This window comes from Ixodes scapularis, unplaced genomic scaffold (genome assembly GCF_016920785.2).
Source record: "Ixodes scapularis isolate PalLabHiFi unplaced genomic scaffold, ASM1692078v2 PGA_scaffold3__209_contigs__length_174095766, whole genome shotgun sequence".
NCBI lineage: Eukaryota > Metazoa > Arthropoda > Arachnida > Ixodida > Ixodidae > Ixodes > Ixodes scapularis.
The window spans coordinates 144,468,497-144,588,646 of record NW_024609868.1 but is presented as its reverse complement, the minus strand read 5'-3'; the positions used below and the strand labels follow the sequence as shown (position 1 = coordinate 144,588,646).

General features: G+C 44.7%; 2 protein-coding genes across 2 annotated transcripts; both read left to right on the top strand.

Annotated features, from left to right (window-relative positions):
* Positions 1–16,296: 16,296 nt before the first annotated feature.
* Positions 16,297–111,270, top strand: LOC8026703 (nose resistant to fluoxetine protein 6). The gene is made up of 15 exons (XM_029985489.3): positions 16,297–16,423; positions 31,820–32,031; positions 35,696–35,807; positions 90,781–90,865; positions 91,611–91,699; positions 92,250–92,429; positions 93,529–93,622; positions 95,002–95,088; positions 102,054–102,219; positions 103,782–103,864; positions 105,404–105,526; positions 106,755–106,875; positions 107,774–107,963; positions 109,803–109,945; positions 111,001–111,270. Exons 1-15 carry the CDS (start codon positions 16,297–16,299, stop codon positions 111,268–111,270), a joined length of 2,082 nt encoding a protein of 693 aa, XP_029841349.3.
* Positions 87,784–88,584, top strand: LOC115326938 (zinc finger BED domain-containing protein 4-like). Its single transcript, XM_029987858.2, has one exon. The coding sequence runs from the start codon at positions 87,784–87,786 to the stop codon at positions 88,513–88,515; it is 732 nt and encodes a 243-aa protein (XP_029843718.2). The 3' UTR covers positions 88,516–88,584.
* Positions 111,271–120,150: the final 8,880 nt, after the last annotated feature.

The following is a 120,150-nucleotide window of genomic DNA, read 5'->3' as shown; positions in this document are numbered from 1 at the left end:
AACATGCATACAATTTTTACGCTGTTCGACGCAATTTAGGTGGAGGTCATGGCCCGCTCTAAGCCCGTCCACCAAACAGTGACCCCGCCCATTACCACCGGATTGTCTTGGCAGCTCAACCGAACACGCTAACAAGCCTCGCGTATCACTTCCGCGAAATCCGGTTGCCTCTGCTCTGGCGTCTGATACAGACTGCTAGTTGTGCGAGAAGAGGCGAGGCAGCGTCCGGCATTGTCTGCTATTTCATTACCGTCTATCGTCGTCTGCAATTCCCGCGAGTCGCAGACACGAAAGCTGCGCGTCGGCGTCCGTTTTGCCTTCATCTGTCTGCTATTTCGCCTCCATCTAAAAACTTTTGCAACGCTCAAAAAACGCGACCACGAAAACGACGTTCTAGAGTTTCGTTACGCACAAGCCACGGTCTAGTACACGCGTCTGTCAGCGTCTCTTGATGTTCGGTCATATGCCACAGAGGGCTAAAAAAATAAACAAAGTGAATTTGCAATCCTTCCAGCTTTACTATCGTTCTTTTTTGTCTACATGATACCTGCGAGCCAGGCTGGTCAGTGTCAGAACGCAAAACTAAAACGCGACGTAAACTTATTCGCGTCGGTAGGCCAGATGCAATGCAAAACTTGGGAGCTACTTGCCTTCCGAAGCGAAATGACGGGAACAAAGACAAACTTGATTCGAGCCGAACGACACATTGCCTCCAGCCAAATGGCTCGCAAATTCTTACCTCTGTACGCATCATCTCGATATTAATCTATTGTTGCATTCACAACAGTAGCAATATTCACAGAAAAAAGGGGCGATTTTTCGGGAACAAACATTTTTATTCACCAGCACGCGCAAATGAACAAATAAAGCTATATTAAGCATTTTCGTTGACGTGGGACGCTAGGTTTAGCCAGTCCCACTACAAACCCAAGCATACGCACAGTGCTTCTTAAGGCGCGTACTTGCGACGGTCGTTTGCTGCAAACTAGGTCGGTTGACGAAATTTTTCTATACACACCTGGGGGAACGCACAACGGTTCGAACTCGTAAAAAACAACGAGGTCAACTAGTTATGCTTGTTGAATACTCGGCAAATGCCGGCAGCCAAGCATGTAGGTCATCGTTTAAAACAGGAGCGGAAAGGCAATCTCGAGATATTTCTGAAAACGAGAATGACTCTACCTAAGTTATTTATTTCTAAAATATAAAATTATGGTCGATATCAATAATATTACGGCACGGAGAAGCAATTTAAGCCGCATACCAGACCCGATCTTGCTTTTTTCGCTGCACTAAAAGAGGCCCGACGGAAGACGAAACGAGCCCCCCGGTTACGACAAAAAGGTACATTTTAAACAGTACCCCAGATCAAACAACCTACGTGAAATACATACAAAGACGGCTACTTGCGGAAGTTGTTCTTGCGCATTTCGGTGAGGCGTCGGTGGTTCTACACGTGCGGGTATGCTTTATAGTTTTTTTTTTAATAATTTGATAAAGATGCAAAGCAGAGACTATATTTGTAAAACCTCTTGCAACCGCACTACTACTACCATATGGGATGGAGATGCATATTAAAAAAACGAAGACACACAACAACAAGACGCGAGCAATGCAGATTTTAAAGCGTGTGGAAGCTCCGCATGATGTAGTTGTCCGATGCAAAATAAGCTAGTGATCCTCTTGTTTACCTCTCATTCTTTTCAAATTGTAGAGTTTGATTTTATTGGGGAGACATAATTACCATAATTGTTTGGCGTGTGTGATCAAAATATTCTAGACTGTCGCTTAACCTCCAAGTTGCAGATGAAGCGATTCTTCACGTCCATCGGATCGTTACGTTCTATAAGAGCAAGTGCTGCTGAGTAATCGTGATATTTGAATGATTCACAACAAAATATTAACGTCTAAACTCTATGTCATCATTAAAAGCAGATTTTTCCCCGTGAGAAAAGATTACTTAGCGAAAATATCAAACACTAAAAGGCTATTTTCTCTTTGGAAGGAAGGAGTGATTTAATATATGACGGAATATAATATAGATTACCAGCAAATCCATGCTTTAAAGAGGGTGAGAAATAATATTAATGAAACTGCAGGTTCCTCCCCATCGATACTAGTCAATGCATAGATTTAGATTTTGTGCGGCAATTAGCCCTCTGCCGCGATATCGAGATAACAGGCAACGTGGAGTAGGGCGTCTGCTTAGCCGCTCATAAATTTACCAGTCTTATTCACAAATAAGAAATTTTTTTTAAGAAACCTATACAGCTTCTGTTTAATTTTTCATTCTGGAAGTATTCCTTTCAATGTTTTAAGAAAAATCTGACCTTTCTTTTTTAAAGAAGCACCGCGTGAGCATTTTGACGGGCGTAAAAAATGTATTCATATAAGCGACAAACTGTTAAATGCAGTGAGGTGATTATTCATTTATAATTATTTCGAATATCCATCGCTGCTAGGCAGCAAACGTTTATCATGGGGTCTGCTATACAGAACCCTCATGGTTGTCATATTTTGTAAAGCTCTGCACGATTCCTTAAATATTGTCATGATCCGCTTCCTCTTGTCGACAATTTTTATTTTGAGAGGCTTTAAATGTGAATATGTTACATAATTATAAATTACGTTTTTTTTTTATTTCGAGCATAAAACCTTAGGAGCCTTCTGATTTGATGTTAGTCTGACTCAGTTGCGAAAAATTTCCGTACTGTGAGGAAATGTGTCAACCATAATTTTTACAAGCAAATTAAAACTTGTGTCATTTATATAGCATATTCTGTAATTTATTAATAAATCTATATTACACTTTAATGTAAAACTGCAACGCCAAGCCATCAATTTAAAAAGGCAGATTTCTCAAAACGTTTAAACTCACTTCGAGGAAACTAACCAGAACCTGGCAACCTTTCTTCTGTAATTTCGGAAGGCTTTTTGAGCAGTTCAGTAGAAGACTACTGTTATTAAATAAAAAGTAAACTTTTCCACAAAGATAGTGCTCAAAATTTCCTCTCGTCCTGATACATTAGGACTCTCAATATCAGGTAACTAAAACAAAGTTTTTATATGGTGCCGAGATGTTTATCAGATGTGAGCGTAGTTGGTGAACTTATCGCACTTTGGTTGCAGCTTACAAAAAAAAAATTAGAAAAGTGTGATAATCCACACATATTTTACCAGCAATGCTAAAAACAACCCACAATATTATTTCAAGAAAGAAGAATATAATCTTTTGCGACACAAAAACTTCAAGTAACGAGAGTATCCCAACTAAAATTCATTCAATGTCACTTAGTAGTGTAGGTGATAAAGCGTGTTGGTTTCTAATTTACGATAACGAAACTTGAACTTGAAAAAGGAAACTTCATAAAGAACACAAAGTTTATTCTCAATTAAGCCTAAATTAATACCGAAAGATCATTTCGGTTGTTAAACCCTTCCTCTTCCCAACCACGCCCCTCTTTCGTTGTCGTAAACATTTGGTCGTTTTTGCCCGTCTTTCCAGTAATGTCAACAAGCATGACCAATCCCTAAATATTGCAGATTATTCATCAATGTACCCCAATTTTATTATTTAGTTGGAGTGATTTGGATAGCATCAAATATCAAAAAATCTCTGACTGGAATTAATCGTAATTTTTCTAACTTTAAAACAATGGTTCTTTTCATCATTGTGCTAAGTAGTTAGAACAGTCAAGTATATGTGCTGTTCTCTCTTCAGACTGGAAGATAAAAAACCTGGTGCCCGTATTCAATGCTTCTAAAAACACATATTTCGCCCGAACTTAATAACCAGCGTTCCCAGTAAACAACTCCATACGCAATCATCTTCAACGATTTACATTTCTCAGAATTAGACATTTTTTATATGCCTTCTTAACAAGGCTCTGGAGTCAATATTTTCTTGTCAGACACGCCTCCATCATTCGCCGACATTCCCTAATGCACCTTACACCTAACATCTTACTGGATTTTTATCACTAAATTGGAAGCAATTAAAACAGTATAACTCCTCTTATTGTAACCAACTTAAGCTGCGCTGGTAGTTCATGTTTATTGAATATTTTTATCGATTGTCACACTAATGCCTCAGCGAAAATTTTTTCTTATATTTATATTATTGAATTGATTTATGCCATTTTATTCTGTGCGACCAGTACGCCCCTAGTTTAATTTCCTCTCGTCTTCATTACCAGTACCTTTCTTATATCTCAAGTCCTACCACAGCAACAGTTCAGCCATCCTTTGTTTCATTCATGGTAACCCTAAGACGTCAAAACAATAAAGGAACAGTCCACATAACGACGTCTCTAACACAGCTTCATGTCATTCACAAGCTGGCCTGCGTTTTTTACCTTTCATCTTTTGTTTCCCGTATATCCACGACTCAAACAACCTTTTTCGGTCTGCTGCTTTCAAGGTTCGAATATTTTAACCAAAACAGGTCGGCACTACAAAACTCTGTGGCACCGTTCATCGGTGTTTGGAGGAAGTGGGTTGGTGTTTGTCCGACCTTGTGGTGGGCAGAGTATTCTGGGGGAGGATTTGATAACTGACAAGGTCTTTTGAGATTCACTTGGACTGAATTGAGAGTACAATTTGTGTTCTTTTTGAAGTTTTATTTTTCAAGTTCCTTGGGCTTTAAAGATGACCTTTCAACAATGTTCAATGCCCGAAGGTTTATACAACTTATTAATATAGAAGGACTTTTAAATGCTATTGACAATGCGAATGACAACATTCAAGCTTTGCATTTTGAGTTTTGTTAGTTTATAAAGGATGCTGCACCACGACGTGATACCGATTTCTTTTAGAATCGAATTTGATGAGTCAACACAAATGACTGGAGCCGTTCACCTTGTCAGCTCGCGAATTTTTATTGTAAACGTTGATATGGAGGCAATCTTTCAAACTGATTATTCTAAAACATGGACCAATTATTAAATAAAACCCGCGGAAATACATTTTTTTTTAAAGTTCTAGCAAAGTCAGTAATATCGAGGTTATTTGTAAAATTAAAAGTTTGAGGTTGGCGAGCCTTTTCTGATCTGCCTCGTGTGTATCATGATCGTTAATTTTTTTTTCGAAATTTTAATGTACATTTTACATGTCACCATGAACAGAATCACGTTATTTCAGGTATATATTTAGACGTTACAAATTAGGCCCCCTCATTTATCTACCAAGTACAATTTGTTTTGCTATGTTAGGTTGGTTTATGATAGGTGATATCAACACGTTATCTATAATAGCGTGATATCAGCAGTTTAACTATCCAAATATCCAGTGATTTCAGAGGTGTATCTGTAATAACAAGTTTAAAGGTTTCACAATACACGATACACCAGGACAAGGGCATCAAAACAAAGGTGCTTAAGGACCACAAAATGAAGATGTGTTGAAATTCTATGGCTATTTAAAAGATACAAAAACTTAAATCACCCTAGCGGAAGAAAAGGTCACACGTTCCTTCACCTGCGTCTAATTCCCGATTTAAAAATATATTAGTAAACATTGAACCAACTAGACCAAACCAAAATTATAAATAGGATTCCCAGTGTTCGGAGTTTATTTTTTTGTCAAATTTGTAGGGTGTTTTATGGAGCTTCGATTTTGACGAAAATTCCGACTTCATCGGAGTTTATTTTTGCTTCATTCCTAATTCCCAGAAATTTTGAGTTTAATTTTAGAGTGTTTACTAATAAAATAAATAAATATATAAATATTATCCGGGTGTAAACGCATTTCATAGCAAAAATAAAACGCGCGTGTATTAATTAATATTTATTCAGCTGGATTTGGCATTGTAGTCATTGCCATTGGCAATACTTATTTGCCTCAAGGCGAATATTTAACAAAATCGTTGTTGCGATAAACATAGATACTTTAAAAATAAACGGCTGGAGGCAATTGCTGGGAACCTCGTATTCATGCCACTCTATTCCGCCAACCTACCTTGCGGGAGCGCGAGGTGGAGTTGTAAAGGATGGTATACAGAAGTTTCAACTGCCCCTCTTCTCCGTTTTATGCAATCTCTAAGGTCGGTCGCTTTCACTGATACAAAAACACAACCTCTCCTTCCTCTTAAGCACAGATAGTATAGCCCAAACTGGAAGCCAAAACAGTGGTTTTTGTCGTGATCGTAAGCACAATGACCTGGTGTCCTGAATGTTCCTGGACGATATAAGCGGCAGCACTCCTTTCTAAAGTAGTCCGAGATTTGAAAAATAACCGTGTTGGCATTTCTCCAGGAACAATGGCCCTGTATGCTGGTAAACCTTAATTTTAAAATGCGTTTTTTTTTTTGTTTGGGAGGGGTGGGGGGGGGGGGAAGGGTGTAGGCACATCAAAATTTGGAGGTTGCCGGATAAATTCAAACTGACTGAAATGTTACAGATGGGTGTTTATCGGAGTTTTTTTCGGATTTATTCGAAAACACAGAACCCTATTCACAATTGATGATTGTCACACTGTAAAACAGGAACTGCATGCCCCAATTCTTATAACTCTCTGGAAATTTCCAAACGTTACACGTAGATGACTCGAGTCTGAAAAACGAGACAAATAAAATCACAAACCAAATCCTACAACGGGGTCCCGACGCTTCAAAACCGGCTCGGCTTTATCTTCAGTCGCGACTATCTCCAGACAGGAAACAACAGCATCGTTTTTTTTTTCTTTTTAACACTGTGAGGGCCTTTTTTTTACTTCTTTGCCTGATGACTTAGTTCGTTCACGTAGGAAGATGGTAATCTGCCCCTATACCTATGGACGTTTCCTGGTGTTGTTTTTATATCCCATGACTCTGTGAAAAGTCGCTGGAAGTTTTTAGTCTCAACAAGAAATATTTTAAGTTCTTCCAAAAACAGGCAGACCCCGGCCGATATATCTACGGTCAAATAAAACAGTACACGTGGGTTCCCATAGCCGAAATGTAAAATATCTTGTATTGAAACTTGTCTCTGGGCTAGTTCGGTAATACTAACCAAAATGTTTAAAGGGCGCGAACATTGCGATGACACAGAAGAAGCAAAGACGGCAGGACAGCCGCTAACTCTCAACTGAATTTTATTCGAAGTCATCATCTCATATATAGAATCCTCTGGCCGATGCACGTCAACAACCAATCATAACTTCTACAAACAGCCGTCCAGTATCGTCACTTATTTTTGAAGTAAATAAATTAATGGTGCGCTAACGCAATTGGCATCCCTCTTTTACAGCAAGATTACAGCGACAGCTGTTAGGGGGCATTTCGCGGTTTCGCGCTACTCTCCGCATTTCATATCGACGCCAGCCATTTTCGGCATCCCGGCAAAACATTCCACGGGCCGCTGATAACAAACTAACAAGCAAGCAAGGTCACATAAATGGCCAATAAAACAGTTTCTGCCGGGCAATCAGGCAGTGCAGAGGGAAAGGTGTCCATGTGATCCAGAATAAGCGAAAAAATATTACTCATAAGAGCCTCAGATAAATTTGCCCTAAGAAATTCACGACGCACACTGTATCAGAAAGCAAGAGGAAAACAAGTGCATTCGTGGCGCGTCTATACAGTTGTCAGATAGTTTTGTTTTCTAAACCTATAGCCTGAAATATGGTAATAACGCTATGTGCTTGTTTCAATAAACATTCATTTGAGGGTGCACTTTGTCTTGTCTACTTCTGTTTCTCTGTTGATCTGGCGTTCTTTGTTTAGCACGTGTGACTATTTGTACCAAAGTGACGTAGGGAAACACGCTCCATTCTTAGTCAGGCAGCTGAAATGCTCTCTACTCAATACACCATCCCCGGTTCTGAAACACTATGGAATAATCGTCTGGTCTGCTACTCGGTTTAGTACGAAATGGCCTTTACGGATGTTATGGTTCGCCCTCCCACCTTAATCTTTCATTCAGTACACCTGCACACAATGACACATTACAGGCTCCGAAGTTTCACCTCAGCTATTGCTGCGTTTCAACTTACTGGTTGCGTAAATGTTTGCAATTATTTGGGCGAAGTATGCCTAAATGATCTTTCTCTCGGTGTTATATTTTGCTTTTTTTTTATTAAACTGCCGATTCCAAGCTAGCTTTGCAGCCACATCGCCTACAGAGGTTAGCGAAATGCCTCCGCAGTGTTGTTCACGCACAAAAAAAGCACCTTCTCGTTCTCTATCATTAAAGCAGCACCATGTTTGCCCTTTGTAAACATTCTCACAGTTAACAGATTCAACATTCGTGCCAGATTTAGTATACTGCACTGCGTGTTGCTTAAAACAAAGTGTATGTTTTTTTTTTTTGCATTATCCGCATCAGATAGATTTGGGACACTATACAAGGTACTCAGAAAAAAAAACGTTAAAAAGATATGTACCGACTATCGTTTGCTAATGTGCGAAACTTTGTGCCAGTACCGAGCTGCGTGTACTCGTCTTTTATTTGTGTTTTTGTTGTTCAGATTTGTTGGTTAGTTACTTTAATTTTTTAAAGAATGCTTTCAAGTAAGTGGTTGCAAAACGTAGGGTACCCGGAAGTTCCCGTTCCAAATTGACGAGGATAGGGAAAGACATAACGTGTCTCCTGGCTGCTCTTCAAAAATGTTGCTAACACCAGATGACAACCAGTGTTCCACAGCAAGTAACAATGTTGGAAAACGAGGCTACCCTCCATAACTTATTTGTAGCTGCTGTGAGAGCAATATGCAAAAACAGATAAAAAGAACTAGCCCACGACTCGCACTCCGCCTACGTGATTTGCGGTGCTTCCCAAGCTTTAGTCCTATGTCCCCGTTTGTTCCTAATCTTTACTAATAACCTTCCAGCCCACGTCTTATCCTCGGTTAGTCTGTTCGCTGACGACTGTGTAATATACTTTGAAATAGCTCATGATTCTGATGTTCAGTCACTACAGACTTACCTGAGCAAGTTCCTTACTGGTGTACTATGCGCCAAGTTAAATTTAACATTAACAAGTGTAAATCCATGAGAGCATCACGTCAAAAACGCAAATGTGCTTCCTACCACATCGAAAGTGTTGTGTTAAATCATGTATCTTCATATAAAACTATTGGCGTACACCGTACACATAGCTAATAACATAGAGCGGAATGCTCATAGTCAATATGTAAATAATATTGCTATAGCATGCTCAGCTTCCTTCCACAAAAGACAATTCTCTCTTGCACCGTAGTAAGCTAGAATACGCAGCAACCATCTGGAATCCGGCTAGAATTCTTGCATTAATACTAGAAGCCGTTCAAAGCCGTTCTGTTCGTTTCATACAATTTAACTTTCGTCGCACATCAAGCGTGACAACAATTCAAAATTCTCCTCCGCAGAAAAGAATCGCTATTTTGCTTATTTCATAAAAATTTCCAACATGTTGCCGCGCGCGCAGCTGGCCAAGTATGCGGCGCGCGCGTGGCCTAACGGTCATCGCGCCTGCCTTCCACGTGAAAATCCAGGGTTCGATTTCTGGGGCCGACGTGCATTTTGTTTATCCCTGCAATTTAGTGTTCTAGAAAATTCGCGAATCCTGTTGCTTGTTCGAGGTCCGAATGTTCTATGCGTCGAACATTCTACGCGAACTATTCCAGAAGCTCACGCGTGTACATAAGGGGCCTAGAGTAATCTACACAAGGTAAAGAGCGGACACTTCCATAGGCCCCAGCGGCCCATTTAGCTGGAAGGGAGCGCACCCAGCGGCCGTCGTAGTCCCCAACTAAATGAATCGAGTCGCAATAAAAACAAATTCCCGGATGGATAGACATCTAGTTTGGCGTAGTGTGTTGGGCACACTACGCCAAGCTAGCGCGACAAACCAGATTCCTGCGCCATCTGGTTTGTCGCGAGCTATGTTTTTCCTGCTATTCTCGCATGCCAAATTTCAGCTATAATTACTTCACACGTATGTGTGAATTCTAATGCGGACAACTAATGGACAATACCATATACAGTTAAAACTGACTTTACAAGCCAGAAAATTCAAGTACGTTAGTGCTGCCTAGGAGAACACCACCAGGAAGAAATCAACGAAGTTTATTTTCGCAACAAACAATATGTTGGACAGTTTGTGCCACGTATATATTTACAAAAACTGCAAAACACAAGCACCTTGTATCAAGGATTCACAAACAGGACAACCTACAAAAATATGACAAGCATATTGTGGCATGCATGAAAATCTTATCAAACGACTGGAATTACAACTGCGATTGGATTGAAAGCCTATTTTGTATTGCCAAGCAAGCTCCATGCAAGGCGCACACACACATGTAACATATGCAGCATCAGCAACAAATACTAAAAAAAAACTGGCGATGGAGTATCAAAGCTCCTTGATCCAATGCAATTTGTATGCAAATAAAAAGTTCAGCAGAACAATTCTGAGATGCACGATGACCACAATGAGAAAAAACAGACGAGTAAATGCCTAAACGAGATTGTCACTAGTATAGACCTACTTAGTTTGTGACAGTCATAAAATAACCCTAACACAGCCTGCACTGCACAATTAAACATACCTTGCTCCTGCTGATTTAAGTAAAAATAATGACCAAAATAATAAGAACTGAAAGCCAGCCGAGGGACTAATACAAGTTTTACGTTCATGTAACGCTTAACATGTCACATTTAACATGTAAGCTTTAACATAACCACTACCATAAAAAGCACACATGAAATGGCTGTCAAAAGACTGCTACAAGCAGACTGGTGCCCGGTTTACCTGCGACCCACTCATCAGCAATGATTCCACCAAGGCTTGGCATGCAATATGCACTGCCTAATTAAGTACATCTTACAGGGTGTCTACCAAATGACTTCTTTCAAAGTCCAGGATTTTTCCAGGTTTTTCTTGACTATTTCGATAAAGTTCCCTGGTTGTTCCTTCCTTCGAAGGATGACATTTTGGGCAATGCTATTCAGCAGAGCCGTGGCGACACCTGATCGCCGGGCTTCGTTCCGAACCACCGTGCCACTTTGACTGGTCACTTTCCCTGATTTAGCCAATCTTTTGACAGTTTTCCTGATAATTCCCTGACTTCTGCCGATGATCCGAAATTCCCTGAGAATTTCAGGCTTGCCAGTTTGGTAGACACCCTGAACTCAATCTCTTTCAAGCTTCACATATGTGTAAAACACAAACAATGCCCGAAAGAAAAGGAAGTTGCATTCAAGATGAGTTACCTAAGAGAGTTTTAACAAAGATCAAAATGGGAACTTACACATTCCACAAGACCATAATAGGAAAAAAAAACAGACATGACACGCTGAAAAGCAGTCACTACAATAGACCACTAGAGGAGTAGAGTGCAATCTATTTGCTGCAAATAATCTTAACAAACGGCTAGTAGGCAGTCTGCACGACCCAATAAAATCCCAGCTTGGGGGTGCCGGGAACATTTAAACTAACTGCGCGGTTAGCGGCTCAGACCTGCGTTGCCACGTCTACTTTAATTGAAAAAGTAGAAAGCTCCAATTTAAATATGATTCGATATATAAATACCGAGTACAGATAGCAAGTGCGACGGATCCGTTTTTTGTTTTTCTGATTTGGAATCCACTGTTACAATATTGGCACATTGATGTGCCTCTCTGTAATCGCCTCGCGTGAGAATTATTTGTGCGCAAACTGTGTCGCGTCGTGTACTATTAAATCGGTAGACCCGGAGTCACGCAACTGTTTTCTTTTTTCAATGTCTAAGCCGCCCTTCGCTAACCTTTCTGTCGTAGCCCAGGCGAAGGAGCGGCACAGGGTTCTCCGTAGTTCGCCGGCCGTCCAAGAAATGGCCGGAGCACACACGACTGCCCTTCGATGGCAAGAAGTCTTTCCTGTTTAAATTCGCCAGCCACCGGCGTCGTAGGTCCGGAGCAGCGGGGAACCGGTGAAGCACAAACATGCCGCATCCACATTCAACCTGTTTGACAGCGTGGGTCTCGCACACTGAATCGGCGTTTATTTTAAGTTTTATTTTTTTTTGCTTATTTGTGCAACCAATTACATCATAGTGCTGCCCGGTCGATTCTTCTCTTGCATAAGCCATGTTCGAAAACACGCTATGATATCAAAGCGGCGCCCTAACATTGTCGAAACAACTTGCATCCGTACACTGCGCACGTGCTTTCTAACAGTCCACTCCGTGAAGCAGACGAGCTTTCGAGGGAAAGGGTAAGCGGAGCGTTGGCGCAGCGCCCTGGTTCGAGAGTGTTTTTCCCTTTCTGCATCGACCTACTTGGAACGGTGCATGGCTCTATGATTTCTTTGTGACTTTCCGTCAGTCGGTTCATTATTTATGCAAACATTTCTTCGGTCGTAGTGCCGGGATTAGTCTCAACATCACCGCAAACAAGCAATTTGCATACACCAATACAGTTATACATACTGATGATACACGTCTTTGGGAATGGCACAACAATTAGCGTAAAACTATCGCTAGAAAAATGGGAGGTTTTGTCACCGACCTGTATCAGAAAAAAAACGTTGTCCTTGTCGACATCATGCTCTTGTCGCTTTCGCCTAACCCACTGAAGACGAATTCCTCGGTCAGTCCTTTTGTATGTCTTGATGCACTTGACGTCACAAACCCAGAGGGCAGCACTTCCACAACTGGAGGCGGTAAACGACTTGGTCATTCTTGGCTGCTAGCTTGTCGCTGCCATCCGTGCTGAAATCGATGGGCGATCTAAGACAGAACACCGGTAAAATAGCAGGGCCTGTATCAGAAAAAAACGTTGTCTTAGTTGATATCATGCTCTTGTCGCTTTCGCCGAGCCCACTCGCCTAGTTCGTCGGCATGAACCGACCATGGTCTCTGCAATACGGCTTGCCAGTTCGTCTGTTCTTTGCGCGCCTCGTGCCAATGCTTACCCCCCAACGACACCTCGCGCTTTTGTTTAAACCGCGACTTCGACTAATGATGGCGGGTGCTTCTCTGCCTCGTGACCGCGCGTTCCCAACGCGTTCTCTCTATTGCCCTTCGAGAGGCATGCTCCTCCTTGCGTTCCGGTGAGGCAAAGACGCAATTTCGAACACCTGCTCGCCGAATTCGCTGTACGCGCGCAAGCCATTTTATATGCGTGCGTGAGAGGTCAAACATTTGTGATTTTCGCTCGAGCTGCGAAGTACCCGATTCGTTGTCACGTGAAAACTCCGAGCGACGCCAAATCCGCTAGGGAAATTTTGAAATTGTTTTATGTTGTGTTATTTTACTTTTACCGTTCCAGGGTTGGAAAGATCGTCTACGCTTGCACCGCGCTATCTTCTCGCCAGTGCAGATTTGCGGTTCTTCGATCTCACAAAACTAACGAGAAGTAATATTAGACAGTTTTAGTTGGCTGTTCATATATATCAGGTATTGTCATTTCTTTAAAGTTTGGTAATCTAGAAACAAACGAGTCTGTATACGCATCGCGACATAGCCCCCCTTGTGTATTTCCTTTTATATGACAAATTGTGGTCTACAAATACAGGGTATCACAAAAGAAAATTTACACGGTCTTTTTTACCGCAAAAATAAACTAGGCATTGCCGAACGCTCATTCTCTGCCCAAAGGTAGAGCTAGAGGTCACAACCAGATGCCAAAGTTTCAGCCCGATCCGATAACTTAATCAAAAGTTATAAGTGATTTTCTGAAAATTTCAATGGGAAAATGGAGCCCATTTTTGCCCGTTTTCGCTTTCTGGTGCCATAGAGCCCCATGTGTTTGAAAACTCCGTCGGCCGCCAATTTTGCGTTGAAATTTTCAGAAAATCAGTTATAACTTTTGATTAACTTATCGGATAGGGCTGAAACTTTGGCATCTGGTTGTGACCTCTAGCGCTACCTTTGGGCGGAGAATGAGCGTTCGGCGACGCCTAGTTCATTTTTGCGGTAAAAAAGACTGTGTAAATTTTCTTTTGTGACACCCTGTATATCGCCAACAATTACCGGCTTTATTGAACACTCTGCTTTCCTATGATGCTGAAATACATTCTGTTAGTCATCGTTCCATTTAAGAATCCTTTTAATAAGTAACCCCATATTTTTGTATACTGTTCATTGTGAAGTTAAAGTCTTGATATTTATTGTTCATTTTTCCATATAAGTGTATGCTTATGCATGTGTGCGCATATTGGTTCTTTTTTGTTTGTGTGTGTCAGTGCCACTCTTACCTTGTGCTGGGGTGCTGGGACTCGTCAAGCTGCAGACCCGCGACTTTTTTTCAGCGCCCCAGTGGCAAATGTATTGTTTGTGGCAAAATAAGCAAATTAGAATTTAAAAAAAAGAAGAAAACATGATGTATCCGCAAAGGATTCGTCGTAGTATGCGGTACTCTTATTAAAATCATAGAAATAATCTTAAAGCCTCCTAAAAAATATTGCCGCACAAAAAAATAAATATTTATATAAGCTAGCAAACTTTTCTTCATTGGTCAACAGTTTCATGGTTCCACCGACCGTTCTTCGCTAGAAGGCCAAAATCGGTCAGCGGAGCCCCCCCCCCCCCCCCCCCCCCCAAAAAAAAAGCAGGGTTAAGAAGCAGAGGCTTCTGTTCTATTCTCTCCCTTGAAGATACTCAAAAATCCTTCAAAGGGTGCCTTCTCTTTTCATATCGCGCGTGATGTGCGTTTTTCGCTTTCCCTGTCAACCTTTCCGTTTCTGGCGTCCCGTCGCGCTGTCTCTTCAGTTCTCCTCCAAACACTTCCACACGCTTCTGAACTAAAGTCCGAAAACGTAGCTCCAACAGTACTCGAAAGGATATCTGACATTTCGAAACCAAATCGGTTTCTTCTTTAAGGGTGAGTGAAGCACGCGGAACAGCAGCAGCTCCTGACCTTGTTGTCCTAAAAAAAGAAAAGAAAATGAAAAGGTAGAAAATATTAAATTAAAAAATTGTAACATAACTTTTAATTTATGGAGAGGGTCATCTCTTGGACTTTTTCGTCAGGTCATGGAGGCCATGTGCGTACACAGAGGGCAAAGCGCCAAGGGACCTTTTACGGTTTCCTGGCGTACGCTGGTTTTGCCATGATTCCAAGAAAAGTCTTCTTCGGAAATTGGGCTCTCTGTCCACCTCGTGCGCGTTCAAAAAGTTAATGCGATGAGAACCATTGGAAATCCAGCATACGTCAGGAAACCTAAACAGGTCCCTGGAGCCTTGCCCTCTGTGTACGCACAGGGTCTCCGTGACCTGACGAAAGAGCTCAAGTGATGAACGTCTCATTAACTAAAAAGTTATTTTACAATTTTTTCATTTCTTATTTTTTATTTTTTTTTTAAAGATGAAGAGGTTAGGGGCTGCTGCTGTTTCGTGGGCTTTCAGTCAGCCTTGAAGAAGAAACCAAGTTGTGTCGAAACGTCGGGTTTCCTTTCGAGTACTGGTTGGAGCTACATTTTCGGATTTCAACTCTTAACCAGACAGGCAGAGTTCTGCCGAATATGTTTGCTTTCAAGGCTTCTGTGATAAAGCGGCTGGCGGAGGTTATAAAAAGTAACGGGTTCCGCTTTCTCACTCTTGCGGGCCCGTTTGCGGTGCAAAGGCATTGGGAATGCGCGGCTGCGTCGCGCATTCTAAATGTCTTGGCACAGCAATGATTTTGTAGTCCTGCAAAGGAAGGGGGGATCTCATTTGCCTGCTCCCTCACTCGCTCTCTCTTTTTATTTGTTTCTCCTTTTAATCGAAAACGTTACCTTCCCCTCTTTTTAGTTTAAACGTTGGTGTGATCCCAGACGTCATAGACGACAGTCTTCCCATCGGACGTTTAAACCCCCCGTGGAACGATTTAGGAGTTCTGTTTTCTGTGCGCTCAATTCCCTACCCTCCTTTCGCAAGAGTTAACAGAATTACATCATAGCGTCACGCGAATACTTGGCTACGCTACACATCCGTGGATATAACAAAGCCTGGTGACCGGCCTTTTGTTTCATACGCTGCTTCCATCTCATTTCAAGAAACGGAGTAGCATCACATTGAGTGCGCGAATATAGTGAAAATACGACTCCCTGCGTAAAACATTTAGTGGTGTTGATGCTTTTTATGCCCCTAACAAGTAGAGGAGTGTACTTTTAGGACCGAAAGCAGTTCCGGAATATTTAAAAACGAACTTTCAATACTGCAAATATAACTTCTTTAGTACGTGTTTTATGCGGACTCAATATTCCCGTCAACATGAAAGTATCTAGTTTTTGTGTCTGCTTTGTTGTTCAAGTCACTCTAGCAGCGTGGTGCGCGCGAGCGTCCGAGAATGTGACCGATGGTCCGGCCGATCATCCTACAACGGCGCAGGAGGGGCCCAGTGCCGTGGCTGCAGTCCGTAAGCTTCTTAGGACTGTCATGAACAGCGCCTCCGCAAGCAACGCCGTTCGAATGATGCTCCAAGCTGAGGTGTCTGCGGAATGCAGCTTGGGCATTCTGAAGCTGATGCGTGGACTCAGAAACCTTGAGCCTTGGGCTTTGAGACGTAAGTCTTTCATATGTTTGTATGTTAAGCCCAAAATGTGAAGGGAGCTGGTCATACCGATGCATGACATATTGGTTTGATATTCGTGATTTTACAACGTAAAGGCTTGCTGACTTACTTTGTAAAGACTTTACGTACTTTTATTATTTTTTTTTAATAATTTTCGGTAAGAACACTAAACAGAAATATCAATTTTTCCACATTTTCTTGCTTCCTTAGGCGCGATCCTATTGAAAATACTAATTAAACAGCTTCCCACTGGATGTAATACAGGAAAATATGACTTTTTTCATGAGTTATGTTTAGCATGTTTGCACATCAAATAAATGCAATTTACCTGACGGCTCACTTTACAGATTTGGAAAAGCATAATGACTGAAAATGTTAGTATGGTTCATTTCTTTCCGATGGTATCGTTTGAGGTTGATCCTGAAATCGTGCCTCTTGCCAAGGATGTCGAATAACGCATCATGAAAATTGGGCGTTAACAAGAGCAACAAAAACGTTTACCAAACGGGAGTGAATATAACAATAACAATATAAAAATGTATGCTTGGAAAAGAGCGTTTCGTTTGAAGTCATGGATGAAGAAAGAGTAAACCAATTAAAGCAGGGACGACACAACCACATCTTTCAACTAGCAACAGACGAGTAAACTTTCAATGGCGAGCACCCGACTATATCCAGGAAGGAAAGGGGAGATAAAATAACGCGAAGTGCAAATCAGTACGGTGGGTTTATCTCGGATTTTAGAAATTCAACCTCAGTTTTCGTCAGCAGGAGGGAAGGATTTGACACGTTGTTTTTTGCAGTGGTCATGGCGAATGAATCTATGATCTCCTTGCCGAATCTGCTGTCATGCCCCCCCCCCCCCCCAGAATTTTTGTTTCAGCTTAGAGGGTATGACAAAGCAAACACAAACGGGCATGTATGACTATGGCATGATCAGAATCTGAAGAGGCCTTAGAAACGTCGTTGTGATGTTCGCGGAGTCTGTGACTAATGCATCTGCCGGTCTGACCCATGTATTGATGGCCGCAGCTCAAGGGAATGGAGTAAACTTTCTTCTCTTTGCATGGAATGAATTCCTTTTCGTGTTTAACAGTGCAACCAATCGGTATCCGGTTGTTGTTTACTTGTTGACAGAGTTGCTTAAGACGCATGCGGCAGGAGAAGACAACATTCGTGTCGAACTTTGAGGCAATGAACCGGCAGATGCAACAATCACAGACTCCGTGAACATCAAAACGAAGTTTCTAAGGCCTCTCCAGATTCTTACCATGCCATAGCCATACATGTCCGTTCGTGTTTGCTTTTTCATCCCCTCTTTGATGAAACAAAAATTCTGGGGGGGGGGGCACGACATCAGATTCAGCAGGGAGATCATAGAGTCATTCGCCATGACCACTGAAAAAAACAACGTATCAAATCCTTCCCTTCTGCTGACGAAAACTGAGGTTGATTTTCTATAATCCGAGATAAACCCACCACTCTGATTTGTACTTCGCGTTTTTTATCTCGCCTTCTCTCCCCTTTCCTTCCTGAATATAGTCGGCTGCTCGCCGTTGAAAGTTTACTCGTCTGTTGCTAGGTGAAAGATGTGGTTGTGTTGTCCCTGTTTTAATTGTTTTACTCTTTCTTCATCGATGAGAAAAATGTAACAGGACTGTCATGCTTGCCGGACACGGCAGGAGTCTCGCGGCCAAACCCGCTCCGGGAGCACAAAGCAGGGTGTACGGGCTCCTCTAGAGCCCGTACACCCTGCTCCCTTTTCCTAGTCCTCATAGGGTTCAAAAACTCGCGGCCACCACTTGTTTTACCCAGAATCCAAAACCTATCCCATTGGGTGCAGTCAGCGACGACCTCATAGCACACAGGCGAAAGGTCACACTCCCCACTGGGTCTAGAACAAGGACCCCAAGGCGGTCTTAGAATTAAAAATAAAGTTGAAATACCGACGCTTGTCAGGCCAAATGAAGGCAGGGCATGCCAGCTCCGACCAACGGGGAGGGTCGCAAGAAAAGGCCCGAACGAGCACCCTATTCTACGCATAGCTCGGTGTAGTTCGGTCAAAGCCAAAGTGCAGACAGCAGCAAACTGGGCCCAGTCTGTCGGGTAATTGTAGCAGCAAACATCTAGGTTTTGAAACGTAGCCATTATCCCGGGTTATGGCGCAGCCCGAATATGACCGAAGACCGTTCTATAGGTGCCGTCTTCCAACGGCAGATCCCTGCATGAGAAACTGTGACCGCAAGCCGCCTCCACTCGTGGAGACGGGCCACGGCATCCCGAGCTCCGTGTTGGGTTTGTTTGGCTGCGCTGCAGCGGGCGCACAATTATCGGGGCCCGGCACGGTCGAACAAAACCCCCTATCAGTCGCCATTCGAAGTGCATGAAAACAAAAACCCGCCCTAGGGCGGCGGCTTCACGACTCACAAATGGCTCTTCAAAGTGCACCAATTCAACTGCAGCCGCGTATTGCGACAGCCTCACACGTCCGCTCCAAGACTGCGCCACAACTTCTAAAACTAAGTAGCAAAAAAACAAAAAAACAAAACAATACTAGAAGTCGCCTAAAAAGGAAAACAACAACAAAACAACGCACGAACGTACACATAGAGAGACAACGTTAAGGTCTGCCTCCCGAGGGCAACTGCGCCTCTTGAAATCAACCACGTGCCGCCTTCCTCCTATGAGAGAAAATAACGCTCTTCACCTGGGAGAGTAAAATCTGCAAGCACGTCAACCTTGTCAACTTGGTAAAGCCTACAAATTAACCGAGTGAAGCAACATGTACGTATACGCACTAGTCACTAAAATCAGCAAAGCCGATGGACGAATAGAGCAGTTGGATCACTATACACTGGGACAATAATAAACAGAACGCGATCGCGAACCAGTACGACTGCAGACACTCCTGCCTCCGAGGGGCATAACAAATACAGGCCGCAGGAGGATTCTGCCTTGCAGGATTGCCAAAGGGTTCGAACATGCACACAAACACATCACACACCACACACATTAGTAGGGCCTTCCGGCAGCCGCAACCCGCAAGCCCCATGACAGTACGGCCTATTCAGTTGTCCCGCAAGTTGCAGGGTTCGACGTTTTTACCCTCCAGGTGGTCATGCCTCGGCCGTCACCAGTCTGGAGAGCGCGTCCGCATCGGCATTCAGTTTGCATTTCTTATTTCCAACCGTGACATTAGATTTTTGCAGTGCGGGACGGTCGATATAGAAGCTCATTAATTAACCCACTCCATGCGTTCCTTCGCCAGCCTGCTTCCAGGCCTCATTTAGTGTCGTGTCGCTTTCCTGACATCGCCTAAACTCATGCCTGACAATCTGATTCGCCCCATTGCTGGTTTCTCGTTCCTCCATCATTACAGTCAGCACATCTGCTTCTAACGACTGCTCACCGATCTCACCACCCTTCTCAGCTGTTTCACTTGCCATTGGTACAGTGGGCTGAGGCGAGAAGTCAGTGCATATTCGCTCACTCAGCAGCTGCTCGTAACCAAAAGATGAGGCCAGAGCGTAAACCCCTTCCACCAACCTCTCCGTAAGGACGCATAACACTCCCTGACTTCCCGGTTTCAACGAGACATACGGACCACCCGTGACCACACGAAGCGGCCCCTACGCAAGCACCACGGTCACCCGATCGCCAAACGCACTCGCTAGCTCAATTGTGGAGCCTACGGCCTCACAGTCAGGTAGGACAGACTATCGAATGACACTAATGTTGCCCCGAAGTCATCGACTGCAGTATTGTCGACAGCGCAACTTTTAAGCGACACGGTGTGTCCGCCACTGCCCTCCTTTTATGCCGTCGTTCCGGGCTCAACCTCAAATTTTATCACACAAACCCTGGCCACCAACGGGCGATCTTTTTAATCGTTACGTTTTCCCATCCGGTCACCGGATTTGGTGTTGCGAGTAGGGCAATATTTTGCAATGTTTGTTACAGCCAAAACAGCGGCGCCCCGACGGTGCAGCTGACCGTACGTCCTTGCCGCGTGCTTCTAGATTCGGCTTTTCCATTGTACCGCCCTTGTCTTTAACTCAACCCCACTCCAATTTCAGAGTTTCAACAAAGTCTTCTGAGAGCTGAGCTATCGCGCCCGAGGTCAGAAAGCCTCCCTTTGCATTGAGTATGATGTGGGCTCTAGCGTCCGCAAAAAGACACTTCTTCATGCGGCCGCTAACCATTAGCTGTTGCAGCTTCTCTATGATCTGTGCGTTGCAGCTGCTCAGCTAGTATACCAGGTAGTCCTCTAGCCTGACCGAGAACTGCTCTCCCATCTCCTTGCTAGCCATCCTACAGCTTAGGAAGAGACATATGTATTCTGCCGCTGGCAGCCACAGACCCCCCGATTCCTTGGATTTGAGCGTCCGATAGTCCATGCGCTCCCCTGCGAAGAGGTTCGCAAGCAAGCAACGAGCTCTTTTACTCAGCCGCGGTAAGACGACCCCCGCCCATCAGCCATTGGGCACACTATACGAGTCTAGGGCCGCCTTAACACCATCAAACCATCGGGGCACCAGCGGTTCATGAGTAGGCATGGGGGCGAGACGCCCTCCAATACGCTGGCGTATTTCACCCTCCTGTCTTCTTCAGCAACCCCATGTCCACCCCTCCCATCCAACAAGGACTGTGTGCTCAAATTTAGGAGGAGTTGAGTTTCTAACAGAAGCCTTGGCTTCTCCAGTGATGCCTCTGCGATTTGTAATTGCAATTGCATTAGTGACATCTTGTCTGCCACCGACATCTCCGAGCCACTACTGCTACTATCACCCTCAGCGTTGACCACCGACGCACGACCTCCATCCTTCCCGTGCATTCCGCCTGGTTTGCCTTTGTCACTACATTGATTATACCAATCTGACATAGAGCGCGCAAATCCCAGTAAACGAAAGGGCATCTACCAGCGAACGCGATGCCGTTCCAGTGCTCCTCCGCCCAGGTCCGTATGAAGGGACGGCGCTTTTCCGTCGGACGCTGTCCGTGACCTTATAGCGCCCAGTGTTCTGAGATCCCGAGTAAGCTTTCCGAGGGAGGGGAGATGGGGGGCCGGTCAGGATGGTGGCGACTGATGATGATGTTCGCCCAATGCAAGTCTCCCGGAAAGTCGAATAAGAAAAAAAAAAAGTTGTTCGATCCCTCTGGACAGATTACGACGCTGGTTGGTTTACGATGGCCAGTGTGGCCACGTTTATTTCAAAACAAAACCACAACAAGTCAACAGTAATTTCCATGACAAATCTCCCAAAATTAAAACCCATACTTTAGTCCCCCAGTCTCAAGAGCCGAATTCGCCTGATCTCAAAAGCCGAATCTCCTAGAATCCTCTCGGCAGCTCGGCAGCAGACGCCACGACTTCATTGGGTAACTGTACCCCCCCCCCCCCCCCCCCGGGCTTCTCACGTAGATATTGCCACGGTCCGCGCTCCGGCAGGAGAGACCCTTGTCCACAGTCCAGCAGACGGGACCCTCGTTTGCAGTCCAGCAGACGCGACCCTTGTCCGCAATCCAGCAGACGAAACACTTGTCGCATAGAGCCCAGGTACGCCCCGCCTACCTCCGTTGATGCCGTCGTTTTCGTTCACCGCCCGTCGCACGAAGTCAGCAGGATCCTGTCGACTGCGCCAGTCAACTTTCCGAGGAAGGGCAGAGGGAACCGGTCAGGATGGTGACGACCGATGATGATGTTCGCCAAATGGAAGTCCCCCGGGAAGTCGAATAAGAAAAAAAAACAAAAAACTAAAAGTTGTTTGTCGATCCCGCTGTACAGATTACGACGTTGGTTGGTTTACGATGGCCAGTGTGGCCACGTTTATTTCAAAACAAAACCACAAGAAGTCAACAGTATTTACATGACAAAACTCCCAAAATTAAAACCCATACTTTAGTCCCCCAGTCCCAAGAGCCGAATTTGCTTGATCTCAAAAGCCGAATCCCCGAGAATTCTCTCGGCAGCCCTTTTCTAGACTCGTAGGGGCCTCCTTTCCCTCCAGAGACAGACCAATCACTTCAAATTAGCCCATTGTGAGATGGTACACTCTTACCTAATGATCAGCGAGCTGTCAGCGTGGCCCCCCCTCCGACACCTCAACGGTCAAACCCAAATTCTTTGTAGAGTCACTTCATGCTTTCTGCGCCGTTTGACTGCCCTTAGCGAAAAGTCGTTCAAAATCAGTATACTGAAAGTATACTAAAAGTGAACTTGGGGTATGTACTGAAATAGTACTAGTTTCACACTTTTATGAAATAAAACAGTATAGTTTTAGTACACCCCAAGTACATATGTAGTATACCATAAGTGCACCTCGAGTGTACTTTTAGCATACTATAAGTGCACCTTTAGTACACTACATGTGTGATTTACTGTACTAAATGTACACTACCAGTACATGTATGCGGAGTGTCCCAGATAACTTGCACCAAACTTTGAAAAAAAAAAAAACGGAGCGTTCTGCGGGAGTGAAACCAACTGTACGCTGTTAGAAGGCCTCTTGCGAAAGCGCACGAAATTGTTTCAGTGCGCCTATTTATATAATTAAGAATAACAAGCTAACGTTTGAAATCTACGTTTAAAAGCCGAGGTGTGAAATGGAAAGTTGTAGAGCGCATTAAGAAACACCCAAATGAACCATTTTCAACAAGGTGCACTTTGCATGCTGCTTTTTCCTAGCCTTCAAAAATACGCCCGCTAAATACAAAAAAATACCGCGTGACAACTCGCATCCCCAATCACGGCGTGCGAGCGCGCCGCGAATGTGCGCTCTTTGAAGGCCGGAAAAAAGCGCAAAAGCGTATTATGTTCCAAACACTTTAATTGGGTGTTTCTAAATGCGCCCTTCAACTTTACAACTGACATCTTGGCCCTTAAAAGAATATTTGAAAGGTTAGCTCATTAATTTAAGTTATTTACATACCCAGGCGCATTAAAAAAATCTGTGCACTTTTTTAAGACGCTTGCTAACGACAGTTCATTTCACTCCTGCAGAGCCCTCCGGTGTTTTTTTTTTAAAGTATGGTGCAAGTTATCTGGGACGCCGTGTATGTCGGGCGTTCTGAATGGAAAGAACGGTCTAAAATCGGCCAGAAAAGTCGGCGCCTGTATTTAAAAAGCTGACTTTTCAAAGGTGTTTCTTTGAACGGCTGTATACCAACCTGTGAGATTTTATGTCATATAGCTCCGTTCTCGTGAAATGTTAAGAAACGCCGTTGAAAACTGAATTGATGATGATAATGCAGAGGCGTCGCCATACGGAGATGCACTCTTAAAAATGAGTCAGGAAACTAACGAGGAAATTTTTGGCAGCTCTATTTCTCGTGAGAATGACGTACCGGCATCTTCTGAAATTTTGTGAGAAAAGCCATAAAGAAGAGGTGCATTGCAGTTTTCAACTGAAAGTATGTATGTGTAACATACAAGCATTATGATCAGTGTTCCTCGGGTAATTGATAAGACAGATATTGAAATCCTACTTATCACTTTATTCAAGTTTCCGAGCCTGCCTCACTGTACACTCTCCTTTGTGATGATGGTATGCCATTACATCCTGCGTAAAAAGAAAAGAGAAACTTACCCTATGCCACTCTATGATATAACATCACATAATTCGATCAAAGGACCACTATGTGAGGAAGGCAAGATAGTAACAACGTCATCCTAACGAAAGGGTGAGGAAAATCGGACAATATCGTTTCTGAAAGCCTGATATATCAGACATTGGTGGTGTGCCTTCTTTGCATGCCCAGGGCTATGCAACAGGTAATAGTGCTCATTGCAGGGCACAACATTTTATACCTCAAATCTTAGGTACCATAAAGGAAAAAAAAAGAAAAGATTCAAGGTTGCAGCTTCTACATTTTAAGCACATGGATTGATAAAGGTCACAACGAAAACATCTGAGAATGGCCAATTTCAGGGCTGTGTGTTCTAATAAAAAAAATTGTATTTTAGAAGTTTAGTATAATACGGTATTCGATTTTGGTTTCAAGATTAATTGCACTACTGTAAACGACCCAATTTTCGCGAAGGCTTAGTTTTTGCGAGTTTATCGAAATTGCTCAAAATTGGTCATGCAATAAAGTAACCCCATGAATACGAATGCATTGAACATTACTCCTGACTGCAAAATTTTGTACCTGGAAAGTATTCTCAACACTAAAACTTCATAAAATGAATGAAATATTGAGCTCGCGCAAACAAAGTCGTTTATGCCATTCAAACCTTTCAAAGCGCTCGCAGAGTCACCATTGCGATAGACTTGCTTTGTTCAGTGTGCTTCTCCGCATGTGCCAGTGCACTGCAAAAATTAGTTCTGGATGAAATCCCAAGAATAGGGGGACATACACACTTTTCGATAAAATAGAATCTAAAAATGTACAGGCCGAATGGCTTCCCAGGAGACTTCTCGGGTCCGGATGCACTGTTACTCGGCAACAAAGCAGGCTCTCTTGAAATGACAAGAAAAAACCCAGCGCCCTGAAAGCTGTTCGAACCAGCACTCGGGAGAGTTGAAAAGCCTGTCAAACGCTCGCTATCGGGGCAGGCCGCTTACTTACGGTGGCCTCAAACCTGTCTGCTCGATGCATCATCCAGTCACCCATAATAGAGGTCAGTGGGCGGACGTCACTTTTACTCTTGTGATGCAGGTCCCTGCAGGTTCCCAAAGGTTGCAATCTGCTAGCCCAACTGAGTCAGGCCTGCAGCCCTGCGGGGAATGTCAATTACACTTTTTTAGATGTAGACACCCACATTTTGCATGTACCTGAAAGAAGCTCTAACACAGAGCAAACAAAATGATTGGCCTTTTTTTAATGCCACTTTTTCTTTTGCTGAGAACACACATACAAGTCATACGCTATTACACATTCAGTGGTGCGGCTTAATTTATGATAAGCACTTTTTTTATATAACTTCGAGTTTTTAGAGATAAGATTCAATACAATGGCTCGGACATAAATGGTTGCTATCAACTATCCTATGTATTTACACATTATCTGATATAAAAGCACTAGAGCAGGGTAGGGGTGTACTGCATCAATTGTAAATTTCTAACCAATTAAAAGTTGGTATTTATTTAATTTATTAGTATTGGCTATCTTTGACAAAGAATAACTGGGCGAGTTGGTACGTTGGTAGTCTTTCAACTCCATCGAATATTCAGGTCCTTTTAACATTTTTTCATGATTTTGCTTTTTCTAACTGCTCTGCCTTTTGTAGCGGCTTTCGCCGCCACTAAAAAAAGTGACATCCAAACTCACTTTATTCACAACACACAACCACAAACTTGGAAAGCGTGCCGCTTCGGCATACGCAAAGAGATCGTCCGTCTCTACGGCACAGGCATCAGCACGGGCAAGAAATCATACTGCTCGCTCTTGTAACGTTTTTCTCGCTCCCGCTTTATGAAACAAATCGTTGGCGAGAGACTGTTGGGACCACACGTCAGAACTAGCATGACCTGGGATTGCTTGAACTGCCGTTAGACTGTACTTGAACGCTCCGCAAAAACGTCGTTGGGCGACCGTCGTAGGGACGGCGCCCAGGACAGGCCCTCGACTGGCCCTCGGAACCGCCGCACGCGAATCTTTCTCACTCTGCGGAGAGAGCCATAAATTTTGAAAATACGCTCTTCTCAAATAACGAAATAAAACCGGGTAGAGCATAGTGAGAGTCAAGTATAGCTTAGCAAGCACACGGTACAAGACAAAGTTTGAAACAGCGGCGCACTTCGCAGAAACAAAGAAACTTCCTCACGTTCGCTTGCACCAGTCGGCCATGACTGTCCGCCACTTGCGACGCTGCGTCTTACAGCTCTCAGTAATCGCTTGCTATTATTGAACACGGTATTCGTAAGTAAGCTATCTAAAATATCCGCTAAAACGGCTAAAACTTAAAAAGGAAGCGATGCTCGAACCCCCCGGAACTCCAACGGCGGCCGAACGGAAGCTGATTGCAATAGCGATGGTTTTGCGCAGTTTCCAAAACTCTCTTATTTTTGTTCTTTGTTTTTTTTTAAGAGAAAACTAAGCAAATCAGCATATTAATAATAATAATAATGTCACTTTATTATATTCTCAAAAATGTAACAAAACGTTTAGTCTATCTTAGGTTTTATCTAAACTTTTGGTTTTCTTTTTCAGTGTAAAACCGAAACTATTTCAAGCAATTTTTCCCTTGTCACCAAGGCTTTTTTGATTCATCAGCGCATGCTTACACCGCTGGGATTTCGGCTTTTCTGGAAGGATCGGCTCTCGCGGCACATAAATAATGAGGGCAACCTCGTGTTTTGAAACAATGAGTGTGCCCGTCTTTTTTGACGAGGGAAAGAAACGTCAAATTTACGTCGATTTTTACGGTGTGGAACTCTCGATCGACGGTGTTGTTCGTTGTTGCAATTCTCAATCTCTTTTCACGTGAATCGAGATTTCTTAGAGTTTTCAAAGATAAATCTACACCATGAAACACTTTCGGTGAAAGCTTCAGGTTGTTACATGAAGGCGCCGATTGCTCCAGCCAATTTCAGAGCGAGCTTCCATTCATAACACCATTTCGCTTACGAGGTTCAGAAGTTGATTTGCGTTGCATGAGACTATGCAAGGTGGAGCATCTTATGTCCTCATTATTAGCCGTGGTTTCTTTTGCCTCCTGTCCTTTTTATTGCTGTGGATGCAGATATCTGAAACAGCGTATAGTGCGCTGAGACCTGCATTACAAAAACACCGAATTATCCTGCAAACGTAATTTGTTTACTAGCCTATGAGGCAGCACGCAAGTGGCGGTGCACTTTGAAAACAAAGTCATGTGCATGCTTTTTCATCAGCAGCATTAAACACTTGGTGCGATTGCCCTCGATCGCCTAGCTTCCGAATAGTGTTAACAGTATTTTTACAGTAAACTTTTATTCTTCAATATATGTAACAAATACAGCTCAGGGAAAATAAAAGCTATCTTTGCAATAAAAGTAGACTTTTCAATTGCTAAATTTATAGAAATGACTAGCTAAAATAATTATTGACAGGTTAGATAACGCTACTTTCCGTGGCGTACAATGCAGCTAATTTTTCTATTTGTGCTTTTTTTTTAGGCGTAAGTCCATGTTGCATTTGCGACGTAAGTAGGCTATGACAGTGCCGGTCGTTTCCCCGGGGAACTTTTGGACCACGTGGTCTGCAGTGAAATGAAGCATCCCTTTGTCACATTATGTCAGCTATACCCGGTGAAATTTTTAATCAACTGGTTTCAGGAAAATTGGGGGCTCACTGTCATGTTGATGCACTCTTCATGTGTGTCGTGCGACTCGGCTGTCATGTTGATGCACTCTTCATGTGTGTCGTGCGACTCGGCGGACATTACATGGGTGAATAACCGTGGCAACATTTCTTTAAGTAATTAAAATCCGTAAATTTACTTTTTTTATTCTTTCTGTTTTAGAGGCAGTCGTTATTAGAGCCTAACACAATCAAAACTATTCACGAAACAGCAAGGGGCTTTCAGATATTTATTTATCAAGTTTCGCACTTTTTCCCTCGATTCAAGAACCACGCGCGGCAGGGGCGGGCAAAGTGGAGAGTTACTTAGAGGTTTTGACATGGCATATGGGTGGTGGCATGTTTGTTTGTGTTAGCGAGAACTTCTCATACTGGAATTCTATGCATCATTTAATTTTCTAGTGAAGTTACAGCCCTCATAATGTGCTGTCGTATTTAGCATGAACGAAGTTGCACACTTTTGACAGCGTGCCTTTGGTGGATGCTCCAGCATCATACTTCCAACGGTTCGACTGAAGTGAATGCTTAAGAATAGCATCCTGCGCTCTGTCCAGCGCGCTGTTTTTAATCAGGCGACGAAAGGCAGTGTTTTAGCTATGAAGAACCCAAAACTCGTCACCTTTTCGCAAATTGTTTCAGTTGGGCTATAGTTGATTCATAGCCCCTTTAAAATTGAAAATTCAACATGGTCAATTACACTGTCAATTAAAAAAGCTAATTAGACAACGTACTGTGACGTTTATTTACTCATCTAATGTCTGCCGAGCCCCACAAATATTCTGTGAAGACGGCATCGGCCTATCTATCGCGTTTTTAGTGTGTTGATGTTAAAAAACGAACTATATATATATATATATATATATATATATATATATATATATATATATATATATATATATATATATATATATATGCCGGGTGTTCATTTTTAGTTCGAACATATTTATTTAAGAAAAGCCGTGAAAGTTACATTTATGCTGCTTGTGGAGGTGAGTTATACGGCCAGGGGGACATATTATAGGGGGCTAATCGTAACGATCAGTTGGCTAATTAATTAAAATTCGTTAATTAACTTTTTAATTAATAAAAATAGACATATGGTTTCAATTAGAAACTTGCTCAGCGTCATCGAAAACCACTAAATCAGTCATTTTCAGAAAGACTTTGAGCGCGTAAGAAGCGTAGTATTGTACTAAAGTTACGACTCGTGGAGCAGGTACAAGGCTGGGGCTAGATAAGAGACGGAAAAATCGCGCGGGGCGCCTTACCGCAACCGCTAGCTTTGTACCTGCTCCACGAGTGGTAACTTTAGTACACTACTACGTTTGTCATGCGCTCAAAGTCTTTCTGAAAATGACTGATTTAGTGCTTTTTTGACGACGCTGAGCAAGTTTCTAATTGGAACCATATGTCTATTTTCATCATTTAAAAAGTTAATTATCGAATTTTAGTTAATTAGCCAACTGATCGTTACGATTAGCCCCCTATAATATGTCCCTCTGGCCGTATAACTCACCTCCATAAGTAGCATAAATGTAACTTTCACGGCTTTTCTTAAATAAATCTGTTCGAATTAAAAATGAACACCCGCGGTATATGTACCCATTATTATAATTTGAGTACACCCACTACAAGCACTGAAAGTAGACCTTTAGTATAGTTAAGTGCACTTTCTGTATACTGATTTTGAGCTACTTTTTACCGCGGGCACTATGATTCTATTACATGTACTAGTTTTGTACGGACGAGTATACCTTCAGTCCACCGTCATTTTTACTGGAAGTATACTTTAAGTACACTAAAAGTATACAATCAGTACAAACAATGCACCGAAAATATACTTTTAGTATACTTCAGTACACTTCGAGTGTACTGATTTTGAACGACTTTTCGCTAAGGGTGGCGCCAGCAAGTTGAGTTATTGTGGTGATTAAGAGCGAAGTTTCTACACTAAGCGGCGAAATACGCCGGACACAAGCACACTCGCTTAAAAGCCACAAGTGCGGACAGAAGCCGAAGACAGGGGTGTTCCGGAGCCCCAAACTGAAACCCAATCCGTTTGTTAACTACCGGTGTCCTACTCTTTTCCACCGAGCCCCGCGGTTGCTCGAAGCCCCCCGCGCTTGAGAGAACAAGACGACTCCCCGTTCACGCTCTCACCCCCTGCAGCGGGTATGCGAGTAAACGCCCAACAATGTGGACCCAAACAAAGGCAGATAAAAAAACGATGCCGACGCAACTGTAAAAAGATAGGCTTTTCTAAAAGAAATCTTACTTATTTCTAACAAAATCCTTCGTTACTTAACATCCCGGCTTCCGGCAGATGCCTCGATGTCACCAGAACTCCTCAGCAGCCTTTTCATACGGATCAATGTCGGCTGCGCCAGTGGGGTTCTTTTCTTTCCGATTTTATGGTTTGATGGTTTGATAGCCAGGTCCCTGCACCGGAAGCCGTGACCGCAAGCCGCCGCCACGCGGGGAGATGGGCCGCGGCGTCCCGGGGTCTGTGTTGAGCCTGTCCATTTGAGTCCAGACGTTAACTCTGCTTCCTGAGTGAACAGTACTCATAAACTGATAAAAATAATTATCTCGTCGAACTTAGATGTAGCTAAGTGCATGCACAAGTTTTGCGCCTAAAGAAGCCTTATTGTAAAACCACGGAGGGCGTTTGCGCCCATTCGTGTTTGTTGTGTTTCTCCTCATCTCAATGTAAACTCATCCTTTTCCTTTCAATTTTCGGTCACGCGTTTGTTCTGTAGAACTTCGCAGCGCAGCACGTCTATCAATGTTCAACCAACTAGCCCAAACCCAAGTCCAAGCTTTACTAGTATTAATTCTTAGTGGCATTCTCTCCTTCTCACGTTACTTAAAACACGGTGACACTTGCGAGGATACATCAGCAATACAACATCGCATTTCGTGGTAAACAACTTGTTCTATGGTGTTTCTCGGAATAAATTTAGGAACATTCTTCTAGAAATTATCAGTCCTAGCGTGATTCTCTATTTCTTTTTTTTTCTTTTTGCACAACGTCGTTATTTGTGCGTTTGATTGTGAACAAGTTTTGATCTGTCTTAGTAGCCATGTCGCCTCATGCGTTGCTTTGACTCTTTTTTAGGCTCTTCAAACTGTAAGGTTTCTACAATTTCACGCTTTCAGGCTTCATTTTTAGAATGACATCATCCACCTTAGACGTATTCACTGAAAATGCACCTTTCCGTAACAAGGTGCCATGTGTAATAGGAAGTATGCAATGTTTTTTTAACCATTTCAATCCTTCCTTTCTCGTGCTACATTGCACGTTTCTGTAAGCAATGTTTCATTATCAAATTTATTACATTTGTGCCCCACTAGGAAGTCGCATGTGGTTGTCATGGGGCACAGAAAAGAAATATTATTATTTTTATACAATTTTATAGTGCAAGTAACTCGGCGATAAAGTAATTATTTGCACATAATTTAAATCTGTGCCAACTGTAAGTGAGCCAGGAATAACCGATAGATGGCGCAGGTGAAGTTGCTGTAATATAACTGTTTACACTTGAAAAGTTCGCCAATATTCTGAAGATGCCGACAGTGTGGCAGCAAGGAAAATCTACTTCGTCAACCATCTTGTTTTTTTTCTAGGAGCACAAAAACCATTGCAAAAAAGGTGACAAGCTATTTTGTGTTATTGCGAAGTCCAGCTTGCTCTAGCGCATCGCAAGCTCACCTCAATGGGCTAACTCCCTCAGTGAAAACGACCTTTAACTGTCAAACAAAACAGGACAAATAAGTAGTTTAACAGACTGAGTGGATATGGCATCAGCTCCTTTTACTTGCTCTAAAAGTTTAGTGAATAATGACAAGCGACAAACTTAAATTGAGACCTTGGATTCACATACCGCTCATGGACCGTGACAAATGTTAATCGCAAAAGAAGAATGAAACCAAAATACGCAACCACGTAATTCATCCCAACAGCGTCGCCCTTGGTCACAAAATATTTCATGTTTTACTTTGTCCTTCACTGGCTAAGTTCCATTTCTATAAGTGTAATACAAGTATCCAGACTTCAAAGCCCCGCTTTGCAAATATTTCTACAATCAGTATTACTTCTTCCTACAGTGCTTGATGCGTCAGGGATGTACCCGAATGGTCTGTTGCAAGCCACGACGGCCGATCCGGGAGCATTCGACGAGTGCATCGAGACCGTCTTCCGGGACCAGTACGGCATTGAGAAAGTGCGCGGCCAGTACTGCAATTTCCACGTAAGGATGGGGGACGACAGGTCAATCATCGAAGAGATAATGCCCGCCGCTCTGCTTTCCCACTGGAGGGTGAGTTCTCTTCATCAGACGTTGACAGATGATGTCAGTCATGTAGACCAGCCATAACCTATAGACTTTAATGGAGGCATCTTAAACTACAGATAGGTGTGTCCCAAATTGTTTTCCTTGAAACTAGAATTATTACTACTACAAAGAATAATAAAATAATTAATGACACCGAGTGCCAGATTATCTTCCCCTCGTCATTGATAACATCATTGTGTCCCTTCCACGTAGTAAAGATGGGTTTGTTTTCACGCTGTTGTTGTTTGGGCCCCACGCGACTGTTCTTGCGGTGCCGCGATAAGCGGTGAGGTCTTTTTCGGCGATCGCGTTCGGAGAAGTGCGGGCGAGGCTTCGTGAGCCTACTGTGCAAAACTGTTTACTTACACCATATCTACACGAAAACGTAATACACACAATGTACATGACCTTTTAAGGCTCGTTCACATTCTTGGGACTGAGCAAGACCGAGAGAGACCAGACCAATTTTTAAGCCTTTTGCGATACCTTAGGACCAGCTCCGCTCTAGCGCATCCGGTCCTAAGAAGTCTCTCTCGGTCGTACTTGGTTGGAAGAGTCTGAACGGGCCTTAACGTTCAAAAGCAGGGGATTTCTCGTCCGACGCGTTACAAGGTCAAGATCATCGGTCCAAAAATCGCACCCTCTCTCCCGAGCGCGTGCTTTTGAGGACTCCGACCTCCTTACCATCGGACAAGGGTTCAACCAATTGTTTTAAACCTGAACGAAGGCACGTGACGCTCACGGACCAATGGTTGGCACTGCCTTTCGTCACCCTTGCAACGGAACCCGGCTGACAGCACCGACAAGAACCGTAGTGTCCGCTGCACAGTCGGTAGCTGCCACCAAGGTGCCTCGTCCGAAACCTAATCGGCGCCGGAAGGGGCTCAGGACGTACCGACCACCCCAACTAAGAGCAAAACATATATGAAAGATACGCGGCCGGGAGCAGAGTCCTCTGAGGAAGACCCTCTCGTTTGACAAACAAAACAAACGAACGGAAAAGCGTCATGTGCGCGGCTAAACAAGACTACCGTCGCCCTGCGAGAAACCAGCCATCTTTCCCAGAACCCTTACACGCGTATTATCTGTTGTACCAAATGACTATTGTCAGGTGATGGTTTTCTTATCTTCGGTGCCTTCCGTTACTTGCCTACAGCGTAGTGCATATTTTGTTTCGCCAGCCCGACTGAACTCGTTTGTGAATCCAACTACATCGTTACTAATTTATTACATCACTTTGATTCATCGAATCTATGCACGATGACGTCTAGCACAATTTACTTGCCTAGCACCTTATGTGATTAGTAGTCCTTGAACTGGCTCGATAACTCCTCTGCCCCTTGTGCAAGCTCGCGATTTCTACCTCCGGGATCGGCCCACTTCTTAAAGAAAGACGTACGCCCGGACGGGGGTTCGAACTCAGGACCGCTTGCTTACGAGGCAGACGTCTCAATCACTACGCTACACTCCAACGCTGCATGTAGCCGCTCAACATCTATACAGGAGAGCGCGCTGCGGTCAAACGCGTATATAATCGCGTTAAGCTTTGCCTGCATTGGCTCAAAGTTTATTGACGAGAGGGCGCTGCAGTCAAATGCTCAACTGCGTATATAACCACGTTCCATACCACACATTTTCTTTCTGACATGGACCGTGCACTTAAGCGGTGGAGATGCGTTCCCACGGCTTCTAGCGGATCCAAGCTGATCCGCTAGAAGAACCACTGGCTCTGCATTTCCCCGATCATAAAGGAGTAATAATGAAGTCGAAACGGAACCCAGAACTCAGCACTACATATGAGCAATAAAAAAAATCAGCACCATCAGCACTACCTATGAACAATAAAATCAATATCATCAGCACCACCAGAGCTTCGCCCCAATCAACATCATTCACCACGTGGAGATGCGGCCCATTTTTTTTTCTTCGTTAAAGATGCAACTTTACACTTAGAAGAAGAGAACAGTGAAAAGTACAGACTTTAGAGTAAGGTAAAATGTTCTGCCGAGAATGGACGCTTTTTGAGTTAGACACATGCAGCTTGCTTTCGTCATAATTGTTCGAACCGCATATTTTAAGCGCTATTCTAATCGATCATTGCGAAAATGGAATACATGAGTTACGAGTACAAGTTTTAAGTTTAGAAATATATATTTTGGCACTGGAGTAAGCTGACTGTAAAAAAAAAAAAAAAATGAAAGACGTTTGCAACTTCCTGTAATACGGAATTAGAGCGCAGCTCTTGAGGAGGCGGAGGGGAGGGTACGGAGGGGAGGGTATGCCCCTCCTCCTCATCCGAACCCTCCCCTCTTCCTCCTCTCCTTTTCCCGTGCTCGTCCCCTCCTCCCTTGCTCCTTTTCCACCCCTCCTTTCTTGACGACATTATGGGATGTCTCCCTTTATGGAGCGCGCGGCACACCCGTGGAACCACCCGTGACCCTCCTGACGTCACTCATAACGTCACGTGTGACATCATGATGGGAAAAATCCCTTAATGCAATGCGCGGCTCACGATTGAGACCCGCGCGTTGCATTAGGAACGTTTACCAGAATGCAGCGCGCGGGACCCTCGTGACGTCACTCGTGGCCCTCGTGACGTCACGTGTGACGTCAATATGGCAAACGTCCCATAATGCAACGCGCGGGATCCTTTCGACGTCACTCGTGACCAGGGTGTAAGATAGACAGGTGGGGAAACGAGAGCCAAATGAGCGACCGGATTGTGTCCCCCTCGGGTTTCTCTTTTTATGTGGCGCCACCTATGTGGAGCACCGCGAACTCTCACTCCGGGTGGGCGACCGGTGGCGACCGGCTAAACTGACGGAGATGATTTCTCGTGGATTTTCAATGAAGGAATGTCGTGCTCTCGGTTTATTTTGCACACTTTCCCATAAAGTTCCATGCAAATCCGATTCCGATTTTTTTTTCCTCTCGCCGCAGCGCCATCTGTCGCAAATCGGGGGAACCCGCAAGCAGACGAGTACACAATCCGGTCACGGCGCTGCGGTAGGGTTCTATGGGCCGTTTCCCCACCTGTCTATCTTACACCCTGCTCGTGACCCTCGGGACGTCACTCCAAATGTCACGTGTGACGTCATTGTGGGAATCGTCCCACAATGCACCACGCGGTTACGCCGAAACGTCCCATAAAACAACGCGCTGGTCATGAATGGTGCCCGCGCGTTGCATTATCGAACGTTTCGGCCTAACCGCGCGGTGCATTACGGGACGTTTCGGCGTAACCGCGCGGTGCATTATGGGAAACGTCACATTATGCAACACGCGCGTCTCGAGTGAGACCCGCACATTGCATTATGGGACGTTTCCCATAATGCACTTCGTGGTCATGCCACTCAAGCCGTAAACGGGCGCCTAAGAGCTGCGCTCTAAACATATTAGAATATATTAGTTAATATATTGACATATTAAATCTTGAATCTGTAGAAACATATTTAAACCGACCTTATTTAGATTAATCTTGTTTCAAAATCCATGAACATCTGAAAATACGTACCGTTTTCTCCGGAGCGTGAGCCGGCCGTTCTAACCCTCTAGTTGTTGGTTTTCAATGCTGCTCCTATGCACACTCCACTGTTTACTCTAGAGTCTAAACCGCGTTAGTAATGTTTCTGCGTGACCATTTGCGCAGATGCAATACTTCACAAGCTACCTGACGGACCCTCGGCTACCCGGATTACGGCTTGGGATTTGCATGATCAGCGACTGTACCCAAGACGATCTTCAATCCATCGTAGACAGCCGTGAGTATCTTCTGTGGTAGTAGCAATTTAAAACACTCTAAGCAAAATTATGCTTTAAATATTGATATTTAAAGCACATTTTACATAAACTTACACCCAGTTATCTTTGCAACTGGGCTAAAAACAATGTGACCTTGTATAACAATGTGCTAGGAATGTTTATTATATCTTTTATTCACACTTTAATATTAACAGGTGTTTATTGCATTTTGCAAACCTTATATTTCTCAATATATAACATCCTAACCGATCAACCAAACATTCTTTAGAAGTTTAGCCATACCTTTCCAATGCTGGAAGGTATAAATTGCAATCGCAGTTTATATGCCGTCAAAGATAACGAGATTCAGCATATTGGTCCAAATAGCTGTGTCAAAATGCCACAATATTTTGTTTTATTAATGCAACAGCACTTACTATCCCGTGGAGCGGAGCCGGCTGCGTCTGTAACCGACAAAAAAATGCGAAATTCCAATTCTCCCCCTGACTGTACGGAACGGCTCCTAGATGACCATTGGCGGCCGCTTCATGGGAGCGCGGGCTCGGCCGCCGCTCTCGTGTGACGCGTTGCCCTAATGACGCATTCACACTGGAAGCGGATCCGCGTTCGTGAAGCGGTCGCGGATGCGGTTCGCGAGCGACCCCGTTCAGACACATCGGAGGCGGTTGGCGGTTTCTCGGCGATCACGGGGGGTGATCTTTTGAGACTTGCGTATGGCAACCCGGTTTCACAATCCAAAATCCACTTTATTTCAAGATCCAAAGCCAAACTTTTGCTATTTTGGCACTCGGAATAATTTTCTCCGGGATGTTCGCACGCAGCGAAAAAAAGAAGCATGGACCTGCCAAACTCGCCTGTGATTCTCTCGACTTCGGCCACAAGCAAAACCCAGCTAGGCGCGCCTTGCTGACTCAGAACGGGATGCCGCTGACCTTTTCTTCGAAGGGGATTCTTCCCGCATGAATAGCTGACCTTGTTTTCGGGATAGAGGGCCAGTTTTCCCCCCTCGGTGTTGTTCGCTCTTATCATTTTCGAAGTTGTGAGCGGTAGGGTGGACCGTGGTGCGGGGGAATGTGTTCGGTGCTAGCCGGTCATGGCTTCGTTGGTGGCGGACTCTCCCCTCGTCACTCGCTCGTCGATCGAATCTAGTGTTTGTTTGACATTAAGCTCAAATAAACGCCGTATGGATTACCTTTGCATTGTCTGGTACGTACACTTTATTCCTTGAGTAGGTTTCCTTTACTTATTTTATTAGTAGTAAACGTTACAGGTCGAGCTAGCGCAGGTACCCTGCCCCTTCCGCGGTAGTGCGTTGGCTACGCAATCAAGCTCACGACGTCTCTATCGGCCTTTGTGGTGGTCATGCACGGTGTCGAAAGCTTTCAATAGTTCACGCGACTATCTTAGTGAGTAGAAAAGCTGACATTTTGGTCGATCAGGGGCGGGTTCCGACGTTCTACAGGCATAGACTAACAAGGCAGCGAGTTTGGGCTGTGGCACCCAGAGTAATAAACAAACCCTTACCCGAACCAAATCACCGGTGCGAAGCTCGTTGAAATTACGAGTCAATTCTTTTCGCGGCGGATTCAAGTGACGGATGTGAGCATCACGTTTCTCCGTTGATTTGTCGAAAGCTAAGGCTGCAGCACTGGGACTACAGCGTCTTGGACGCCTCACCAGCGACAGGCGCCATCTTGCTTCGAAAGTCACTGACGTCACGTCAGCGTCGCGTTGTGATTGGTTGCCGCTTTGCGGTTCGTGAAAGCGGTTGGGAGAAATCGGTCCCGAAGCGGTTGGCAAAAACGCGCTCCAACCGCTCGATCCTAGCCGCGTTTCGGTAGAGAACGGGCGGATCCGCTTCGCGTTTGCGGATCCGCTTCCAGTGTGAGCGCGCCATAAGTGAGGGGGCGGAGGGGGGAGGGGGGGAGGGGGGGCAGGCGGTCACTTCACGAGAGCGCGCGCCTCCAGGACCCCCTAACTGAAGACAGTGGAATATCTCCAGTTAGGGGGTCCTGAGCAGAGAACAGCATTCAATACGCTTTTAGCGAGTCCCGTGTACTTGGTGAATATTTGGGGTAAAAAACACACTATTTGCACAAATTACCATACATTTACACGTTCAGTAACCGATAATTCGTTCAAAAATCATGCGAGGTTGTAAATAACGTGTTTTGCTTCGCTTATACACGCACAACCGTGTAGCCGACCTCGAAAACACGCATCACCCGGTGACGACCGCAGCATTGCCGGCTACCGAAGCACCGGAATGCTTGGGGACACACCTGAAAAGGACCGTGGAGACAAATTTCGCGGAAAAAAACATGTCACGGAGACAGATATGCAACAAAAACAATTACGCCATGTCGCGGGACGGGTCGAACCCCGTGTTTGCCGTGCTTGCTGCCATTGATTGTGGTCGATGGCAATGTGGCTTCCCTCATGTCGCCCCTGTTTTTATTTATTTTAGGGGTCTTGATAATTGTTTTTTACAGACCACAACGAAAGTTAGGGGTCTAATTATTCTTTCTAAACTGTTACAATGGATATAAAAAGCGTGCCCTCGATCTGAATACGTGACATTGCAGTTGGTTTCGTTTTGGCTTCAACCCTTCAATTGCAAGCGAAGATGCCGCCGCTTCCCATGCACCCTCCTCAGAATTCACGGCGCTCCGTGGTGGCCAGTGTTGCTGCATCTTTAGGTCATCTTTAAGTTAGAGCTGGCAGAAAAAAATTGGCCACGGCGAAACGCCGATGTACGCTGAAAGCTAGAGCCGGTTTGCTTTCGTTGTTTTTTTATTTGGTCGGAGAAAATCTAGCAACAACCCACGTTTAACATGGCGCAGCAGCTGGGGACAGGCGGGACAGGGGAAAATGGGGATTATCTCCCGCGTGGCTTCTGCCCAAAGCCTCAACCCTGTGTCCCAGTGCGTCCGGTGCTAGGGAAACGCCGACAAGGTTTTACCAGAGGACAATTGGCGACTCTTTCGCCGGGGGGAAGAGGTACGGGGGTGATGTTTTTAGTTTTTTTTTTTTTTTTTGCCCGATCCCCCGAAGGTCGTCCTGTTGATATCCCACACTACCTGGTGATAGTTAGGGGTAAAAAATTGGTCTTAAAAATGCGGGAGTAATCACGTTTTTGTCTTTTTAGACTTAGGCTAGGTGGCACAAGCTACCGCCAGTTACGAAGGGTATAGCCATTAACATCCATTCATAAATCCATCCAGCCGGTATTGTTTTGGTTGGACGGGAAGGGCGGAAAATATTTGGGGGTATTACGTGCCCAACCAACGACAGGCATCTGGCACGCCCCAGTGGAGGACTGAGGATTAATTTGTACCACCTAGAGATCTTTTGACGTGCAACCGAAAGCTCGTTTACACGGCGCCTCCTCCACAATAAGCCTCAGTCAGAATGCGGGCACCTCGGCCGGGATTCGAACCCGCCACATGGGGATCCGTAGGCCAGCGCTCTCGCCTCGGAGCAACCGAGACGGCTGGGAAGGGGGGAAGCTGCTCGGTTTGCGAGCACATGTAGCGAAGACGTGACCGGAGAAGTGCCTGTGTGATGTTCCCGGAATAACGGAAAGTATCATTCGTATACGCCGTGTGTGCTTGAAAAGCGAAGGGAGTCACAGGGTCCACGAGTGCGCAACCACAAGCCAAGGTTCACGACAGCCGTGCATTGACTTCGGCGATCTCGTTCTGTTCGGTGCAACGCGGCGATGCGACAAAGAGCTGAAACGTTCGTCGTGTATGGTGCGGTGATTAGAGGTAGAGAGCCTCACTAACACGGAGTGCGAATTGCTTGTTCTGGTGTTGAAGTTCTACGGGTTCAGTCCCGTCGTCGTCAGCTAATCCGGTCCAGCTGCTCCGGGAGGACGCAACGAGCGTCTTTAAAAGTAAATCTTCCTTCGTTTCGTTTCAAAATGTGGAAGCATCCCGACATATACCGCGAGTAAAAAGCTGCGGGCGTTTTCAACAAAAGTACGTCGCTTAAATTGAACAATGAACTCCGGATTGTTGTCCTACAGATTTGCTGTTTTTATGTTTCGTGTTGTTGGACTGCGTTTGCACAGCGACGTGTTTGCACAGCGACGCACACAGCTCGAGTAGGTGATTCAGTCCTGCAAACGACCGGTTAACAGAATTTCGAGGAAACTTAAGTTACCACCGATATTTTCCTTTAAATCTCGTGCGAGTTCGTTGCGCTCATCATGCGGTGTGAATAAATTCGGGCAAGATTTCCTACCTGCCTACAGATGCATGAACTAAGACCATTTTTTTACGTAGGGAACACTGAACTTTTTCTTTATTTTGGAAAGACGCGTTGCTGGATTTATTACTGTACACTTACTTGAGAGTTGAGAAAGTGGGGAGAGCGAGCAAGCTTTCCCAACTTTGTCCCTTTCCTCTTGAGCACTGCCCCTAGTTTCAGCTTCAGAAGTTATTGCTACTAGCAGTTGCAAACTGCTCTAAAGCAGGTAAAAAACATTACGTAATGACGGTGCGGACTCCGTGTTTTGCGTTTTTCGCAAGGTGACTGGGTAAATGATTTTGCGAGGTATGCGGAATATGCAAACGGTTATGTTATGCCCGTCGTTTGCGTCTCTCCAGCAAAACGAATAAGATGACCTACAAAGGCGCAATCACAAGCCAAGATTTACGATAACTGCGTTTGCTTCGGTGGTCCGTGTAATTATATTTTACCCTGCTCTCTGTAACACCGTGTCATGACGAAGAGCTGGAACGGTCACGGTTTGTGATGGCTTACCGGTTGACAGAAACGCGCATTGCCCGCATCGGCACCGAGTGCACTTGGGCTGTTCATGCTCAAGCCTTTCATTCGCGGCTTCTCGTCAGCTGATCCCGCTGGTCAATGATGAGGAAGCGGCGAGAGTGACCTCTGAGGTAAATGTAAATCCTTGTTCATACAGTTATCCATTCTCAAAGTGTGGAAGATGTCAAACGTGTACTGAGGGCGGGAAATACGAGCGTTTTGCCTTGCTTTTATAACCGAAACAAGAGCAGCGAGATAACTGCCTTGCGTAGTCCAGAATTACAAAGCAATAAGTTTCAACAGGTCGAGTACGTCATCGGGGATGCAGACGAGACGGCGCACACCGTTTAAACGCTTGCAGTATTCACGAGCGGCACCAGAAAAACGACGTCACCGGAGAAGGAGTGCGCGATTCACCGTAATGCAGCGCCACGGGCTCGTGAATCTTCGAAATTTGAAGTGATAACAATGTTAAAAAAAAAAAACGCATTAGCGCCACACCAGTGATCAGGAATAACACCGGTCACGAACTCCCTAGCCCCACAGCTCCACTTAACACCGACAGGACATACGACAACAAACTGCATAAAAACGACCCAAAAAATGAAGGCGTCTGCTCCCGTACTGCAACTACACTCTAAGAAAAAGTGAGCACCCCCACTAGTAATCATGCGTTTTGACGGCTGTAACTACCCCACAGGCTTACTTAACTACCCACTGGGCTCGAGCCATTGAGCGTTACCACACTGTTGGCAAGTGACAAGCATGGGGTAGTCACGTCTTATAAACTCTTGAATTGAACATTCAAGTACATGCAGCCGTTCAATAGTAAACGTCACTTCAAAAATCTCATAAAGTACTTGAAACTTGTTTTCTTTGTGCGTTGGTTACCATTTATTCAAATTTGAACAGGTGGAAACAGGCGTGTGGCTCAGTTCGCCTAAACTGGCGGAAAATAAACATGCCAAAGAGTACAGGCAACCTTTGTAGGCACCTACTAAAACCTGAGGCAGATAAAAAGTATCGCGGTTGTCCGTTTTGGTTCCGTCGCGGGTTTTACCATGTACAGCTAGTAAACAGTTGGCAGCTGGCGTCGTGCTCGACGAATTTAACCAAATCTCTAGAAAAGCACAGGAAGCTACGCACAGGCGTGAAATGACTGGAATGTTCGCCGGACCAAATACTCTTGTCATCTTTTATAGTGCGGTTCAGTAAAGAGCGTGATCTCATTAAAGGTGTGATCGGTCAGTTCTGCGTGCAGATCAGTTGCAAATGGCGTCCTCGGTTCCGCCGAACTTGCACGCCTGTCATACCCAATTTTTTTGTTTTCAAGTGCAGTGAAATGTTAAGCATTGAACACCACAACTGAGGCCGGACAGGACGAACGTACACAGATATCTGAGATCATGCCTGTGTATTTGAGTATTTCTCTGTCTTGGGATATATGATTCGCCTTCAATGGCTCATTTGACACATTTCATCGAGCATACTCGATAAAAAATGCTTCAAACAAGTGTGTGTCATCCAAGGTGGAGTACTTTGAAGGGGGCTAGGATTTCAGGCCTTTCGGCACGCGTTCCTTTTACCTATATAAAGGATTCCAAGTAAATCTCCAAAAATAAGGTGTTGGCAAACATACACGTGGTATTCGGTTTAGATTTTTATTTTTTAAAAAAAACTACTGCTGGAGAAGCCAGCAGGTGCAGCGCAGAGAACTATATTCTCGGCGTTCTTTGATGCTTGAGGCCGGTTCAGACACTTGAGTTTGTATGCGTTTGACAGCGTTGCGTCGAGAACCGAAAGCGAGTCACCGGCACATCTGTGCTTCGTGTGAAGCGTGGAATCCAATTCAGGGAATCGTCTTGGCACGCGATATAAGCAGCAGGGATGTCCTGGTTTCTCGCTGCCGCAACGCAGTCAAACGCAACTGTCTGAACCAGGCTTAGATAATTTAGTATACGTATTTCGCGTTCGCTGTAGGTGAAGGCACGGGCCCGAAAACGGCAATTCTGCAATGTCCTCTTGGCGCGAGCGCGAGCGCATAGAACGCATGTTTGAAAGACACGCTCTTGAGCAGAAACAATTGTAGCGAAAAGAAGAAAACTGAAACAACGCTTCGGGGAGGACCGGCGGACGGGCTTCGCTAGAATCACCTGCGCGCTCTCAGTGTACTCAACCTTTACTCAACCGCCGCTGAAGTCATTCGGATATGTAAAAACAGAAAATAAAATGCATCATCGTGTTCAGAAAGTTATGATAGCTGAAATTGGTTTCGATAATTAATACAATTAATTAAACAGGCTTTTGTATACTTGAAGTGTAGGCAAGCGAGAAAACGAAACTGATCAAAACGTGGCGTGTAGTGACTATTCAACTTGATTTATAAGGTGCAGTTCACTTTTGCAATGGATTACATAAGAGATACGAGTGCTTTCCAAAGGGCAGTAGAGGAAAATAATATATACGGATAAATCTTGCACAGTCTTTTCGTTTTTATGCAAAATATGACAGTGGTCACCATCCTAATCGGTCACAGAAAATACAGCAGTATATTGTCACGAATGAACAAAAGAAGAAACAAAGAATAACCGAGGAAACTGAAACGTTTAATGGGGCGAACTTGTGCCCAAGAAATAGAAGGAAACAGAAGATAACAGCAGAGCGTCGCGGGCGTCGATGTCGGCGAAACCGCAGGATCGAGCGCTGGGGAGATACTGACTCGACAAGGTCGCGAGCGGCGTCTTATCTAGAGTTAGTCACTATCTCGAAGATTCGGCGGAGAAGGTTCGAGCGTAGCGCGCTCGGGGCGGGAATGAACACGCACTTTCTAGAACAACATAAGCAGGGATAAACGATAGAAGTTATGTCCGGAGCAAGAATAAACGAGAAAGTTCTAGAAGTCCGTGACCCTGTGCGCGGCATTATCCCCCCCCTTTAAAAGCGCATCGTCCCGATGCAGCCCAAAACGAAAAACAAAAATAAATTCAAAACAAAACGACAGCAGAATCGCGAGCCACAGTTAGTTCACAGTTCACTCGTCGACAAGAGTAGAAAGTTCTATCGTTCGTAATACGGCTTCAGCCGGACGACGTACACCACTTCGGGTCGCGGCTGACGTCTTGCAGATGGGCGCGTTCCGTCGGGAAGGACTTCTTAGTTCAGATCGCCGAGCCGTCGGATGATCTTGTAGGGCCCGAAATAGCGTTTCAGAAGCTTCTCGCTGAGACCGCGGCGCCGTATTGGTGTCCAAACCCACACCCGGTCCCCGGGTTGAAAATGGACGTGCCGGCGACGAAGGTTGTAGCGGCCAGTGTCGACACGTTGCTGGGCTTGAATGCGGTGTCTGGCGAGCTGGCGGACTTCTGCCCGTTGGGCAACCACCTGGGCGTCGTCGCTTGCATCGAGAGCCGGTTCGTGGGGTAACATCGCGTCTAGCATTGTCGTTACTTTGCAGCCATGAACCAGTTGAGAAGGTGTTACCCCGGTGGTCTCTTGCACGGCCGTGTTGTAGGCGAATGTGACGTACAGCAACACCTCGTCCCACGTCTTGTGCTCCACGACGACGTACATGGAAATCGTGTCGGCGATGGTCTTGTTGAGTCTCTCCGTCAGCCCGTTGGTCTACGGGTGGCACGCCGTTGTGCGCCGATGGCTGGTGTGGCTGAGACGAAGGATTTCTTGCGTCAGCTGGGCGATGAACGATGAACCCCGGTCTGAGATCAGAACTTCGGGAGCGCTGTGCCGGAGGACGATGGACTCGATAAAAAACTTCGCGACTTCTACAGCAGTCCCTGCAGGAAGGGCTTTCGTTTCGGCGTACCGTGTGAGATAGTCTGTGGCGACGATAATCCATATGTTTCCTTGCGTCGATGGTGGGAAAGGACCAAGTAGATCCATTCCGATCTGCTGGAACGGTGCGGTCGGGGGAGCAATCGGCTGCAGGAGACCTGCCGGCTTTATCGGCGGTTTCTTGCGTCGCTGGCACTCGTGGCACGACCGTGTGTAGAAGTGAACGGTCTTCGGCAGCTTGGGCCAGTAATACTTTTCACGAATTCGGGCCAGCGCACGGCTGTAACCAAGGTGTCCGGACGTCGGGTCGTCGTGGCAGGCTTGAAAGATCTCCTCTCTGAGGTCGGTAGGGATTACCAGCAGCCATGGTGTGTTGTTGTCTCCGAAGTTCTCCTTGTAAAGTACACCTTGTCGGAGGACGAAAGACGGCAGGGCTCTCGTGAAGACACGGGGGACAGTACCCCCTCGTCCTTCGAGGTGCTCGATTAGCGCGCGCAACTCAGGATCGTCTCTTTGACGTCGTGCCATGTCGTCGGAGTTCACTGCACCTAGGAAGCACTCGTCATCATCGTCATCGCTGCTGCCGGAAGGTGTCTCGACGGGGGCCCTGGACAGGCAGTCGGCGTCGCTATGCTTGCGGCCTGACCTGTAGACCACCGTCATGTTGAACTCCTGCAGTCGGAGACTCCATCGAGCGAGGCGTCCTGACGGGTCCTTGAGGTTTGCAAGCCAGCAGAGCGAGTGGTGGTCCGTGACTACACGGAACGGGCTCCCGTACAAGTACGGACGAAACTTCGTGATTGCCCAGACAACCGCGAGGCATTTTTTCTCAGTCGTGGAGTAATTTTTCTCCGCCTTGGACAGTGTCCGACTTGCGTAGGCGATAACTCGCTCGGTGCCTTCTTGCACTTGAACCAGTATCGCGCCAAGTCCAGTGTTACTTGCGTCTGTGTGAATTTCGGTTTCCGCATCTTGATCGAAATGTCCTAGAACAGAAGGAGTCTGCAGTCGTCGCTTCAGCTCTTCGAATGCCTGCTGCTGCTCCTCGGCCCATTCGAACTTCTCGGCGTCCTTTGTGAGGTTTGTGAGCGGTGCGGAAATCCTTGCGAAATCTCGAACCAAGCGTCGATAGTAGGCACATAATCCGAGAAACCTTCGCACGGCCTTCTTGTCTGCCGGCGCTGGAAATGCTGTGACGGCGCGAGTCTTCTCTGGGTCGGGGCGAACACCTTCGTTACTGACCACGTGACCTAGGAACTTCAGCTCGTCATAGGCGAACCGACACTTTGACGGCTTCAGGGTGAGTCCGGCGGTCCGTATGGCTTGGAGAACAGCTCGTAGTCGTCGCAGGTGCTCGTCGAAGTCGCTGGAAAACACTACGACGTCGTCGAGGTAGACGAGACAGCTCTGCCACTTCAGTCCTGCCAGTACGGTGTCCATGACACGGTGGAAAGTTGCTGGCGCCGTACACAGTCCGAAGGGCATCACCTTGAACTCGTACAGCCCATCCGGCGTGACGAAAGCTGTCTTCTCTCGGTCCCGTTCGTCGACTTCGATCTGCCAGTAGCCGCTCTTCAGGTCCATCGATGAAAAGTATCGGGAGTAGCGCAGCCGGTCTGACGTGTCGTCGATGCGGGGGAGTGAATAGACGTCTTTCTTCGTCACCGCGTTGAGCTGCCGGTAGTCCACGCAGAACCTAAGCGTTCCGTCCTTCTTCTTAACCAGTACGACTGGAGAGGCCCAGGGACTGCTTGAAGGTTGGATTATGTCGTCGTTCAGCATCTCTTGAACTTGCTCCTGGATCACCTCCCTTTCTTTAGCGGAGACTCTGTACGGTGACCGATGCACAGGCCGCGCGTCGTCCTCGGTAACGATGCGGTGCTTCGCAACGGTGGTTTGGCACACCTTTGACGACGTGGCAAAGCAGTCGCGGTATTTGGTGAGGAGGTCACTGAGCTGTTGTCGTTTCGGGCCCAGAAGCTTAGGGTCAATGTCGAGCTGTGCTGGCGACGTACTGTGTTGCTGAGGTGGCGCGGATTCGTCAGTAATGGCGGCGATAGCGGCGGAGTTTCGGAGTTCCTCGACCTGGCTCACGGCTGCACCTTTTGTGAGGTGTTGCGCTTCATTTCGAAGTTCGTCACGAGGACCACAGTGCGGCCATCCTGAAGTTCGGCAACTCCTCTTGCGACGCCTATTCCTCTTCCAAGAAGCAACTGTAGGCTTCCTTCGAACAGAACTTCGCCGCAGAAGGCTTCGGTGATCCCGACGGGTAGGAAAACACTCGACCGCGGTGGTAAGTTCACGTGGCTTGCGAGGACTCGGACCGCAGACGACGTCGCTATGGGTTCCTCCGGTGAAACAGGTTTTCGTAGCGTCAACCGGTTTGCTCCGAGGTCCATGACGGCGCCATACTCGCAGAGGAAGTCCATTCCGAGGATAACGTCGCTAGAACAGTCTTGCAGAACGACGAACTTCACAGGGCACGTCTCACCGTGGATCTCGACGCGAGCAGTGCATCGCCCGACTGGTGTGATGAGGTGCCCACCGGCGGTTCGTATTTGAGGGCCTTCCCACGGCGTTGTCACTTTTCGCAGGCGGCGAGAGAGCCTCCCACTCAAGACTGAATAGTCTGCTCCGGTGTCCACGAGTGCCCATGCGTCGTGGCCGTCGATAATGATGTTTAGGTTGTTGGACACCGATGCAGGGACGTCGTTGTGATGCGTAGCGTCGAGAGAGTGGGAGCGCTCCGGCGTTCTTGGAGGCTCTTTACTTCGGTCGTCTTCGGCAACGCCACCTCCAGGCGCTGCCGCACTTAGTTTTCCCGACGAGATAGGGGGGACAGGCTGTCACGGCGCGACCGACGGAAAGGCGACGCGGAACGTCGGGGGGATGGAGAACGGGAACCTCGTGGTGCTGTGGGCGCTGGTGACGGAGGGCGACGGAGGTATTCCTCGATTTCCCTTGGTCGTTCTCCAAGACAAGTTCGACGGTCGTTTGGAGCGAATCCTCGCAGGCCGAGCTGGCGGTAGGAGCACCTTCGGTAAACGTGGTCAGCCTCCCCGCAGTGGAAGCACACCGGGCGTCCGTCATCCGTGCGCCACACGTCGGTCTTTCGAAGTCCACGCTGCTCTTGGCGCGGCGCGTACTGCGGCGAAAAGACTTCTCGCCGGGGTGCAGCTGGGTACTGCCGAGCAATAGGAGGCTGTGGACGACGGAAAACGGCGGCATAGGTCACAGCTGGTGGCTCCGGTGTGGCGTCGGCGAGAACGTCTGGCTGGAGCGCTTGCTGGACCTCTTCTCGAACAATCTCGGCGATCGAGAGTGAAGCTGGACGTTCGGCGGCAGGTATCAGCTTCTTCAGTTCTTCACGGACGATGTCCCGGACTATTTCTCGGATCCCCGGAATATTGGGGCCGAGGTCGCAGCTTGACGGCTTGGGTGCAACGACGGCAGGAGCTCGATGGAAGTGAGCGGCTCGTGCTTGCAGGGCCCGTTCAATGTTGGTTGCCTCTGTTACAAACGTTTCGACGGTGGTCGGCGGGTTGCGGACGAGGCCTCCGAAGATGTCATCTCGTACGCCTCGCATCAGAATCCGCAACTTCTTTTCGCCGGTGGCTTGAGGGTCGGCGGGAGTGACCAGGCGCAGAACATCCTCGACGAAACTGGTGATGGTCTCGTTTGCGCCCTGGGTACTGATTCGAAGAAGGTCCTCGGCCCTCTCCCGTCGATACTGGTTAGCGAAAGTTCGCCTCAGCTCATTCTTGCAGGCGGTCCACGAGATCAACGAAGTCTCCCGATTCTCGAACCAGTGCCTGGCCGTTCCTTCGAGCGCGAAGTAAAGGTTCTGCAGGCGCTGGTCGTCCGTCCATCGGTTGTGCTGGGCCACCCGCTCGTACTGTTGAAGCCAGTCCTCGACGTCTTCGTGGGCGTCCCCGTGGAATGGCGTCGGAGTCCGGGGTGCGACGGGCATGTAGATGAAGGCAGGGGTGCTATGTTGCGCTTTTTGCACTCCCAGGAGACTTGGAAGAGGGAAGTGACGTCAACGACACAGCAAATGCAGATTGGATGTTGACAGAAGAAAACGAAATCAACACCGAATCTGCGTTTGCTGTATCGTTGACGTCACTTCCCTCTCCCTAGTCTCCTGGGAGTGCAAAAAGCGCAACATAGCCCCCCAGGAGCGGCCGGGGTCTGCGACTGGTCGGCCATCGTCGTCTTCGTCGGCTTGGGCTTGTCCAGTAGCGAACCGTATTCAGGATCCTCTCCCTTGATGCGCCGGCTGGTCCGAGTTTCGGGTTCCGCGGGGAGTGATCTCCTCACTGGGCTTGGAACCGGACTTGCACTGCGGGCTCTTGGAGGGGAACGCTGCACGGGCATGCAGTACCCCGCACCTCCACCAAAATGTCACGAAGGAACAAAAGAGGAAACAAAGAATTACCGAGGAAACTGAAACGTTTAAGGCCACGGTCACACTGAATGTGGCAGTTTAGGTACTTTTTGGCAGGTCATTACTCATCTCCTTATAAATACTGTTTTGTGGGATTGATGTCATTCGAAAGGTAATGCAATCCTCTTTCATTTGATATTATGTATGTGTTGGATTTTACTGTTCATGCGCGTTTGTAGCGTTGGCAATATGATGGCGCGGACCCTCACTTGCTCCGCTAGTTCATGTTTTATGAACGATCCATTAAAAAGAGCACGGTTCCATTATAGCAGTTTTGTTAAGATGATGTCGGAGCAAAATGTAACGATACACTTTTTTGGTATTTGCACTACTTTGTTTTTTTCATCCCTCCAAATATTGCCCTAAAATTGACACATTTCAGCACAAATATGTTTTTATTGACAAGCGCTAGGGCAATGAAATTAGCTACAGATGTAGTGCTTATAATTAGTAATATTCAGAAAAAAATTTAATGTTGTGTAAAAATATTTTGTTTAGATATTTTAAATCAAACATAGCACTTTTTTTGTGCTTGGAGTCATCGTACTTCAAATGCCGCTGAGGAAATATTTAAACTATGATAAAATATTTTATAACATTTAGAGCTACAATGGTTGCCCAAGAGGTGGACGATGGCTTTTTTTCATTTTCAAAGTCATAACGCTCCAGGAGCCCTTCAAACTTACCTGTTTTTGACGCATATCTTTTTGGACATAAAACAGATTTATTGGCATCTAATAACATTTATTGTTTAGAATAAACATACATTACGATGTATTAAATTTTCACAATGATCTTGCTTTGGTTTCATAATAGGTGTAGAGCTTAGCTAATTTTAAAAACAATTAAAAACTGTTTGGGTGTTTTGTTGCGCTACTTGGCGGATGGCAGACAAAGTGCTGATTTCTAGTGTTCGAAAAATTTCCGAGGGCGGCGTTGGCGTCTGTAGCATCATCAATCGCCGTGTCTTTTTACCTTCACATTTAAAAAATATATTGGAAGATTTACTATCGATATATGAATGGTTTAAGTACTGGGTCAGGTTAATAAATCTAAGACAAATAATTACACACGCGTAGCGTGATATAATATGTTAATTATTCGATATGATTGAAATCAATAAACAATAAAGACGAAGAGGAAAATAATACACCCGAGTTCACTTCATGCCTATACTTCGTTTCAGCTTCGGTCCAGACGCAGCCAAAGCTACAAGCGCGAGCTCCGGGCTTTCAGCATCCCTGCCAAGCACGCGCGCTCGTGCAGCGCAAGCACTGTTCTGGGCCACATGCTCGCGCTTGTAGCATCGGCTGCGTCTGGACCGAAGCTGAAACGATGTATAGAGTCACTGAATGAGCTTTAAGGTATCGGCACTCCGTTCCCCAAAATTGTTTTGGGCGCCGCCATTTTGGGTCCTGTTCAGTGCAAACCCAACTGCCGATCGTCATGATCCAAAAGCACGACTTCCTCAGCATTAGATACGGTGCTAGGAAGCTGATGCAATATTGCAATGTTCTGTCGCGGGTAGTTTAAACATTTGTGGGGGACGGAAAAGCGTTTCCTGTGATTTTAAATAAAGCTCCAGGTAACTGGCAACCATGATTTTAAGCCACAATATGGCCAAGTGTCGTTACTCTGAACCGTAGCTAATTTATTGGCACAAGCGGGAACAATGAAGAAGAGGCAGGTGTCAAAAGGTAGTGGCTTGCGGAATCCACGGGGCTTACGCCTTGGCCCCTCCAGGTATTAGAAGCCTCTTGAACAAGAGCATGAATACTGTCATTAAATAAGCTACGCGTCAGAGTAGCGACACTTGGCCATATATTGTGGCTTAAAATCATGGTTGCCAGTTATTTGAAGCTTTATCTGAAATCACAAGAAACGCTTTTCCGTCTTCCACTTTAAACAGTGTGCGACAAAGCGAAGCAACATTACATGAGCTTCCTAACACCGAATCTAATGCTGAGGATGTCGCACTTTTGAATCATGACGATCGGCTGTTGCGCCTGCTGTGCACAAGAGGAGGAAGCGGCCAGGTAGGAGAAACGCGGGTTTTATGTGCGACCGTTCTAACCGTCTCAAAAGAGAGAACGCGCGAGCTTGCGCTGGTTTAAAAAAAAGGCATCCAAAGAAAAGAGGCGGCACGCTGTGCTCTTTGTTATTATGCGTCTAATTGCAAATTGTTGTGTGTATATTTATACAGCCGGAAGTTAGTCCGCCTCAGTGGGCGTCTGACTCTCAGCTGTAGATAAGCAATCTAGCCAGTGCGGTACAACCGCAAACCTGGGGCCGCTTGCTCGAAAGAGTTGAGACACAACTTGAGACAGTCTCAGCCGAGACCGAACGTGAGCCACTTGCTCGAAACGAAACTAAGTCTGGACTTGAGACTGAAACCGAGTCTCTGACTCAAGTTGTGTCTCAAGCCGGGAGACAGCCCCGTAGCAAATTAGCTGGCGGCCGATTTAAGACCCAAACTGAGAGCCAAACGGAGACCCAAACTGAGACAGTCTCAGAGGTTAGCCACTTGCTCGAAACGAAACTTAGTCTGGACTTGAGACCAAAACCGAGTCTCTGACTCAACTCTAGTCTCAGATCTTGAGACAGTAACCGAGGAGGCTCACTGGCGGTCTCAGAGTAAACAAAATGTCGGACGTGGCCACAAGACACCGGCTCCAAACAATCTTCGCCGCATGAATGCACTCCGCGGCACCGTTGGACCGTGTTTTCCAGGACCGATTTCGCCCCCTCGACACCTTCGACGTTTCTGACGAGGTTTCGGTTTCGCCTTCGCCGCGACAGCAACATGCGCATCACCGGAGTCTTGAAGGTGAGAAAACAGTCTTATTTCTAACGTTCCTCTTCGACTATATGTTACATTTATTAAGCGGCCAGCTGCAAAGTAATTTTGGAGCAATCGAGACTTTTGTTTTCGTCAGTTAAAAGCCCCTTCTGGTCAACATGCAGCGCCGTCACTGCGTCCTCAAAACGTTGTGTAGTGGTCCTTCCCCAAGCTCACTCTATTTTTATTGTCTTTGGTGTGGCACGGTCTTTCGTATCACGGTGAGTTCCTCATTACGAAAACAGTTTTGAAATAACGAGTTTCACAACTTGTCAGTGGAAACAGCTGGTGGATACTTGAGTGAGTTTTGAAAAGGAGCAGACTCTTCAAAACGGTAGCGAATGACATGTATTGATCATATCTCGCGGCAAGCTTCGTTCTTTTGAGGACTATGTCGGCAATGAAAACTGCTATAGTATTCAACTGACGGTGTAAACCATGTTTCCTCCTTCGGGTGGTCAACAGCAGCGGAACTCCCCGAACTGCAGCAGAAGTTTTACGTCATGGGCGGCTTTCCGGGCGTCGTGGGAGTCATCGACGTCACCCACGTTCGGATTCAAGGGCCGCCGTGCACGAGGAACTGTTCGTCAACAAGCACTACGGTCACTCTATCAACTTGCAGCTGATTGTGGACGCGCGCTCGAGGATCCTGAATGTGGTGTCATGTGACCCGGAAGCATCCACGATTCCTACGTGCTGTCGCAGAGCAGTGACGGGGAGAACGTCGCGACGGGCGCGTACGGCGGCCTGACCATTGCGGCTACCCGTGCAGGGCGTGGGTGATAGCGCCTTTCCGATCGCCGACTGCGCCAGTGGAGTGTGCGTACAACCAGGCTTACGGAACAACACGGTTTGTAATCGAAAGGTAGGTGTTATGGAGAGCTGCTTTCAGAAAAACTGTGTCTGTGAGATGTCTCAGAGCTACCTTTTTCTAAAGCGCAAAGGGCACACTGCGCATTGAATAGCCAGGCTATGAACAAACCGGTTTATGTGCACAGTGTATCCTAAGATAGCCACCATGCCAGGTTGTAGATAAAATTTGATTGTAGACAGACTGCACCGAATGGCAAACAGCAGCAGTATCATGGGGCCTGGCAAAAGAACTGCTGAGTACAGTTGTATCGAACATCACAATAAGTGGAGTGAAGGGTTCTGTTTGTTGTTGTAACCCCACAGACAATGAGCTGAAACACCCGATCCTGACTTCTCTGTGTCCATGATCTTCACAGGTCCTATTACCTCAGTTAGATTTATAGCTTTTGGGTACATCACGCTGTTTTCTGTTCTAAAGGGTGCGGTACGTTCCGAGTATCTTAATTTTGCGCCTCCGCCAATGAGCTTTCGACTTTTGCTGGTAAGAAATAATTGCAAACCTAGAAGCCTGACCATATTAAGAGACACTCTGCGTTTCTTACGCTGCCGGACACGATAATGACGACGTTAATTTTTCTGATGCCAATGTGGGGTCAACTTTCTGTGGAAATACAGATACAGAGTCAAAGCATGCCATTTCGCTGCATAGCTAAATATAGTTCAACCAAAACAATTTGCTGGGTGTAACTTCAGCACTTTAAAAAAAACTCTTATTGTTCTTTTTAGCCTTGTTTCTGAAACATTGCTATGATATTAGTGTGATTGTGTTAAACATCTTTTTTCTTTTTTAACTCCTTTGGGTTTTCTTTGTTTGTTTGCCGCAGGTTTTCTGTAATCCATTACATCATAACTGGGTTGGGAAAAGGCGAAGACTACGGTCTAAGAAAACCAATCAGCAGGTTGGGAAGAGACACTTGACTCACTAGGTGCGTGCAGTGCTATCAGAGAGATAGACGAAAAAGAGAAGAATGCCGCTTTTGGGACAATTTTGAGTTACAGGTTAAGTTTCAGGGGAGGGAAAGCAACTTCCCAAGTTCCTCCTTCCCCACTTCTTCAACTGCTTGGGTTACGCCTTGCCTTTGTCACCGATTGGCTGGAGGGGACCATATATCACTTGCTTTTTGCCAAGTGACGGTGAGACAGTATAGTTTCCTGTTGAACAAACATGGTGTCTTTCTCTTGTGCAATGGGCAGGGGTGTGGATTGAGCTACGAGCTTTGAACTCAGGGTCCCTGGGTTCTGCATTGCGAGTTTTTGCTATACAATTTCCGAACTGTAATACGCCACTGACCCTCCCTAGAGCCAACAGTAATTGAATGGTATCCAAATATGATTTCGCTTTGTGCCGTAGCTTGTGCGTGTTCCTATTTTGGTGTATTGTGCAGACACTGTGATTTTCCAGCACCAGAAGAGTTAATATATCAATAACCTCAAAACTGCAGTGCCAGTGAACTTCACGGCACGGAACTTCACGGCATTCACGGCACGACACAAATACTAAACGCATTGACGCTGCCTGCATGCCACTCGGCGGTGAAGTCTCAAAAAGCCTGTACAAATGCAATGGTGCGGAAGGCAAACATTTTGCTTGAGGTGTGGCCGTGGCAGGTGTTTTTGTGGTTATGATGTTCGCTTTTAATTGGCCGAGTGTGTAAAAGTTGTTGCAACCTTTCTATGAAGCCATCATTTCTTTAGTCTTGCATGCTGCCAAACGAAATAATGAAGTGGAAGGTTTGTGCATGCTAGAAACTAAAGGTGGGGGCATTGAAGAGGACTAAGAAAAATATTTTAATATATTTACAATCCCCCCCCCTTTTTTTATGGGTTTTCTTGTTGAGCAGCCTGCCCTAGCAGGGCTAAGACTTTTTTTTTTTTTTGCACTGTTCTCCATAAAAAATAGCCGCAATCTGTGTCTCCCTTGTTGCTTTGTGCTCTGCTTGTGCCATTCTGAGCTCCTCGAGGGCTGTATTTAGCCAAGGAAGGACACATTTTCATTTGAGTGGCATGTTTTCCGCTTGTTGCGCAAACAGGTATTTATAATACTGCCTGTCTGCAGCCTGCAGGTGGTATGCTGGGCCTCCAAGCTGGTTCTGGACAACACGGCCCTGGTCAGCGTAGGCCTGATGGTGGTGGTCGCCCTTCCAACGGCAGCAGTGCTGCCTCAGGCTGAAGTGGCGCCTCATCCTCGTCCAATTGCCAGTCCAAAGGCTGGTAATCTTTCGTTCCCCGGACTTCGGCATCTTGAGTAAAATGACCCCGGGGGCCACAAAGACCTTGTGGCCGAAGGCCCAACCTTTCGGGCCAACCACGTTAGTTGCTGGCCGCACATTGACTGGTGCTTTGCTAACCCTGAGTACAATCCACAATAATGTTTTTAGTGTCACCCCTGTACATAGTTCGAGCGCACTCTTATTTGTTTTTCAGGAAATTGTTTTGTGTGCATGTGGATCAAGCTCGATCGCTCAGCTCTCAACCGTTGTGGCTCTTGGTTTTGAAAGTAGCTAGGCTTCAGCGGAACCAGTCTACGGTGTAAAAATCGAACCCGGTCGTAGCTGTTGCGGCTATTATTTCTGAAAGTAGCTGGGTTCGTGTAGAGCCAGTCTGCAGTGTGTTTGTCAAGCCCGATCGTAGCTGTTGTGGCTATTAGTTGTGAAAGTCGCTGGGCTCGAATAGAGCCAGTCTATGGTGTGCAGGTCAAGCGCAATCTTAGCTGTTGCATCTATTTTTTGTGAAAATAGCTTGCTTCAATTTGGGCCAGTGCGCAGTGTTGATGCAGGCCACCCGATTTTCTGGTTGCTTGTCCCTGTGCTTCTTTCCAGTGATAAAAAGAATACCATGCTAAGTAGCAGGTGTGCTCAGGGTGATACCAAGTTTAGTGAGTGTATGCCGGTCGGTGCTTAATAGATGGTACTAGCTTACTGCTCAATATGTGCAAGCAGAGGATGACTTCTTATTAATTGTGTTCCAAAAAAAAATGAGACGTTTACAATTTCCTGTAATGCCGAATAAGAATGCAGCTCTTGAGGAGGGTGCGGAGAGGAGGGTATTGTTCGTTTACCTTAATTGCGCAGAGTGACCACATTTCTGGGACGTGGATCGAGCTGATTTGGGGATGAAGAAACGACATACTGCTGCCGAGCTGCCATCTTGTTTATCAGGCGGGAAGAGAGGGGAAAAATAGAAACAATAGTGGAACGGCTGCACGACCTTAGCGCTGGATTCGTGGTACCATCTGGTAACGGTCCATTACACTACCAACACTCCCCCTTAATGGACTGTCGCCACGTCCACGTTCTTGACACCGAAACGTTCACAATGCTTGACGGTCAGCCTTCCATTCAAGGCCTTGGTGAAGAGGTCTGCAGAGTTACTCGACGATTTGTTGTACTGGAGTTGCAGCTTTCCTTCTTCCACCTTTTCTCTCAGGAAGAAGTGCTTCAGATCAATGTACTTGCTTCTCTCCGACGTGACTTGATTTTTCGCCAGCGCAATTGCACCCTGGTTGTCTACCAACAAGACCTGTGGTTCCTGTAGAAACTCGTGCACACCAAGCTCCTTCATGAAGTTCTCTAGCCACATAACTTCCTTTGTAGCATGACACATGGTCATATACTCTGCTTCGACGGTTGACAGTGCAGTATTTTGTTGTTTCCTGCTGCTCCAGGAAATTGCAGCGCCGGCTAGCGTCAACACATAACCATTGAATGACTTCCTGTCAGCCTTGTCATTAGCCCAGTCTGCATCGCAAAAGACCTGCACACACTTCCCAGTTCTTTGGTAGATTAGTGCAGAATTCTTCGTCTGCTTCACATAGCGAAGGATGTGCTTTATGCCACTCCAGTTCTCTTCTGTGGGATGTTCGTTTAACTGACTCACGTAAGTGGTGGCAAAAGCCATGTCCGGTCTTGTTCCTCCGACGAGGTAAAGCAACGCACCAATTGCTTGTCTGTACTAGCGCGGCAGGTCTTCTCTCATTCGGTCGTTGCTCTCTCCTCTTTGGTACTTGCTTCCAGGATCCAAAAGAGATGATGCTGCCTTAGCATCTGCCTTGCCTTGATCAGACGGCATAGACCGTCTGATCGAGGGTAAGTTTTCCATCCCTTTCTCTTTTCATTCATATGGAAACGATGTGGCTGGCTTCCCCCAGGTCTTTTGCGTCAAACTCGCTTCCTCCTCTTCTGCGATGATCAAGAGGTCATCAACGTAGACTCCTACAATGAGCTTCTTCTCTTTGCTGACATATAAACAGGGGTCTGCTTTCGATCTTGTCATCCCCTGCAACTTCAGCAGTTTGTCCAAGGTGAGATTCTACTCCCTTCCAGACTGTCGCAGTCCATACAAGCTCTTCTTTAGAAGGCAGACTTCATCCTTCTTGCAACGCCGAAAGGCTGCGGTTGTTCCAAGTAGACGGTCTCCTTCAGTGTACCGTTCAAGTATGCTGCCGTGATTTCAACCTGGTGGATCTTCCAATTTCTCTCGACTGCTATGCCTAGCAGCGTCCTGATGGACTTCAGCTTGACAACTGGAGAGAAGCTCTCCTTGTAGTCGGTTCCTTCCACCTGGGAGTATCCGCACGCTACTAACCGTGCCTTGTACCTCTCCAAGTCACCATTCTCGTCGTATTTCTTGCGGATTACCCACTTGCACTTTACGACCTGTCTCTCCTTCGGTCGTGGCACCAGTTCCCATGTTCCTGAAGCTTCAAGGCTGTTCAGTTCACTCTGTATAGCTGCTTTCCATCTCTCTTTGTCTGATGCAGAAAAGGCTTCGTGTAGAGTTTCTGGATCTTCCCGGTTGTTTTGCTTGGCTATGCAGGAGCCGTGACATCCACTTTGACGTGGTCCCTTCTTTGCCAGTCTCGCCAACCTTCTGTATGCTTGCGTACCACAATATGTCACGTTGGATATCTGCTGTGTAGCTCCGTTGTCGTCTTCATCAGCTGATGATCTAACTTCTTCGGCATTGTTGTGGCCAGTATCATTTCGATCTGAACCACCAACCTCACGTGACCCGCTCCAGCTGTCTTCTACTTGAAAAAAGATTGTGCCCTCGGTGTCGTCACATACATCAACGTCAGTGCTTGGAGCCTGGGCAAGCTTGCACGGGAAGGAGTCTCCTTCGAAGGTGACGTCTCGACTCACAAAGAAGCGGTCTTCTTTCTGGTTCCACAGCTTGTACCCCTTCACTCCTTCTGGGTAGCCGACCAGTATGCACTCCTCTGCTTTCGGGTCCAACTTGCTTCCCTTGCATCGTCTGTTTCGCAGACTCCATGTTCTGCATCCGAACACTCTTAGGTGGTCCAGTTTCACTTCTCCTCCTGTCCACAGAGCTTCTGGTGACTCTCCTTCGACTGCTTTCGATGAACACTTGTTCCTGATGATGTGACTTGCAGTGACAACGGCGTCAGCCCAAAGTTCTTTGGGGACGCCTGACTGGATGAGGAGACACCTCGTCATGTCAAGCAGAGTTTGGTTCATTCTCTCGGCAACTCCATTCTGCTCAGGTATGCCAGGAATGGTGAGCCGACGCTTTATGCCATGCTTGGCCAGGTACTCATCAAACTCTTTGCTTGTGTACTCTCCTCCATTGTCACTACGCAAAGTCTTCACCTTCGTGTTGTGGAGAATCTCGACCATTCGTCTGTACTGGTCGAATCTGTCCAGCACTTCATTCTTCGTCTTCATTGGGTACACTACAGTGAATCTGGAGTAGTCATCAATGGATGTGACAAAGTAGTTCGACCCTCCCTTCGAGGCAGGTGTGATCTTTCCAACTACATCCGAGTGAACCAGCTCCAGTGGGGCCTTAGCCTTTGTTCCACCCTTCTTCGGAAGCTGCTTTTCTTCAATTTGCCGAGTGCACATGTCGAGCACTTTGCATCTTGACTGCTTCTACCACTTTGGCAAAGTTTTTCGACAGCTTCATGGTGGAGATGACCGAGTCGTCGATGCCACAGGGCGACGTCTGTCGCCTTTGCTAACTTCAATGTTGCAAGCGACTTACTCTCAGTGTAAAATTTACCATCGCGCTTGGCTACGACAATAAGGTCACCATTTGCTTCAATCACTTTAGCTTTTCCGTTGCTGAAAGTCACGCTCAGTCCACGTTCCTCAATCTTCCCAACTGACAAGAGGTTACCGTCTAAGCTTGGTACGTAGAGGACATCTTGGAGCTCGACGACAGTGCCACCGCAGTCTTTCGAAAGTTCAATCTTTACCTGTCCTCTCCCGACGACTTCCATGACCTCCTTATTTGCTGCCTCAACAGTCGAACAGCAGGGCTTGAAAGTGGTGAATTTGGCTCTGTTTGACGTCATGTGGTCAATTGCTCCACTGCCAAGGTACCAGATGTGTGACCCTGAGGAACTTCCACCCCTGGCACAGAGCGCCTTCTTCGGTTCACTGGAATTTCGTCTTCTCTTTGAGCCGCATCCTTCGTCATCGGGACCCTCCTTGCATTCCCTGGCAATGTGTCCAAATTTTCCGCACCGAACTCATTGTTTCGGTTCAAAGCAGCTTGTACCAGTGCCAGTTGCTGCTTTCCTTGAAAAATGTTCTTGCCCGTTACGTTTGTGGAGCTGACTGCTCCTCATAATGGCTTGTTCTTTGTCATGAGGGCCTTGTTTTCTTCACTCTCATTTAGTTTGTCTTTTTCACGTTTGACTTGGCGCTTTTCTTCTACCAGCAGCCTTGCTTTCACCTTCTTCGTCGTGAGCGTTCCTTCGTCTTGCTCAAGATTTAGGATAAGTGATTCATACGTTTCTGGCAAGCCCATCAGCATCACCAGTGCCACTTCCCCGTCAGTGAAGGCGTATCCTGCCGTTTAAAGCTTCCTCTGTAGGTTCATTATTCAATCCAGGTAATCCTTCATGGCTTCATCTGGCTCCATTCTGGTGCTGGAGAAGTCTCCCATCAACTGAAGAGCATGCAGTAGCCCACACTTTAAATGTATCTCTTCCAATGTATTCCAGGCCTCACGAGCTGTCAAACATTCCCCAATGTCGTCCAGGCAGGTGTCTTCCACTACTAGGAACATGAATGTGAAAGCCTTGGTGTTCTTCCTCTCGTCGTTCATCACTTCTCTCCCACCATAGCCAGGCTCCATGGCTTCCCAACAGCCTTTCTGGACGAATGCCGCTCTGGCTCAAATTGCCCACGCATGGTAATTTTTGTTTGAGAGTTTTGGTATTTTGAATTCGTCCAGCGCCGCCATCCTATCGCTTTGCTTTGTCGAGAGCGGTTCGAAGTAGGCTTACAGCGATGAACTTGCGTTGGGTTCTTGTTGCACGTCTTGTGGCACCCAGCGAAGCAGGAACACATGTACAGGTTTCAAGACGTCTTCCACGAACCGTCGACGCAGTTCTCCTTCGTTCATTTCTTTGCCGAGAAATTCGTCACTGGCGTGTCAGTCACTTCTTCCCGACACTTTCATCACTGGCACGCACCGAACTGATGTCAGTACTTCTTTCCGACAGCCACAGGTGTCGCACGATGATCCGTCCTGCTCGGAAAGCGCAAAGGTCACTTCTTACCGACAACTTCGCTGTACCCACGCTTGGTGTGTGTAGACGTCTTCCGAACATAACACCCCATGGAGTCCGCAGCGAGACCGGTGTCCGGCGACGCTCCATCCGTCTGATGAAGAACGCGCCACCTTTTACTTTCTTGACGGGCACACACCGCTTGTCAGTCACTTCGTCCTTGACAGTTTCACTACACTCATGCTCGACTAATCTTCTTCAGGCATCGGCACGACGTAGCGATGACGGTGTTGCTTGACAGTTTTTTTCTTCAATGTGGTCGTACCTTTTCATCACTCATTAAAGGTGACCCCTTTTCCGAAATAATGGTCGATGTGTCGTCCTGGGCCCATAACCTGTTTGTTTATCTTAAGTGCACAGTGTGACCACATTTCTGGGACGCGGATCGAGTGGATTTGGGGATGAAGAAACGACATACAGCTGTCAAGCTGCCATCTTGTTTATCAAGCGGGAAGAGAGGGGGGAAAATGCAAACAGAAGGGGAACGGCTTCACGACCTTAGCGCTGGATTCGTGTCGCCATCCGATAACGGTCCATTACACTACCAACAGGTATGCCCCTCCTCCCCTCCATCCTCCCTCCACCCCTTCCCTCCCCCTCCCTCCTCCCTCATGACCTTCACAAGTGACCTTTCTGACGTCACTCGTGACCCTAGTGACGTCACATGGGATGTCATTATGGGAAACGTCCCAATGTAACGTGCAGTTAGGCCAACACCGACACCACTCACTCCGGAGACGCACGCCTAAGAGCTGCACTCTAAAAGACATTCTTCATGTGGGCAATGTGCATGTTGCAGGTGCTGTGGAAGCTTGCCGTCAGTATATGTGCTCCGCAGCTGCGAGCTCAGCTATGGCCGCCAGTGAATACTACCTGTAAAATGAGCTAGATGGGTAAAAGCACCTGCACATACATATTTATGTAACAGACTCTCAGCTTTGTGTTTGCACTCGTTTGACTTGGCATCTCAATACAATGGACCCAAAGAAAATGGGTCCCAAAGGAAATGAGGTCCAAGTGTTGTGTTTGTCGCCTTTGGACCTACGGAGATGTAGAGTTTTCGGCATAAAACATCAAATTCATGTTACTGCTTGCCATGTTTCGGCTTTACTTCATAAGCTTCTAGCCTGTGTATTTTGTGGTGATGGTGCAATGGAAACACAATAACCTTTGTATTGTTTGCATTGCTTAACTCCTTTTTAAAATGTACCTTCTAGCACTTGAGCAGTGTACAAGATTAATTCTTCTATTAATAAGTGCAGTGTTTTTTCATTAAAAAATACCGATTTTGACTTTTAACTGAAATGACATGGCTCAATGTTTCAGTGTTCTTGAATGTGCACAGATCCTTCTTGCTTTGGAGAGAACTTGCTGGAATGTTTCCTAGAGTGGGCCCAGTATTTAGTATTTGCATACCCAAGATACAGTTATGAAATCAATGTTAGCTTTGCTAGAACCCCCAATCATGTCAACCTCAAAAGGCTAGACTTGTCTGCATCAAATGGCACATACTGCATTCTAGTATCTTTGTAGAAACAGCAGTAACATGACAGCTCACTGGTCCTGTGCCTGTGGAAGACGGCTCTTTTTACATTTTCTTGGATCATTGGATTTTCTCTGATTGCAGCAAGTGCATTCATTGTTTTGATTTGTTTGTAATAAAAGTTTTCAATCCAGAACTCTTGACAACTTCTATAATTTAGCCAGGAAAATTAGAAGGGATGTTCAAATCCAGAGCTCTTGACTATTACTATAATTTAACCAGGAAAATAAGAAGTGAAAAAAATTGATTGAGCACATAGAATGTGTGCTTCATTTTTATGTGCAGTAAAGACAAATGTATAACAAACTCGCCCTTGTGGAAAGCGTCAACTCTGCAGCTAAAAAATTTTACGTTCTGCAACTTTTTTTTTTTTTTTTACTTTTTGTGTCGTGCGTAGCATCGGTTGGTCCCGCTAGTGCAGTACGGACAGTATGTATGATCTCTGTGGAACAGATGCCGTGCTTTCTTTTTAGCAGCTTTTGTAATCTTGTTAAATTTCTCTCGAATTACGCGTTTTTGTTTCTGCATTTCGTACACCAATTGATACTTTTTATCTTTGCACCAAATTACATTCGTCTTTACCTTTGAAGGGACGTACAGTGTTGTTCCTTTTTCTTAGAAAATGCATCGGCACGAACGGACATTTCTGTGGACACCTTTATTCGGCGTACGCACTCAACGTCGACGATGGTGGTGACAGACAACGCCCAGAACCGCGGCTTGCTGTCGCTTTTCACGTATAACCACAGTTTGCACGAAAAACACGACGCAGTAATTATGAGACTGTCGTCGTTTGTCGCTGTCCAAAACGACCGCGGCGTAGCAGACGACCCCGTGTCACATCCACGTCCGGATTCTTCGTTTTTCTCCGTTTTCCCTAGATTCCCTCTCGAGGCACCGCTCACTCGGTTGTAGGTACCGGACTCAAGTCCTGACTTGGCTGAGACGGTTCCAATTTCGTTTCGAGCAAGCGGCTCAACCGGCGTCTTACGTTGGGTCTCAGCTGAGACCCAAGATGAGACCGCCTGAGAAAACAAAATGTCGGACGTGGCTACCACCAGCCACTACGCACCGGCTACAAGTCATTTTTAATGGGTGAATTCTTTTGTTGAAGCGAGTTTAGTCTGCTTCTACGCCATCGACGTCTTCGACAGGAAAGCCTGCCACGACTGTTTCGTTTTCGGTTTGGTGGTTTCGCAATCGCTTGTTTTCCTGTGAGCTTGACTGGTCACCCATGTCCTGATGCAAGTGCTCAGGTAAGAAATAATATCAATAACACCACTGTTTTGTTGCGCTGTTTCGTAAAGGCAAATGTGAATAAGTTTGGAATAATTATAACTTATTTTTGCGGCTCAGTTTCTGACACAAATGCAGCGCCATCCATTCAAGAATGAACGGAAAGCAAGACGTAGTACGTAGTCTTATTGTTCAGACGATTTTCAACCCGAGGATCACGGAGTTGGCCGAGGTACAGTTCCGAGGCAGTCCTTCCTTTGTAAAATGATGTGTTTCGTGTTTAAAAACAGTCGGAAAAGCAAACAGTTTCTCAAAATGTCAGCGTCAACTCCCGACGGACGTCATGTTCCAAAACATTTTGGAAGATAGCGAGTAGCTTGATACGTTATAGCAGTGTTTATGAACCTTCGCTAGGAATTGTTATGGCGTGGCTATATATATTTGAATCGAAACTGCGCTAGAATTTTTATTGTCTGTCATGAACGAATCTCAGACATATTTCTCCACTTCAGGTGGTCACCAGCAGCGGAGCTCCTCGGAACCAACGCTGGACAAGTAGGTAGTCCTCTTGGTGGTCGGCATATGCTCGCAGATCGTGAGGTGGTCGCCAAGTGGCAAGGAAGCACCCATGACCTCCACATGCTATCGCAGAGCTGTATCAGAGACAACTTCGGAGGAGGAACTTCAAACGGGCTCGTCATCGTGGATGGCGATCGGCTACGATGGCCGTGATTGATCGTGCCGTACCGCTGGGTAGACACGCCAGCGGAGTGCGCATACAACCAGGTGCACAGAAAACTGGAAAAAAAAAGGTAAGGGTTGTTTTTGAATTAGTTAGGTACAAGTACTAATCATGCTGTCCACGAATATCTCGGGGCCAACTTTTTTTAAACGGTCTGATCATACTGTGCCTGAAATAATGAGGCCGTAACTAACAAACTTTTTTCAGTACACTTCAGGTATAGTCACTGCTAGATCCTGGCCGGTAGATGACGACAAGATACAATTAACTATTTATTAACTCAAGATACAAACGCTACATGACAACGTGACAGGTTTGTTGGCTGGTGTAGGCCGTTGACTGCATGCTTTGCAATGTTCGCGCGGTGTGGCATGGTCTTCTAGGTTTGGCATCTGTTTCCAGATGGTACCACCACTCAATACACAACACTCCTTCCCCCTAAGTGAACTCTTTCTCGAAGAGCTCGAGCCCCGTCTGATCTCTTCTGCCTGGCCACATCCACATCTTGCACTGGGCCCATCACCAACGTTTGCACTGCGCTGCCTGTATCCGGGTGCCCGGGTGGTTCAGGACGAGCAGCTTGCCGTTCTCCATGGCTGATGCTGTCTGTTGCAACTCTCAATGCACCGCTCCTACACACCGTGTCGACAGAACGTCGCATGATAATGCCCTCCTGGGTGCGGGTTTTGTAGGAAGCTGGACCCGTCATTTCAACCACTGTCGCCAGTATCCATGAAGGGCCACTGCTGTAGCTGCATATGAATACTGGGTCTTCTGTTCGAAACATTCGTGACTTCGGTTGGGCTCCTTCGCTGGAATTTTCATTAGCTCCCTTCCTCATGCTCTCAGTCAGGTCTGGGTGCAGTCGGTCAAGTATTGTCTTCGACCTCCTGTTCATCAGCATATCCACTGGGCTCTTGCCTGTCATCATGCATGGTGTTACATGCTCCTGTAGCAGAAAACTGGTCAGATGCTGCCCTCATGTTCCCTTTTACAATATGCTGTAGCGAATCTTTCGTTGTGTGCACCATGCGCTCTGCTTGTCCGTTAGTTGACGGGTGGAAGGGTGCTGACGTGATGTGTCTGATGAGACCGGCTTTCAAGAATGTGCGGAATTCTTCGGAGGTGAACTGAGCCCCGTCATCCGAGACCACGGTGCTGGAGTTGCATTTCATGCGTCTACTGAGGCACGAGGAGGTGCAGGTCGTGACTCTTGGCATGCCATGCACTTGATCACATGCTCTTCTATGCTTCTGTCTATATTGGGCCACCACACATAGCTGCGAGCCAGAGCCTTCATTTGGTCGATGCCAGGATGTCCGACATGGAGGGCCTCCAGCAACACCTTCCGGCCTTCTGGGGGAATTACGACCCTGTTCCCCCAAAGTATACATCCTTTGTGAACCGGCATCTCATGTTGTCGAATCTTGAATGGCTGGAAATTTGCCTCAAGGCCGCCTGGCAGCTAACCCTTCAGAGCCCAGTTGAGAACCCTTCAAACGGTGTTCTTTGCTGTCATTTGTGCGCCGTCCTTGGCGTGGAGCGGTGGATTGGATGTGTTCTCCAGAAACAAAACTTCTAGAGGAGGTGGCACCACAAACTCTGGAATGGTAAGTGAGAGGCAACTAAATGCATCGGCATGTTGTATGTCCTTCCGAGGTCAATGATCCAAACTGTAGTTATAAGCATTCTGTAGGATCGTCCAACGCAACATTCGTGGAGACAAGATGTATGGCATTTGCTTTGCAGGTATGAACAGTCCCAAAGGTGGTTTGTGGTGTTATGATCTCGAAGGCAATACGTGTAGTCATGGAACTTCTTTACGCTTGCCAGCACTGCAAAGGCTTCTTTGTTGATTTGAACATAGTTTGGCTTGGTAGATGTCAATGTGCGGGAGTAAAATGCGACGGGGACCTCTTTGTCATCTTCCGGTCGACGGCCAAGTACAGCTTTAATGTATGTCTTATGGCGAGGCATCACAAGTGTGCACAAAGGGCTTTGTTTCATCTTAATGGTGCAGCCCACTTGCTGAGGACAGCAGCTGCTTGCGTTCGTTGAAAACTTGTTCATGAAGAGGCGTCCACTCCCACCGTGCCTCTTTGTCAAGTAGCTGACGTAGTGGCTCGGCCACTGCTGCCTCTTTCGTAGAAAGATGCAATAGAAGTTTAGCAGTCTTAGGAAAGCCTGTAGCTCCTGTTTGCTTGTTGGTACTGGTGCCTCATGAATCGCCTTCACCTTTTCTTTTGTTGGGTGCACACCCGTCTCGTCAATAAGAAATCCCAGGAACTCGAGCTGCGACACTTCAAAATGGCACTTTTCACTTCTTACCCTGAGTCCAGCATCAGCAAGACGGTGCAGGACTTCCTCGAGGTGGCCTGCCAACTCTTCTTTGGTGCTTGCAGCAATTAGAACGTTATCGAATTATGACACAACCCCGGTGATCCCCTTCAGGAGGTCGTCCATGAAGCTCTGAAAGATCCCAAGAGCAACATTTACTCCAAACCGTAGCCACTTCACTCGAAATACTCCTTGATGGGTTGTGATGGTTTGTGCCTCCGCCGCTTCTTCATCAACCACCAGCTGCTGGTAAGCTTCTGCCAAATCCAGTTTTTCAAACAGCCTCCCCCCCCCCCCGAGAGTGATGTCAGGAGGTGCTGTACCATGGGGATCAGGTACGGGTGTTGAGCCAGTGCCTTGTTGAAAGTGCACTTGTAGGCGCCGCATATTCTAATGTTTCCAGTTGCCTTCATGGGCGTCACAATCGGGGTCTCCCACTTTGGTTGCATGACCGGCTCGAAAATGCCTTGTTCAATAAAGCAATCAAGTTCAGCGTCAATTTTAAGTGTGAGCGCAAAGCGCATTTGCTAGGGTTTCATGCGGATTGGCATCATTGTAAAGTCAAGGTCAGATAAAATTAGCGCAAACGACAAGAGAAGAGAAAGGTAAGACAGGACAGGACAGAGCGCTACTCACAACTGACGTTTTAATAGAAAAGACAAGAAGGAAGTGAAGCATTTTTAAAAATTAAAAGGAAGAGGAAAACCCAACGAAAATACGCCCGCGCCCTAGGTTGTCTTTCTAAAAGAAGAAGAAAAACGCCTAAATCGTGACTACCTTGGGTTGCTGTACTAAAGGAAGAATAAATAAGAAAACATCTCAGAAACTAAGCTAGAACGTTCAGATGTTGAACACTTCGTCGGACCTAATGTGAAACAAAAGTTAAAATTCTATCTTCATGTACACTACACACTTCTTGCGGCGTATGGATCGTTACTGGTGGAGTCCAAGATAATGAAGTTCTTTTGGTGAAAGGGTCACCGAAGGGGCACTGATGCAGGAGTTCCCGCGCGTGATGATGGCTTGCGCCTCGAAAATTTCTCGAGCTCTTTTTTCGCCGTAACGTCTCAGCACTTTGGTGTTGTTCAGCAAAGGCGAGCAGTGACAGTCTCGTACATGCACGGCTAGGTGTCCTGCTGGTGTAGACTTTAGTGCAAGAGCATGTTCTCGAAGACGGTCATTAACACATCTCCCTGTCTGGCCCACATACACATGTCCGCATGTTAACGGTATCTCGTAGATTACACCACAGCTGCAGGTCACGTATTTGTGTCGATGGTTTACTCCACATTGCGCATGTAGTATCTGCGTGTTGTTGATCTTCGGACAGAGCTTCTTCAACTTATCCGGTGCAGATAGCACGACTTCAACATGGAACTTGGAGGCCACCTTCTTTAAGTTATGCGAAATACGATGAATGTATGGTAGGACTGTTGGTCGGTGTCTTCTGTCCCTTTCTTTGTCTCGTTTACCGCGTGAAGTAATCAAACACTCAGCGACTTCATACAGCAGGGAACTCGGGTACCCAGAAGACTTGAGTCTTTGCACTTGGGCATTAAAACTATCACTTGCTGAATGTGCACAAGATTTCTTTAGTGCTGCTTTCAAGCAACTGGTAACAATACCTCTTTTTATAAGCTTGGAATGGGCCGAGTCAAACTGTAAAAGTCCTTTCTGGGTTCGTGGAGAGTACATCCAGCATGTATGGTCTTGAATGAACGTCAGCCTGAGGTCTAAAAATTGCAGGACCGCATTCGCTGGTGTCTCATAAGTAAAATTGAGGCCCTTTCCTCCTTTTAAGAAGTCTGAACGTATGTTGTTGATCATTTGTGCCTCTTTGTCATCCGGGCAACATGTAAGTAGAACCAAGTAGTCATCCACGTATCGAAAAATACGGGAGATTTGTTTGTTGGACGTTCTGTTGGCTATCTCTCTATCACATTGAGACAAGAAAATGTCGCATAAGATAGGAGCTACACATGACCCTATACAAATGCCCTTCTTTTGTATGTAGGTCTTGCCATCAAAAGCGCTCTGTCCTGTCCGGTCTTACCTTTCTCTTCTCTTGTCGTTTGCGCTAATTTTATCTGATCATGTCTAACCAACCAGCCCAACAGATGATATTGATAAAGTCAAGGTGCTGCGATACTGGGGGTCCCTCAAACTTCTCAATCTTTTACCCAAAAACGCCATCATACTTTGCAAGCACACCTTCAATAGACAGCCCTGTGACCTTATTTACCCCTAGCAGCCCTAGTAAAAAAAATCATTTGTATGAGAAATTTCTTGTGTCCAATAAACACATATGAATCATACAAGATATATAAGAACATATAAGAACATATAAGAACGTATATGAACCATACAAGAATTATATGAGAACTATATGACAATTATATAAGATATATAAGAACCCCATAAGAAACTTATAAGAAACTTCCCACTAGTTTCTTATATGGTGCTTGTATGGTCTCATATATCTTATATAGTTCTTATATAGCTCTTATATGGTTCTTATACGGTTCTTATATGTTCTTATATATCTTGTATCATTCATATGTGTTTATTGGACACAGAAATTTCTCATACAAATGAGAATTTTCAATAGGGAGCCTGATTCCCAATGGTTTAAACCAGTCCATGCCAAGGAGGGTTGTCCACTGTCCCTGTGTTACTGGCAGTTTCTGGTCTCCTTCGAAACTGCTGTGCTTGACATGGACCTTATACACCCCATTGATCTGCACCGTATTGCAATGGAAATCTGACTTGCGATTGAAATGGCTCACCCGGTGCAGCATCTTCTTCATGACCTCATTTGTTTGTTCTGGGATGATCGATAACTCTGACCCCTAGTCAACTTCCATCATTGCCGACGTCCGGTGCTTACGTGTCTGCGATGCCTGTGGCGGGGCCAGTTGGTTAGTATCGTACACATCATCAGATTGTGTGTTCAAGTTCAGAACGTTCCCCATGGTTTTGGATCCTCTTGTTCCCGTGGCCCGCTCTGCGCTCATTGTTTCATGCGACACACACAGTCGATGCGGCCGATTTTTCTGCATAAGTGACTCTGGGCATCCTTAAATTGACAATACTCCCGTGCGTGAGCTCCTCTGCACCCATTGCAAGGCTTTGTTTTCCCGTGGTATACTGTTTCCTTGTCGGTTGCCTAAGCGTGTTTTCTCCTTCCTCTTAGTCCTGATGTATGGCAACGTTGGTTGCCACAGTTGGTTCTCCTCCCCTCACATCGTGGTGCTTTGAGCCGCCGCTTCAGCTGCCAGCACTTCTTCCTGAGCGATCTTGAACGAGAGTTTTTTTTTTTTTGCGAAAAGTCGAGCTTCAAGAGTTTCATCCCTCAGGTCACACACGAGTAGATCTCACAGTGTTTCCGTGAGATTTGGAAAGTTGCAGTTTTGTGACAACTGCCGTAGTTCCACAATGAATAAGGCCACAGACTTCTCGGGACCCTGATTCCGCCGGTAAAGGCATTCTGGCGTACAAACTCCGACGGTTGGCTGAAGGTCTTCGTTTGGGGAGTTGCCAACGCGAGTATACTATAGTGACTGTACTAAGTCAAAAGTGGCAGCACCGCAAACGCTAAAAAAAAAAAAACAGCACGTTTTCTGGTTGGGTTGGTGGTATCGTTTGCCTCGAGGTGGAAGTTCAATCTTGCCTTGTAGGCGTCCCGCTTCTCCGGAAACGCAGGGTTGAATTCTCCTATCTGTCCCAGGGTCGCCATTTCTTGTCGAGGGTACAAGGGGGGTACCCGAACAAAGGGCGATGTTCACAAACCTTCTGCCTCACCTGTACGTTCCGATGTGGGGCCGTAGAGTGCGGCAGTCTCTATGCAATCTTATCCTCATCACCACATGATAGATCCTGGCCAGTAGATGATGACCGGATAACATGAACTATTTATTGACTCAAGATACAAAGGCTACGTAATGAAGACATGATAGGTTCACTGGCTGGCGTTGGCCGTTAACTGCGTGCGTTGCATTTATTCCGCGGTGTGGCGTAATCTTCTAGGATTGCGGTCCGTGTCCCCGATGGTGCCACCACTCTACACACAACAGTCACCATGAACAGTCTGTTGAAACTGTGGCTATTGCCAGAAACTTTCGAATAGGACACTGAAGTAAAAGTTTTTGTCAGAAAAAATGGGTGATTACAAGCACAGAGACATCAGGACCATTCAGCAGATGGGGAGGGCGACAGTGGTGGGGGGGAAGGGCAAGTTTGCACTCCTCCCCCATATCTTTTCCATTAAATTTCTGACCTGTCGGGGGGGCAGTCTCTCCCCCGCCCCCCTATTTCGTTTCGACGCCACTGTACAAGCAGAATGTGATTACAACCATCATGTCTGTAGTCGACTGTATACTGGTGGTTGAGGCGACGGCCATTTGCAGCGAGAGCTATGGTAAAATGCGCCTGATTCAGCTGTAGCACTTGCTATGTATCGCGGCGATAGTTTCATTGAGTCGCCCCGCAACAGAGTAACCGTCAAAGAAAAGAAAGTCCGAGTGGCAGAGGAGGGCTGCGGCTGCACAGTTGGCAGGACTCTTCGTGGCGGTGCATTGACAACACTTTTTAACATTTATGTTCACACACTCTTTGCATCAGCCTTGCCTGTTCGTGATAACGATGCCCTTTGCCTTTATCTTCATGATGTAGTTTCCATGTTTTGAGCGCACCTTCGGGGCCTCCTCGCCGAGTACGGGAAGCATGCCTCGCCACGAGCTCGGCCAGGCAGTGATCAGTCGGCAGTGGCCCCCAAATGCATGCTCGCTGAAACGCTGCCACCGAAACATCGGCCTTTGCGGTCCATGACATATGGATCCTTGCATTGTTTATCAATACTTCACTAACTCATAACTTTACTATGAGTGGCGTCTAGAGCCGCTGGTCAAATAATTGCAGGATTCCAGTTATGCCTTGAACCGCATATTTAAATTTGTTCTTCCGACACAATAGCCTTTCGCATCAAAACTTTGTCGGTGGCATATGCGAACTTTCCGCTCGTAGCACACTTTAGCAACGCCGAAATATCTTGTACAGGCTGGTTGAATGTCGTCATCGTAAGTTTGGCACAGTTTTTCAAGTTCGCATGCCAAAAACCAGGTAGTTTTGTAGAAAATATGGTGCACATCAGTGCATGTCCGGGCAATTTGTGGCATCCTATGCCTTGGTAAGTGCTTCCATGTGGTGGGAAGTCAATCACCAGCATGGTGCGGGGCCCCCGTTTGTTTGCCGTCTGATAAGCAAGTTATTTGCTTCGTTTTATATGAACCACAGGCAGCCCAAGGAGTTGTGGCTACTTTTCGATACAGTGCAGTCAAACGCACTGAAACGAAACTGTGTGTATGGGCCTTTACGCCGCTGCGCTTTCATTTTGGACCTGCAGTTTGTACTTTCTTTCGTTGTCGTTCCCACTCGGCTTTGACGTCCGTGGATCATAGATGAAGGTTGCTCAAACATAAAAAAGGAGATGAATAGTTAGGTGTTTTGGCTGAATGTGCCTTAAGCAACTTCGACAAAGGCAGCAAGAAGGGAGATGATTGTAAGGATTGCAAAGGAAAAAAAAGCTTTGATGCTGACTGCATGCCACGTCGGCGGTGACATCGCTCAGGCCTGTACAAATGCAATGGTGTGCAAGGCAAACATTTTTTTTTTGCGGGTGCGGTCTTTACGCGTGTTTATTACACTAATGACTTTCACTTTTACTTAGCTGAGTGTGTAAAAGTCGTTGCATTTTTTTATGATGCATCATTTCTTTAGTTTTTCATGTTGCTAAATGAAATACATAATGCAGTGGAATTTTTTTGTATACTTGGAACCAACAAGACATTGAAGAGAACTAACCAAAAAAAACTGTTTATTGTATTTACAAAGTAAAGCTAAAACGGCAGTGCCTCTTTGCCAAACTGAAGGCCCCTCCTCCCCTTTAAGGGTCTTGTTGTAGGGCCTTCCCAAGTAACATGAAAATTTTTTCTCCCTGTTCAATATAAAAGTTTGCAGCCTTTTTCATCATTTCGGCAGCCTCGCAGGCTGCCCTTGCTGCCCTTGCCTGCTCTTCCGTCGCCTTCAGTTTGGCAAGGAGGCACTGCCGTTCTAACTTTACGTTCTCGTGTTGTTGCTCCATGATGTCCCTATAAAACTGTTTGTCTGCAGCCCGTGTGCTGGCTGCCGAGCCTGCGGGTGGTGCGCTGGGCCTCCAGACCGGTCGTGAACGAGGTGGTCCCTGCCGGCCCAGTGGTGCCGGTCGCCCTTCAGCAGCAGCTGCTGCCTCAGGCGGTCCCCCTGCCACAGGAGGAGGCCCCTCCCGACGTAGCAGCGCAGCTGCTGCACCGGGCTCCACGGGTGCCTCATCCTCGTCCATCGGCCAGTCCGGAGGCTCGTAGTCCTGCGTTTCTTCGGACTCCGGCACCTCGAGGAATGCGACCCCGGGGTCCACTTCAACTTCGTAGTTCAGGACTCTGTCCTCTCCAACCTCCTCATCAGTAATTGGCTGCACGCTGACTGGTGCTGTGCTGGCCCTAAGGAAAATACACCAGAATGTCAGTCTTGTCACCCTTGTACATAATTTGAAACACTCTTATTTGTATTTCATTCATGCTTTTTGTGTGCATGTGGATCAAGCTCGACTCCTCAGCTCTCGGCCATTGCTGCTATTAGTTGTGAAAGTATGTGGGCTTTAGTAAAGCCAGCCTACAGTGTGCAGGTCAAGCCCGATCTTGACTGTTGCGGCTATTAGTTGTGAAAACAGCTGGCTTCATGGAGATCCAGTGTGCAGTGTTGATGCCGGCCAGATATTTCTGGTTGCTTGTCCCTACAATTCTGTTTTATGTCAAAGACTACCATGTTGAGCAACAGATCTGCTCAGGGTGATTCCAAATTTAGTGGTAGTGTCTACTGGTCGGTGCTTAATAAATTGTACTCACTGTACACCATATTTGAGCTGACTGCTCAGGATTACTTCTCATTTCTTTTATTTATCAATACTGTTCACCCTTTCAAGGTGGTTTTATTTCAGTAAAGACATTCCTCATGGTATGCAATGTGCATGTTGGAAGTGTTGCAAGAGCTTGACGTCAGCATATGCTCAGCAGCAGCGAACTCAGCTGTGACAGTGAATGCTACCTACGAAATGAGCGAGATTTCAGAGCACTAATCTCGCACAAATATGTTTATGCAACAGACTGTCTCAGCTTTGTGCCTTCATTCATTTGACTTGCCATCTCAATACAACGGACCTGAAGCAAATGAGGTCCAAGCTTTGTGTTTGTGACCTTTGGGTCTACGTAGCAGTAGAATTTTCAACATAAAACAATATATTTTTTTGCTGTTTGTCATAGTTCAGCTTGACTTCATAAAAGTCTAGCCTGTATACGGTAGTCTTGCGATAATTCAAACTCGATTATTATACTTCTGGTTAATTCAAACAAATTTCCTAAGTTTGGTTGTCTCGCTATGTTCTTAGTGTATCCATATGCCACTTAAACCGAATTCCGTTTTCCTGTAATTTATATTTTTTGTTCTTGCAGCCCTTTTGTTGAGTGTGCTTCTTTCCGAGCACCGGTACACTGCAGAGGGAACACCCATGGAGCTGTTGCTTCTTTGCAATGCACCAGTGCTCGGTGATAAGCGCACTCAACGGGGCTCATGCGGAAATTTCTGCAGCAACTTGCGCAGACGCTGTGATCTGGTAGCATGGCGTACACCGAGCGCCGGCACATTGCGGAGAAGCAACAGATCCATGGGTGTTCCCTCTGCAGTGCACCGATGCTCGGAAAGATGTGTACTAAACAAAAGGGCTGCAAGAACAAAAAAATATGAATTACAGGACAACGGCATTGAATTTAAGTGGCATAGCATGGGCAAGTCACAACGTCCTCACAAGTTGCTATGAAAACTGTGGTGCAGTGCCCGCTTTTATTGTTCACGTGTCCCCCGTTTAATAGTTCACACTAGACAACTTCTTGACCCGATGAACAAACTGAATTTCGTTTTGAGTTGTCATGTGCTCTTTGAACAGCCCACAACAATGAACATTTTTGAGGGATAAATAAACTTTTGTCTTACATTTCACGAATGTTTCATGTGTAGCATACCTGGTTATGATCAGTAGGCCTATGTAAAGGAAAGCATGAAATATCTTCTGTGTATGTGAAGCCACTCATAAGGCAAATCATATATTTATCTTGCATCATTATTTAGATAAATTTCTGATAAATCAAACAAAATTCATGGCTTCCTGGAGTTTGAAATCATGAGAGTATAATGTATTTTGTAATGGTAGTGTAGTAGAAACACAATCCCCTTTGTCTTGTTCGGATTGCATGATACCTTTTTAAGATATACCTTCTACCATTTCAGCAGTGTACCAGCCTAAGTCTGCTACCATTTTTCTTTCCCAAACTTTCAAGACTCGGCCAACGGCGCTTGCGATGTTCAGAAGACTGCGTCGTCCTCCCCATGTACATGTCGGCTCATAATCACCATCATTTTAATCTTGCATCTCACAAGATTAGGTCGTGATCTTACATCATCACATAATCACCATCAGAAGATGTGGCATTGCGGGCGTACTTTGCACGGGCTGCTGCCTTTCTGCAGTGCCGTGGCTCTCCTAATCCAATAATTACTATTATTATTATTGTTGTTTATATTATTTTTATGATCATCATTGATGAGCGCAGTGGTCTTTCATTGACATGCCTAGCTCGACTTTAACTTCAGGTAACATGGCTCGAAGTTTTAGAGTTCTTGGATGTGCACGGTTCTTTCTTGCTCTGGAGAGAACACACCAGAACATTTCTTTGAGTGGCCCAGTATTTAGTACTTGCGAACTTCAGATATGATTATGAATACAATATTAGCTTTGCTAGTAGAACCCCCAATCGTGTGAATCTCGAAAGGCTAGACTTCGTACAAATAGCAGTAACATGACAGCTCACTCGTCGGTGTCTACGCCTCCTTCGATACCCAGAAGGTTGGGGCTTGTGGAACCGATGACCGCCAGCACAGCCTCAGCCAGCGGTGTCAGCGTGTGGTCGTTGCGCCCTGCGCCTGTGGAAGACAAGGTTCTCTCTATATTTTGTTTGAGCATTAAATTTTATCTGATTGCAGCAAGCACATTCATTGTTTTGATTTGATTGTATTAATAGCTTGATATCTTAATTTCTTCTATAATTTAGCCAAGAAAACGAGAAAGTGGATAAAAAACTTCTTTAGCACACAGAATGTGTGCTTCATTTTTATGTGTAGTAAAAACATATGTATAGTAAACTCACCGGTCGTGGAGTGTGCTTTCTTCGAGAGGGTCAGTTCCGCGCGGCTGCGAGATTTGAGGTTCTGCCACTGCTTTTTGAGTTACGGCACAGTGCGCAGCGTCGATGGATGCCGCGAATTCATCACGGATGCGATCTCCTGCCACGCTTTTCTTTTAGCAGCTTTTGTAATATTGTTGTTAAATTTGTTCTTAATTATACGTTTTCGTTTCTCGATTTCGTAAACCAATTGAAACTTATCATCTTCGGACCAATTTGATTTCTTTACCTTGGGAGGCATCCGTGATGGACCGGCAACATCCATGTCTGCGTGCAGCAAACTCAGACGGTCGTCTGCTAACTTAATGATCGAAACATAATTATCAACTTTTATTGCAAATGCTTCCGAGAAAATACGTCCAGCGCATTTTTTTTTTCTTAAAAAATTGGGCGTTAAGGACACGCAGGCATTTATGTAAACAACTTTATTCGGCGTACGCACTGGACGTCGACGACGGTGGTGACAGACGATCGCGATACGAAGCAATATGACAGCGTTGGTGCGCACTAAACTCTACCCAAAACCGCGCATCGCTGACTCTTTTTTTTTCTTTCTTCTATTTTGCACGGAACCACGGTATGTACGAGACATGTGCCGCAGTTTTGCGACTGTCGTCGTTTCTCTTTGCCCAAACCGATCGCAGCGTAGCAGAAGCAGACGATCTCTCGCTTGCCGCCTCGCGTCGCCGGCGCTTTCTTATTGGACAGGAGGTCACAACTCGTCACTTCCACGTCCGGAATCTTCGGCCGTGTTCCAAAATTTACTCGGTCTCACTCTAGGGTAAAGGTTTTGTACCTTTGCGATCGAAAACCTACCCGAATCCGGCATTACTCGATTTTTGTTGTCACGTGACATGATCTGCCAGGGTAACTCGGATCCACTCGAGTAGATTTGGAACGCACCCTCTGTTTTCTCCGGTATTTCTTCAGTTTTCCCTAGATTCCCTCTCTAGGTACTGCTCACTCCGTTCTTGGCGGTCTGGGTGCCAGACTCAAGTCCGGACTTGAGTCAAGACCGCGCCGGAGTCCGTGCTGGATCCGTCTTGGTCTCAGTCACGGTCTCAGCCGAGATCGCCAGGCGCCTGAGTCAAGACTTGAGCCAAGACTTGAGTCAAGACTTTCTAGCAAGCGGCCCCTGGTGTCTTTAACGTGCACCACGCAGTAGTGATACACGACCACACGCCGGTAGGATGCTCTTCCAGATCGAAACGGGCAGGGGAGGGGTGGCTTCTGCAGCGCGAGCTTTCGCTCCAGGTGCTCCGAGCTGGTGTGCGCTAGACCATGCACTCGGCCACCGACCCCCCCCCCCCCCCCCGCCCCCTTTGTGCGTCTAATTTATATACAGGTATAAGTATTTGCAGATCGCCGATGGACGTCGATCGTCTCGAGGTAATGTAACCTAATAACATTATATAAATAATAACCTTGTTGAAGGACTCAACGACTCAATTTTTTAATTCTTGGATTGTAATATGGCCGTAGCCTATTGTACTTGCTGTTGATGAAGAGCAATATGAGGTGACGAGGTAATGATTAAATGATGAGGCTCTATAAGGACGACGACATTAGTGAGTGTCGAACCACAACGTACAGTGCCATACTTGTTTCAAGTATCGTGTACCCAAACACTTTCTTCTCCCGCAACAGAATATGGTAGAATCAATGAGGATGCTACTTTACAACTGTACGTGGAACAGGAAAACTGCACTGTGCAGAAGTGTGGCTTATTCGTTAATAAGAGGGACGGATTTCTAGCAGCATTCCCTGATTGATTACTTGGAACAAATGGCCTCATTGACGTAAAGTGTCCCCGTTACAAAAGATTCTTGAAGCATACTTAAACCGCAAAGGAGTATGAGGCGAAAAATAATAAAAAGGAGCCTGGTGTGAAAGGTCCAAATCACCCACCATGGCTTCTACTATCAAATACAAGGGCAGTTACACAATACACAAAGCGAGTTTTGTGATTCAGTTATATTTACACTCAAGTACGTTGATATCCAACGTATACAGAGAGATGACACCTTCTGGCCAACCAACATAGAGCCTTTTCTACTCAAGTTTTACATGGAAGGCCCGACTTCCGCTGAAATTCCTTACGTAGACGAGTTGTCCGACCGAATAAACTGCAATTACTCCCGGTCTGGGAATCTCTCGATCTTCGTTTGTAAGCCATAGTACCATGAGATCGAGGATTGTGGCTCTTCGTCCACCGAATATCTCTACGGCGGGTGTTTTTACCGTGTAAGAGGAGACCGTCGCGTGCTGCTGGAACAACAACCTGGCGATTCTTCACTGAACTGCTTCTTCCGTAAGCTTCGAAAGGGCTTTTTTTGTTTCGCACACCATCTGTTCTGCATGCCCATTAGTTGCAGGATGGTATGGTGCACTAGTGTGATGCCTGATGCCGATTTTTTTCTTCAAAAACTTGTTTATTTTGTTTGAAGCAAGATTTGGAGCGTTATCAGAGAAAAGTATTTTCGGTAGGGCAAAAGTAGGTAAAAGAGACCGTAGAACGTCAATGACATGTTTGGACGTCGTGTCAGGCATCGTGTAAACTTCCAGCCACTTAGAGTACGCATCGCCCATGACTCTGCAGATGCGGATACGTTTCGCCACCCACCGATTGAATAGTGGATCGTTTTCAGTTACTGTTCATGATGGCGTTGGACTCAAGGAAGACTTCGAGTCTTTCCAGAAAGTTAGCCTAGGTGCCAGGACTTTTGTCGAAAGCGGTAAGTGTTCGAAACGTCGACAACGTCGGTAGCCACGTGTTGTGCTTGACACTGGACACTTACCATTTGCTGAGACGAAACTTGCTTGTTCGTCTGCCACGAGTCGTCCGATATCAGGTCATCACCGCAACACCATCTCCCGACAAAAACGCATGTCCATAGTTAGCAATCACGTGAATATATAAATCCCCGAACGCTCATAACTTGCCGTCGCTAAACACCATTCATTCATAGCGTCATCATTTCAAATAAACGCCTCCCTATTTCTTCTGATGGTTTTCATCATATTCCTCCTAAGCTGTACTTACAACATTATGTGTGTCGGTACTTCCGAACATATTGCAACGGCGTTTGTTTTCTGGAACCCCCCCCCCCCCCCCTGTAATGTAACAACCTTTACAACATCTTCCGAATCCCATGAAACACAATATATCGTGACGTTATTTTAGTCGTCATTAAAATGGTGAGGTAAGTACTGTAAATCGCGAAGCCGTTCACTAGAGGTCCGCTTCCACGGTGTCTTGGAAGGTTGAGTCTACTGAGCGTGCATTCCTGCAGAAGAAATTTTCATTGATAGAATATTGACACGACAATCAACATTTGATTCCTTCTTGGTAAGATTTATTGCGAAAGCCCGTTACAACCGCCGAACCGCATCTTCCTATATCAGAGAACAATTTATACCCAGCCTGACATTCTCGGATACATCCGTTTGATGGGCCACGCTACTTGAGCTAGCTGAGCACAGCTGGCAGCGGCGCGAGCAAGGCCACGAGGGGAACGTGATGGTGCTCGAGCCACCCCACTGTTAACCAATGTTTCGGCCACCCCACGGGTACGTGTCGCCATCTATCGGTTGAACTAACGCCTTGTTCAATATGGCTGCCGTGGGACCGCAGCCTTAATGGGGCGAACTTGTGCCCAAGAAATAAAAGGAAACAGAAGATAACAGCAGAGCGACGCGGGCGTCGATGTCGGCGAAACCGCAGGATCGAGCGCTGGGGCGAGACTGACTCGACAAGGTCGCGAGCGGCATCTTATCTAGAGTGAGTCACTATCTCGAAGATTCGGCGGAGAAGGTTCGAGCGTAGCGCGCTCGGGGCGGAAATGAACACGCACTTTCTAGAACAACATAAGCAGGGATAAACGATAGAAGTTATGTCCGGAGCAAGAATAAACGAGAAAGTTCTAGAAGTCCGTGACCCTGCGCGCGGCAATATAAGCTGGTGGTGTCGACTAGTCGTGTATATAGGAATGTAGAGTATCAATATCTCATGTTGTACCTTGCGCTGTTTGCGGTCACGTTCATGTATAATATTGTATGGTGTCGGCATGTCCCGTATGTGTGAAGTGTGGTGTGGAAATGGCACGCGAGGCGCTCAGACCAAAGACTGTTGTTTTTTTTTTCTTAGTTTGAGCGCTGTCCGTTAGGTGGCGCGTGTCGCCGCCCAATTCAAGGAGTCGCGCGTTTATGTGTCTACCTATTTAAGTGAAAAGCATGGAGGCGCTCCAGAGCTCCACGGAGCAGCCACAAAGGGTTCGGTTCTCGGCCTCTCGTCCCAGTGGGATCAGTGGATCAGTCCCATAGCCAGTTGAATGGGTGTTCCGTGGGGTGAATAGTGCGTGCACAGACGGGGTGGGGATTACCAGGGACTTGAAAGTGGATAACGAATGCTAACAGGTGAGCAGGAGCGTTGAACGATCGAAACCGACGCTGCTTGAATCGGTGATGCCTCGCCTCGCCACTGTCAATCGAAAACGCCGGATCACTTGCGGCAAGCACAGCAAGCAGATTCTCTGTTTAATAAAGACATCATTTCATTTGTCGCTATACGATTCCTTCTTTGAATGTTTTTTGGCCGCGAAGTAAATGCAGCCGGCCGCGCGAAAGCAGTCGCGGACAAACCCCCTCGAATGCCCTTCCTCACATCGCCGCCCCTACTCGTAATAGGTGCCGGTGCTTCGAGGCGCGTTTTGGAGTGTTTTAGTGCGCACGGAAGGCAGCGACCGTGCATGCGCACTTGAGAATCGTATTTTAGCAAAAAGCAGTCCAGCTCGCTAGGCCTTACTCGTATTGCTCCACTGTCGCTTGCCAGCCGCCATGTTGCTTTTAGAGGTGCTCAATGTGATTACCTGTTGATTTCATGCCGCGTGACTACGGCAGGGTTCGTTAGTATTACTAAGGGGGGTAGCGATATCTGTGACGGCTTCTGACTACCCCAAATGTAGTACCGTACGACTACCCTTTTGTTGAGAGTGTAGCGGTGAAGTGTTGAGTGGATGTCGTTCACAAGAATATATAAAAAATGTTTTACGCAAGGATCCCATTTATTATTAATTACATAATGATAAAATCCCAATATATTTTTTTTTTAAATCTGGATCAAGGTAGTCGGACTGCTCATAACACTGGTCTAGCATGAAAATAACAAAAATTTGAACTTCTTCATGACCGGGTTTAAGATTTATTGTTAATACATCGTTATTTTTCGCAACAGACTAACATTAGAGATTCTGCCTCCATACGTTTTATATGCAAACAGTTCCGACTACGGCTGTTGATTGCGCCGTGTTTTCTGTCTTCTTCTATAAATCTGTAACGTTCATCGACTAAGGAGCTCACCCGCACATGTCAAGCTTATATACGCCTCAAGGAGAAAAGCCTATTGGGTAGGAAGTGTCGGGCGCAGTGTAGGTGTTGTGTTTGTGTATATGTCGGTGCTGTGTAATGCGTGGTATTCGTGTGTTCTGCAATGTATGTAGGGCTGTTGTCTACTCGTGATGGGTCGTAGCGTATTAACAAACTTTTTTTTTGACTGTTACAAATCTCGCTAGGTAGCGCAAGTTACCACCCGAATCCAAATACCTTGCTCGAGTTATTTGTTCATTAAAGTTCGTCATCCGTTTTTCTGTCTAGCGGCTCGATCGTAGCTACCGACGCCGCCAACCGCCGACGACGCACGTACGTACCTTAGCACGTAGTTACGTCTGATCGCTTCGATACTGTTTAGTGTGTAAAAAAAACATCGACCGAGAACAAACGCCGTCCTGTGTGCTCTCAATTCAGCTGAAAGGCGCGCGGCTCGCTGGGCTCGTCTCTCGCCTGTTCTCGGCTGCAGGCCGCCATGCTTTAGGAGCACGCTCAGCCAACACGTTCAACCGTGTTTAGCGGAAGAAAAACACGGCGTATCGTGTTAAGTTTACACGGCACCTTATGTGTAGACGAAAAACACACATGGCTGCGTGTGAAACGAACACGATTTCGACGGGTCCGCTATGGGACAACGGTTTACGCGTCTGGGCGTGTTATTTTTGCTAACAGTGTATTAATATGGAGAATATTTTGTACTCGCAACCAGGGCTGAGCAGTATCGCAATACAAATGTATCGCGATAGTACTTCCGAGTATCTGTATCTCTGTATCGAGATAAATTTGTAAAATATATTTGTATCTCAATAGTGAAATACATTCAAAATGTATCGCTTGTATCGCGATACTTTGCCCGACTTAGGCATCTGGTTACATTTGCTGCCCTTTTTAAGGGATACTGAACCGAAATTTGGATTTCACAAAATAAGGCTCTCGAAGCGTTGAACGGGACCCTATGAACTCCAAAATATTACTCGCACATCGATATCTCGAACGGATGGCCGCACTTTTGGAAAAGAAGGGCGTGATCAAGCGAGGTCTTTGACATCACTGTCCTCCGGGAGAATTTGAAAATGAGGGGAAGCGGCCTCGCTTCGGTTCACCAGCTCGACAGGGGACGTTGCGAGGAGGAGAGGAAATGGGAATCATGATGTGTCTTGTCTCGTCCACGACGAACTCTATCGTTGTCTCGTCGGCCTCGTCGGCCGGGTTCAGCCGGGCACTTGTTTCATATAAATATGGCAATCCGTTAGAGATATCGCTGTATGAGTGATGTTTTGGGGTTTTGCACCGTCCCACCTATCTGTTCAGCCTTGTTTCATGAGTTCGAAATTTCGGTTCAGTATTCCTCTAAGATAAATTTAAAGGATAAAAACATCTGTTTGGTGCAACTTGCTTCGGAATTTATAACATGTACCTGCCCTATAACATGATCCACCTCAGTCACCAACATTACAAAAAAAAAACTGGATTAAAAAAGGTTACGGGCAAGAAGAACAAAATAAGCTCCTCTCACAAAAACCTCCACTCTTTCCAACCTCCCTACACTATGGGTGACTCAGAAACTTATAATTTGACAGTTTGAGATGCGCCCTCACGGCAAGACAGGGTTGATTTCGAGCAGACGCCTTTTGTCAAGCATAACACGCAGTCTTTACCGTTCTGTAACTATGTGGTTCAACGGGGGTGACATGTTTTTTAGTGTAATTAATGATAGATAATGAGTTCGAGGTAATGGGCAGTGCACAAAATGGCACAAAAAAGAAGCATAAGCGTAAATTACCTTTCGCATTCGGCACGAACTGCACCCCCTCCCGCAGCACCGTTCGGGAACAAATGTATTTCTATGAGTATCTGTATCTGTATTCTGGAGTATAATTTTTCGCCGTTATTGCGAAAAGTTCTCAGGGATATCCGTTGCATAAAAGACAAATGTATCTCAGTATATGTATTTTAGCCTTAATACACATGTATTTCAGTATTTGTATTCCCGAATACTTTTAAGAGCATCTCTGACCAGCCCTGCTCCTTACCACATGACCAGCTACTGATCTCAGTGATGAACTATATAGAAACCGATGGAGAGCTCGCTTTCTGAAGTTCCAGTGGAGTACCCTTGAGAGCTTTATGAAGCTGTTACATTTCTACCTGATGTAATGACAGTTGGGTGGCAGGATGGGTGCTACTGTAGAAGTCAGGAGTATGTATCGGTTCCTGCGTCGCCCCAGTCCTTAGAGACATCTACTTGGGTGCAGTGGACTATGCGATAGGAAGTGCGCTTAGATGCAAAAAAGTGAACAAGGTCGCCCGCTGTGTTGATGACTTCCTGGTAATTCTTGAAGATGGGGTCGTATGGACATACAAGTAGCAGACATTAGGGCCACCTTTGTTGAGTACGGAGGCGGCTATAGGTTTACGTTTGAGGTGCCCAAAGAAAAAGTACTTCAGTCCCTGGACCTTTCCCTCTACCTGGGTGACGCCCGTGTAACCATGTTTATTGGTCGTACTGCCCACGCTCCAAGAAAGTCATTCTAGACCTCGGCGCACTCAAAAGTTACCAAGAGTTGCATTGCTGTAATGTGTATGGGCTCGATATTAAAGAAGTCATGTCTACATACTATGGCAGCCAGCTTTCGGTATGCAAGAGGAGAGGCTAAGAAAAGCCGGCTATTTTTTCGTCAGCCCTATTGGCTGATGTGGCAAACGCTCTGGTGAAGAAGGCAGAAAGGTTTCAGTCCAACAAGACCAGTGTCGAGGAAAGAAATCCAGTAGAAATACCGTACCGGCGGAAGATGTCCCATAAATAAAAAAAAACAAAAAAAAAACAAAAAAACAAAACAAAAAAAGACGTCTCAAGCCGTTATGGGGTGAGAGTAATTTTTTGAGCACCAGACAAAAATGTGTCCAATTTGCCCTAGAGTGAATACGTATGCTGATGGTACCACAAAAAACCAGTGCACCAAGAAGCATGCAAACAAATTCCTTCCATACGCTTCGGGCGTTTCATATAACATGCGACGCCCGAAGTCCGAAGTGAAAAGAGCTACTTAGGCCAAACGGGTAGATGCCTCAATGACCGACTCCGGGAGCATGATTACTTTTTGAGGACCTACACTGGGCAGAAATCTTCCAATCCATTGCAGGAATGCACGTGCAGACCACTATTCGGCGACACCGACATCGTGGGATCAAAGACCAAATATTAAAGATCAAATATAAAAAAGAAAAAAATTGACTTGCCAGGTACTCGATTCCTTCTACATCCTCCGTGAGGACAAGAATTGTATTAGTGTAGAATCCGTAACACTGAAAAACGAGGAAAGAGAATTCCTTCAAAAAACAATACAGAGTCCACACGAGCCTGGATGAACGAGCCGCTCTCATTCACGGGGCTAGTGATAGATGCTCGAGTCCGCGGCGGATCATATGTTTTTGTTTTCTTTCTCTTTTTGTTTTCTTGTCAGTAAACGTAGTTGTGTTTAGCGCTCTTTTCTGTCCAGTCCTTCTCTCTACCTTGTGCTCGAAATACCTCAATATTCTGGGGAATTATTACGTACCTTTACGTCTGGGGCCCGGTACTCGAAGGGGGAACCCGACGCCCGCGTCCCACCGCGCCACCGACGGCTACCAGCAACGACGGTCGCCGCGCCGGGTTCGCCATGGCCATGCCAACAACGATGATCGCGGTATCCAACAGCGTTTACTGGAAAACAAGGGTCCCCAACGAGACACTCCGATCAAAGGAGTCGTGCACACAGAGGGCCCGCAGCGGCTGCCGACTTGAGAGCCTAAGGGGTATTGCGAGCGGAGTTATCGCCGGTGGGCCGAACTCACGCCGCTACCTGCCGTCCCAGGAGTTCGGGCCTGGGCTGTCGGCAGACGGACGTCCACTAGGATGAAGGGACGCCGGCTGTCAGAGCCAGGGGAAACGCTAACGTTGAGTCATCGTCGGTCGGACGAACTCACGCTGCGACTCAAGCCGTCGCCCGGAGCCCAATCCAGGACTCGTCGACCAGACGGTCGTGTGCTCGGAGGACAGGAGGCCCGACTGTCCCGCGCGATGTCGCTGGTCCCCCGAAAACGGGAGACGTGCGGAGGAGTGCGACAGGGTAGGCCAACCCGTGGCGAACTCTCCCCGACACGATACGGAGCGAAGAGGCTCGAAGCCAGATGACTCCAGCCGGAACGTCCGCGGCTTAAGCCTTCTCGGGGGAGGGAAACCAGTGACTCCCACAAACCTATAGGCCTCCTGCGCTGAAGCTTTGAACAAACTATAGCGCCCTCATTTTGGGTAGTACTAGCTCACCTTATTGAGCATAGCCCTACTTATGGTACGTTGGTCTAGCTTTTTCAATTCTATGTGGTGCTGAAGAGCGAAAAAACAACTTTGGACGCCAGAAATGGGCCAAACTCAACGTTGCAAGAGAATCGAAAGTGCCAAATTCATGACACCACCGCTAGGGCACGCGTCTCTTACCTCTAGGTGGTGACGTCACAACACCTGTGTCGCGACACTTTAATTTTTTTTTTCTTTTTGATGTCTACTTTGGAATGCGTGAAACGGCATCTCTTGGCTCACGCTCTCGGCGTCTTAGCTTTGACGGCGTTCGAATGTTTGTTCTGTCCTTGCATTTTCAACGTGATCTCACGCTCCGCACCAGAGCAGGCACGCTTCTGCATGCGTGACAGTTTGAGACGCTAAAGTTTGTACTACCCAAACAAGTACTCACAAGTCTTATTCGCAGCACCCCCTGGGCAGCGCAGGAGGCCCATAGAGTTTATATCACGGCCTAAGCTTAAAAGCAGAGGCATCTTCGCCGGTTTAATTATATATGCATGCTAAGGAAATAATAGCACTTCTCCTGTATACTTCTTTTCCTTGTCTTTTTTGCGCTATTTTATATGTCCATCTAAGTTGAACCAACTAGCCCAACAACGTACCCTGTTCAGAAATTAATGTGTTTTCCCTTAAGTCTTGAACAAAGTGAGAGAGCACGAAATGGTAAACCGTTTTCGTCGAAGGAAATTGATATGCTTAACTAATTTGATACAGCAAAGTAAAAAAAAAACAAAAACACTTATCTGTACGTTTATTTTGTTCGGCACGGTGCGTGACCCATATTTTTATTAGGGCTGGGCAATTGATTGATTAACCTTCCGATTAATCGATTAATGCTTTAATCGCGATCAATTTTTTTAACCAGTTAATCGGTTAAAATGAGGCGAACAAAAGTAAATAAATATACGTTTTTTTCCTTTCTCCTGCTGCCGTTCCCTCTAAAACGAACATACAAACTTGCTCCTTGTTCACCTCGTAGGTAACACCCAACAAACAAATCATTCGTCGTGAGTCACGCGGGATTGGAAGAAAAAAGCGAAAACAGAAGCAGAATGAAAGCAGGCTTTACGGAAGTCCGGTGACCTCGGTCATGAATTTGGACATTATAGCTACGCGCTCTTTTTGAGCACACGCAGCAGCTTTTTTTTTTTTTTTGAAGGCACGCAAGCATGTTGGCTTACGGGTTTGCAGCGACAAAGCTAGAGCTCTTCCGAAGGCTGCCTTGATCCCCATTGTGGGTTATGCTCCGTCCTTGCGGTCACTACAACGTGACCTCGCTCGTCTCTCCGCTCGTTCAGCGTGGTGCAAAGCCGGCCGTGGTCGTGGCTTGCTTCAGTATTCGACCCTGTGTTTTATTTGTGTGGTTGGAATTTCTCTCTCGGCGTCGCTTTTGCCTCTTGACGCAACGACCTTGGCGGACCTGCACTGCCCGTGGCAAAGTGCTTCCAGATGTTCCCCCGTTCTCTCGTCGTCTTTGACGAGTTGGCGCCGCGCGCAGCCGGATGGGCTCGTTTCCCTTTTCCCCGTTAAGAGGGGCCTTTCCTTCGCCGGGGATTTTCTGTTTGTTGAAAGCTTCAAGGACGTCGTGGAATTAGAGCGTGCGGGTAAAGTTACATGAACGACGAAGATGTTTCATCCTGTTTTTCTCCTTCATGTACTACTCCTATAACACCTTCAGGGACGTCCTCGACAGATCGACGCTCCCCAATTATCCCCGTCTCCCTTGCCCCCGTCTTTCCTCTTCCCTTCATGTCGCGCCGCAGTCACTTGTTTGAGAAGTATCTCATCACAACACCCTGCGCAGGCATGGACGAATACAGGAGTATGAAGGGCAACCTTTCAGGGAAATTCGGGTTTAAAGTAAACTCCGCGGGCGAAGTTTTTGACTTAAAGAAAGTTCACTGCCTCATCTGCAAAAAAGCTTTCGCATATAGCGGAAGTGTAAGCTCGCTTCAATACCATCTCAGAGCTAAGCACCCAAGCATCTCGCTGCAACAAGAATCATCTGCAAAAATGCAGACGACTATCGACGTTTTCTCTTCGAGGCCGGTTTCTCTGAAGAAAGAAGAAACTATTGCACAAGCCCTTACATCTTGGCTTGTTTCTTCTAGCCGGCCTCTCAACATTGTGGAAGATCACGGACTAGCGAAAGTTCTTCAGATTGCCTTGGATTCTCCGTCTTACCAGCCGCCGTCCCGTCGTGCAGTGAGTGCCAAGGTGGATGCCCTGTATACCTCGAGACGGGAGCGTCTTCAAGCAGAACTCTCGGCAGCCAGCTTCATCAGCTTAACAGCGGACTTCTGGACCTCCATCGCCAATGCGCCTACCTCGGGATAACGGCGCATTGGATCGACGACGACTGGATGCTTCGATCGGCAACATTGCAGGTGAGAAACGTACCTGAGCGCCATACAGCGGAACAATGTGCCAGTGAGGTATTGGAGACTGCTACAGATTGGGAATCGTTGAAAAGGTAAAAGCTGTCTGTACTGATAACGCCCGCAACATCTGTCTTGGGGTGGAGAGAGCAAACTATCAGAGTCTGAAGTGCGCAGCTCACACGCTTCAGCTGTGCGTCCACAAGGCGCTCAGCGTGACGGGTGTGGAGCGACTGCTAGCCGCCTGTCGTCGTACTGTGGGTCACTTTAAGCACAGTTCGAACAACCAGACCGTCCTTTCAAAACATGCCGCTGAACTCGGAGCACCTAAGAAGACGCTTCATCAGGACATCGCAACACGGTGGAACTGCACGTACATAATGATAACCAGCCTGCTTGAACTGAAGGAGCCTTTGCGCCGCTCCATGGAGGACAGCAGTACCATTAAATCGTCGATTCCCCACCTCACAGACTTCGATTGGGACATGTTGGAGCAGCTTCGGGAAGTTTTGAAGCCCCTGCTCGACATTACTGAGCTCCTTGGAGGGGACAAGCACGTTACTCGGTCTGTACTTATTCCAGCCTTAAAACTGCTAAAGAATAAAATGAAGACGAATGACTGTGACCCTGCCTTCATCTGCCGCTTCAAGGCCATGCTGGTGGACTCTATCGATGAGAGGCTTCGCGCGTGGCCGCAATACAACGACTATGAACTGTCAACGTGTCTCGATCCTCGTTTCAAGAGCCTCGCATGCATCGAAAAAGATCGCCGCGAACTTGTGTGGGAAAGGCTTTCCCAGCTAACACATGCGTCTTCGGACGATTCTACGGATCTAACGCCCAAGAAAAAAAGAAAATACGTTTTCTCGGAGGAAAATGAAGAACCCACCATCTCCTGCCAAGTGTCGCTTTATCGATCGATGGCCGAGGTGACGGACGATGAACTGGACCCACTACAGTGGTGGCGAGCTCAGGGCTCCCTGTTTCCTCAAATTGTGCCAATTGTGAAGAGTGTGATGTGTGTCCCAGTCACCTCAACGCCCTGCGAGCGTCTGTTCAGCGCAGCAGGGATGATCGTCAACAAACAAAGAAACTCGCTCCTGCCGGAAAATGTCAACAAACTTCTTTGCCTCCGCAGCTGGGGTTGTGATCTGTGAGTGCGTTACATCAACGTTTATTCTCAATTAAGTTTGTATATATGCGCCGTTTATCATACAATAAAACAAATTGTAAGGGCAAAATGTCTGCTTTTGCTTTTTACTAAAGTCAACCGATTAATCGATTAATTAATCGATTAAAGGGTAGCTATTAATCGGGTTAAAATTTTTAATCGACGCCCAGCCCTAATTTTTATACAAATTAAACTAGCAATGTGCTCGTCTAGTTTATCCTGGAAATAACTCACTGCATAGATGTATGTTAACAGCATCAGATCGCAGTTAAATCAGACCTAACTAAGCGTCACGCACCCAAAAAAAAGGACATAATTTCACGGCAAGCAGCAGCGTCAACATTACGTGTACTAGCTCGGAATAGCCCCGATCGGGGAAGCAACTAAATGTCTGCTGCCAAGAATTTTGTGAACAATAATAGTAAAGCGAATGGCAGACCTGACTTTCTCGTCATCTCATTGTGGCGCGAACATAAACAAGAAGGCAGCGAAGGCCAAGCAATGGGCGTTTGAAGTTCAAGTGTCGCGGATCGTTTGATCCCTAGAAGGACATCCAGCCGCGTGGCATAAGCGATGTCATCTTTCCCGTTTCACCATAAATTGGACGTTTAGAACAGTCCTTATCTTCTGACTTTGGCAGCGTTTTGAGTTTACTAGGGCTAAGGTCACTGGATCTGGGAGAGTAGCGCCATTGCCTTTCCGCCTGCTAGCCGAACACAAACAAATGCCAACACACAGACGACAAAACTTCTCAAAATGATTTGCTGTTCGGTCTGGGTTGCAATGGCGATTGCCATTATGGGCCTTTTAAATCTTGGAAGCTTCGAAAAGGCCGTTTCAAGCGGTCGCACCAAGACCGCTATTTAGCATCGTCGTACTGAAAACTTATCACTCATACTTATGTCCCCAGATCTTTTACAATTGTGTTTCTGGTCTTCCGTATTTCAAGACAGTAAATTTATTTTTCGATGCCTCCTAGTACTGAAGTTTCATGTAATGGCGTTACGAAGATGTGCGCCATCACATTGCGTAACACGAGGAAGTTTGTTCTCCCAAGTGGCTCTTCGTTGGAGCGGAGGTTTCTGTTGCGTTCAAATATATACCCACTGAGTTCGCCCGAATAAGTATGTGAGGAGGCGCGGTAGTATAGCAGGCCCTCACTCGCTTCTGCTTCCTTGTATTGTGAAGTGGACGTTAAGGGACGATTGGGGCCCACATCTGAAGAATCTAATTTCGGTGACACGAGAGGGTGTGGTTTAGAAACAAATAAATAATGCTCTACTTTTACCAAACCCTCGCAGGAATGAAACCAGCATTCATAATGCATGGCATACGATTCAGTCTACGCTACGACAACCTAGCTACTGCACTTGTAATTTCAAACAATTAGTATCAACCACGGCTTAAAATCACTTTCCTAATTCCCGAACAGCTCCTGGTGCAGGTTGTGTACTACCAATGTTCATTTCAGTCAGATGCTGATGGTGGCAGTGCACGCAGCATACGCTCTTCTCGCTATGTTTTTAGGGCCGATAAAGCACCTATTAGAATCTCCCTGGAGGTTGTGATTCTCGTCCTACCTATACACCGTATTTGGCGTCGCCATAATAGGGCTTATCACAACGCTTCTAGTTAGCAATCTTTGCTAACTAGAACCGGAAAGACGACTTTTGATCTTTAAATGGCACCGCTAAAGAATATCCTGGCAGAGTTGTGTTAAATGTAAGTAAAATTTGGTAGGTTTACTAAAAATGCACAACATACAAATCCAGAAGTGATACGGTGTTCCTCTATGTAGTGACATGTTAGCGAAAACGTGTAACAGCTGAAAATACAAATTTTTTAAGCTCTACGATAGAATATGTCTCGGATGCCGGTATGGCCAAATATAAAAAAGAATTGTCGTTCAGATCTCTTTCAAATAATAGATTTTTAGTTTTTATGTATACTCATGTGGGTTACATATATTCAATGAAGTTACGTACTTCAGTGAATAATTTAAGATTGCGAATGCATATCCACTTGCAGCGTTTGGAAACGTACTAACTCTGCCATTAGTGCATAAATTATTAGAACTAACTTTATCGTTGGTAGCGCTATGTCTCCTCGTAAAGAAACGTAGTAAAAATGCACTTGAGGTCTTCCCGTCACTAAAAGTGACTGCGCGAGCTTTGTTTCGAGATAATGCGACACAAAATTATCTAAGCCATCCTTTCTACGTACACATATAGCTGCGCATGTTTCATTGCAGTGACTGGGACCGTTGTGAAAATCACCGTAAAGAACTGCGTGACAAACCTGTATCGAGGCATGAATACCACAGAAGCCGCCATTACGTGAGTCTCGAGAGCCTTTCTAGTGCAGCTTGGATACAACTCCTAGTTGTATATTAATTTATATCTGAAGGCATGCAGTGGGGTATATTCAATCTCCTATTACATGCCCAAAGGCGGGCATTTATTACAGATTCATTAAAACGGGAACCTATCTTTAGTATTGTATAAAAACAGTGCTATTTTTATAATCCACTTTCTTTAGTTTGGCCCAATAAACTTTAAACAACTTTCAATGTATGACTTCCAATGTGAAGTAAAACAGGAAATACATATATGCAACAATATAGGTACTAATAAATTCCATAAATGAACACAAGAGGAACCCCAACTAGCTAGATCACTTAAACGTTTATTGAATCATCGGAAACGAATTCCCAGACGCAACAATTGTGGGGCCACGAGGAATTCTGGTGCATTTTCCCAAGCTGAGGTTCCAATAAAATCAACAATTTCTTTTGCATTTGCGAGGAAACTTAACATACTCATTAGTCTTGAGTGAGCGAAACTTTGAAATACTGTATGAGATAAAGCACAAAAGTGTTACAAGCGCAAACTGCACCGCTAGAAACAAAAATATAATAACCGCTACATGTCAATCTAAACCACTAATTCAGGTACCCTCCCAACTCAGAAGCCGAAGTCTATATACTTCCGTTTTCGTGTACTTTCTCCCTTTTCGTTCCAAATAGTTACGCGTCCAATCGATACTCTCTATTTATATTTGAATAATTTTCTAATTTTTCAGAGTTGCACTGGGCACAATCGCTATATTAATTGTGATCAGCACCGCCACCGACCTGTACATTTCTCGCAAGGATACACCCCGTCTAAGTAGTAAGTAATTTTCTGTTCACAGGTACTTCCGTTATTGACGAAGTCTGGCTGCTGGTCTCGCCTGTGTTTAGTATGGAAAAGCTATCGGCTAAATTGGGCATGGAATCACAGTGTCGTAATATAGTGATGCCACAGTGTCCCGTGACATCATGTCACATGTGGTCACATTTTTCTGGCTATACTTAACGGGAATATTTGTTCTCTTCTCTAAATTTACCGGCACCTTTGAGTCACGTAAAGTCATTGGGCCACGTGCGTCACAGTTTCACGTTATGTCATGACATCACGTAAGGTACCAGTGGCACGTTTCCAACATTCTCTAAATTTAGTTGCGCATGAGTCTGTTCAATTAAAACACTGCAGCGTAGCAGTGTAACTGTACACAGCAGTGTGCTGCGCAAAGGCGGTCGTCCCAGCTCGTTAGCAAGGCGCGGCAAGGAACAGGGATTGTTTTTATTTATTTTTTTCACTTTCTCAGGTAATATAAGACTGGGTAATATATGGCATTTATAAGCGACTTTCATACGGCTGCTTCGATTTTTTATTGTAGCTGTGCTGATGAAATCCCTAACGTCATTCTCCATCATCAAAAACACGAAGCTCATTTTGGCCGTGAACAAGAACAAGAGCTCGGAGACGTATCAGTACCGATTCATTCACGGCATTAAGTTTCTCAGCATGGTCTGGATAGTCCTTGGCCATTCGTACGGGATCGTCACCGACAATATGTGTAAGTGTTTTGAAAAATTTGTGTTTTGAGCGGGGAGTAGTATGGCACTGACACCGTCATTGATCGAAACCGCCGCCAAGGTTCGTCGGCTTTGGCGGTAATTTCGGGGCCTTCTCCGAACATTCGATTTCGGAGAATGTATTTTTGGTTACCTCTCTCCCTCTCCCACACCTAACTTAATAAAAAAAATTCAAAATTCAAGGGTTTTCTGCTTTGTCAAATGAAAATAACAAAAGCGCAATTTACAGAGGGAAGTAGAGCTACCATTTTTTCAATGTCAAAACTTGAGAATACAAACACTGGTATGTTTACGAATTATTCGTTGAGTCAGTTGTATTCACATTTTATAAAAGAATACACTCTGATATATATTAGAGAGTTTATTTAATTTATCACTAATAAAATTAAAAGAATGCGAGCATAGAACGCATAAAAAAATTCTTCAAAAATTTTTTAGAAGTTACCAGTGGTAAACAAATATCATTTAAAAATCATACATTTGTTTCCTAATATTAACTAAACGCGTACTAATTCAAAATAATTTGAATAAAGTGGACATTCCTTTGGCGAGTTTGAAGAGAAACGCGCAGAACAAAATATGATGTTTGTGTTTGAATGAGCGTATAAAATATATGCTTTTTACTGACGGCTACGTTAACTAAAGTTGCATTCGATAAAATATTACTAAATTAGAAGTTTTCTTTTATATATGCAAATTGTCTTGGAATTGATAAGATATATGGAGCTTTATACTAACGGTCTCTTTTGCTGGAGGATATATGCCGCTTTGGAGAAGCTTATTAAATGTTTATTCAGGTTAACATCAATCCACTGACCAATTCAAATTATTGTGATACTAGATAGTATTTTCAAAACAATCAGCACATTCTCAAGGAAACTGATGTAGTACAAAACAATTTAAAATGTTCTTTTTTTTTTTACATATATCATATTATTTTACGTTTGGAAGGATGAAGCCAGCGTTGTGTAATGTTTTTATTGTCTTTTGTTTTCACTGTCCTGCATTTTTGTTTTTTGCATTGCATTTCAATATTTAACTTTATTTGTGATATAAACAGCATGCTAATTTGTTTCACAGCACGAATGGTTAACGCCCTTCATTACTTTGAGCACTGGTACACATTAATCGTGACGGCAGGATATCTGGGGGTGGATATCTTTTTCTTCTTCAGGTGAGCCATCGTTTCCTTACATATCGTTAGTCGAACTGATGATTCGGTGGGCAGGCGGCCCGTTTATTCATTTCCACATGGTAAGAATTCGTTTCGTGATACAAACAAATTCGTTTTCCTCATAGTAATCAAAATATAAAGTCAGGTGAAGCGAGTTGATCGAATGGGATATATGTTACAAAGCTAGCGAAAGACAAACACTTTGGCGGTACCTAGTTTGAAAGGTATTGTCTACTGGCGACTTAGTAACGTCTATGCCATTTTGTTAGTACGGCTCATTCGTCTAATTATTCTCACTATTTTCTTGTCCAGACCCCGCAAGGTAAAAGAGATGGCCAGTAACCTATTTCAATTAATATGTATCTCTATCCCCCAATATTTATCTGTGATTTCGTGTCAACCGGTCGCGCAAAGTGAAGATATTATAGTCTTAGTTTTTTTTTACTAATCTAACCATTACTTCAATAGTCCTAAACGAGAGTCAGTTCCATAAGTAAGAAAATAGGCACTACAGGAAAAACAAAAGAAAATATTATTTTATTTTTCACCTGCAGCTTTGGCACGCCCTCTTGTTCAGGACTTCATATTAAAATTATCCAAATTCCGGTTCGCCTCAAGGGCGAACCGGAATTCCGAAATTATTCGTAGACAGGTCGAGATGAAGCAAAAATATATTTTAAAAAATTATGAAATTTAAATTATGCACATTTATAAATGTTCCATCTGATTAAAAAACTAAGGTGGATGTTCCCATCACAAGCCCGTCATACATTTCCAGAACGTGGTGCTTTTAATCGTTTAAAATTTACCTTGCAGGAGAATTAGAACCTGCGCCACAGGACTCCACGCCGATATATCCCTAACATGCTAGAAACATACAGTGCAAAACATTCAAATATTGTTCGAGTCAGAAGTATTGTAGACTTGAACTGAAGTGAGTAAAACAAAATAATTAGTTTTAAATCGTCTTCTTATGTTTCTTATAATTTCTTGGTTTCATGAACTCGCACCTAAGCAATTTACTACACAATGGTATGTCTTTGGTATAGTTGACTATGTTGTGTTTGTCATCATTTAAAGTGTTTGTCGTCTTTTTTAGCGCTTTTATCATGCATATTGTTTTTAGTAACAGACAACTTGTTTTATTTCGTCGGGAACTATTGATTTCCCCTTTTCGCACATTTTGTAATGAATAATCTACAACAAAGCAAGCCACCTAAATAATTTCTCGAAGTACAAAGCGTTATTTTTTCCCCTGTTTTTCTTTTTTTTTTTTTTTTACTTTTAGCATTGGTGAACAAGTGCTCACTGAATCAATTCAGGGACATATAATGGAGCTTGTTGATTGTGATTATTTTTCGTTGTGTTTCTCTTTTTAGTGGGTTTCTGCTTTATTACACACTTAACAAGCAGACACGAAACAGGATGTTTGTGGCCATAGTCGCTGTGTTCTCCAGATTCCTCAGGTGAGATTTTAAATGGAGATGGAAATGAACTAAGCTCGAGCTAACGTCAATTAGTACCTTTAAATACAAATACGGTAAGTATTTTTCCCTCGAGTGTGCTTAGTCCGTAACGTTGCATTACTTGCCTAGCTATTTTATTTCCTAATTGATTTTATTTCATATGTTAAGTACAGCGCATTTTAACCCACCCCGTCTGTTACTTCATTTCGTTATGAGTGGCGCATAACTACATAAAACTATATATTAGTCAATTCAATTTATCACAACCGTGGCATTCCTAATAAGTGTGTTGTATTTTTTTAAATTGAGTGACAAGCATTTACATATATCGTGTAAGAATAAGAACATCATAAGTTCTTTAAATATACGTTTCATTTAAGCAAAGAATGTATTTGAAAGCATAAAAAAATGGCTGTGAGCCGTAAAGATTTCTTTGATAAATACCTAAGAAGTTTCGACAACGCAGGTAACAACATAAATCAGTGTCAAGCCGGAACCGAACCGTTATTTTTATGCGAACCGAAACCGAACCGAACCAAAATCTTTGCCGCCATCGTGAAAGTGATTCAGAATTGGACTAGAAAAAAAAAATATATCGGCAACCAGTCTAAAGCAGTTCACGGTAACTATTTTTTTTTTTTACTAATACAAACTGAGTATTTGAAAATAAAATATTAGAAACTGTACTTCTATGTTCTGATCAAGTCGTCATATACCGAATTGCAATGTATCCGAAGTTGTGGGTTTTCGTGGCGCTTTTGTATTGGCACTACGATTAATCATGTGTCATCACGTGACACGTTGTCGCTAGACGTCACGGTGTCAAGATATGCTGTCAAATAATATCACGTCATGAGGCCCCGCGACGCCACGTGACACGACCATGTCACTCACTGCGTCAAATGGATTCAAAGTGAAGTAGTCACTAGATTCATTAGCGTTGTTGACACCGTTACGCCACATGATAACAAGACCCATGATTGCATGTGTCCTGCCTCTAGCATGCAAGACGCATGATCACACCGCCAGTCACGTGACACCGTGACGTACCCGATTGTCATGAGCCCTAATCGAGTCCTAGGCTTCATGACAATCAGCACCGCCAAATATTTGGGTAATGGCTAGTGTTCAATTAAAAACTAGAATAGCCAAACTCTCACAATGTCTGAAGCTCAGCCCGTGCTCTATGCTTGGCCTCGGCGGACGACTATGTTGAACACTGACGGTATATAACAAGCGTCAGATCACTTGACCGATTATTTTGGTGGCGATTTGAAAAGAAAGCTGTTTCTTTCCTTTATTTTTCTTTTCTGCGTCTGCACGCGGAGACAAAAGCTGATGATTGCCTCGTAGGTTACCAACGTCAAGTATTAGCTCTTAGAAATATTTATTGAAAGTACGAAAAGTGTTTCACGACCTATTTTACATGTGCACATCACTGAGGAGCCCAAACATGTTTCAATAGTTACTGGCTGCCTCAAAAACTTGTTCCCGAGAATAGAAGCATTAGAAAGACTAAATGTGACTTAATTATCCGGCGTTACATAAAACTACACATCTGTAAAGAAGTGATCTCTGAAAAAAAAAAGATTCTGGTTACCTGAGGGTGACAGCTGAGCATTGGCGGCCTCTCTAATGTCTCACAGGAGTGTGGAACTTACGTTCTTTCCGAAGCTTCCACCGCCTCCGTATATTGTTTAAAGATCGGAGCTTTGGCGTGCATAATAGGAACAATAGAGAACTACTATTAAAAGGTGAAACAAATGTAATTGTCAAATTAGCACCCCACAAACTGAGGAGGGTATAAAGCCCATCAGGAATAAAAAAAATATTCTCTGGAATTACAAAAAAAAAAAAAAAAACTGGGAGGGGTAATTTGAACAAAACATTTAGTGTTGTAAAGGTTCCTCGGCCCCGCATCTACGACAAAGACCAGGTTGCATGGCACCGGAAACTACTTCGTTTGCAAAAACACTTTGTCCAGGGAGCGCTTTTTTCTGGCACCAAACGCTCACGCTGTACCTCACGACGCTGCACCAAAGCAAGAATTTTTTTCAAATTCAAATTTTTTATTTATTCCTGAAGCAGAGAAAGGAGGCAGAGAAAAAAAGCAACTGACACGCTGCTTGACTAGCCTTTGCCCCCCCCCCCCCCCCCCCCCCCTTAGCAGCCCAGGGAAGAACGAACATAAACGTAAAGACACTAGCATTTGACATATTTATTATAGCATGGGAGCGACAACATCATCTATATTACGAAAAAGAAGAATGTAAACAAAAGAGAGAGAAAAAGAAACGAAAAAGTATGTAAAAAATATAACAACACGCGCAAAACGCATACAATCTCGTGTTATACTTAACTTTTTTTTTCGTACATGGGAATAACCATTAGGTATAAATTGAACATATTTGTTTGTCGAACATACTAAAGATATCTATATCAGGTTCATAAAAACGATTCAGAAGTTGGGGAGGGTGCATTTTAACATCTGATCCCCATAGTTTGTTCTTGAATGTGGCACTATCCATATCTCACCATTACGAGTTGGCTAATTTGCTTGTCTAAATGGAAGTTGGGAAATTGATAGATACACATTTTCGCTCTGTCTAAAAGACCTTTTGTAGGAAAGTGCTAGTTTATAACTATAGTAATTTGGAATTTGTACTATATTAAATTTATGACATAATGGCTCGGTATGACTATCGTATGCTGCATGACATAAACCTCGAATTGCTTTTCTTTAAGAGTGTATTATTTTAGGATTTGTAGAAGTCGTATTACCCCATACTAGAAAGCAATTGTGGTAGTATGTGTAAAAAAGAGACTTGCATATAAGTAGCATAACAGAGATGGGAATCATATCTTGGTATTTATATATAACCCCAACAACGCTCGATAGCTTATTACTTATCTGTTGCACAGTTTCGTCCAAACACAGGTATTCGTTAAATATTATTCCTAGTACCTTTACATTTTCTACTATGTCTAATTCATTTCTACCAAGTGACGGGACAGTCATGTAGGTTCGTTTTGTATTACGTGATCTGAATAGAACGGCTTTAGTTTTATTTACATTTATTTCTAAGGAATTTAATATCGTCCAAACATTTAGCTTATTACGATATTGCTTTGCCTTTTGTATAATTTGGGAGAAAAAGAGAGAGGTGTCATCTGCACATATGATGTAACTAACGGTATCATCAATATGTACTACATCATTGATATATAAATCAAAAAGAAGTGGCCCGAATATACTGCCTTGAGGCAGGGCTGCTGTTGATTTCCTGAGATCTGATCTATTTTTTTATTGATTTCTACACATCGATAGCGGTTTTGAAAGTTACTTTTAATCATCTCACGAGCGACACCGCGAACTATAACTTTTGAATCAACGTTACGTGATTAAGGCGATCGAATGCTTTCGAGAAATCTATAAACACTCCGAGTGTAACCAGTTTATTTCCAATATTGTTTAAAATTAATTATTTTTGCTTTAACAGCGCGAATTCATTGGAGCGACTTTTTCTGAACCCATATTGACGGGGTGTCAGGATTGAAAGTTTGTCACAAGAACTGTATAATCCTTTATGTAAAAGTTTTTCCAGATCTTTTGAAAATATTGGTAGTACCGAAATAGGCCTGTAATTTTTTTAGTTATTTTTATCCACAGTTTTATGTAAAGCTGAAACTTTTGCCAACTGCATTTCCTTAGGAAAAACCCCTGTTTGCAACGCTAGATTAAAAATATGTGCCAAGCACGGAACAGTAGACCGTAGTACATGATTAATAAGTTTAATTTGAAGCTGATAAAAATCACTGCTCCTGCTATTTCTAAGCCTTGAAAAACTGAGTATACTTCATCTTTATCAGTTGGATGAAGAAACAGACTGTTATGTACGCTGATCATGTATTTTGAAGCATGCTCACTATGTGTACTATGAAGAAGTTCAACAAAGTATTCATTAATTTTTTCTGCTAAAGTCACACTACTTATGTCAATACCATCAATTCTAAGTGTTGTTATCTTACCTATATGCAATGTATTTTTCATTAAACTATTTACTTTTCCAGACCACATCGGACCGCATATCCCCATTAAACAAATTGTTGAAGTATGCGTGTTTAGCTTGTCTTCGGGCTTTAGTTACCGGGTTTCGTTGTTTTCGGAAGGCAGACAAAATGGCAACATCTTTGCTAAGTACAAATTTATGATAAAGAACATTTTTCTTTTTTATCATGTTTAATACTTCATACCTAATCCAAGGTTTACGGGACTTATGGTGAACTTTATGCAATTGATATGGAGAGCAACAATCATATATTATACTAAATGTTTCTAAAAAAATTTGAAGGCTTCATTAGCCGACACACTAGACAGAACCACTCCCCAGTCCTCAGAGTTCACTTTTTCTTCAAATTTCTCAAGGTTTTTTTGCGGTTACGTTTCTAAAATAGACATCTTGTGAACTAATTTTTTTCCTCTTAAAGCCTGTGTCAACAAGGATAAAAGCATAATTTGTGTGTCACAAATTCATGGCGTGCACTGACCTTACATTTCCTGCCATTTGGTGGGTGTTGCTGCTTATCGTGTACGTTTTGCAGCGTGCTCTTTGCGCCCCCAGATTTAATTTTTGTCCGCAGAAACAAATCACAATAATTACCAGTGCATAGTGCTACGATGTAACATGCAAAACATGCTGTAACATTTGAGGCCGAGACGTATATGTGAAAAAGCACTTTATTGCGAAGTGTAACACTGGCAGCCTCTTGACCAACTACTGTCTGGCACATCAAATCGGGGCTCAATATATACAGATAAGATACACCGAACGCAGTACACAGCACTCTGACATTAGACATAAAAGTGCATACTTTATGGCCTGCTGTTATCAGATACACGCAGGTGCGACAGATGATTTTCAGTTTCACGGTAAGACGCTATGTCTGCAACACTTGAAAAAAGTCTCCACACTGCAAAGTTGTGCAGGATGCATATACGTATAGCAGCCTCACGATAATATGCGGAGCCTGATAAAATGTCAAAACGCGTGAGTGAAAAAACACAAAGTTGTAAAGTAAGGTCCTAAGACATCTGAGCGTACAACGAAACAAAATATTAGCCTCCCGAGACAGCACTTCGCGAAGGTTCGAGCTCATGCATGCTGATTCCCCAATGTTATTCACATTGTAGAAATCTTCGTCTGTCCTTCTCGCTGTAAAATAGTTTGTTGTTGGGCGAGTTGGTGAGCGTTTGGATACATGGTTTTGCGCAAAAAAGGTGTCCGTCTTTTTTGCGCAAAATCATGTATCCGAAAGTCCTTCGCGCTATTTATATGTAATTAGAAAAATAATTAAATCTCTATGTGCTTATTTTTGCTGCCTGGCGTTGTGTGCGGAATTATTTGGAAGACGACAAATTCTTATTTCTATTCCTACATATATCGTGCAGAAATGATTGGGTGCTCCTTGAGATCTATCATGGAGCACCCAATCACTTTTTTATAACCCGCGACCCAGTGTTTCGCACTGTCTAGCTATGAAAAAATCGCATTTCGCAGGTCGGATCAAAAGCTGGCGTATTTTCGAGTATGGTCCACCCGCGTCAGTCTCGAGCTGTTATGAGACTTCCACACAGTGAAATGTTCTGACGATGATAAGAATATATTTAATTACTCACCGAAGATTTGACCACATAAGTGTCGAGTATAGAGCATCACAACTACTTGATCATAGTACCAAAAATTCATCAATTAGCCAGGGTGATGTTTGTTTGCAAATTGAATTGACCGGCATCAGAAGAAACTTCAACAGCCAAGTCATTCTAGATAGTTTATCCATGTATAAGAAAATGTTCACTTGGGCACGCGCCATTTTGGGCCAGCTTCAATCTGAGCACGAAGGTGCGTATAGATTCTAGTGAACAGTTTTGATCACTCCATTCTGCATGATCCTTCGCTTACAACACTGTGGGTTAGGAAAGCGAGCATTGTGATTGACGCTCAGTGTTCCCGTCAAAGGTAGGCTGAAAGGGATTGTCCTAAAGCTTTCAATACATTGTGTAGATAATATTGGTTTTAGTTGAGTTGCGTCGTGAGCATACAGATTGTGAAACGTATTTTGTAAACTATACTTCACGATATATATGGCAGCCAATGTGAGCATTCTCTGATTTTATGCATTGTAATTATTACCTAAGTTAAAGCGAATAACTACGATTGAACTTTTTAGACTGCGAATCAAAGGGTTACCAATCACGGGTATTCAAGACGACCTAGCCCACTTCGTGACAGCCTTTATATTCAGGTAGAATTTATATGGCTGGTAAACAAAAGGAAGGTGAGTCGTATAAACACGACGTTTCTTATATTAATCCACACTTTTCTTTGTTATTGTGTCAAAATTAAATAACGCAATTTTGATGTTTAGTACCCTGGGAATAAAAGTCGGTTATACAGCGGGTAAAATAAAACTATATTGGTACATCTTTTATGGTGGAAATGAAAATGGTGTATATTGCCTAAGCAACGCGGAAAATATAATCCCACACTACGGTTCAAACTGAATCGGACTGGTTTTAACTGTTATATTTGCTCCCCGGATACGAACGGGAACTGACACCGAAAGCCGCAATCCCATCCCGAAGCGAACCGATAAAAATTTCGGTTCGACACTGATATAAAATATGCTACAATTTTTTTTTAATAAAGCGGGAGTGCAAACTTAGTCTCAATAGTATTCGAAACGTTTTAAAACTGATGGGTGTTGAGCAATTATTGTAACTTTTTTCCAAGCCATGAATCATCGTTTTTATAAAAGAAATTTCAAAAACACTTTTACCTTATGTTTGTAGCTAATAAACAATTCCCACTTTTGCCTAATATGTACCATGATCCACGATGTCTCGTCAAGTAAAGCAGGCGTATATCAAATTATCGCCTTATGCTCTACCTTTTTTTTTTTTGTAGGACTACAGTTCCTATGTTTTTCGTTATAATGTGCATGTACTTGCTGCCCCTAATTGCGTCTGGCCCGGATTCCAACGGATTTCACACGAAGTTTTACCGAGAAATAAAGAGGCATTGGTGGGATCTCTTGCTTCAACTGCGCAACTGGAGGCAGGACATAGCATTTGTAAGTACCTACTCAAGTCTTGAACACATTGTTCATTAAAACGCGTCAGCGCATTTGTGTTTTTTTTTTCTTTTTCTCGCGGAACACGCATACTGGCAATTAACGCGATCTAGAGAAGACAAAGCGCAAGATCTAGAAAACGATTATACATGAAAATATAATGTACGCAGATTGCATCTTGCGTGTGAGGTCTTTATTTGTCCGGGCAGAGTAAATCACTCAGTTATTTCTGCCGACCACGCTGATCAGAAATTCATGTGCTGCGTAGAAAATTTGACAAGCGGACGTGGCTCACAAACAGTGCATTGATTACTCGAGTCAACATGGTATAGAGCGACGCAGGAAAATACTTATCGCCAATGAGTTTATTCATCGCAGTCTACTCCTTGAGACGCGCTGAACAAACGCTATTCATTCTTCAGCCTCAATACACATAGCGGACGGCAATTCGCTCAATAGGAAGGCCAACGTGTTTTTTCGTTGCAGCAAGCGACCTTCACCCTTTCAATATTTAAGTATGCAGTGGGATGTTTTGCCACTTTGCGAAATTTCAGCACTCATGGTGCGTTGCTGAAGTTCTTCAACGTGCAGTTTAATATCATTAAAACGTCTTGAATACTGTACGTCTATTGTTTACTTGATTCTTAATTGCTTTTTATACTTATATATGTACAGTCGGCGCGGGAGTTAATAGCTCCACGCGAGCGCACGTTTTTTTTCCGAGGGGCGCTTGACTGGTGGCCTGCGATAGAACTAGAGATGACGTTAGGGTGAGTTCATGCGGAGTGGACGGGGGAAGCAGTCTCAATTCAAGGGAACCGTTATCATCCGCACACAGCGTGAGCATAGTTCGAATGAAAAGGGCAGATGATTCCGCAAAAGTCAACATCGCCGAACACGAATGAGATGGTTGCTTGGAAAGAGAGAAGACAACACGTCGCATTTTCTACACCGAATGAGATGGCTGCGTGCTCGGTGATCTTGACTTTTGCAGAATCATCTCCCATTTTCATTCGAACTACGCTCACCCGCAGGCACCTAAGGATGATCACAACGGTTCCCTTGAATTGAGCGGCTTCCCCCGTCCACTCCGCATGGACTCGCCCTGACGTCATCTCTAGTTTTATCGCAAGTCACCAGTCAAGCGCCCCTCGGAAATAAACGCGCACTCCCGTGGATCTATCAACTCCCGCTGCGACTGTACCTCTACTTCAACTTGGTTGTGTTCTCAAGATTAAATTTACATTAAAAGCGATAGCTCAGCTCATCTTGCAGCAGATAAATATTTTTTTACAGTACAACCAGCCCTTGAGCACACGTGGGTTATATCATACCTATTGATATATTATTTGATTTTTAAGCAGACAATACGCGAAATTAATATTCGCAGATATTGTACCACTGCTAATCAATTAATTCGTTACTAATATTATGTGCACAATATTTTAATGTGGCGCCAGTTAAAATTAGGTCTAACGTATATGGCTATTAGATAGTATTGCATAAAAACTGCATAACATATTTAAAGTATTTCTCAATGCTTCTTTTCCCTACAATTGCAGTCGACGCTTCAGCATGTATGGTACATTTCGGCAGATTTCCAGCTGTTTCTCCTTTCAGTCGTCATCATCCAAGTATTCAAAAAGTATGTTTCTTGAAAGGTTTTCCTTGACTGCTTGAAAAGCGTTCCTTGCATTGTTTGTATTTTGATATTATAAAGGATGTCCACATTTAATAAGGCTTTTGTCGCCCACAAAATAAAATTTGTATTCGTGCGCCATTGGAGCACATTCAAAGGATTACTCCGTGTACCCTCTGCCGCTGATCTGCTTTCCGTGCACGCATTTGAACATCAGATAATATGTTTTCTGTGAACGACAACAAGTGTTTTCACTTTGTAAGTGCCTTAAATTGCCGGGATAGCGAGCCCAGAGTGACGGGGACCTTCATATCCACAATAATGATTGATAAATACTTTATTGAACATTAGATCAAGGTTGTATGCTAAAAAAAACAATATCTAGAACCAGAACGTTTCAAGCAATTTCGCTATTAGTTTGTGTAAAAAAAAACTATATTTATAATGCGTATAATAAATACCTCATTTCCGCTAGTATAACTCCGTTTTAGATTGGAATGAAATACAAGGGGCCAAAATCAAAATTGAATCCAAGGAATCGAACTGAGGTATTTTGCGAGAAGAGAGCTTTCCTGCCTGCTGGTTAGATTTGTTTGCACAGATTTCTGCTAAACGGGTTTTATGAACAAATAAAAAAAATCACGTTTGTAGTAGTCCTCGACCAGGCAGCATTTCCTTTATACATTTTCGTCTACACACGGATGGCGAAAGAAGACTCGCCCTCTCTGATGTGCTATATCCCGAGTGCCCCTTTTTGTGCCTGTGAATTTCAACGTTTGAACAGCAGCCAAATCACTGGAGATTGCAGATAAAGTACAGGTTGTCGATCGGGTCAAAATTATACAAGCAAACAATTCAAGTTCATCCTTGAGTACAATATCACTTTAATATGACACTTAGTTCCTAGCGGTGCATCCTTCGATTTCGGAACAATTAGCAAACATCATGAAGGTGTTTTTTTTCTTTCAATTACACTTTGTAGTACGCAAATTCCGCTCTTCGTTTGCGTTGGCAGATGAACCGTCAGCTATCAAACAAAAGCTTGTTTTCTCGGGGTTTTTAGGAAGTAAAGTGTGAGCGTCCATAGCCTTGATCGACTCTTAAAGTGAGCTAAAGCTGGTGCGTCTACAGTTTGACAGCAGAGCCCGATAATGCATTTATGAGATTAAAGTAGAAAAAAAGGGGAAAACAGAAAAAAACTACACGCAGCTGAATATGTTAGATTTCCCTTAGCTCGCCTCCATAAATAATACCGAATTCTGTAAAAGCACCATCAATTACAAAAACAAGCATACTTGCAAACAGATCATGTGACAGCTTATGTCGCTTTTACTTCATTACAATAAGAAGCACCTGAACTTGCATAATACCTAGTAGAGCAGAAATACCCAATACAAGAGAGGAAGATAAACGTGCAGCTTATTTATCCATCGTTTAGGAGTTTATTTCTCTTACTCCAGGGAGTTATTTGTACGCCTTGTTTAAAACGTCGTATAGATCCCATATGATTCCTTCTCAAACCTTGAATCGTGTCTTTCTTTGCAGCAAAAAGTGGTGGGCTGCCTGCATTTTTGCTGTGCTGTCCGTTGTGTCATGTGGCATTTCGGCTTGGCAAGTACACGGTAACCACATCCCACCTTTCATGGTACCAGTCGCAGAGGAGCTAAGGTACGATATGAACTCTTAGATGAAGCTATACTAAGACCAACAACTGCTGTCTCTGTAAGCTATGCTAAAACTTTGTACTTAACAGCGCATAAACCTCTCACAATAGCAAGCACACACTCAATCACAGACACGAAAACGTACACACAGCGCTGAATCACAACTCTCTGTATTTTGTCTTCGTTTTCTTCTAATTCGTATTAAAACAAAATCTGGAAATTCTTTTGTCATTTTTTCACATATTAAAACAAAATGGAAGCGATAAATAATTGAAGCAATGCATGATGCCAGGCTTGCCGATTTATGTGTGAGCAACCGATCTCTCACCTTATTGGTGTAAAAATTGGCTTATCTAGACTTAAGATGACAATCGCGGACTATTTTATAAATTCGTTTTAACAGGCGGAGAAAAAAATGACAAAACAATTTTCAGATTTTGTTTTATTACAAAGAAAAAAGCCAAGACAAAATGCAAAGAGTTGGGAGTCAGCGCTGTGTGTATGTTTTTGTGTCTTTGATTGAGTGTGTGATTGCTATTCTGAGACATTTATGCGGTGTTAAGTACAAATTATGGAAAATCAACTAGCCCAAGCTGCGGTGCTAATATGCTAAAGCATTTTAATAATAACGATATGTACATGTTTTGTCATACAAGGTTATTATGAACGTAAAGTATATCGGTGGCAGCAAGCGTTTATTTGTTCGGCGCCAACCACAATACGTAAGAACACAAAAAACAATGAGAAACAAGAAGAATTAACAATCCTCGACATTCCCAGCAAAACTGCTTGCGTTATTTTTATATATTTCAAATAAACATACATTTTTTATGCAAATAAAAAAATCAAAAGTGACTCTAGCAAGTCGACCCTGATAATAAAAGATCGCCTAATGTCTTCAATTCTGCTGTAATTAAAAAAGCAAGTGCAGTAAGATCTCTCAACCTACACCGTGTTTCTTCGGCGCTTAATGCGAACAGAACGCCAGATTTGTCAAGTGCCGCTAGTATGCCAGGAAACGCAGAATTATATTGAAACCACAACTAGTTGTTTCCTCATACACGGAATAGTGAAACAAGTTCTTACGTGCCAAAATTAAATGAGGCGGTGCGCGGAAGTAGACAATATTCTGGTATTTCTTGTGTATAGCTGTGGTAAGTATACTGTTAAAGAGCCATGATAGCCCTGACCCATACTTGATGTGTACTTAAACGTGCCTCCTTTTATTACAGCACTGTTATCGATACCCTGAACGACTACTACGTTCTTCCCTTCTACCATGCCGTATGCTTCTTTGCGGGATGCATCACACTGCTCCTCGTTGAAAAATACAGGGAAGTGAGAATCTCGAAGGTAATAAAATTGCTAGGTGCTCTTAAACCAACTACAAACTAAAATACGTTTTTCGCTTTTAGTTGACGTGCTCCCAATTAAAATAAACATTTTTAGTCTAGCATGAATATAAATACGTTTCAATGAGTACGCATGACTTGGATATATCTGATAAAAGTAATGTTCAAAACCATCAACAAACATCACAAATGTTTATTAATTGCACACTTTTCCCCTTTCAATCAATCACTGCGATGCATAACCACCTTAACACAGACGAGAGTAAGGAGTGCACTCCAGCAGGCCATAATTAAAGAGCATTGTAAAAAAACCTAATTTTTTTCGCATACAAATATAAAGACGCAATTTGTGGCTACATGCTGTTATTCAGATCTGCTCACCAAGGAAGGTTAGTTTTATGAAGCGGCAGCAACCCTCAGAAGGAGGTGATAATATTCCGCGCTTATTAACTCAATACTAACTGCCCTAGAAAGCAAGAACCCCGAAATAAATATAACTGCACTTGTAATTAAATACCAAAACTAAATTTAAATCATAAAACTTTTAATTGCCAGCTGTCATTCATTAATGTCTTCAAGCAGCTTTAGTGTTATCTAGCGGTATGTAGCGTGACTGGAGAATTTTTTTCTGCATTTTGTTAAGGGCATTGAACAGTATACAAGCTCGGATATACTAACTTTATAGTTTGTGAATCATACAATTTGACCGCAATTTTTAGTATGAGTTCCAACTGTCACTGCTCAAACATGATATATAAATCTACAATCACCGCTGCGTTATTCTTCAAAGGGGACATATTAATCTACCACTCGAAACTATAGTTAAAATGATCTACTTTATTTAACTTCAAATCACACGCACTCGACATGGATAATTATCGATTCATATTTTATTTCAGTTGGTCCAAGCTTCTTTGTGGTGCATCGGCCTCTCTTGCGGATTCTATGATCTGTTTATGAAGATCGACTGGTACCGATCCAGAGACCCCACTTCAGAAACCGGCAAGGTCTTCTTCGCGTTCTCGGACAGGATGGTGTGGTCCGTCTGCCTTGCATGGATCACGTTCGCCTGCTCGACCGGTAGAGGCGGTAAGAACAAGAAATGTTAAAACGCTCAACTTTTTATTTATACACCTATTTCTTAGTGTTACGTCCTCAAGAACAGCTGATATCTTGGTTAGAATTCCCAACAGAAAGATAATTAAGAATTAATCCTTATTTCTTATTTCAAGAAAATGTGAACTTGAAAAGACAATATCGGCTGCACTGAGGATGTTAGGGAAGAGTGTAGCGGGTCATGAAACCAATGGCAATAGTTTCATTAAGAAAGGAAGTGGGAGAAACTTGAGGAATTACCTCGGAACAAGAAGATATATTTTGCTTGCCTAAGAGTACGGCACTCCATTAATTTACGAAACATTTATACAAAAATCTAAAATAGCAATCGCCTTGCCTTGAACTCAATATAGGAAAAATACATCGTGTTCATGATCCCATTTACCATTGTAAACAGTTCAAGCAATTATATGAGTATAAAACGTATAAAAATAATTCTTCTCAGCACTCTTCGCTGCTTGACTTGTAATCTCAACGTAAATCCTTAATACAGAGGTAAACTCCAGCTAGCACCGAATTCATAAACAGTTCAGCTGTAGTAGGCAGATTGACGCGGCAAACTCTATTGACAATAGAAATTTCCCCCATCGCACGAAAAGTTGCGCGAATGTCAATTTTATTAAAAAGCGATTCTTTTGTTAAGGTTCAATTTACAAGCGAAAGAATAACCAAATAGGGCTTAGCACGGAACACATTTTTTTTTAATGTCGTGTTCTGTGTTTCTTTCTTTTTGTAAACTTCCTGAATTTCAAGAACCGCTGTGCACTTTTCATTTGTTAGAGGGGCCAGAAACTGCACTCTGACATTTCAACATAAATATAACCAGAGTAACACTTTCTCCTTTGCAGAATGAAATGTTACTACTTATATGTTTTTCATAGCGCACGAACAAAATTTGCTATGCCAAAGTATATGCAGACGTGAAAGGCTCAGTCAGTCCTGTAGAGGTATTGACGTCTTAAAGCACGTTTCAAACTCTAAGATGTTATTTTGCTGCGGTATCACTGGATTTCAATCTAAATCCCACATCCAGTTTTGAAATATCCGAAGCGAACATTTTTACATTTGAATTTGTCTAACTACAGTGACATTGAAAGTTTAAAAAAATGTATCAGGTATTCCCAAAACACATAGGGAAATTCTTACAGAAAAAAAGAAATTCAAGAAACAACCTGGTAGATGCATAAGATATCCATAATTTACTTGAGAAAAATTTCTTCTTCTGTGTGGTCAATTGCGATTTCAATCTGAGTTAGATCCTAGGTTTCTAAGGTAAATACATTGGCGAGAGTCAAACAGAAACTCAAGAAAGATTACTTATGTTTTTGTATAGTCTAGAAAGCTCCAATGAAATCTAGGAAAAAAGAAGTCAGTGAGACCGCACCTGCGTATTAGTAGGAGGCTATTTATTCCAGAAATGTTCTTCTGTTACTGGTGCACATTGAGTGCGCTCCAAGTAGTTTTCTAAAAATATACCAACTATTACAAGTTTTTTCTTCTACAAGAGCCCAGCCGTGTCAGAAAAACGCGCCCAGTCTACTTATAAAGGCGCCTAGTTGATTTGGGCGTCAGCGGTTTGGGCGCCAACCAGCTCATGTAAATTGAGTTATGTTTTAGCACGTCTTCCAAACACCCAAATTTGACCATGCTTGATCGAAGTAGCAATAGGAGGTCATTGCTGTTGCCATTAATTTAACTCAGTTGAATACGATATATTTATTGCAACTGCTAATCATATTTGGCACCATATAACGAGATAGGTGCGCATTGCTTAACAAAGCCATTAACTGACTTCGTTCTCTGTCCACTCAGGTATTCTGAATCGCTTCCTCTCCTGGGATGGCTTTGTGCCTCTGAGCAGACTCTCGTTCGGCGTCTACCTCATACACTTCCCGTTCTACCTCTTCACGTATCATATTGCTAGGGAACGGGTCTTTTTCTCCCACTTCACACTGGTGAGTGTGCGAGTTTATAATATATAAAAATAATCATCAGGTTGTTACAGGTACTTAGCACAGTACATTCACCGTGTAAAGATATTCTGTTGCACATAATCAAAAGTAAATATAATCATTTTTAATAATTCTTCGGTTTTAACAAAATATTTATTATCATAAAGATCCGTAAACATAGTTAATTGCAGCTTACATCCTCTTATACCAGTGAAAAGCAGATGCTATGCTACGCCCCTAAGCTTACTTTGCTTCCTATTAATGGTGGTGTTTCTTATGCTACAAAATAACATAATGTATCAAATCTGTGAATGTTTTGACCTACCATAAGTAATAAAAAAAAAGGCGGTTGCTTTGGAAGTGAAATATGGAACTAGATACGGATCCAATATAATGATAAATAAAAAACTAAAAATTTTACTTGGCGGACATCTTATTTTTCAAAGATGAGTTAAATATAATTAATAACATCCTTTATTTTTTATAGAAAAGCCACTGATATACCCGATTTCCCGCAGTCGTCCAACGCAGAATCCTGTTAAAAAAGTATAAACAATCTTCACTAAATCACATGTTGCCTAATATAACGTTGTGATATCCGTCGAACACCTTCGCAATAAGAAAATTTATTATTTGTAATAATGATATTTATTTGTGCTAACCTTCTTCAGTTCTACTGTGGAAAATCTGTGATTAATCCCAGTGTCTGAAAATAGCGTTCTGCCGTGCGATCTTAATAGTGACGATAAATAACATGTGGTTATCGTGAATCGGCGCACGCGCTTAGTCTATCAAATTGAAGAAACGTTATTACTATATACTGAACAAGTAAAAGCTAGAAAACTAAGAGAATCAGAGTGCTATTGTATTTATATCATTCTAATTTTTTGAAAATAGTGATAAGAATATCCGAAACCTAAAACCATCAGCGGAATTTCAGCGGAGTCCTACACAGGCCTGTTAAAGGCCTGTGTGGGACTCCATTTCAGAAAATTACATTTCTAGCTGCTTTTCATAGAAGTATTGTAAAGGCTGCTTGCAATTTGTGCATATTCCAGGTGTCTCAGTGCTTCTCAGTTCTCGTCTGGAGTCACCTGCTCAGCTACTTCATGTTCATTGCTTGCGAGGCACCCACGGACCATCTGAGGAAGCTACTTTTCATGCGGGAGCGAAACAGCGCTGTGAAGACGGCACCGGGGCCGGAGGAGCATGTGCAAGCAGAGCGCATTGAAGACGGGTTCAACGGCAGGTACGGAAACGTAGTCGTCAAAGCTAACACCCCACACCAGAAGCCGAACTCTTTCAACATCTTGTCCTACAGTCTGTAGCACCTGAATATTTCAACGACGCTGTGATTAGTCTGGAAGTGTTGCTCGACTGCGATAACTAGATTGTTAAACTGACATAGGCGGAAATTTAGGATAATAAACACTCTTTCAACGTTTATCAACGTAGTTCGTACGTGAGCAGGCATTATACAATTAAAATATTTTTGGTAATATATCAAAAATAAAACACCTTTGTATATGTTCCAAAATGTGTGCCTCTGCCCATTATGTTCTTTATTTATATGCATAAGTCGTGTTTTTAATAAATTTGTTCTTAAGTGGGAAATTATTATTTCCCACTATATTTCTAAAATTTTGAAATTGTATATAAACTAAAAAATACCCGAGGTCAATGGCAGCTAGCCTTTCAGGCAGGGCTAACTGGATTGATACACAAAGTATCGCATGTGGGAAATTACTACAATTGCCGAAGAATTCTAACGAACGCAACACAAGAGCACACAGCACTCGCAGCTCGATGTCAATCCCCAGCTCCCAGCTCCAAAACGACAGCAACTTATTGACATTCTTGCTACATTCCAGGCAAGTCAAATCTACTATTTCAAACTTATGCAGACACCACACACAAAAAAAAACTTTACAAATGAATGAATCTGCCTTACTACTTTATTTATTGAGAAATAGTAAACTCAGAACTCCTAAGGTGCGTAAAAACTGTGAAAAACAGAAAGTTGATTATCAGATTTCTGCGTTACTAAACACTATTAAAGATTACTATGATTTTACACAGGCATTTTATAAATACAAGAAAAAGAATAAACAAATACTTATGGACAAAGACTTGTGTTACGCGCTGTAGAAATGTCTGTTTGTATGGTAACCTTGGGCTTTTTACAGGACACATGAATGCCAAAACTGCTGAGGATTCTTTGTTTATTGTGGCGTATGAATTGTAATTTTTGTTTACTGAGTTGCATGAAACGTACTTTGGTCACACAGGCATGTATATTGAAGCAGAAACGAATCCTACAAATCTGTATACCGTGCCACCTTTTGCACTTCTGTAAACTGCGGAGGGTGAAGGCCCAGTCAGGGAGAAATGCCTTTTGCCACTACCTCCCTACCGGCCTTGGCCCGTGAAAATGCCAGTAAATTTCCATTCATTAAAACAAATCTCTTAAGTTAAAAAATGTATATATATATATATATATATATATATATATATATATATATATATATATATATATATATATATATATATATATATATATATATATATATATATACATAGTTGTGGCGGTGCTGCCAATGGGAAGACGACGAAAGGGAGGACAGGAAGAAAGCGCGAGAAAAGGGACGAATGGCGATGAACGTTGTCCGCCAAACGCTAAGTATTTGAACGGTTTTGATTTTCTTAACAATTGGTATCAGCAGTGGGGTAATGGAACATCCCAACACCCCTCAGCTTGACCTGGTCATAAAAGCGATCGGCTCGCTACAAGCTCCGTTGACCACCTTGCGAGAGGAGCAGAGCCGTCACACAGACGAAGACCGACGAGCTTTAGCAGAGCTCCATCGAGAGGTTTCCGCGCAACGCCAGCGTCAAACTGGGACTGAGTCATCCCGCCAGTCCACGGGGCCTCGTGGAGCGCTGCACCCACTATCGCGGTCCGGCGAGACTACTGAATGAACGAGCGAAAGCGGCACTGCTAGTGAGGCAGATCTCTCCTTGCAAGCCTAAGACGAAACCGAAAATGATAACAGACAGCAGATACTACCTTTGGGGGATGCCAACGAACAGCAGGCTTTCGCTTCGCAGAAAATGACTGTCAAGCTCGACACCTGTGATGGACACAGCCCCTGGAATGCCTTTCAAGTGCATTTTGATCTAGTCGCGGACTTAAACGGTTGGACTACCGCATCGCGAGGAGTGTTTTTGGCATCTAAACTCTGAGGACCGGCTTTGGACCTGCTTCACAACCTTCCTCCTGGCAACCAGTGCGACTACAAGGCGCTCGAGGAAGCACTCGAAGGGCGCTTTAGTGAGAAGCGCCTGGGGCGACTCTACCACGCCACTCTCCGGACTCGGATACAAGGACGAAATGAATCATTGTCTGAACTGGCCATTGACATCGAGAGGCTAACTGCGACTCTCGTATCAAGGCTGCAGAACTGCGACACTGGACTCTGTGGCTGTGGGACATTTTTTAGACGCAATCGGAGACACAGAAGTAGAACAGTTTGTCCGCCTGTTGTCAACTGCCTGCATGCGTGACGCTGTTGCACGAGCTATGGCGGTAGGGGCAACGACGAGGGAAATAAGAGCCACCCGGCGGGTCACAGTGCCAGGTGGTTATCAGCCCGGCACATCGTCTGCTTTACATCCAGTGTCGCTTCTCAACACCGAACGGCAAACTTCTCACGAGGCAATAGGGATGCCACCTCATCAGAGGCCATCTCCAACATGCTGGCGCTGCGGTTAAAAAGGTCAGATCCGGAGATATTGCAGGTGGCGTAGTAAAGAACAAAAAGGCAATTCCACTCCGGGAAACTAATTCCGGCTGAGCTTACCGGCCAAATCTCGGCTGAGAAAGAAAATAAAGAGCCGGTCTCAACGCTCAGGGCTCAAAAGTTAGGATCTGACAAAGATGGGCTTTTTGTGAATGGGAAAATACAAGGTGTACCATGTAAGATGCTTGTTGACACCGGAGCCAACACCACATTCGTAAGAGCAGATGTATATGAACGAATAAAGACACCCATAACATCATACTAACGGCTTTCTTGGTGCTTACAGCGCACTGTCACCGGAGAAACAGCACCAATCACGGCGCAATGCGAACTTGCATTTCTTTTTAGAACGCAGAAGTTTGTGCAAGTTGCGTTTGTAGCTGGAATACTTGAGGAATGCATCCTTGGACCTGATTTTCTAAAGGCGAATGGTTTTGCGAGATCTCAAGAGTCACACATTGGAAGCAGTTACGAACACGTTATCTTGTACAGCCAACGTGCAATTTTAGAAAACGGCGAGGGATTTCTTCTAAGCTCCAAGTCCATTTTGATTTCTCCACAAAGCGAAAACGTTATCTGGGTGACGGACGGCAATAACTGCTCGAATGGTATGGTGGGCGCCTAAAAGAGACGCCACGTGCGATACTGTTCCATGAATCATTATAGCAAGAACGCTAATAGATTTCGGCAACGAAAAGGATCCTATCCGCATTGGCAACCTACCGGAGAAACCTATCCACCTAAACAAGGGATGTCAGATTGCGAAGTGGCCCCGTGCTGTGAGCTTTACTCCTAGACGAAAGGAAATTGTTCATATGACACAAGAGGAATTGCCGGCTTCCTTGCTGGATTTAGCAGACCGCTCCAAATGCCACCTTGATAAAGCACAACAAGCACCTCTCCTGAGTTTACTCAACGAATACACAGATGTGTTTCCTTCTTCCTTGGAGACCGGACGGACAGGTGCTGTTCAACACCGCATCGATACAGAAAATGCAACTCCGATTAAGCAACAGCACCGGCCAATTTCGTTGGCGAAACGCAACGAAGCCGACCAAATGATCCAAGCTATGCAACAACAACATGTCATTGAGCCTACATCGAACCCGTGGGTGTCACCGGTCGTCTTGGTAAAACTGCGCTCTAATTCGGCGTTACAGGGTATTGTAATCGTCTTTCATTTTTAGGGCGCAGCTCTTAGGGGCCCGTTTCCAGCCTGAGCGGCGTCGGCGTCGGCGTCGGCGTCGGCGACGGCGTAACCGGGGGGGGGGGGGGGGTCACGTGACCCCCCCCCCCGAGGTCACGTGACCCCCCTCCCCCGAGACTACCCGCAGGTGACGTGACCCCCCTCAGTACCCTTCTCTACTCCTCCTCAAGAGCTGCGCTCCAATTCGGCGTTACAGGGATTCGTAAACGGCTTTCAATTTTTTTTAATGAGAAATCTTGGTATCTTGGTATCTTGCAAATACTTTTGATCGAGAGTATTTAATACTCCAATTTAAATACATTTCTGAATATCTTGTACTCATTATCTCGAATACATTGTTGACATTCCGTCATTTTCCGAGTTTTTCGGTGTGAAGTGGCGTGGGCGTGGCACCAGCAAACGTTAACATTCTTTCGAGCAGTTGAATCCTGTTGCTAGCTCCGATTAGCTAAGGTGACTTTGGTTGTTGAACCCCTTTGGTTGAGCTTGTAAGAAAAACATGCTTTTTTGACGATTGTGACTCATATTTTGGCCCAAAGTTCGTACAATTACAGTTTTCCCCCCTCGCCTTCCGAAAGGCGCTTTTTGTTTCCCAGGGCTTCCCCCCAAAAATACTCAAACAAAAGGGGTGGTTTTACAGAAGTTTGGATTGAATGCCATACTGAGGCGCGACGCAGGCCGGGAAACCACCTACAACAACAATGCAGACTTGGGCGTCAAGAAAATAACAAATAAAAAAAAAAGAGAAGTGGACAGAAAAAAAAGAAGACATTTTTGTTTTGCTTGTTGTATGTTTGACCCCCTACGGCAATATGTCTAGTCTTCCTTTTGTTTATTTTCTTTTTGCCGTCAGTTCGTCACTTATTGTTCTCGCGAACAATGTCGGTAAGCGAACATTGATAAGGGGAAAACAAGACAGGAAACCAACTAAAAGCTGGATGACTTCTCAAAATCTCAACAACAAAATCTCAAGATACTTTACTGTGAAAGTAATTTGAGTAGTATTTTAAATACTCTATGAATCACGCATTTGGTAACATAACTTAAATACGTTTATCGAGTATTTTGTCCAACACTTGAAATCCGACTTTTTATTATCTATAAAAGCCACAATCGACGGACTAGTTACCCTCCCAGATAAGGTAGATGAGCTGTGTACCTTGAAACCGGCCGTGCCCATTCTCCAAGAAACATGTTAAAAAGTCAAGTAACTGCAGATGACTTGTCTACAAAGTCCCAATCAGTACGCGCAAGCAACCGAAAACGAAAAAAAAAAAATGTCGGCGAAATTCGAGCTCATTTAATGGCGCATTCACACTGGAAGCGGATCCACGTTCGCGAGCGCTCGCGGATGCGGTTCGCGAGCGACCCCGTTCAGACACACCGAGAGGCGGTTTGCGGTTTCCCGGCGATCACGCGTGATCTTTCGAGAGTTGCGTTTGGCAACCCTGTTTTAAAATCCTGTATCATTGGTTCCAAGCCGCATAATACTAAGCTATTATGGTAGTCGTTTGTCATCGTCTTCGAACTATGAATGTCTATGTTTAAATAACCAGAAATGTTTATATCTCTCTCTTCGCTCTCATGTAACCGTTTCTTTAGTTCGTCTATAAAATCACCTATATTTTTTTGGAGCGCTTGATGGAGGCCTAATACAGAGAATGATTTTTTGTTCTTATTTAGTTCAACGTGAAGAGCCCCTGTTGAAGGAATTTTATTTAGATGTATTTGCTGATTTTCATTTTATTATGGATCATGACCACAACTCCACCTCCCCTTCGACCGTCTCTACTATGTAAAACCAAATCGAAATTTTAAAGAAAAAACAATATTTCTTCTTCTGTTTTGATATTAGTTTCCAAAAAGTACAATAACATCTAGCTTATCAAGATAGGGCTCCACCCGACTGTTTACTTCATTCCAATGCTTTTTAAGACTACGAACATTTACATGCAACAACACAAGAGAACACTAATCAATAGTAGTGAGTATACACTTTCCCACCACTTCACAAGGAATGAATATGTCTGTCTTCCGTCCATTTTCAATTTACTTTATTTTAACAAAATCACTCCGTGTTGCAATACGAATTGCCCGATCACCGTCCTTCTTTGTTAAGCAAGTGCAACCGCCCCCGTGCAACCTGTATCGAAATTCACGTTCCTTAGCTTTTTCTCTAGCATCAAAGTAGAGCGTTTTGTTCGTTTCCGACAAGTTTTCTTGTAAGTAAATATTATCGTCTGAGTCATCCGACAGGAGCTTCCTCTTATTTTTTAGCCATTCGTCTCGGATGCTTTGGTTCATGAATATTATCATTTTCGGGGGCGTTTTTCCTTTTTTTGTTGAAATGCGGTGAATGGCTTTTACGACCTCTTTTTTTACCCGCGTTTACTGCAGTTTTTTCGCAACACCACCGAGCTTTTCAATTAGGTTCTAATTCTCAGTGGAAAGGATGCCATGAACTTCAAGGTTGTTTAACTTGCCCCATTGCTCGAGGTTTTTAAAATCTTCCTTACGTTTTTTTTTTTTTTTTTCTTCGTCCTTTTGTTGAGTCTCTTCAATCTTAATTACTCTCTGTTTAATTTTTGCAAATTTTTTTTCATGCACTGTTAGCTTCTTCATAGCTTCGTCATATCTATCCGATATTCTTTGGACCTTTCTTTCGATTTCATGCACTGTTTCCTTTAGGCTGGTCAAATCATCAACCTCCTTTTTTAGGGATCCAAGAACCGGTAGCATTTGCGCAGTTAGTGCTAACTTCTTTTGAATGCCATGCTCCCCTTCCCATACGTTCGTGTGCGCGTCGCTTGGTTTTGATCGCGTTTTCGTAATGCGACATGGTTGACACACCCAGTTTGCTCTCAAGCTAATTAATTGTTTTTTTTTCTCTTTGACGCTACTCCTGGGCACACCGGAGCAGTTCCCTTTGTGGTATTCGAATCGGCATTCAGAACATTGCATATCCTCACCATCTCCTTCCAATTTTTTGTTACAGCTCAAACAGATATATCCGTTTCATTATGTGAAGCTATTTACAATGTTGAACACATAACTCCCAGTCACCGGCAGCAGCACGTATTGTTAGGTAAAGGTATCGATGTTTAATGATAAATTCTTACCTGAAAAGGTTCAAAGCGTTACAACATGGCGTGGTTCCTGCCGCTGACTGCGATGGTTGTGTGGTGGGGTGCTTCTTTTAACGCATTGATGACGTTCGTTGTCAGGTGACTGATCGGTTGTTCGTGTTGCTGGCCAGTCCTCGGTCACAAGCCCGTCGTAGTTGTCAGTCCGGTGTTTGCGAGATGACGTGACTCGTCCGTAACTGAAGAGATGATCCGTCGGGCCTTGGTTGCAGTTCAGTCTCCGGTAGCGAACCGTCCGATTATCAGTGCCGTCGGGCTCCGAAAAAGTTGAAAGCGTTACTGTCTGGCCTGGTTCCTGCCGCTGACTGATTACATTTACGAATTCGGACTTTGAGGTGATGATCGATGCGAGGTGAGATGTACAATGGTGGGATGAAAAGGCGTTGCTGTAAGTACAGGTTAGCATGATAGATCTAGTGAAAAAGCCGTAAACGAGCAACTTTACGTCAGAGAGAGAGGTTAGGCGGGGACAAGGCGATTTTCATCGAGCTCACACTGGCAGTGCGGTTATCGTTACCTATAATAAAACGGGCTGAACGGTTTTGGTCCACTTCCAGACCATTATTCCGATTAGACTCACAGGGGTCCCAGATAGAAGAAGCATACTATAATTTGGAGCGAACGAGAGATTTATAGTGTTAATTTTAAGGCTGACGGTGCGAGAGCTAAGTTTCTTTTCAGGCAAACTAGCATGCGGTTAGCCTTATCGAAGACATATTCAACGTGCAGTTTCCAGGAGAGCTTACAAGTAATGTGAACTTCTAAAATTTTTATTAGAAGAAACAGGGGCCAGGGAGACGTTGTTGAGATGGTAGAGAGGCAGGATTAGTACGCGATATCCTCATGACTTTATATTAAGTAATGTTAAAGGGGCCCTGCAATGACTTTTTGACTGGTTTTTAATTTGCACTGAACCTGAGCGTACTGAACGTAGTAACTTAATCAAGTCTTTCTTTTCTCAAATTTAGCTTTATTTTAAAAGTTATAGGCAAATTAGAATTACAAAAACAAGCAAAAAATAACCTTCTCTATGACGTCGTAGGTCCTGGCTTGAGTGGCCGTGAACTAGAGGAGGAGTAGTGAGCTCATCGAGCGCTCACGGCTGCCGCACTCCGTGTCGACGGCTCGAGAGGGCGCCACTAAAGCACGTGTTGGATAGCCTGTATGAAGCGGGCGGCCAGGGCAGCTCGCATTGCATTTGCTGCGCGACTAAACACTAATCCGGCGTAACACTTCATTGGCCACAAACGACAGCAAACACGGGGTAAAGATCAGTTCAGAACGGGAGCCACTTCGCGCTGACGCACCGACAAATGGCCAAATCGCCAGCAGGGCCCGCGCCGAAGGCCTTCGGAATAAAGTCCTTACTTCGGAACGCTCGGAACCGGTCGGATTCTCGACCGCAGCGCCGCCGCGTACATCCGGGACCTTTCTACGCTCCTCGTTCGTCGTAGCCTCATCCCACTAGTTCTTTCTAGTATGCGCCGTTTTTCCCGCCGCTTAGTGGCGGGTATGCCGACGGGTCATTTCTTGTTTCCGTACTTTCTAAACTGCATTTGCTTCTTTCCTGATCTAAAATAGTGAACAAAAACCACTTTCATACATAATTGAAACGGTTCGCGACACTTATATTTTGTATCTCGACTAAAAAAAAGCTTTTAGCGGCTTTGACCAGTGGCAAGTCAAGGACCAAAGACGTCACATTTTGCGCGCTTTCGGTACCGCGGGTCACCCTCGTCGGTGGAGGAGGTTTCCGCGTCGTCCGGTTAAAATATGACGCACTGATATTTAGTTACTCTCTCCGTGCCTGCTGGTTTGCCCGAACCCCAAGAGACGTGGAAACCGCAAAAAAGGTAGACGCTTAAATATGATTGCAGGGCCCCTTTAAAGGCCGCCGTACAGTTCGCGCTTTCCACTTTTTCTGCGTTTCCTCCTCTCCTGCCCTCCTTTCCTTCCTTCACCGCCCTCCCCCACCTGTTTACCGCCCTCCCCCGAGGGGACAACATGGAGAATGGATTAGGAGACGCCTCCGTTAATCCGGCTTAACCCGCCGAATAG

Bases quoted from the DNA above. Each gene is read 5' to 3' on its own strand.
- LOC115326938 (XM_029987858.2), top strand. From the start codon at position 87,784: ATGGAGGACAGCAGTACCATTAAATCGTCGATTCCCCACCTCACAGAC.
- LOC8026703 (XM_029985489.3), top strand. From the start codon at position 16,297: ATGAACAGCGCCTCCGCAAGCAACGCCGTTCGAATGATGCTCCAAGCT. The intron at 103,865-105,403 runs GTATGTTTCTTG...CTTTCTTTGCAG, and splicing joins ATCATCCAAGTATTCAAAAA to CAAAAAGTGGTGGGCTGCCT. The intron at 106,876-107,773 runs GTAATAAAATTG...ATTTTATTTCAG, and splicing joins GGGAAGTGAGAATCTCGAAG to TTGGTCCAAGCTTCTTTGTG.